Source organism: Furipterus horrens, unplaced genomic scaffold, assembly GCF_987537825.1.
Source record: "Furipterus horrens unplaced genomic scaffold, mFurHor1.1.pri manual_scaffold_13, whole genome shotgun sequence".
Classification (NCBI taxonomy): Eukaryota; Metazoa; Chordata; class Mammalia; order Chiroptera; family Furipteridae; genus Furipterus; species Furipterus horrens.
Window position 1 is genome coordinate 39,610,985 of NW_028327183.1, and position 139,931 is coordinate 39,750,915.

General features: G+C 48.9%; 7 protein-coding genes and 1 pseudogene across 12 annotated transcripts; 4 read left to right on the plus strand and 4 right to left on the minus strand.

Moving 5' to 3' along the window:
* The first annotated feature begins 8,391 nt into the window (after positions 1-8,391).
* On the plus strand, positions 8,392-22,635 carry ACP7 (acid phosphatase 7, tartrate resistant (putative)). The gene is made up of 12 exons (XM_090260065.1): positions 8,392-8,563; positions 14,402-14,602; positions 14,902-15,084; positions 15,989-16,112; positions 16,340-16,402; positions 16,500-16,614; positions 16,701-16,808; positions 16,897-16,954; positions 17,053-17,120; positions 17,224-17,295; positions 20,503-20,640; positions 21,734-22,635. Exons 1-12 carry the CDS (start codon positions 8,443-8,445, stop codon positions 21,797-21,799), a joined length of 1,317 nt encoding a protein of 438 aa, XP_090116191.1. The 5' UTR covers positions 8,392-8,442; the 3' UTR covers positions 21,800-22,635.
* Positions 22,636-26,367: 3,732 nt separating this feature from the next.
* On the plus strand, positions 26,368-26,464 carry LOC149994633 (U6 spliceosomal RNA; annotated as a pseudogene).
* A 6,474-nt stretch (positions 26,465-32,938) lies between these two features.
* On the plus strand, positions 32,939-77,651 carry PAK4 (p21 (RAC1) activated kinase 4). 6 transcript variants are annotated; one of them, XM_090261140.1, is made up of 12 exons: positions 32,939-33,104; positions 45,077-45,161; positions 62,142-62,283; positions 66,255-66,328; positions 67,620-67,876; positions 70,680-71,141; positions 71,353-71,790; positions 73,050-73,183; positions 73,377-73,503; positions 74,567-74,692; positions 76,011-76,145; positions 76,683-77,651. In XM_090261140.1, the coding sequence occupies exons 5-12, from the start codon at positions 67,673-67,675 to the stop codon at positions 76,836-76,838; spliced, it is 1,782 nt and encodes a 593-aa protein (XP_090117266.1). In that variant the 5' UTR covers positions 32,939-33,104; positions 45,077-45,161; positions 62,142-62,283; positions 66,255-66,328; positions 67,620-67,672; the 3' UTR covers positions 76,839-77,651. The 6 variants fall into 6 exon arrangements, with proteins under 6 accessions (XP_090117266.1, XP_090117267.1, XP_090117271.1 ...); XM_090261141.1 differs by lacking the exon at positions 62,142-62,283; XM_090261145.1 differs by lacking the exon at positions 45,077-45,161.
* Positions 77,652-94,359: 16,708 nt separating this feature from the next.
* NCCRP1 (NCCRP1, F-box associated domain containing) lies at positions 94,360-97,811 on the plus strand. Its single transcript, XM_090259983.1, has 6 exons — positions 94,360-94,733; positions 95,551-95,613; positions 95,699-95,750; positions 96,397-96,492; positions 97,024-97,162; positions 97,278-97,811. Exons 1-6 carry the CDS (start codon positions 94,409-94,411, stop codon positions 97,416-97,418), a joined length of 816 nt encoding a protein of 271 aa, XP_090116109.1. The 5' UTR covers positions 94,360-94,408; the 3' UTR covers positions 97,419-97,811.
* An 856-nt stretch (positions 97,812-98,667) lies between these two features.
* On the minus strand, positions 98,668-100,099 carry LOC149994636 (syncollin-like). Its single transcript, XM_090259984.1, has 2 exons — positions 99,686-100,099; positions 98,668-98,831 (listed from the first exon to the last, which is right to left on the minus strand). Exons 1-2 carry the CDS (start codon positions 100,078-100,080, stop codon positions 98,822-98,824), a joined length of 405 nt encoding a protein of 134 aa, XP_090116110.1. The 5' UTR covers positions 100,081-100,099; the 3' UTR covers positions 98,668-98,821.
* Positions 100,100-112,145: 12,046 nt separating this feature from the next.
* LOC149994637 (interferon lambda-3-like) lies at positions 112,146-115,409 on the minus strand. Its single transcript, XM_090259078.1, has 5 exons — positions 115,353-115,409; positions 112,930-113,007; positions 112,523-112,666; positions 112,338-112,421; positions 112,146-112,251 (listed from the first exon to the last, which is right to left on the minus strand). Exons 1-5 carry the CDS (start codon positions 115,407-115,409, stop codon positions 112,153-112,155), a joined length of 462 nt encoding a protein of 153 aa, XP_090115204.1. The 3' UTR covers positions 112,146-112,152.
* Positions 115,410-132,981: 17,572 nt separating this feature from the next.
* Positions 132,982-134,697, minus strand: LOC149994638 (interferon lambda-3-like). Its single transcript, XM_090260000.1, has 6 exons — positions 134,426-134,697; positions 134,142-134,323; positions 133,759-133,836; positions 133,352-133,495; positions 133,167-133,250; positions 132,982-133,080 (listed from the first exon to the last, which is right to left on the minus strand). Exons 1-6 carry the CDS (start codon positions 134,433-134,435, stop codon positions 132,982-132,984), a joined length of 597 nt encoding a protein of 198 aa, XP_090116126.1. The 5' UTR covers positions 134,436-134,697.
* Positions 134,698-136,766: 2,069 nt separating this feature from the next.
* On the minus strand, positions 136,767-138,807 carry LOC149994639 (interferon lambda-4-like). Its single transcript, XM_090260095.1, has 5 exons — positions 138,640-138,807; positions 138,139-138,210; positions 137,913-138,056; positions 137,639-137,713; positions 136,767-137,465 (listed from the first exon to the last, which is right to left on the minus strand). The coding sequence occupies exons 1-5, from the start codon at positions 138,805-138,807 to the stop codon at positions 137,367-137,369; spliced, it is 558 nt and encodes a 185-aa protein (XP_090116221.1). The 3' UTR covers positions 136,767-137,366.
* Between the last annotated feature and the right edge of the window lie 1,124 nt (positions 138,808-139,931).

The following is a 139,931-nucleotide window of genomic DNA, read 5'->3' on the forward strand; positions in this document are numbered from 1 at the left end:
CACACAATCACACTCATGGTTCTTGACACATAGTGAGCATCCAACTGGCTGTGGTGGTGATTACGAGGATGAGGCCTCAGGTAGGCGGGAGACTGAGTGTTCAGGGGGGCTGCCCTGGGTCTGTCATAGGAAGCTTCCATATGCAAGATGGTGAGTCACCTTTCCTTCCTGCTGTAATTTGAGGCAGGGTGGAATCTTCCAGGATATGAGCTGTGCCCTGAGCCTGCCCCTCACCTTTGGTGGCTCACAGTCCCCTGACATGTGACATCACAGTCAGGATGAAATCATGAAGCCCATATGTTGGGATGAGAGGAAATGGATCTCTGCTTGCCTCTTCCTCCTAATCTCAAATTCTTGGACCCAGCACTTAGCCGAGTTCCTTCTGAAGCAGCAGGGCCCCTGGGTGCAGGCACTGGCCATGTAACCCCCAGTCAGGAAGGTGGTATGGAAGTTGAGAGTGGGTTCATCTTCTCAATAGTCAGCAGGGTCCTGGCTGATGTGGCACGGTGAGCTGGAAGGTCGCTGGTTTGATTCCCCTGTCAGGGCATATTTCTGGGTTGAGGGCCAGGTCCCTGGTTGGGAATGTGCGAGAGGCAACCAATCTGATCTGTTTCTCTCACACATCAATGGTTCTCTCCCTCTCTTATTCCCTCCCTTCCCCTTTCTCTAAAAATAAATAAATAAAATCTTTAAAAAAATAGGACTCATTCACAGTGCAATCATTTAACAAATCTTTACTGTGCACCTACATGTACCAGATGAACAAGCTTCCTGCTTTCCTGAAATTGACAGTCTAGTGGGCAAGTAAGACAATAAACATAGCACAGAAGTAAATATTATGGTCTATTAGGAGGTGATGAATGCAATGTGAAAATACTGGGCAGGGGAAGCGCAGAGCAGCAGCTGGCAAACTGCAGCCTGCAGGTCAAGTTCAGGCTATCATTTGTTTCTGCACAGTTCCCAAGCTAAGAGGTTTTTTTACATTTTTTAATGTTTGGGAAGTCAAGAGAAAAATATTTTGTGATATGTAAAATTTACATGAAATTCACATTTCAGTGTCTATAAATAAAGTTTTATTGGAACACAGCCAGCCTTATTGGCTACATATTGTCTGTGGCTGCTTTTGTGTTATAACCAGAGTCCAATAACTGTGACAGAGACCTATATATAGCCTATAAAGCTTAAACTATTTAACATCTTGCCCTTCATAGAAAAAGTTTGCAGACCTCTCTCTGGCTTGGGGATTGGGAATGGTATGTGAAGGTGAATTGCAATTTTATTTATATTAGAAAGTCAAGAGCACCCTCACTGAGAAAGTGACGTTTGTAAAGCCTGAAGGAGGGAGCGAGGGAGGCTAGTTGGCATCAGGGGAAGAATATTCTAGATAGAGGGAACAGCCAGTTCAAAGACCCTGGGGTTGGTAAGTGTCTGCTCTGTTCAAGGAACAATGCAGGAGCCCCTCTGCCTGGAGCAGAGTGAGCAAGGCAGGCAATAGTGGGAGATGAGGGCAGAATGATGACAGAGACAGACCATGTGGGCTGGGCCACAGGGAGGACTTGGGCTTCGACCCTGAATGAGATGGAGCCCCTGAGGCCTCTGGGCAAGGGAGGGACATGATCTGGCTCAGGTGATAACAGGGCCTACTGGCTGCATGTGGGGAACAGATTGCGGGTGCAGGATGAGAATAGGCAGACCAGGGAGGGGCTGCTGAGATTGTCCAGAAGGAGGTGATGAGTAGAGGCTAGGGAGAGGAGGGAAGTGCACAGACTCTGGATAGATTTGAGGATGGAACTGACGGTCTTTCTCTATAGATAATATCCAAGCTGGAGAAAAGTCTCTCCTAAAAGTGTGCACATCACAGGCTTTCAAATCAGACACACCAGGGTTCTCATCCCAGCTTGGCTATGTACCAGCTGTGTGATCCTAGGTAAGTTGCTCAACCTCCGTTAGCTTCAGTTTCCCCATCTATAAAATGGGGTTAATAACTGGGGTGTATTATCAGTGAGATTATTCATGCAAAGCACTTAGTATGGGAGCTGGTGCACGGGGAGTGGTCCCTACAAGGCAGCTGTGATAATGAGGGTCATTCCCTCGGAAAGACTTCAAGACCTGTGTGCCACTCTCCTGGAAGGGAGCTGGTCCTCCCTTGCTCTCCTCCTTCGGCTCCCATACTCCTCCTCTGCCCCTTGTGGAGTCAGGGATCTGAATGCAGCACAATGAGGTGCTAAGTCCTGTTGAGGCTCAGTCTCCTCATCTGTAAAATGGGCTTTGTAAAATCTGCAGTACAGATCGTCAGGGTCATTAGATATTAGATGAGCCATTTTTTATCCAGGGCACCTGGCGCACACCAAGTTCTCAGGAATCAGTAGCCGCTCTGTTTTCACCACAACTATCAACAACAATGAGTAGATGAATCTCCTTAAATATTTCTCCCAACATTTTATTATGAAATTTTCAAACACACAGGAAAACTAAAAGAATTTTAAAAGGATCACACATATGTACCTACCACCTGGATCCTACCATTAAACATTTAACTAGTTTTGCTTTCTCCATACATCTGTTCATTACTCTATCCATCCATCAGTCCATTTTATGTTATGGTGAATTTCAAAATCTGGAAATATTTTTGTTAAGATTTTGAGGACTCAGTTTACAGTATGCGCCATTTTTAGCACTGTTATTAGTTCATTACATCCATTCACTCATGTAATTCTCGTAGGGATCCCCTAAGACATATCAAGTATGCAGTATAGTATATTATTCCCCTTTTACAGATAAGGAAATTGAGGCAAAGAGAAGCAAAGGACTTATACCAAAGGACTTTTGCCGCTAATGCCATCTCTCTTCTCAGAATGGGTGAAGTATGCCACACAATGGAACATCATGTAGCCAGAAGAATGATTAGAAGACTCCAGTAAAAATAGCACTGGGTTATGGTATGATCCTGATTCAACCCAGATCCTGTGTCTAAAAAAAGAAAAAACGCTCCAGGAAGGGGCACCTACTGTTACCAGAAGTAGCTTAGGGGCAAATGGACACTGAGTGATTGAATAAAATCCTTGGTTAATAATTGCAGCTACTACTAATTAAGCTCTTTCTTTGTGCCTCACCCTATATACAGGCTTCACATGCTGTGTCTTTCCAAGCACTGTGAGGTAGGCACTGCCATACTCATTTTAGAGATTAAGATACTAAGGCTATGGGAAGGGCAGGCCTCACCCAAGGTTCCCCAACCAAGAGGTGACAGAACCAGGATTCAAATCCAGGCTCGTCAGTTACCTGAAACATTAATCTCTTTGACTGTTTCTACCTTCTATTTTTTCAGTAATAAGATAATATTACTTTCATAATGGAAAAATACTTAAAAAAATAATTTTACTCAAGAAAGCAGACTCATTCATCTTTATCAGCCATATGTGTTCCTTTAACAAAACTGAAAATCCTACCTCACACCATACACAAAAACAAGTTCCAAATCAATTGCCAACTTAAATGTAATGCAAAATGATAATGTTTTTGGAAAATAACATGAGAGTATCAGCATATTTTGGAGGTATGGAAATATTTCTTAAATAAGATGTAAAAGTAATTATCCTTAAGGAAAAAATTGAGAATCTGGACTATGATAAAGTTAAGACCTTCTGTGCACTGAAAAGTGCAATTAAGAAAGTGAAAAGGCACACCATAGAGTAGAAGATGTTTGTAGTACATATATCTTACAAATGGCTAGTGTCCAGAATACATAAAGAACAAGTCCATTTTCAAAATGGACAACCCAATAGAAAATTCAGCAATGCCCTGGCCATTGTGGCTCAGTGGACTGAGTACTGGCTTGTGAACAGAAGGGCTGCTGGTTTGATTCCCAGTCAGGGCCCATGCTTGGGTTGTGGGCCAGGTCACCAGGCGGGGGCTTGTGAGAGGCAACCAATCTATGTTTCTTACGTACATTGATGTTTCTCTCCTTCTCTTTCTCCCTTCCTTTCTTTCTCTCTAAAAATAAATAAATAAAAATTTTAAAAAATTGGACAAGACACTTGAAAAAACACATAATGAAAAAGGATATCCAAAAGGTCAACATGCAAATGAAAAGGTGTTCAATTATATTACTCATCAGGAAAATGCAAATTAAAAATATAGTAAGCTACCACTACCCATCCAGCATGATGGTTAAAATTAAAACACCTGACATGGCCAAGGGTTGGCAAGGGCATGGAGCAATGGAAATGCCCTAACGTAACGGGAGGGAGGAGAAGAAATTATTACAACCACTTGGGAAAACTTTTTGGTAGCATCTAGTAAATGTAAACACACACACACTCCATGACCCAGCCACTCTACTCCTGCCTTCATATCCAAAAGATATGTGTATAGATGTTCACATTATGTTGTGAATGAACTAGGACAAATTATATACTAGAATGATAAGTGCAATATTATTTGCAAGAGACGAAAATGGAAATAATTCAAATTCTCCATTGGTATATACATAAATTGCGGTGTACTCTGCAATGTAATATAATACTACTTGGCAATGGGAAGGAATGGACTGCATTTCTACACCCATCTCAGGTGAATTTCACAATCATAATGTTGAGAGAAAGAAGCCAGGCACAGGAGTTCATACTATATAATTCTGTTTACATCATGTGGAATGTAGGCAAAATGAAACCCCTGTATACAGGGAGGCATACTTAAACCTAAATCAGGTAAAAGTCAGTGAAGTGGGGACCTTCACAAGGAGAAAGTAGTGCCTGGTAGGAGGCAGCAGGGGCCTGTGGGAAGCTGGTAAGATTTGTTTCTTCACCTGGGTGGTGGTGACACAAGTGTGTCCCCTTTATCATAATTTATAAAGTGGAACATTTATATTTTATGTACTTTTCTGTATGGGTCATATTTCACCATAAAAAAGACTCAAGTAATGTAAAAATGATTTCAAAAAGTAGGTTCACCATAGCCTTATCTTACAAACCGGACAGACTAGATGTCTCAGATACAACAAATAATTGGAAGGGATGTGTGTGGTATTTGCTCTGCTTAGGCACTGTTCTAAGAGGTTTATAGCTCCTACCTTATTTAATCCCCACAATAACTCTTTGAGGTTGTTACAAATGTTATCTGCATTTAACAGATGGGGACACTGAGGCACAGTGAGGTATGGTCATGCTAAATCTAAGCATAGGCCGTCTAGTCTCTGGTTCTGCTCAGTGCCACAAGAGTCTTCACTCTAAAGAGTGGAATAAAAAATAGAAAAGTGGAAGTCTATCTCTCAAAACACAAAGGTGTCTAAAAGGAGAAACTAGAAATAGTTCTATGGCCATTCTGAGCATAGGGGAGGGGCCATAAGTGACCTAAGAACCCTCATCCACCAGGATTCCAGTGGGCCCTTCGAAATTGAGTGGTGCTTGGAATTCAGGGGCTGTGTGAACTTAGATGGAAAAAGCAACGACCTCTTTGCTTTTACTTCCCTTTAACTTAGCAGTCCTCAAAATGTAGCTTGGGAACCCTTGCAAGTCCTCAAGACCTTTTTTGGGGGGTGGTTAATGAGGTCAAAACTATTTCATAACAATACTAGCATGTGTTTCTTTTGTTTACCCTCCAAAGCCTATCTGGCCTGTGATGACATCATCGTTCTGCTAATGGAAGGTATGCATGTGTATTAAAACTTCTCAGTTTTCTTTTTCTTTTTAAATTATAGTTGACATACAATAATAAATTAGTTTCAGGTGTATAACATAGTTCAGTTGGTCAATATTAATATTAGAACCCACATATACAAAAGCTCCTTGGGGTCCTCAGTGATTTTCAAGGAGGTAAAGTTTTCCTGCCCTGCCTGTGGATTAGCTATCTCTCTGTCTCACTTCTTCACAAATAAACTCTCTTTCACTGCAAACTCAAAAAAAAAAAAAAAAAAAAAAAAAAAAAAGAAGAGGGTAAAGTTTAAGAACTGCCGGTGTAATTGAAAGTCTTCCTGTCATGGGGCAGGGAAAGTGTAAGAGGGGGTTGTGGGGGATGGGAACAGTGCGGAACAGACCACGGGACTATTAGCAGTCTCTGGCTTTGTCATTAGAAGAAAACACAGATGTTTCCAAATCCCATTACACTCACTGAAGGACTCTCAAACATCCCACACTCATCAAAACCTAAATCACCACAATTTTGTGACCTGCCACTAGATCTTGAAGTTTCTTTGTATTTGTTTATTTATTTACTTAAATCCTCACTCGAGAACATGCTTATTGATTTTAGAGAGAGGGGAAGGGAGGGAAAGAGAGAAAGAGAAACATCGATGTGAGAGAGAAACATCAATCTCCTGGGGACCAAACCCGCAACCTAGGCATGTGCCCTGACTGGAATGGAACCGGAGATATGCTCCAACCAATTGAGCCACACCGGCCTGGGCTAGATCTTGAAGTTGAACGCATTAAGAAAGAAGCACATAGTATGCTGTACACGTGAAGCTAATACAAAATAATATTAGCTGTAAACTGTAATTGAAAGTAAAATTTAAAAAAGGAAGAGACCAGCAATTCAACTATAGTATATAGTAGTGTTTGAAAAGTTAAAAAAAGAATAAACTCAAATACAAGAGAAAAGCACATATATTACTGTATCACATATTTGTTTTAAAAATATTTGTATGTCTGTAGGTTAGACTTCTCCTGCTGCTCCAGGAACCACCAAGCATACTTTGTGCCAAGCCACTCACAACCTTCCAACAGGTCACAAAGGTTCACAAATTCTCACTTGCTTCTTCCCAGACCCCAGGGCAATTTCTGGAGTTCATGCATTAATACTAGAAATAACAGCTGATTCTTATCCATCTCTTACTCTGGGCCAGGCGCGTTCTCAGCATGAAATTTCATGTGTCAACTGGTTTAATCCTCAAAACAGCCCACAGAATACATACCATCATCACCTTCATTTTACAGGTAAAGAATCCGAGGCCCAGCGAGGTGGAGAAACCGGCCTAGGGCGATAGCTCAGAAGCAGCACTGTCATTCCTGGAGGAATCAATGGGTTTAGCTTGCTGAGGGAGCAAGGTGGAAGGAACCGAGAGGAAGATGAAGCCGGCACCATGGGAAGGGGATCCCCCGAGTCTCAGGCGCCGGTGGCAGCACACCTGGGTGGCGTGGGACCCCGCACGGCCAGGGGTGGGGGCCGATTTCCGTGCACTGGGGGCTCCGCAGCTGCGGGGTGGGGCAACCTTACCCGTCCGGGCGCTCACCTAGTGGCTGGCTTGGAGGTGGCGGCGGCGTCGTACCAAACTTTTCTGGGTCCTCCTTCTCACGCCCCGCCCTGGGGGAGGGGGACGGGTGGGTGTGAGGCGCCCAGGACCGGCCTGACCTGTGGGACCCGGGGACCCAGCTGTCTGCGGGGCCTGTCACCTGGAGAAGTCAGTCTCTTCCGGGGCTGGGACGGCTGTGGGCGGCGGGGTGCCTCGGCGGCCCCAAACTCATAAATACCGCAGCCGCGCTGGTGGCCGGAGACGTGCGAAAGGGCAGTTCGCGCCCTCGAGGGTGAGCTGGGGACGGGGAGGGCGCCCCTCGCCCCAGCTCTGGGCCTCCGGGCCGACGGCCTCGTCCGGACCTGGCAGGTCCTGGGGAGCTGGAGACCTAACTGGAGGCGGCAGGGAAGGGCTGAGGAGAAGGGAGGTGGGGATACAGGAGGAGATGGGGTGGAGGTGGGGATTGGGGTCACAAAGGCAGGATGGAATGCTGGAAGGGGATGGCGGAAGGGATGGGGCCGCTCCAGGTAGGATGGACTTCTGTGGGATCTGTGGATGGCACGGAGGATTGAGGTCACTAAGATCAAAACAGAAGGCTGGAGGCTGGAGGCCGGGGCGCAGTGCTGAGGTCCCCGAGGGCAGGGTGGAATGTTCGGGATGTAGGGAATCAGGTAGAAGACACCAGAGTTACTAAGAGCAGGATGGAATGCTGGGGGTGGGGTTGCCAAAGGTAAGTCCATGCATGAGCCCTCATCCCACCCCCAAACCTGAGAGTGAGCTGTGGTTAAGAGCCAGGGCTCTGGAGCCAGGTCTCATGGGTTCCAAATTTGGCTCCATCACATCCGAGCTGTGCAATTGAATCACTGGGTTGCTCATTTTCCTAATCTGTGACATGGGGCTGCTGAGCACAGCGGCCACCACACAAAGAATGCTGTGAGGCTCCCATAAATTGATCTATGCAATGTGCCCAGCACCCAGTGAGGCTCAGAGAGCCTTGGCTGCTAGGTAGTGATCATTATTTTTGTTTGCTCTCCAGCATCTGGATAATCAGTGCCCCTGAAGACCTCCCTACCATCCTGCCTCCCTCCCCGTCACATTGCCTGCTCCCCTCCATTCTCCATCCTCCTAGGCCCTCCTACTGTCGCTGACCAAATCTGATCTACTCCTGCCTGGCCCCCATCCCTTTCCCCTCTCTGCTCCCACCCCCCTCCACCATGTGCACTTTTCTTCCCTGCTGGTCCTATTGCTATCTGCTCCTGTTTTTCTCCCTGGGAGTCCAGGGGGTCCCAAAGGATCCTAGAGCTGCCCCCGAGCAAGTCCACCTGTCCTACCCAGGTAAGTGTCTGTGACCCCTCCTCACAGGGAGGCCCATTGGGTTAGGGGCTCAGGAATCCCACAGTGATTGATGTGGGGCCCAGGATGGTGCTGAGTCTTCATGAGCCTCAGTTGTATGCATCTGTTAAATGGGGATTACAAGCAGTAGTGTATCTGGCTGTGTGGGAGATGATTCTGGTGCCCAGCCTATGGTAAGCACTCTCTAAAGGGAGCTGCTGTTGCTCTTGCTCATTGTGTCACTGCTCAGTGTGTCCCCACAAGGCTGCCTCCTGATCTTTGATCACCAGGTGGTGGTACACTGGGTAGTAAGACCTTGGACACTGAATCATTTGCACCCAGACTCCTTGGGTTTGAATCTCAATTTTGCTGTGTAGCCTTGGGCGAATGACTTAACTTCTCTGGTCTCAGTCTGCTGATCTGGACAATGGGATTATAGTAGTGTGACCTCATAGTGAGGAATAAATGATATATTACCTATGAAGTGGCAAAAATGAAGCTTGATATGTAGCAGGAGATCTCACATGGGTTTGTCTCAGGATGTCTTAGCACAGCTAAAATTATTGAAAACCTTAAGGAGCTTTAGTTTATATGAGTTATATCCATAGTATTTGCCTATTAGAAACCACAACTGAGACACTTAGAAATATTTATTGTCATTTTAAATGAACAATAATAAACCCATTCTGTATTAAGGTAAATGATACTTTTCATGAAAAATAACTATGTTTTGCAAAGAAAAAAAAATCTAGTCAGAAGAGTGGCATTGAGCTACATCTTTTTAAGTCTCTATGCTTCAGTCCGTTTTGACATGCTACTTTGGATAATATATATGAAGCAAATTTTGTCTCATGCAGACACATGGTTGAAATAGAGAGGAGGATTTTAAAAGGAGTTACAAATCATTGTGGCTGTTTCTTTTTGCACTAAAACCCAACTCTTTCCCTCCCTTCTTTCCTTCCTTCCTTCCTTCCTTCCTTCTTGCTTTCCTCCCTCCCTCCTTCGCCCTTTCTCCCTCCCTTCGTAATTATTTTAACTTTTTATTTTGAAACAATTTCAAATGTACAGAAGAGTTCCAAAGGTAATACAGTTCCTGTACCCCCTTTACCCAGCTTCCCTTAATGTTAATCTCTTACGTGTCCATGGTACCATCGTCAAAACTAAGAAATGAACATTGGCATCACATTACTAACTAAAACATGGATTTTTTTTTTTTCCTGGATTTCACCAGTTTTTCCACTAATGTCTTAATTCTAATCCAGGATCTGCTACAGGGTTCCATATTGCATCTAGCTGCCATGTCTCTGGTCCCCTTCTATTTGTGACACTTCCTCAATGTTTCCTTGTTGTTGGTATCCTTGACATTTTTAAGGAAGATAAGTTTCTTAAAGAGTAGTTGTTGCAAGGTGGAATCTGAAACTGTGTGAATAAACTGGTTTTGGCATTTGCTAACCAAGTGATCTTGGACAAGGCACTTTGCCTGGAGGCCTCTGTACAAAGAACAACAACAAAATCTGTCTCACAGGGCTGCTGTGAAAATCCAATGAGATCACAGCTGTCCTTTGGCCCACAAAATAATAGTAGCAAATATGTTCTTTGACTAAGTGCTTCAGATAGATAAGTCAATGAACCTCATTTTGGACTTTAAGCTGTTACTCTCATTGTATAAAAGAGTAAACTGAGGTTCATAGAGATGAAGAATCTGACCCTAGGTCACACAGTCTGTAATTTGAACCAAAACAACTCAAGAACCATTGTATTTTTTTTTAAACTTTAAATTTTGTACTAATTTTAGATTTAACAGAAATTTTGCAAAAATATTAGTTTCTATATCCCTTTCACCCAGTCTCTCCTCATGTTAACATCTTACCTAACCAAGGTACTGTTATTAATACCATTTTATTGGTGCAAAGCTATTAATTAAACTATAGAACTCATTAGAACACCACCAATTTTTCCATTTAGTTATTTAGAAGTTAGTTGTTGCGTCTCCTCTAATCTGTCAATTTCTCACTCTTACCTTTCATGATGTTGACAGTTATTTTTTTAAAATAATTTATTTATTTGTTTGTTCGTTTATTTATTTATTTATTTTTAGAGAGAGAGGAAAGGAGAAAGAGAGGGAGAGAAACATCACTGTGTGGTTGCCTCTCACTCACGCCCCAAACTGGGGAGCTGATGTGCAACCTAGTTATGTGCCCTGACTGGGAATCGAACCATAGGCAGTTATTTTGTAGGATATCCCTCACTTTGGGTTTGTCTGATATTTTCTCACGATTGGAACTAAGCTATGTGTTTTTCTGGCAAGACCACAATAGATGTGCTGCTGTGGCCTTCCTAATTCATGGTGTAGTGGCTTATTGCTGTTACTGGTGATGTTAACCGTTGTTGCTTAGTTCCCAGGTTTCTCCACTGTAAAGTTTTATTCTTTCCTTTGTTGTTAATAAATATCTTGGGGAACATTCCTTGAGACTACAAAAATTAGGTTTCTTTTGAAACTTTTGCCCGCTAATTTTAGTACCATCAGTGAATTCTGTCTGCAACAATTACTAGTGTGGTGTTTGCCTAGTTGTGGTTTTGTAAACTTCTAATTCTCTCTTCCCATCTAATTGAAATTTTACTCTAAGGAAAAGCTGTTCTTCCCCCCTCCATTTTTTATTTTTTCAGTTATTTATTTACGTCAGTATGAACTCATGGATATTTATTTTATTCCATGGGTTAAAGTCCTATACTATCATTATTATTTTTGTGGCTCAAATTGTCCCTGATTTGGTCTTTTGCAATTCCTTTGGATTGGCTTCTGTATTATTTTAACAAAACCACATAATTTTTAGAGCACTTTTTCACTTTCTGTCTCCACAAATCATTCCAGGCTCATCCTGTATATTTCCTGCCCCATCTCTGGAATCAACAACTGCTCCAAAGAGCCCTGATTCCTTCCACTGGAGAATGGGTATTTAGAAACCAAGATCTGAGCACTGGGTGTGCTCATTGCTAGTGAGGCATCATTGTTTCTAAGCCCTCTCACAAATGGAGCTAGGCCATACATGTGTGTATGTTTATAAGTATATGCCACATCTATGTTTCTGTATCTATCTGCAAATATATTAAATACCATGGGATCATACTGATACCTCTGATTTCAGTCCAACGTCAAATATTTATTTATTTATTTACTTACTTATTTTTTCATCCTCACCCAAGGACATGCTTATTGATTTTTGAGGGGTGGGAGCAGAGAGATCGATCAGTTGCTTCCCATAGTTGCCCTGAGACCTGGGATCAAACTCACAACATAGGTATGTGCTTTGACTGAGAATCACTGGCTACTTTTTGGTATACAGGACAGTGCTCCAACCGAGCCACAGCAGCCAGGGCTCAAATGTTAAATTCTTTTTAAAAATATTTATTTTTCCTTCTTTCCTTGTTTGTAACTTTTTTCTTTAACATTGAGAACCTAGCTCCCATGATCTACAATAAACTTGCTGGCTTGTTCAATGCTAGCATAGGCATAAAGTGCTTTCGAAATTGTTTGCTGTGTCCCTGTGAGGGCACTTACTGGATGATGCCACTTGTGTTCAGTCCTCTTTTCCTGTGGTTCTACAGTGCCCCGTCAACCTACTTCCCACCCTGTCAGAGTGGTTACTTTATTCACTTTTTTAAAGATTTTATTTATTTATTTTTAGAGAGAGGGGAAAGGAGGGAGAGAAACATCAATTGACTGCCTCTCACACGCCCCCAGCCGGGGACCCAGCCTGCAACCCAAGCATGTGCTCTGACTGGGACCGAACCTGCAACCTCTCGGTCCACAAGCCAACGTTCAATCCACTGAGCCACACCAGCCAGGGCTATTCATTTTAAAATATAGTTTCAATCATTTGTTAGTGCTTATATTCCATACTAACGTCTCTCACATCCTGGGTAGTTCTGTTAGTTTATTTTTGGGGTGTATGAAGGAAATATGGAACATAACTATAGTTCTATGAATCAATTTTTATACAAAAAATATAGACTCAGAGAGGCATTCTCCTTCCTCATTCCTTCCAACCCAATTTCCCCTTTTTTTCTACCCCTTCCTTTCCCATTCACCCCATATAAGTAATCCATCTCTTTAGTTTTTGGTGTATCCTCCTTGTATTTCTTTTGTACAAATGAGCATATCCTTGTGGTTGTTTTTTTTTTTTTCTTATATTCTCTTCCATGAAGAGTAGCTGACTATATATACTCTCATGTACTTTGCTTTTTAAATTTTATGTCATTGACCTGGCCGGTGTGGCTGAGTGGACTGAGTGCCGGCTTGCAAACCAAAAGGTTGCTGGCTCGATTCCCAGTCAGGTCACATGCCTGGGTTGTAGGCCAGGTCCCCAGTTGGGGGCGTGTGAGAGGCAACCAATCAACACCTCTCACACTGATGTTTCTCTCCCTCTCTTTCTCCCTTCCTTGCCTTCTCTCTAAAAATAAATAAATAAGTTATTTTTTTAAGAAAAACAAAACTTCAGATGATTCATTCCTAGGTATAAATGCTAAGTAAAACTCAGCAATGTTCAAGATAACTAAGAATAAGGTTAGAGGGAACAAAGATCAGATTAAAAAAATAAAAATAAATTTTATATCTTGGATATCATTCCGTATCCTAGAGTTCCTAGAGCTTGTCCTCTTTCTTCTTGACAGGTGCACAGTGCTCCACTTGTATGCATGTTGTAGAGTTTATTCAGTCACTCTGCTACTTATGGGCATTTCAGTTGTTTCTGGTATTTTATGATTACCCACAGTGCTGCAATGTGTAACCTTGTGCATGTGCATTTTCGTTGCTGGAGGAAGAACCCATGCTCTTTTAAAAAAAAATTATTTATTTACTTTTCAGAGAGGGGGAAGGGAGAGAGAAAGAGAGGAAGAGAAACATCAATGTTCGAGAGACACGTTGATTGGTTGCCTCTCGCATGCCTCCAAATGGGGACTTGTCCTGCAACCCAGGCATGTACCCCAACTGGGAATTGAACCAGCGACACCTTTCGGCTTGCAGGCTGGTGCTCAGTCTACTGAGCCACACCAGCCAGGGCAGAACCATGCTGTTAATGTTACACTATCCCTCATTATATTTTTAATACCTTGATTTGGTTGCTAACTTTTAAGAATTTGGAGTAATCATTTAAAAGTCTGGATTTGTCTATCTATCTAGATATGCTCCTGGACATAAAAACCACAGTATAAAGATTGACTCTAGAAACTGAAAGATTTGGTGGCACTGGGCCTGCTTCCTGCATGGCAGGTATCACCGGAGCTGAGCAATGGCTGCCCCTTTTTGACTGGGCAGGGCCTGCAGTTTGCCACACCCCCCACAACTCCCTGCCGCCTTATTCCTTATAGCTGGTCCCCTTCCCCATTTATATTACCTAGTTGGCCTCTAGACATCTTAGTTTATAACCCCTAAATGATATCATTCATGCAAAATGCTTGGCACAGGGCCTGCACATAGTAAATGATTATATTTATAATAATAATATCCATTCACTCATAAAACCCTAACTCTGCTAACTACTGTTTCAAGTGCTTTACTTGCTAATTATTAATCTATGCCTCATAACAACCCTACAGAGTAGATACTATTATTATTTCATTTGACAGATAAGGAAACTGAGGCTTAAAGAGGCAGTGACTTGCCCAAGGAAACCTCAGCTTGGAAATGACAGAGCTGGGATTGAACTTGGGAAGTTCCACAACCTGTGTCCTTAACTACTGAGTCTTCAGGAGCTGTCAATCATTGCCCCTCGCTCTCTGCACATCCCTCTCTGCCATGCCCAGGCTTCACTGCCCAGCCCCATTCTGTTCTTTTCTGCCCAGATGAGCCAGGCTCCATGACTGTAACCTGGACCACATGGGTCCCAACCCCCTCTGAAGTGCAGTTCGGGCTACAGTTATCGGGGCCCCTGCCCCTCCGGGCCCAGGGCGCCGTCAGCCCCTTTGTGGATGGAGGCCTTCTCCGGAGGAAGCTCTACATGCACCATGTCACACTGCGGGGACTGCTGCCGGGGGTCCAGTATGGTGAGAGGGGTCCCGGGCCCAGGTTTTGAGGGGTGAGTGGAAGAGGAGTGGGATATGGGTTAGAAGCTACCACTGGCAGGTGGCTCAGGCTGGGTTCCTAACTTCTCTGCTTACGCAAGCCTATTGCCTGAGACCCTGGGATAAAAATGGAAGGTGACCCTGGAGTGAGGTGGACAGAAGGGGCATGGGTCAAACCTGTTCAACCCCCTACCTCTGTTCCCTGCCAGCTGAAGATGTGTGGGGGTGGAGGAGACATACTGGGGGCCCCCAGCTGACTGTGACCGCTCCCTTCCCTTCAGTTTACCGCTGTGGCAGCAGTCGGGGCTGGAGCCGGCGGTTCCGCTTCAGGGCCCTAAAGAATGGACCCCACTGGAGCCCACGTCTGGCTGTGTTTGGGGACCTGGGGGCTGACAACCCGAGGGCCCTACCCCGGCTGCGCAGGGACACCCAGCAGGGCATGTATGATGCTGTTCTCCATGTGGGTGAGGCATCGGCAAGGGTGCGCCTGGAGGTATGGGGGGGGGGGGGGCTTGGGTGGGAGGCAACTCCAGGACTGTGGAGGGGACTGGGGCGGGGGCTGGTGTGGTTCTGAAGGGACTGGGGGCTAGACTGGCCTTGGAGATGGTGTCTGTGGTGGCCGGACTGCCCAGTTTAAAATCCCAACTCGCCAGCTTAGAGCTACACGCGTTGGTTTTTTCCTCTGTGTTATTACTAGAGCTAAGATGAGTTTAGAATTCATAGGACTGTTGTGATGACTAAATAAGTTGACATTGTCTGGTATGTTGTAAGTGTTAGTTATTATCACTGCTGTTGTGATTTGAGGGGACAGGGAACCAATGAGAGGTGAAGATTGGGGCTGATATGGTTCAAAGCCACAGACTCTGGAACTGGATTCCTAGGGTTTGCTTCCTGGATCTTTACTAACCAGCTCTGTGAGCGTGGGTGAGCATCTAACCTTTTTGGGCCTCAGTTTTTCCACCTGAAATGGGGATAATAATAACAACACCCACCTCAGAGGGTGTTTTAAAGACTCAGATGATCAAGCATGTAAAGCATTTGGAACTGTGCCTGGTATAAAAGCAGTACCAGACTATACCAGTCTTAATATTGCTCTGGGAGGGCACGAGATGGCGGGCAGAGATGTGATCAGAGCACAGGAGACTAGCATGGTCCTGTGGGAGTCTCAGGGGCCAGAGGTTCTGGAAACACTTCCAAATGCACACACGGGTGGGTGCAAGGTAGGGATCAGAGAATTTGGACGGCTTGCAGACCTGAGGTTGCCCAGCCCACACCTGAGCAACCAGGACTCTCAATTCTGGCGAAAGCAGACCTAGGTCTCCGTCCTCACTCTCTACCCCTCACCCCCACCCAATGCCCAACCCCCAGGAGACTTTGCCTACAACATGGATCAGGACAACGCTCGCGTCGGTGATGAGTTCATGCGGCTCATCGAACCTGTGGCTGCCAGCCTGCCGTACATGACGTGCCCTGGGAATCACGAGGAACGCTAGTGAGGGCCAGGGGCCTCAGGGTGGGCACGGGCCTGGCCAGTGAGAACAGATGTGTCCTTTTTGGTGTCTCACCTTAGTCCCTCGTACCACAGCAGCTCATTTGTGGTAGTGAGAGGAGAGGAGGGGAGGGATGGGCTGGGAGCCAGACTTGACTTCACAGTCCTGGGAGATAGGGTGGGCGGAGCACCCAGACCCTCCCCCCAACCATTTACTTCCTTTTATTTAGCAACTTCTCTAACTACAAGGCTCGCTTCAGCATGCCCGGGAACAACGAGGGCCTGTGGTACAGGTACCTGGGGGGGGGCTAGGGGACTGGCCTCCCTCCCCTGAAGGATGGGAGATGCAGTACAGACTCCATCTCTGACCCCAGTCCTTTGACCCCTCAGCTGGGATGTGGGCCCTGCACACATCATCTCCTTCTCCACGGAGGTATATTTCTACCTCCATTATGGCCGCCACATGGTGGAGAGACAGTTTCATTGGCTGGAGAGAGACCTTCAGGTAACCTGGGTGGAGGTCCTCTGTCACCTCTTGGACCTGCCTCCCCTCCCTCCCCGCCACTGTCACCTCTCACTCTTTCTCTCTAGGAAGCCAATCAGAACCGGGCAGCTCGGCCGTGGATCATCACCATGGGTCACCGGCCCATGTACTGTTCCAATGCTGACATGGATGACTGTACATGGCATGAAAGCAAGGTGAGGACCCCCTCCCTGGGGACAGGGTGCTGAGAGCCAGGCGGGCGTCGGCCTGAGTCACCCCTCACTCCTTGCTCCTCCTGCCCAGGTTCGAAAAGGCCTCTTCGGCAAGTTATTTGGTTTAGAAGACCTTTTCTACAAATATGGTAAGTGGCTGGCGGGGGCGGGGAGGCTCCCCAGCCCCAGGTTCCACCTCCTGCCTCTTCTGGATTCAGGGGCCTGACCCCCACTTGCTCTGTCTCAGGGGTCGACCTACAGCTGTGGGCTCATGAGCACTCATACGAACGGCTGTGGCCAATTTACAACTACAAGGTGAGGCTCAAGGAGGGCTGAGGGCTGGTGTCCATGGACCCCTAGTCAGACTCTCTGGCATGGTCTGGTATGACTCACCCCTCTCCCTTGTCCCCTTCTTCAGGTATTTAATGGCAGTCAAGAGATGCCCTACACCAACCCTCGAGGTCCTGTCCACATCATCACAGGATCTGCTGTGAGCAGGGTGGGGAAGGGTGCAGAATTCTGGCTTCTCTTTTCTTGCCATTATTTGAGGGTTGAACTTGGACAAGCTGGAGTGCTGTGTGTTTCATGCAGTCACTGTCACTAACTCAGCCCTAGAGCTTAGGTGCAACTAGAAACATGCCCATCGTACAGGTGTGAAAACAGAGGCCCAGACAGTAAAATACTCATTCGAAGTCACAAGTTCAATAGGTGGCAGGGGTTGGGGGCTTGCCCAGGTGGACTGAATGAATCCACAGGCAGAGGGCTTATTATTTTTGTAACTGAAGTCCAGACTGTATTCACATTCCACCCCCTTTCTCACTAACGACCCTTTTCTGTTCCAGAATCCCACAGTGTATTTGGTTGTTGTCTTCTTAGCCCCTTCCAGTCGGTGACAGTTCCTCAGTCTTTCCTTGTCTTTCATCCTTCACATATTCGCAGACCCTCATGTTCTGCAGAATGCCCTCCATTTGGGTTTATTTGACACTTTCTCATGCTGAGATTTGCGTTATGCATTTTGGGCAAGATGATCACAGAAGTAATGCCGTGTCCTGTCAACGCCTCATACCAGGGAGTGGGTGATGTCCACGTGTCTCTATCCTGGAGGGGCTTCTCTGAATCATCAGCTTAAGGAGGTGTCTGCTGGGCTCCTCCACCTAAAGTTATTCTATCTCCCCTTTTAATTAATAAATATCTTAGGAGGGATTCTTTCAGACCATGCAAATGTTCTGTTTCTCTTCAAACTTCCACCCACTAATTTTCAGCTGTCGGTGGGTCTTGCCTACAACAATCAATACTGTGGTGTTCTATTGGAATCTCCTATTTCTCTCATTTCTCCTAGATTTATTAGAATCCTTTTGTGAGGAAGAGCTGTCCCTCAGCCTCATTTATTTGGTTAGTTATTAATTTATACCAGCGTGGTCTCATGGGTAATTATTTTATTTTATGGGCTATGATCCAATACCATTGCCTATATTGCTATTCAGGTGGCTCCAGCTCTGGACATTAGGAGGGAACTCTCCAGGTTGGTCCCTGTCCCTTTGATGTGAGCACTTACTTTTTGGCACTGCAAGGTGCTCTAGGATCATCTTGTGGTGTTTCCATGCCCCCACCTTGGAATCAATCACTTTGGCAGGGAGAGAAGGCTTGCTTATTTATTTAAAGCCTAACTTGAGGATATGCTGATTGATTTTAGAGAGGAAGAGAGAGAGGGAGAGGGAGAGAGGGAGAGAAATGATGATGCTCCAACCAACTAAGCCACACGGCCAGGGCAGAGAAGGCTTATTTTTCAAGCCAATTCTTACAAATTAGTAACAGCTTCTCATGATAAAAATTCAAATAGTAGTGAGGGCAGGAGGTGAACACCAGCCATCCACACCCCTCCTTACTCCCACTCTCAGTTGTTCCCTTTCTTGGTGGCATTTTAGAATGTTCTCTGCGTGTGCAAGTGAGTTATTGTCTACGTAGAAACATGTTACTGCATCACCCTCTTTCCCAAAACAACTTGGATCATGCTTCATACCCTGTAGTTCTCAGCCTTGGTGCCTGTTAGAATCACCTGGGGAGGTTTTAAAACACCGATGCCTGGGCACCACCCCAGACCAAACACCAGAACGTCTGAGGGTGGAGCCCTGTGTAGTCACGTCCTGGAGCAGGAACCAGAACGTTTTCAGCACCAGGGCTCCTCAGGCCCATAAGTGATTGCTATTCTGATCTATAATATCACAGATTAGATTTTCCTTCAATTTAAAATTTTGAAATGATTTCAGACTTACAGGAAAGTTGCAAAAATAATACAAAGACTTTCCATATCCCCTTTAACAAGATCTTTCAAAAGCGAACATTTAGCCATATTTGTTTTAATCTCTTTGTCTCTCTTTATATATATGCATATACATATGTGCATATATACATTTTTATTATTATTTTCAGATCCAATGAAGAATAAGTTGCAGAAATGATGTCCCTTTACCCTTCTGTCTATATTTCCTAAAAAAACAACAGGGACATTATGTTATCTCTTATCACTACAGTATAATAGTAAAATTCAAGTAGTTAACCTTGATAATATACCATTATTATCTAATGTACAGATTTCACTCAAATTTAGCCAATTGTCCCATTTGTGTCCTTTAAATCAAAGCAAATAATTTTTTTTTTCTGTCCCAGGACCTAGTCTAAGATCACATGTTCTATTATGGTGTCTTGTTTCTTTAACTTCCTTTACTCAGAAACATTTCCTCACTCCTTCTTCATTCTTCATGACCTTGAAAAATTTGAAGAGTACAGTAAAATCATTTTGTAGAATATCTGTTCAGTTTGGGTCTGTTTGCTCATGCTTAAGTGGAAGTTATGCCTTTTGGGTAAGAATACACAAAAGTGATATGTGTTTTGAGGCCATACTACTGGGAGACGCATGGTGTCTCTAACCCTCTCAGCTTCAGTTTCCCGTTGTGTAGATGTGGTAGGGCTGTTTCATTACTGATGATGCTGTTCACTCTGATCAGTTGGTTGAGGTGGTGTCTGCCGGCATCTCCACCATGGTTATTCTTTCCGCCTTTATAATTAACAAGTGTCTCCTGGAGAGATACTCTGAGACTACGCAAATGTCCTGTTATGCTCCAAACTTTCACCTCTAGGTTTACTATCTGTTGATGATCACTTGTTATAATGATGGCTGCAAAATGGTGATTCTTTTTTTTGAGGTCTCTCATTCATCTGGCATTCTACTGTAAGGATGAGCACTCCCTCTGCCCCAGGCATTGGTGATTTTTAAAAACTTTCTTGGAGGGTCTACTGTACAGCGAGGGTTGAGACTCTGATTTCTTCTATTCTGCAAGTGCCTTTCCCCTTTAATGATACATCCTGGCCAGGTTTCTGTATCACCCTGCTTTGTGACGGTTATACTGTAATTTACTTAACTGACCCCACTGATGGGCATTTGGATGGCTTCCAGCTCAGGGCTTTTACAGAAAATGCTGCAGTGCAGAGTCTTCTACAGCCATGAACTTTCTAAAAGACCTGGGCACTGGAAGCCTGGCTGGGTCAAAACACTCAATTGTGAGCTTTATTGAGGTCAAGTCTTAATTGACTTTGTCTTCCTCGGGGGCAGGAGGGCCCTGACCTGGCAGGTAGTTTCTGCTCCTCTGCATGTCCTCCACCTGCCCCAGATCTGGGTCTGAACTATTGTCTCCTGCAGGGCTGTGAGGAGCGGCTGACTAGCTTCACCCTCTTCCCGCGGCCTTGGAGCGCCATGCGGGTGAAGGAGTATGGGTACACGCGGCTACACATCCTCAATGGGACCCACGTCCACATCCAGCAGGTGTCCGATGACCAGGTCAGTGAGGGGCGCCCGATTCACCAACCCAAGCAACCAGGCTCAGTGTGCTCTGGAACCGAGGACTCTAGAGCCAGAAATCCTGGGCTCAAATCCTGCCTTTGCTACTTCCCAGCTAATAATCTGAAGCAACCTACTTAACTTTGAGCCACAGTTTTCCCGTCTGCAAAATGGAGACGTTTAAGAGTTCCTACCTCACAGGATTATGTGGGGGTTAAGTGACTTATATATAAAGTTCTCAGAACAGCTTCTAAAACATGGTAAATGCTACAGCTATTTATCAGCCTGAAGCAGGGGGAAGAGAAAGACGGTGGGTGAAGGAAGCTGTGTGTGTTCCGGGAGGTATAAGGTGAGATGAACCTAAACAATCATGGCTCACATTTCTTTATTGTTGCCATTGTAATTTTAAAATAATGATAATCACTATGATTTGTTGAGCACCTACTGTGTACCAGATGCTGGGGATAGACGCTTTATATTTAGTAGCACTGGAATCACAACAATCCCATGGGGTGGGCTGTCTTTTCATTTTAGAGATGAGAGAACTGAGGCTCAGAGAGAAGAAGTAATTTTCCCAGGGTCACACAGCCAGAGAGTGGCAAAGCTGGGATCTGACCCCAAAGAACATGCTCTTTCCATTACAAATAGCTACTGTTTATTGAGTGGCACATGCACCAGGGGCAGGCTTTTGTGTGTACTTTTTTTTTCAGTTCTCCCCAGTTTATAGAACATGAAAGTTAGGCTCAGAGTTGGGTCATGCGCTTAAGGCCACCCAGAGAGTGGCTGTGCTGGGATTAAAGCAGGGTTTCTGACTCTAAGGTTTGTGCTCTGACAGCAGTAACCTACACTTATGCAGTTCTTGTCAAGTGCCCTTTCCAAATGCCTCATTTTAACCCCCACAGCATCAATGAAGTGGGCACTATTACTATCATCCTCACCTTGCAGATAAGGAAAGTAGAGGCTCAGAGAGATCTAGCAGCTTGTCCAAGGTTATACAGCCTATCAGAGGCAAAGCTGGTATTTGAACCCAGGCCACCTGGTCCTGGAGTCTGGGCTTGCAGCCTTATACCGTCTCTGTTTTTGTTCCTTGCAGGACGGGAAGATTGTGGATGATGTATGGGTGGTGAGACCCCTGCTCCACCGGATGATGTACCTCTAGGGATGGGGCAGCTCTCATCAGGAACCACGGGCCTTGCTGCCTTGGCTGGCATAATGGGGCACTCCGCAGGCCCCGCTTGGGGGAGTCTGGGCGGGCCTCGACTCCTCTGCCTTCCTGAAGCCCACATGGGTGAATGCAGCGTGAGGGGTCCAGACAGCTCTCCCCTCCTGGAGAGGTGGGCGTCCTGGCACCTGTGTTGGAGGGCAGGTGTGGACACAAACACAGACAGACCCAGGTGGGCGGCACAGCCCTGCCCTGCTGCATGGCACTGACTGGGCAGGGTGCTCTCAGGGCCTCGGGAATAAAGAGGCTTCTGGCCGTGGCTCCATGGACTCTGCACTTCTGCCGCGGGAGCCTGCTGGGGCGCCCCTCTCCTGTGCGGGGGAACGAGAGGCCTCTCTAGCCCCAAGTCTCAAGGTGGGCACAGCCAGCATGATATCACTCTCCAGCAGGTGGCGACGGTGACTTCCTCCCCCTTAGCACCCCCTCAGTGCACCAGAAAGTGCCGGTGAGTGTCCGTTTGTGCTGCAGTTCCCCAGCCTGGCACTGACTTGCCCTGGAAGCTGAGAAGAGTTAACACTGCCTCCAAGCTGGGATGGCTGACGAGCCTCAGGTGTTCACAGACCTGCTGTTTTTCGCCCTTTTTCCTCCTTCCCCTGTTTCCCGTCTTCCTTTCATTTATTCAACCATTATTTATTGAGCACCTACCATGTGCAAGGCTCTGTTCTCAGTACTGGGAGACATCCATGAACAAGACAGAGACCTCTGCCCCTAGTGGAGCTCACATTGTATCCAGGTGACAGGCAGTGAACCCAATAAAAAAGTAAAACACATAATGCCATCGCTGTTTAGTGATAAGTGCTCAGAAAAAGCAGGAAAGGGGATGGAGAGCAGGGGAGGGAGTCTGAGGGAGGAGCCACATGAGGAACCATGTGGACTGTGATCCAGGCAGAGAAAGAGCCAGCACAAAGGCCCTGAGGCAGAAACGTGCCTGCCCTGTCAGGGGATCAGTGGAGAGGCCAATGTGTCTGGAGCAGCTAGAATGCAGGGCAGATCGTCTGTAGCCTCATGGGCCACAGGGAGGACTTTGTCCTTTATTCTGAATGAGATGGAGCCACGGGAGGGCTCTGAGCTGGTCGACAAACATGATCTGACTCTAGTAGTTCTAGGCAAAGGCTGAGGGCTCCGCCAAGGGAAGCCACGGAGTTCCAGCTCTGAAGGCTGACCTCCCATCTGTTCCTCCGTTGTGCTGTCAGCCTCCTCACGTCTTATTTCTACCACCCCGACTCGGCACAAGGCACCCCGGCTCCGGGCAGTTTCTTGGACACACCAAGCTCTTTTTCACTGTAGGCCTGTGTACTGGCTCTTGGTCCTCTGGGTGCTCTCTCCCCAGCTCATCCCTGGCTGGCACCTTCTCAGCCTCAGGTCTCAGCCTTCCCTGACAACCCCAGCTAAAATAACCACAGTCACTCTCTGTCCCAACCTGTTTACTTCATTTCTAGCTCCTAGCATTCTACAATTCTCTCATTGATTTGTTCGCTGTTCCTTGTCACTGTATCCGTGGGCTGGGTTTCTGAGACGGTGGAGGCCAAGGCCATTTTGTTCATTCCTGGGTCTATCTCCTCCAGCAGCCCCTCCAAAACCCTTCTCAGGCTGGTTTAAGGCCCTGGGCCCCGCCCATTTCAGCCCCGTCCTTTCTGGGCCCTCAATGTCTGGGGGTGGGTCTGTCTCCATCACTGGACTGTCAACCCAGGAGGGTGGTGTTTAGTGCACGATCCAGCCCAGCCCAGCACATGACAGATGCTTAATAAATATTTGCTGCCTTAATGAAGGCTGCCACATGCCAGGCTGCAGGCAACACCAGGGACAGCAATGAATCAGAGCTGGTCGGGCACTGTGGGAGCTCACAGGCAGGCAAGGAAACACAGTTACCCAACATGGGTAACAAGCAATAAGGGCATGCCATGGAGTGGTGCACCAAGCCCGTGAAGCTGGGGAGTCATCCTTGCATGCTGCAGCCAGACTAAGCAGGTGTCCGTGTGGGCTGGCACGCTCTGTGAGGCTGTGAGCATGCCGGGGCAAAGGGGTCCAAAGAGCAAAGGCCAGGCATGGGAGCCAGACAGAAACTGGGGTCAAATCTCAGCTCTGCCTCTTCCTGTGGGGTGTGGAGTCACCAGCCCTCTCTGAACCTGTTTCTCCATCTGTAATGAAAAAATGATCATACTTTGTGGGGCTGCCTTGGGAATAAATGAGCTTGAAAGCCTTGGTGCTGCCCTTGACCTCTTTTCTCATGCCCCATATTCAATTACCTAGTAAGTTCTGTTGGCTTTGTCTCCTTCTACCTTCAAGGCCCCCACTCTGGTCCTGTCCACCTTATTTCCCAACTCCTTCCTGGTCTCCCTGCTCCTGTTCCTGCCCCCACATGCTACAAAGGGACCTGTAGTCACCTGCGTCAGATTATGTCCCTCCCTTGCCTCTGTCTCCTTGTGGCCCCATCTCACTCAGGGTAAAAGCTGGAGTTCTTCCTGTGGTCCATCCCCCATGTCCTGTCCCCAACACCTCCCTGACCTCCCACTAGTCGCCTTTGCCCACTCTGCTTCAGCCGCAGTGTCCTCAAATCTATCAGGTTACCCTCTGGGGTTGCACTGGCTATTCACTGGGCCTGGGACTCTGCCCCCAGGTATTCACATGGCTCCCTCCCACTTCTTCAGGCCTCTGATCAAATCTCACCTTTTCAGTGAAGCCTTCCCTGACCACCTGTTTAAAACAGCCTTCCATCCTCCACCTCCCATCCATCCCCCATCCCCTTTCCCTGCTTTATTTTCCTTCAGACCATTTACTTACTCCATCAGAATGTGCGCCAGGGTGCAGGGGTTTCTGCAGTCCCAGTACCCAGTACATAGTAGTTGCTCATTGTTGTCGTTTGAATGAATAGTAGTTGGTTGAATGAATGAAGGAAGGAAAAATACAGGTAAAATGCTTAATGCAGCACCTGGTGCTGAGGGAGTAGGTAACAAATAGTAGGAATGATGATGATTTAGATGAATCAGATAAAGGCCCAACCCTTGGGGCTCCCACTGCTGGGTGTGCAGGAGACAAGCATGTAAGGCTGATTGCGACACCTGTGACATGTGACACACATGGGAAGTAATAGGTTGCAGGACTGGAGACCCTGAGGCTTCCGGGAGACAAAGCTGAGCAAGGCTTTTAGAGGCTACAGAGACCTGCTCAGTAGGACTGGGGCGAGTGCTCCCAGAAGCAGCAGCTGGGCCCAGGGGAGAGCTCAGGTGGCTGGGGGTTCTGTGCAGACACAAGGAGGGAGAAGCTGCAGATCTCTGCATTCATTCATTAACAAATTTTATTTACTAACGTCCTTTATTTCTCAGATCAGTCAGAAATGGTTCCTGTTGATTGTAACTCAGAACCAGGAGCTTTGGTGGGTGTGGCTCAGCTGGTTGGAGCATTATCCTATAGCAGAAATGTTGCAGATTCGATCCCTGGTCTGGGCGTGTGATCCCTGGTCTGGGCACAATCAATCAATGCTTTTCTCTCTCATCAATGTTTCTCTCTCTCTCTCTCTCTCTCTCTAAAGCAATGAAAAATGTTCTTGGGTGAGAAAAAAAAAAAAAAGAACCATGAAAGTGGTGGCCCAGATGACAATTTTCCCCTTGTAAAGCTTCAGTTGTACCCAGGAAGGTGAAGAAGAAACCTTGAAAACAAGCATGCTATCACATGATAATTCCGGTGTGGAATAGCCAGATTGCTTTAGATGTGGTATCCAGGGAACGCCTCCCTGAGGAGATGATGTTTGAACCAAAAGATAGGGAGCTGGTCAAAGCAAAGACCTAGAAGAGTGATCAAGCAGGTGTAAAGGCCTTAAGGCAGGACTGAGCCTGTGTGTTTGAGGAATAGCAATGAGACCAGGGTGGCTGGTGTGGAGAGAGTAGAATTGCCAGGTGAATTACTGGCAAATTTAACTGGATGCCCAATTTAGTGTGAATTTCAGATAAACAATAAATACATTTTTGCATTTACGAATATTGCATGGGATATACTTATCCCAAAAAATGACTTGGAGTTTGTCTGAAATTCAATTTTAATTGAACATCTTGTATTTGTACTGGCTAAATTTTTATTGCAACCCTAGGTGTGAGCAAGAGAGAAAGTGGAGGGAGCTGAGGACAGAGGCTATCAGGAAGGCAAAAAGTTCCCCTCTGGGTCCTACATGCATACATGAGGGGCAAGGGTGCTCTGAGTTCTGCAGGTGTCTCGGCTCCCTAGGCAGTTGGCCTCATTGCCCAACCCCCTCTTTCCTTCCAAGACCTCCTTCCAGGTCTTTGCTGCTACATTTCAGAAAATTTTTTAAAATGATAATATCTGTAGTTTTCTTCAGGAGAGAAAATAACACACTCATTGTTGAAACAAACAAATTCAAACCATGAAAAAAAGTCAATCAATAAAATAGAACCAGAAATTTCCCAGCTGTCCCATTACTTACAGCTTCTAACTTCAAACATTTTAATGTTTTTCCTTATAACCCTTGATTTTTTTAAAATGTAGGTATTCTCATGCTCGCATTGGCAGCACATGTACTAACATTGGAACATACACGGAAGGTTAGCATGGCCCCACACAAGGATGATATGTTCATGAAGTGTTCCTTGTGGCAATGTATACAAATATTGATTATGTTGTACACTTGAAACTAATATAATGTTATATGTCAATTATATCTCAATAAAAAAAAGAAAATACTATCATATGACATGGGTGAGTTTGTAACCTGTTTTTCTTTCCCACATAAATTAACATGGGCATAATATCTCAGTTCTGTGTTTTTCTTAATTTTTAAGCATAAACGTTATTTTTGAAACAGTTTTAGGTTTACAGGATTTCAAAGATAGTAGAGTTCCCATAAACCCATACCCAGTTTCCCCTATTATTAAAATCTTCACCTTAATAGAAGATATTTGATAGAATTATGGAACTGCTATTGATACATTATTATTAAGTGGAGTCAACAATTTGCTGCAGTTTAAAAATGTTTAAATATAACTTCATTAAGATGTAATTTAGTACAATTATCTTCACCCTTTGAAAGAGTACAGTTTGAGTTTTGACAGATATACATTCCTATGAAACCACCACCACATTCAAGATTCAGAATATTTTTGTCACCCCAATTTCCCTCCTGCCCCTTTGCCATTAATCCTTCCCTCCGTCCCCCCGCCTCAGGTGATGACCAACCTGTTCTGTCACTATAGGTTTATCTTTCCCAGAATGCTATCTGTGGAATTAGATACATAGTTTGAAGTTTTTTAAGATCGGTTGCTTTCACCCAGCCTAATACATTTGTAATCCATCCTTGTCCTGCTTATCGATACAGTATTCCCTCACTTACCGCAGGTATTACGTTCTTCTAGACCCTCCTGTGACAGGTGAAAATCCGCGAAATAGGAACCTTACATTTATTTTAGTATTTATATATATTTTAAGGCTTTATAAACCCTTCCCACGCACTTATAAATCATTCCCAGTTCCTTATTAACCTTTCCCACTCCCTTATTAACTTTTTCCACACTTTTATAAACACTACTTATGTTCTTAAACATATTCTACACTCTTAAACCTATGTAACTTTAACAACATACATATACAGTACCGCAAAATCCTGTGATATAACAAAAAATCCACAATAACTAATTAAATATAATATTTTTTAAAATCCCACGATACAGTGAGGCCGTGATAAGTGAACCACGATATAGATAGGGACTACTGTAGTTCCTTTTGATTGCTGAGTAGTGTCCCATGGAACAATCTACTGCAATGTGTTTATCTGTTAACCAGTTGAAACAACCTTCCGAGTTGTTTCCAGTTTGGGGCAATTATGGAAACAACTGCTATGAACATTCCTGTATAAGTCGTGTGTATACATACATATTTTCATTTCTCTTGAGGAAATACTTAGGAGTGGTATTGCTGGGTTCTGTGTCTTCCACATTCTGTGGCTGCATGGATGTGTTCCACAACATGTTTTGAGCTCCACCATCACCTTATTTTATGGTATATTATTTATTTGTTCATGTGTTTATTACCTATTTCTCAAGCATTTATTCTTTGAAAAAGAAGAGAAATATTCAATAGTCAGGAGTCTAGATCCTGAAGTCAGGCTGCCTGTGTGACTTTGGAGAAGTTCCTTAACCTCTCTGTGGTTCAGTTTGCACATTTGTCAAATGGAGTTATTAGTGCATTGGGTTGCTGCTTAGATTAAATGAAGTAGTAAAAGGCCTGCCATATAGAAAATGCTCAGGACATGTAGTTATCATTATTCAACATGCTTGACACACAAATGGCATTCAATGAACATGTTTATTTATTTTTTTATTTATTTTTATGTGGTGTATTATGTTTATTGATTTGCGAATATTAAACCATCCTTGCATCCTTGAGATGAATCCCACTTGATCGTGAATGAACATATTTATTGAATGAATTTGAGCAGTCTTTAAGAGCATCAGCTCTGAAGTCAGACTTTCTGGTTAAAATTCCACCAAAGTTGCTTAAAGGTGGTGGGACTTTGCTCCACTTCCTACCCTACTCCCATGCCTCAGTTTCCTCATCTGTTTACTGAGGCTAAGGATCCCATCTTATAGAGAATTGATGAGAATTAGATAAGACCATGTAGTGTTTAGAGAGGGTCTGGCATAGACAGCAGTGAAAAAAATTGGAAGCAACCTAAATGTGCAAGGATAGGGGAAATATTAAGTACAGAATTATACACCAAATTTAAAAAATGGTGATTTAAAAAATTTTTTAAAGATTGTATTTATTTACTTTTAGAGAGAGGGAAAGGGAGCGAGAGAAACACGCATGTGTGAGCAATCAGTTGCCTCTCACCTGCCTCCAGTTGGGGACCTGGCCTGAAAGCCAGGCATGTGCCCTGACTAGGAATCGAATCAGTGAACTTGCGGTGTGCAGGCAGGCACTCAATCCACTGAGCCACACCAGCCAGGGCAAAGAATGGTGATTTTAAAAATTCTTACAAAAAAACTGTAATGGTAAGGAGCTGCACATTTACACCTTTGTCTATATCTTTCTTTTCCTTTAAGAACAAGTCCTCGAAGTAGAATTGCTGTATCAAAGGGTGGACAGCATTGTTAAGTCTTTTGATTGATGTTGCCAAAGCCTGCCCTAGATCAGTGGTACAAGTGGAGTATGGGAGTGGCTGTTATCTAGTATTTCATTAGCACTGATTATAATATTTAAAAAAATATTTTTCTAAGAGATGAACAAAAGTGATCTGTTTAATAGCGTTAAAGAGCAAAATTTAACCAAATAAATTTGAAGACTTAATTGACTTTATTAAGCTATTCATGAATCAGGCAGCATTTTTATCTAGCAACTAGAAGGAAACTTCAAGGAGTTGTACAAAGTGGAAGGTTTTAATCGACAGAAAAAGGGTGGAACTAAAAAACAACAAAAGGAAAAAAAAAGGGTGGAACTAAGAAAAGAGTAGATTTTTTCAGGCAAGGTCACCTTCCCCTAGGGGAAGACATTGGGGTTCTTATCAGGCAGATTACCTCACTAGTGTTGATCAAGAAATTCCTGACTGATTGGCTTAAAACTCTACTCAAGGGAGTGGTTGGAACTATAATTAGGTTACTTATTAAGTTTTGTTTTGGTGATTGGTTTAGCAAAAGTGACTCCATTTTGGCTCTTTCTTTCTCTTTTTAAACAATAACTATTTTATTAATTTCTTGTTCTCCAACTCCATTTATTCTTTTCTATTGTTTGTATTTTTAATTTTTGTTCCTGTCTTTTGCCTATTTTTCTATTGTATGTTCACCTTTCATATTGATTTCTAAATGTTCTTTACATGTGGCATACAGAAAGCTTTGTTTGACATTCATATATTGCCACTTATCTTTTTCTTTGATGTATTGAAATGTGTCATTTTTATTAAGCCAGTCTGCTTCACCCTCCTTTTCTGTTTCCGTTCTTTGGGGGTCACATCCTCACCACCACCTCCAAGAAGCCTTCTCTATAGAAGGTTCCTTGTGCACGGGGGTAAAGAAGCCAGTGACTCTCAAACCAGTAGGAGATAATTAACAGATGAATCATGGAAATGGGGCGAGGAAATGACATTCCGTAGCTCCTCACACATATCTGTGGGATCAAAAGGAGGAAGATTGTCATCACCAAACACAGAGAAATGGGAAGATGTAGTTAGATAACTTTGCAAATAAGTTGGAGATAGACTTATAACTAGATTACCCTTAGTTAATCACACCCTGAGTTAAGTAGTTAATCGTGTTAGATTGTGAACCCGATTAACCAGTAATGGAGAAACCCGATGGAGAGGGGCGGGGGGAGCTAATCTCATTAGTATAAAAGCAGTTTACTTTGTCTACTTCGCGCTCGCATGTCCCTGCCTGGCTGTGCGTCGAACTCTGCAGACTCGTGAATAAATGCCTTGCTTTGCTGCTGAAGTCCTGGGTCCTGGTGTTTAATTGTGAGCATTTCTCACACTTCGGACTGATTTCTCTCTCCCAGGGACCTGAAGTAAGAGGGCGTACCCTCTTTACTCACCCATCTTTAGTAAGCCCTTGGAGCAAGTCTGTCCCCAGGCTTGTTCCAGGAGTCTGATCCCTGATTGAGATCCCCAACTAAGTTACAAGGGCGCTTTCTTAAACATGGGTTCTAGAGCCAAATGTGTTGCAATTTGCAGGCGAAGGCTGCACCTGGTCCTCCTCCCATCGCTGTGACCTGAATAAAGTGCCCTCATCTGAGTTACTAGCCTTGCTCTTTTTTTTTTTTTTTTACGGAAACTCTATAAGGCATAAAAGTTTCAAAAGTGCACAAAACTAAGAATGTTTAATGCTAGCGAGGATACCTTAAAGGGTAAATTACCTCTGAACAATAGTGGGATTGCGCATTTGATCCCTGTAATACAACGTGGCAGTGTGTGTCTCAGGCCGTGGGGAGGCAGCAGAGGGCAGTTAGTGAGCGCCTGGGAGCCAAAGCTGGGGATGAGCCCTGGCTCTGCCCCATTCGCTTGTGTGACTCTGAACAAACAAAATTTCTTCTGTAAGCATCAGTTTACTTCTCTGTGAAACAGGGGTAGTTATAGCCTCTGTTGTTAAAATTACACGGCTTAGCACCATGCATAGAAATATTACTATTATTAAATCTTAAAGATGCACATTACTTTTGACCCAGCAGTTCCATTTGTGGTAATCTACTCAAAGGAAATAATTATTGATGTGCAGAAATATTTGGCTACTTGGATTTTTCTGTGGGAAGAGATTTTTATAATAGCAAAGTATTATCACAGCTTAGATGTTCAACAAGAAAAAAGCGGTTAAATAAATTAGAGTTCATTGACAGAGTGGCATCTTATGCAGCCATTAAAACTAAAGGTCTTGAAAAATACTTAATGGCATGAGGAGATCCTGGTGATATTTATAATCTTGTTTTAAAAAGCTACAAAATTCTTTCCTTTTAAAATATATTTTAATTTTTCAATTATAGTTGACACTCATTACTATATTAGTTTCAGATGTACAGCATAGTGTTTAGACATTTATATAACTTACCAAGTGATCCCTTTGATGAGTTTAGCACCCACCTGGCACTATACATAGTTATTACAATATTATTGACTATATTTCCTATGCTGTACTTCACATCCCCATGACTATTTTCTAACTACCAATATGTGCTTTTTAATTCCTCCACATTTTTCACCCAGCCCCCAACCCCACTCCCATCAGGCAATTATCAGTTTGTTCTCTATAAAAACATACAAAATTCTTTTTTTTCCTTTTTCTTTTTTGTTTTATTGTATTTTTCCATTACCATTTATCTCCCTTATATCCTCTTCCACCTCCCCTGCCCCCTCCCCCCAAATTCTTTATGAATGTGTATCTCTAGTTCTGTTTTAAAATATAGGTAAAAGTACCAAAAAATGACTCATCATGCAATCATTTACTCATTGCTTCTGCAGACATTAATTAAATGCCTATTATGTGCTAGACACTGTTCTGGGGCAAGAGAGATGTACTAAACATTTAAGAGTATCTCTGAGAAGATGGAATTACTATTCATCCAACCATCTATGTTACGTATCAATAATGCCAGGGTGCTGGACACGTACAGTGAACAAAACCCAAAAATCCATGCTCCTGTGGATCTGACATTCCAGCAGGGGAGACAACCAAAAAAAGCTAACTACAAATAGCTAATTAAGTAGTATGTTAAGAGATTATTTGAGCAACAGAAAATAAGAAAAAGCAGACAACATAAGGGATTTACTAGCATCTGAGAGGTATGTTTGCTGCTGTAGTAAGGGTGGGGTGGAACTGTCCTGCTAATAAGATGACACTGAGGAGGGGAGGAGAGGAGCCATAGGGATACTTGGAGGAAGGGTGTATTCCAGACAAAGGAAACAGTCAATGTGAAGACATTGAAGTGGGAGAGCACCTGATATTTTTCTGGAAGAGCAAAGTGGCTGGAGACCAGTGAGTGAAATCATAGAAAAGGCTGTCCGAGTTTAGTTCCTGATTTCTGGTTTGAGAGTTTTTGTTTGTTTGTATTTTCATATATATATATATATATATATATATATATATATATATAACAAATTAATTAGTTTTTAAAAGTTATTTAAAAGGTTAAGAAAGTTTCCGGACTTAGATGTCTATAACTCAGTATTTAATACTTCCTGTGATCCTAAACCAGCTAATTAGCCCTCTGAGCCTCAATTTCTTTATTTGCAAAACGGTTATCGATAATACAATCGGTTTCTAGTGAGTATTCAGCGACACAATGCAAGTAAAGCACCTGGCAGGTAGTAAGTGCTGAAGAACTGTTTCTGGTCATTATTGACTATTACTGCCTTCCACCTCCTAACTCCTCTCAGAAGAATAGTCATTTCCCCTTTAAGAACTCGAGCGGGCTGGGAGCCACCCTTCCTACACCTTTTCCAAATTTCCCAATCCCGGCTTACCATTTTCCGCCCGAAGGTTTCCGATTGGACAACCTTCACCAATCAGAGGCTGGAGTGGGTGCTGCCAGGAGCCCAGCTCCGCCCCTGAGTGGGCCCTGCCCCCAACCCGGTCAGCCCCGTTGCTATGGGAACTGGTGGGCGGTGATGGGGAGAAAGCCCCGGATGTTCGTTGGGGATTCAACATGGCGGCGGTAGTGGCCGCGGTGGTGGCAGCGCAGGAGAGCTGAGGGAGACGCGAGAGCGCGGGGTTCCGGTCCGAGCGGCTAGGCCGCGAGTGACTGCGGCACCAAGCCGGTAGGATAAGCTAGGGGACTGGGGTGGGCTGGGTGATGACTGTAGAAGAGGGTTAACGCACTTAGGGGGCGGGGCCGCTGGAGTCAAAAGTTCAATCGTGACGGCAAGGGTCGCGTGGGGGGGGCGTCGAGGGTCGACTGTGAGAGAGAGGAAGGTGTGGAGGTCAAAGGGGGTGTGGCCAACGGGGGTGCAATGCTTGAAATTTGCAGTTGGGGGCGCGTTAGAGCGAGTTGGGTCAGGTGTCAAAAAGGGGGGTCAAAATTAATAATTTGAGGAGAAGGGTGCGCCTCAGGTGGTCAGAGATCACAACCATGGGGGCAGCGGGTCGGAAGGTTAAGGCAGCAGCCAGCGAAGCAGATGAATGAGATTTAGGTTGGGGGGCATCTTTTATGGGATCAAAGGTGAGGTGTGGCCGAAAGGGCAGACGTCAGAATCTGATGGCGGTACAGGTCATGTTCCCAAGGATCAAAAGTTAAAACCCAAGTGGGACATATTGCTGGGGAAGAGGGATAGAACATCCGAGAAAGGTCAAAGGTGATTCCTGGTGGGGATAGGGGAGTCCCCTTCCACAAATAGTGAAAATAATAGCACTCATAAAGCAGCATGCATCAGGCCTCATCCTAAACGCTTTACATATCGAATCCTGACTACAACCTTATGGGGTCGGTGCCATTACTAAGAGGCCAAGCGACTGGCCCGGGGTTACTTGACGAAGAAGCCGTGCACTGGGATTTGAACTCTGGAGTTCTGGGCTTGGGTTCTATGTAATCATAGTACATACTGGTTAATATTTAATGAGACCTAATACTGTGCTCAGTGCCATGAGTGCCTGGACTTATCATACATAACCCTATCTCGTGAAGTGGGTTCTGGGTATACACTTCACAAACAGAAAGTGAGGTTCAGGGAGCTTCTGCTAAGTGACAGACAGATTCCAGGCTGGGTCTGAATTCCAGAGCACCTACCCCTGGCGGAGGTCTGTTTCTGGAAGCAGGGGGCTGGGCCAGACCTGGCCACTCCCTGAGGAGAAAAGGTTTGTCTGTTTGGCCTCCTTGGACGGGTGTGATCTGGGAGGAGAGGTTCCCCTGGGCCTATGGGATGGGGTGTTTGTGGGTGGCCCTAGTCCAAGTGTCTTAATGGGCTTCTGGCCGGGGAGGATGTCCTTGGGTGGTACCCTGTAGAAAGTTGGGTGTTCTCTGTATTTAAAACCGCAAGCTCCCATCATGGTCCTCATCCCTCCCACCTCATTTCCTACTGCTCTTCCCTTGCCTTGGGCCAGCCACCCTGGCCTTGTGGCTGTTCTTCAGCTCTGTGGGTTTCCACCTCCCTCTAGGTCTTTGACCTTCCTGTCCTGTGTGGTTGGATTCCTTTCCCCACCCTGCCCCCTCTCACTCCTGTCTGTTGCTCACAGCCCTGCCAGGACCACCCAGCTCTCCCTCCCCTCAGGCACTCTTCTTTCACAGTTGTTTTCCTCCCAGCCTTCACTGTGTCCTTACCTTGTTGGTTGTCATCCTCTCCCACTAGAACGGGAGCCCCTCATTGGGCAGGAATTGCTCTGTGTTGCTCCTTCCCGGAATCCCCACCGGGCAGAGGCCGCTCGGTTGGTGGGGGTTGAATGTTGGGCACTGTGCTGGGTGCTGGGACTGCAGCAGTAGACAAGACACATGGAGCCCCTGGCCTCCAAGGGCTCTCAAGTGTCCCTTAGTGGGAGCAGACTGGACCCAGAGCTCCCAGCCAGTGATACATGGCTACATCTCTACCAACAGTGACATAATCTATGAGGATGTGTTTAGGGAGCCAGGAGAGGGCCCACATCCTGGGCCCCAACCTGGGCTGGGGACTGTGTCCTTGGGCAAATCTCCCAGATAAGTTCTGAAGGACGAGTAGGAGGGACAGGAATCAGCAAACCAGGCAGAAAGAAAAGTCCTATTTGTGAGGGGAGGTCAGGGTATAGGTATAGAGTTGGGGGCTTGTAGGTCCCATGTACCCTGTGTGAGGCCACTTGGATGCCTGGCCTTGGAGGGGGGTGGAGCAGGGGTGGATCAGTAGCTTCTTGTGTCTGTGGAGCTGTGAGGCTGCGCTAGGGAGTAGTTTTGCTCTGTCACTAACAGGTTGTGTGACCATGCGCAGGTTGCTTAACTTTTCTGGACCTCAGTTTCCTCTTCTGCAAAATGGGCATAATGATAATGGCTGCCTCACAAAATTACTGTGAGGATGCACAGTGTACAGTGCTTGGCCCAAGGCCTGGCACACAGTAGCTGCTGTATATGTGCCTCCACCTGCCTCCTGGCTTTCTCTGGCAGCTCTTCACCTCTGGTTCTGGCAGCATCACTGAATGGGTGACCCTCCAGGCAACCCTGTGAGGCCAGCCCAGTCTCAGGCCTTTGTGGTACAAGCTCACTCAGCATCTCGGGGCTCAGCATAGGGAAGGAGTGGTGGGACTTGGCATTGTTCTGGTCCCTGCTCTGCCACTTACCAGCTATGGGACCTTGGGTAAGAGATTTCTTTTTTTTTAATTTTTATTATTTTTTAATCCTTACCTGAGGGTATGGTTTTTACTGGTTTTTATTGATTTTAGAGGCAGAGGGAGGGAGAGAGAAAGAGAATCATCGATGTGAGAGAAACATTCATCAGTTGCCCCCCACCCTACTCCCCCAGCCTCATAGGTGCTCCGACCAGGGATTGAGCAACCTGGGTATGTGCCCTGACCTGGGATTGAACCCGCAACCTTTTGGTGTATAGGATGGCACTCCAACCAACTGAGGGCCAGGATGGGCAAGAAATTTCTTATGTGCCTGGTTTGTTCCTTATACATTTCAGACTATGGAAAAAAGCAGAGCTTTCAGTATACCAAAACACCTATGAGTCCAGTATCCGGCCTGGGACAGAACAGGGAGTACATACAATTTAAGGCTCCACTCTGCCCGCCCCTCCCGGCCCTCCCTGCCAGTGGCAGCTTCTGTGCTGGAATCTGGTGTACTGCGTTTCTCTGCAGGCCTTCGCACTTCTGCTGTTCTTGACTGTATTCACAAATGCTAGAGCTTCAACCCTGGCTGCACATTACTACATATTGCAGTCACCTTTCAATAATGCTGTTGCCCAGGCCCGCCGTAGAGATTCTGACACGGGTTCTTGGTCTGGGGTGGGGCCAGCAGCAGCACGAGGGTTTCATGGCCCGCCAGGGTTGACCACCACTGTTTTACAGTTTACAGAGCATGTAAATTGGATCACAATAAACACTCTGTTTCTTCTGCTCAACATTAGGGTTAGGGTATGTCTGTGTGTGGATGTGTAGGTCTAAGGCAGGTCATTTTTTGATTTTGCCACATAGGGGTTCCGTTCACTTTTTGGTGGCCATTTAGGTGGTTTCCCATTGGGACTGTAACAAAGGGCGCTGCAGTGAACCTTCTAGAAGATGGTTTCTTGTATACTTGGGGCGGATGTCTCACTGGACCTTCCAGATTGCTTTCCTAAGTTCTTGTACCAGTGTATTTCCCAACTGACCTTGAGGATTCCCTTCGCTTCATGTCCTGCTTTGGGCAAGTTTGTGGCCCTTGCTGAAATGATTTACTCAGCCATGAGATGGTAGGTTTTATGGACTCCCAGGCTGGTGGGGAACAGCTGGGGAGATGGTTCATGTGACAGACTTAGCTGGGGGCTGACATGCACCACTGAGCCCCAGAGGGCTTTCACCTTTGCCTTGTAGGGCATCCAGGACAGGGACTGCAACTTTGATGAGAATCTCCTTGGGGAGCTTCTCCTAGGGCTGACAGTTGGGGAAGGAAACTATATTGACTTGAACCGCCTCAGGAATGAGGCAGGGAGGGAGGAGGTGACGCTTGGAAAGGGAAGGGCGAAACCTTGTTACACTCTTGTGTGTCTGACCATTGGTCCCAGTGGTGACCAGCACTGTCACTGGCCCCATCCCTCCTTCCCTGACCCATTGTATGATAGTACAATGAAGGAGACAGACTTGTCCTCAGACAGTGGCAGCCCAGAGCAGTCAGGGCTGGGGTAGGGGAGGCACAGGGACTGTAGGAATCCAGAGGAGGTTCCTGACCCAGCCAGCCTGGGGAGTCACAGGACTTTCTAGAGGAGACATCTGATCAATGAGAGTGAGCCAGGTGTAGAAAAAAGATGGGAAGAATAGGACAGGTAGTGAGTACTGAAAGTGCAAAGGTCCTGAGATCCAAATTAGTTTGGGATGGTCAAGTACCATCAGCGTGGCAGAGTAAGCAGTGAGGTCAGGGAGGTGGGGAAGACGTGGCGGGTAGAACAGGGACTTTCAGGCTGAGGAAAGGAGTAGCTTTCTCTTTGTGTGTAATGGGGAGTCATTGGAGGTCTTTATGCAATGTCTGGTTTCCTATTACTGTATAAAGATTGCTGAGGCTGCCATGTGGGGAACAGATCATGGGGGGCAGCTGTGATCATGGGAACAGATCATGGGAGACCCGAGGGGAGGCCTCTGTGATAGTCCAACAGAAGACAGTGGATAGGACAAGGATGGCAGTGATGGAGGAGGGTCCTATGTGCTGACCAAGATTATGAGTACTTTGCCTACATTAACTCCTTTGATTTTTCACAACCTGCAAGGTAGGTACTGTTTCATCCCCATTTTAGAGATGAGGAAACAGCGACCCAGAGAGGTATGTGACTTGTTTAAGGTCACACATCAGGCAAGTGGCAGAGGCAGGACTTGAATTTCACACCGGCAGGCTCCAGAATTACTGCTTATTACAGTTACCTCCAGTGATTTGGAAGTGGTTTTGATAAGATAAGGTCACTTCCTGTTCAGGCTGCTCTTTAGATGGAAGCTCCTTGGGGGCCTGTTCAACCTGAGTAGATTCTGGACACTGGGTCCCTACTTCTCTCAGGGCCCCCCACAACTCCCTTCCCTTTTTTGTCTATTGCCTCACCCCTCTTTGTCCTGCTGGCCTACAGTGAGCCAGACTTCCTGGCCAGACGCCGCTCGGGGTGTCCCCAGCAGCTGTTTCTCCCATCAGCCGAGGTGGCCACAGATGCAGCCAGCAGGAAGCAGTCTCCTTCCAAGGCACAGTTGGGGAAATGGGTTACTTCCCGCTCCAGCCACCCATCCAGCCACCCATCCGGGGGCTGGGACTTATTGTCTACTAGCTGCCTTGGCCCACAGGAAGGGGGACGGGGCAAGGGGGGTCAGAAAGGGAGCTTTCCTAAGTCCCAGGGGAGCCAACTGTGGCAGATGCAACAGAAGCCACCACTCACTCACTGCAGCCTGTCTTATGGGGCCCTCTGGTCCTGCCCTGACCTTCCCTAGGGTGCAAGGTGCTCTGCTGCCTCAGGGGCAAAGGCAACTTCCCTGCAAGGGCTACACAGGCCACATACGTCCCTCAGCCTGACTCCCGCTTCTCCCAGCTGGGGACCTCTGGGGAAGAGATGTTCATGACCTGTTGGGAGGGTTGGAGGAGGGCAGGCTGTGAAGTGCTCAGCACATTGCCTGGGAGACAGTAAGCTGGTGAAAAGTGTCCTCTGGGCTGCAGCATCCTCCTCACCTGCTCCCAGCCTCTGGGGACGCTGCACTAGCCCAGCTTCCTGTTTACCAGGCTCTGGATGCGTGCTTTATGGCCGTCATCACCGTGGCACCACCTGCAGACCCTGAGGAGGAGGTGTTATTAACCTCATTTCTCTTTTCCTGCATTTTAATTTTAAGAAGGCACATTTTTGCTCCATGTACATGTACTGTCTATTCCAACTCATCAGTGAAACACTGAGCGCAGCACAGAAGGGTATACAGTGACAAGGACGCCTCTTTCGCACGTCGGCTGGTGGTTCCCTTCCCAGAGGCAGCCGTTCTCTTTCTTGTGATATTTGTTCCTGCACATGTTCTCTGCTCTTTGTTCTTACTGCAGTGGGGCTGACTTCCCATGTTTGTATTCTGTCCTGCCCCCTTGCCCTTTTCACTCTTAAGTTCCGTGTCAGGACAGAGTGCTTCCTCGCGCTTGCTGTGGCTGTGTCACGTTCTGTGGCATGCACCTGTCCCCACAGATGGCCATTCAGACCCTTCCAGGTGGGCTTTCCCTCCACTGACCTGGGCTGCATGTGCCTGTGAGCGCAGCTGAGGATTCACGTCTGGGGTTGGGCTGGGGGTCTGAGATGTGTGCTCCCAGAGCTCCCTGGTGGTGGTGTTCGGCCTGCCCGAGAGCGTGTGCCCGTCTCCATCCCCTGCCCCCAGGGGCTGGTAGCGGCATGGTTTTCTCACATGCTGACCATGTGGACAGGGTTTTATCTGCTGCTTCAGACTTTGCCTGTCACATAGGTACCAAGTGGCCCTGTGGCTCTGATTTTAATATGAGTAAAGTGGAGCATCTTTATGTTTGTTGAAAACCTTCTGGGTTTCCTTTTCTGGGAGCTGTCTATTCATGACATTTTTACTTTCCCTGAGAAGTGAAAACTGAGGCACAAACTAGAAACCCCACAGCAAGTAACTGGCAGATCCGGCACTCAAATCCAGGCTTACCTGGCTCCAGTTTGGAGCTCTTAACCTGTCTGGCACAGTGGAGAACATGGACTCTGGAGCCAGCTTTACCACTGTTGGCTGTGCGGTCCCAGATAAGTCACTTCACCTCCTGTGCCTCAGTGTCCTCATCTGTAAAGTGGGATGTTAATGGTACCTCTTTGTAGGGTTGTCTTGGCATTATAAATGTATAATCATCAGGAAGAATGCATAGCAAGTGCTCAAAGTGCTAGCATTAGTATCAGTATTACTCTATATCATTAGTGTTCACAGAAAGTACTGTTCTGAATGCTTTTGATGAACTAACTTATTGGATCTTGCCAGCACCCCCAAGTTGTAGGTGTTACTGTTTCCCTTTTATAGAGGAGGAAATTGAGAACCTGAGGAACTTGCCTGGGGTCACAGAGGCAGCGCTGGGATTTGGCCACAAGCAGCTGACTGCCCACTCTGGCTCCAACCACTATGGCATACCACCTCTGCCTCTCTTCACTAAGCCTGAGGGATTAAGAAGATCTCCCTCCCCACCCCCTCTTTTGTGTCTTCAGTCCAGGCAGGCTACCTCAGAGCTTTGAAGGAGAACACCTTGACAAGTGGGGTGACCTGATAGAATCCCCACATGCCTTTCTCTTCAGCCCTCCCTGCTTCCTCCCGCAGGTGCCCCAGCTTGGAAACTCCTGATAAAGCGGCATTGTGCTGTGGTTTCGGCTGGCTTCCCCAGTCTGGTTTCAGCCACTCCCACACCAGGGAAGTGGCCTGCTGTCCTGGGTTGCCTCCCCTCCCTCCCTCCCTCCCTCCCTCCCTCTGCCTTTCTCTCCTCAGTCAGTGCTGGGAATGGGGAGAAAGTAGGACATTTGCAGGAGGGCAGGGCTCTTCTGTATTTTGCCCCCAGGTGAGGACCTCCCCAGGGAGTTCTGCCCCTTCTCTCCCTAGGGACCTCTCCTCTGCTGCCCCCAGGGGCCTCCACAGCCCCATTCCCCCTGCCCCCACACTTCCACAGCACCCCAGCCTCAAGGTATTTAACTCTGAAATGCCATACATATACACACACAGGAAAGTGTCCAAGTGCACATGTCAGTTTGATAGATAATAAGGTGAACAAACACTTTCCCACACCAGGGTGAAGACAGACAGCTCAGCACCCTAGAAGCCCCCATCACCCTCTTGGTCATAGCCCCAGTAGTGCTCACTGACTGCCCTGATCTTGGGGGTCACCATGTCTGCTTTTCTGTGTATCTTTTAGCAGGTGTGCATCCCTGAATTCTAGAGTACCACTTTGCCTGCTTTTGAACTTCACATGAATGGGATCCTTTGCACGACCTTGTTTGTGTCTACGTTCTTTCACCCTCTGTCCACATGGCCGCATGTATTGGCAGTTCATTCAGCCTCATTACTGTGTACTATTCCATGGTGTGAATGAACCGCAACTTCGTTCTCTGTCTCCTGCTGTTGCAGGTGTGAATGTCCTCTTTGAGCATGCCCACTGGTGCGTGTGTGCGCGCATTTCTCCAGGGAACACGTGCAGGGTGCGTTGCTTGGGTGAGGGAGGGTTCTGTCGCCTTCAGTGAACACTGCCACGCATTTTCCTGGGTGCTTGTACCTGTGTGCGCGCCCAGCAGCTGCTCCACATCCTTGCCAGCACTTGGTTTGCAGATTTTTAAATTGACTTTGAAACATTTTATAGTCTGCTCTTCTGCAAAAGTAACATGTGTTTTTTATCATTGAGATGAGTCCTTGTGTTATTTTTCCCTGCCTGCTCTTAGCCATCCTACCAATAGGGGTCAAGTGCCTATTCCTTGGAAGCCCTGTGCTGGGGCCACAGGACCCAGAATTGAACACAACGGGCTCTCTTACTGAGCTCAGTCCTGGAAGGGGACCCAGAACCTTGACCAAAGAGCAACACAGAGACAAGTAATAAAGCACCCATGCTCCCTCAGTGACCCTGTGGGTAAGAGGCACCCCATCCATTCTCTTGATTGGGCCGAGAATCTCGTGTCATCCTGACTCCTCTTGTCCTCTTCCTCCGCATCCCCTAGATCAGGAAAGCCTGTCGCTCTGTCTTCAGACTAGAACCAGGTACCTTTCACTCTTTTTCATCGTCACCCCCAATTCAAGCCACCCTCATCTCCAGCCCGTCTCACTCCTCCCTTCTCCACGGCTCCCATAGTCTGTCCCCACAGAAGCCAGAGGGAGCCTGGGTCAGATCATGACCCTTTCCTGCTAGGGACCCTCCTGTGGCTTAATCTCTTTTGGGAAAAGCCTCCAAGGCCCCACAAGATCCTGGCGCAGCTTTTCTGTTTACCATTCCTCGGACATCCCAGGCTGGGTCCTATCTCAGGGCCTTTGTTCTTGCTGCTCTCTCTGCGACCTGTCCCTCTTTCCCTCACCCCCACCCTACCACCTTCCCCCACTTGACTTTCTTTGTAGCACTCCTCATTTCTACTTGTATTACGTTATGATTTGTGGTTCTGTTGGTTTGTTGTCCTCACTGCCCATAACTTAGCTTCATAATTTAGCCTACTGTGTCTCTTTACTGTGTCCTCAGAGCGTGATGTGTAGTAGTCACTCAGTAAACGCTGGTGGACTGAATATGAATGAATGAATGAGCTGTAATAAGCAGTGAGTGTCATTGCCAGAATGTGGGACCAGGGATCCACCCTAGCTGAGGAGCACAGGGCAGGCTTCCTGAGGAGGAAATGGCACTGGCAGTTAGCTTAGAGAGGAGGACGGTACGGGCACTCGAGGCTGAGGGAGCTGCCTGTGCGGGGGTCCCGGCGGGGCAGTGCACAGGAGGTTGAGGAATGAAGGAAGATTCACATCAGTGGCAGGTCTCCGGGTGTCCTGGATGTGAATCTTGACAGCCACTCGGGACTCTCCCCATCTCAGCTTCTTTCTTCCCAGAACCGAGGCCACTGTGGGTGTCCCGGGGCATCTCTGAAGTTATGCTCCTAACATACTTCCCCAGGGCCTGGGATGTTGGTGTGAAGAATGTGACGTTTCCTTTTTCTTCCCACAAATACTCTGTGCCCCTTAATGGTCTCCAGGGACACAGTGGTGGATAAACAGACCCAGTTTCTACCCATTTTGCAGCCTGTCTCTTGGACTCAAGCCTTCTGAGGAACCCCTGCCTGGAGGCAGAAGGCCTGAAGTAATCTTGGGTCCTGGGAAACCTTATTCCTTAGGGTGACTGATTAGTAGGGAAAACTAATTGAGGGTCTACAAGTGCCAGGCCCAGTGATCCACACAGGGCTCCCACACCTTTCTGGAATCCCAGGAGGTGACTGGCCATTCGACCTGTTTCACAGATGAGGAGGATGAGGGTGAACCCATCGGTGGGTGCGTTGGCCCATCCTGCAGGCCGGTGCTGAGCAGATGTGGTGGCATCTCCTCCTGGTGCTCATCTGCATTTCCCTGGTGGCTGGTCAGGGGGAGCAGCTCTCCACTTGTTCCTCGAACACCTGGCGGCCTCTCCTGTAAAGTGCTCCTTCCCCACGTGCACCTGTTTTTCCCTTGGGCAGTCTGCGTGTTTACTTTTTATCTCTGAATTAAATCCTAGATTCTAGAGGAGAGCCTTTTTTTCTAAGATGTTTACACTATCTTCCCCCATTCTGAGGCTTGCCTTTTCACCTTTTTAAAATCATCTTAATGAACAGAAGTGCTTAATTTTAATATAGTCAATAGTCAAATTTTTCACTCATTTCCTTTATAGTTTTTTGGTTCTGCTTTTCACATTTATTGTGTTTGTTCTGGAATTGGAGTGTGTGTGCATGTGTGAGGTTAGGCATCCAGTTTTATATTTTCCACCTGGACCCCGTTTTTTTAAAAATGGACCCACTTTTCTAAATACGTCTCTGTGTAAGTGGGCCTGTTTCTGGAAGCTCTCTTCCTTTCTCTTACTCTGTTTTTCTATTCCCACAGCAATACCACACTGTCCTAATTTCTATTGTTACGGTAAGCCTTGATCATTGGAGAACAAGCCCTCCCCCTCGTCTTGACCATGCTTGGCTTTTTGTAATTTTGTATAAATAAGGGACAGGCATCTGTCACATAAACATACATGGACATTGAATGTGGTCTCTCTCTCCCCATTTATTTAGGTCTTTTCTTAAAGTCTCTCAGAAAAGTGTCATAGTTTCCCATCATAGCCCTTGCCCACCTCTTGTTGGATTTATTCCCAGGGACTTTATGATGTGGCAGGGGGACTGTGCCCTCCTCTACCACGGGCACCTTGCTCCCTAGGTTGGGCCTTGCTGGGTGAGGACCTACCTCCCCCATCCTGTTTTCTCCCTGGCACCACCCTGGGCCCTGGCAGAGGGCAGGCTGGGCGCCCACAGGGGAGGTTGTAATTTTCCTGAATTATTTCAAGGGCTAATTAAAGGTTTTCTTTGACTAATCAGCTTACAGTTTAATTATCTGGGAACAGGCTCAAGGATGCAGGAAACAGCTTTGGTGGGATCTCCTCTCATTGTGGCCAGAAGGAGCCAGGCAGGACCAGGAATAGCCAGGCATCCTGCAGTGGGCCAGCTGGGCCTTTCCATGCCTCTGAGAGGAGAGGTGGAGGGCAGTAGGTGCCATGGAGCTTGGAGTGGGTCCCTTCCTGCTTAGAATCCTTCCATAGCTCCTGCTGCCAAGGAGGAGGCCAGGACCCCGTCCCTCCTCTGGTCCACAAGGCCCTGCCCCCTTCTGCTTCCTGGCTGCACTAATGCCTGGCTGGCCTTTGTTTAGGGCACTATTTGGGTCTTGGCCCAAAGGTCACTAGCTCTGGGAAGCCATCTCAGGTGGTATACCCCACCAGCCAGAGCAGGTCCAGAGCAGGCATAAGCTCTGCCCCCCACTTGCCTGTTGTCAGGTTGCTCATTCCACCACTGATAAGTGCTTCATGAAGGGAGTGCCACGGCTGGGCCGTGTGGTTTCAGTTGCAGGGGACCCGAGAGAGGAAGCAGTTCAGGACTGGTGTGCCCCAGTGAGGGCTGGGAGTGACTGTTCAGGCCAGAAGGGCTGTGCCATGGCTAAGGCCTTCTCTGGAGGCAGCCTGCTGGCTGGACTGGACTGAGGATGGGTTCCTGGGAGTTTGTTGAAGGGGGAGGGGACCCCGAGATGGCTGTGCCAGGCCTGGCTTCATTCCTTGCATTCCTTAGCAGGCCCCAGACTCCTGGTGGCCCAAGGTGGGGGAGGGTGAGCAGGCAGAGAGGAGCCTCCTGGGCACTGACCCTGTCCTTCCCTGCTCTCCCTTTCCCTCCCATCCCCACCCCACCCTGCCTGCCCCGTCAGTCTGTCTCACTCTACACCCACCCCCTCCAGGGGCCAGGGCTGGGACTGGGTATCCAGGCCCCCCCCCACACACCCCACCCCGAATCCCATGCTCATCCTTGGCTACACATGAGAGTCACCTGGCAGGGCCTCTGTATAGGGCCTCCAGCCCGACTGTTTGAATCCCTATCTTTGGCTGTGGTGCCTGAGCATTGTTTTTTTTTTTTTCTTAAAGCTCTGGCTGACTCTACTGTGACTCTGAGATGGGATGAGAGCTGCTGGGATGAGAACCACTGGCCTGCAGAAGTGACAGCAAACACGTATTCACTTTTGTGATGTTTGGGACTTTTCTAGGCTTCTGATGTGGCGTGATTGTCATGTCGCCCTCACAGCCACACTATAGGAAGATATGACTATTACTCCCATGTTACGGCTGAAGCAGCTGAGGCCCAGAGAAGACTCTTTTCTCCCTGGCAGTGCAGCCTCTGTCACTGTCCTGTCCCCCTGCCCTGCTTCCATCTGGGCTGCATCTCTTTCTGTCTCACTGCCCCCCTTCTCTCTTTCTCCCCATCTCTCTCCCTCTTTTCCACCCTCAATTTCCACTCCACCTGTCACAGAAGCTTTCCCAGGCTTCCCTGTTTAGAGCCAGGATCCTGCAGAAGCCACAGAAGGGAGATGGTTTTTGCAGGCCCAGCACAAGGATGGAAAGGATGCTGAGGTCATTTTGTGCTGGCCTCTCTTGCTGCACCTGGAGTGAGGGAGTTGGGGGAGGGCACCCATCACACTAAGGTTGGAGGTACTGGGGCTGGCTCTGCAATCTTTCCAGGAGGACTGTCCAGGCCAATGAACCCCGACAGACTCTGTGACCCTTACCCCTCTGTGGGCCCCAAATTTGGTATCACCTGTTGCCATTACCATTTCAGGCTTCTGTGGAGTGGCTGATGGGTTAATTTCAGCAAAAATTTATGCTAAGATGTGATTGTTGCATTGTAGAAGCCTTTATTATCTGATGGGAATGAGAGCCCAGTGCTCCCATGCTCAGGCCAGGGCTGGGGCGTCCCCAGCTTCCCTTACGGCCCCTCCCAGCTCCATTAGAGCTTCCTCTGTGACCTTGGGTCAGGCCATGAGCCCCAGATGTCTCTGCGTTGGTTCTCACATCTGGAGCATCATTCTTGCTGCCTCCCAGGGTATCTGGGCTGATTGGGTAAGTGTGCGTGTGACACCCGGCCTAGGGCTGCCACCATTATGTCGTTATGGTTACTGTTGCCTCGATTACTGTTACAGTTATTAGAGGCAGGGTACACTTTTGGATTTAATAGTTGGGATTCATGGGGTGAGTGATCCATAATTACTTGCTGTTATGACTAGGTCACATTTCCTTTTGTAAAATGTTTTAAACCTTTGTGTGTATGGAAATGTTCACAAAATCAGAAGGGTGGTGTAATATTTTCCCCACATCCCATCACCACCCTCAGCAGTTACCAGGCACCACCATCGTTTTTCAGCTGCTCCCCACCCCACCTCCCTGATAGTTTTGAAGCAATTTGCAAATATCATGTATTTCAGATTTCCTCCTATAAGAGAGAAGGAATCTTAAAAAAATAGCTACAATACTATTGTCACAGGAAAAAAACCCAAAATAATTCCTTTATATCCTCATATTTCCACAATTGTCTAGCGTCTTTTTTCCAGTTTGTCTTTTTGAGTTGGAGTAGACAAGGTCCATGCTTTTGACTTCGGTTGGTAGCCCCCTCTGTCTTCTGTACTCCATAAGATTTCCTCCTTCAGTTCTGTTGTGCGTTTGCTGTTTGGGTGGTTTACCCATCAAAGACCCTGTCCTTTTTTCTAGATATGGCTGATGCTTCTTTGTGGTGTCATCTGACATGTTTCTTTGTCCCATGTGTTTCCTGTAAATTGGGATTTAGGTCTAGAAGCTTGGTTCTATTCAGGTTGCATGTCTTTCCTAAGTGGTGCTGTATATGAACAGTAGTGCCTGAGTGATTTTAAAACTAAATTTAATTAAGTGAGTAAATTGAAAAAAATCTTCAATTACTCCTAGTAGGGGTGGTACCCAGATACAGCAGAGTTGGGGGCGGGGTGGCTGAAGGACTGAGGTTTGGTAACAGAGGGCTCGGTATTAGCCCCCGCTTCCAGTGAACTGCTGTCATAAATGCCCAGCTTTGGCCTCCTGCTATTCTACGACTGTAGGGTCCCAGTTGAAAATTGTCCCCAACCCCTACCACTTTCAGCTTGGCCTGTGGTTAAGCCTTAGGGACAGAGCTAGACTCCTGCCCTGGTTCTGCCCTCAGCCAGCTGGGGCACCCTGGAACCTTTCCCATCCCTTGCCTGCTTCCTCCTCTGTAACATGATGGGGACTGTACCTCCCTTGGAGGGCTGTGGTCAGGATTCAGTGAGCCTTCAGAAAAGGGCATGGTGCATGGCGTGTGCTCTGGAGCTGCTGTTCTGCATTTAGTGTAGATCTCTTGGACCTCAGCTGCACTGCTGTCCCCTCCCACCTTCTTTCCTGGCCATGCAGCCTCCTCACACAGGCTGGAACGAACCAGCCAGGCTCCAGTGCTCGGGCCTCTGCAGTGACAGTTCCCTCTACCTTCAGTGCTCCCCCCCAGCTCCCCACGTGGCTCCCTCGCTCCCTCTGGTCTTCCTCACATGCCAACCCCCAGACCTCCCTGACTGTACGCTGTGGCCCCTCTTCCACTTGTTATATACATTTTTGTTTACTTGTATATTGTTTATCTTCTCCACTAGAATATCAGTTCCAAGAAAGAGGGACTGTGTTACTCAACGGCTGTATCCCCAGTGCCTAAAACAGTGCCTGGCAACTGAGTGCACAATAAAGAATTGCTCAGTGCATGAATGAATGAGAATAAACATGGTTAAGTGAGTGGACTTCGGCCTGGGTCACAGCTGCCATGGAATCCTGACTCTGATGTACATCATATGACCTTGGGCTGGCACCTCTCCGCTCTGAGCCTCACCTTCCTCCTCTGCAACACGGGGGCATTCGCAGCACCCCACCCACCTCCGTGTTCTGCACTAGCGTACTGCCCACACATAATGCTTCGTAGCTGTCCTCATTGCTGTCCTGTGTCTCCAGCACAGAGCTCAGATGAGCCAGCCAGGCCTGGCCCTGCCATGGGGACACTTGATCAAATCTTAAATAACACCCTCTAGTCTATGTGACAAGCTGTGGTGCCCCACGTCCTGTGGCCAGAAAGGGCTCCCTGGGGAATATAACTCACGCAGGACATGAGGGTGCCAGGATGTGGAGAGACCTGTGTGCTGGGGCCAAGTCTGAGAGCTCTGGAGCTGGCTGCTTCCAGGCCTTTGTCTTCCTTGCAGGAAGTAGGCAAAGAGCTGCAAGGGGCCAAGGAGGACTGCTGCTCTGATTATGATAGGTAGCAGTTACAGCCCTGGGTGTGTGTGCGTGTATATGTGTGTGGGTGTGGGTGTGTGTGTGCAAGAGAGAGAGACAGACAGAGACAGACTGGGAAAGAGAGAGAGCCAGTGCACGTGTGTGTAGATGAAGCTTCCAGCTGTCAGAATTGCTATCACTGTGGGGGAGTAAAATATGACATGTACATAAAAGTGCGTAAAACCTCCCTGTCCAGTTTAATGAATAATTATAAAGCAAACACCCATCTACTGACAGTCAAATCAAGACAAGCATCGCCAGTGCCCTAAGCCCCCTCCTTCGTGTATTCTTTCTAGAATTATCAAATAAATTCACCCATCTTTCTTCTTTTAATTATTACCTCTTATAAATTATGAAAGATTTCAGATGCCCCAAGAGAATAGAGAATCACCTAATGAACCCCCTTGGGCCCAATGCACAGGCAAGAGAGAAAACACTTGTCATAGTTAAAGCCCCCTCAGAAGCCCTCCCGCAGGTACTCAGAGCTTCACTGTGGTCCCTCTTGGGCTTCTCTAAATAGTACACTGGATAGTTCTGCAGGATTTTACACTGTGTAAATGGTCCCAGGCTGCCAGCACTTGACTGTAGCTTGCTCTCAATATTTTGCTCTTGAGATTTCTCTGGGTGGATAAATGGAGTCCTGTGTCAATAGAGATGCTCCTGGAGGCATGGGTCAGAGTCCCCCCACGCTAGCTAGACAAAAGCAGCCCACCCTGCTGGAGCTTCAGGAGGGTGCTCTGGGGCTCTCTGCGCCAGGCCCACAACCCCTGCCCTAGCCTGGTCTGAAACCCTTGCCTCCAGGTTCTTGATGTGTAAGGGTCTTTCCCTGAGCACCTGTAAGGTAGGAATGAGACTGGTAGCACCCCAGGTCAGTCTGGAGAAAGATGAGATCTCCCCCTCCTCCATTTGGGAATGGACTGGGGGCTAGTGGTCAAGGGTCTTCTCTTCCCTTGTCCCCTGTGCCCCTCTGCTTCCCCTGAGGGTCCTGTTCAGTGATCTTATCTAGCCTTTCATGGGGAGGCCCTCTGGGTTGGAGATTATTATCAAAGGCTCTGGATCTGGAAGCCTGGGTTTGCCACCTGGCTCTGCCACCTACTAGCTGGGTGACCTTGGGCATGTGGCACCCTCAACCCTTCGGCCTGTTTTCCCATTTATAAATGGGGTTGTGTAAAGCTTATTTCATCAATGTAAAGTACTCAAAAGAGAACTGACACATAGAAACCTCTTAAAGATCCCCAGCTGTGAATATTATTGTCATTATTGCCATTCATTCATTCATTCATTTTGTAGATATTCACTGTGTACCTCCTCTTGAGTCTAGCCCTGTGCTATCTGATGCCTGGGACAGGCTGGTAACCTGATAGCCTGAGGTCCTACCCTCTTGGAGAATGAGGCAGTGACAGCCCAGAGTTATCTTGGGGAGAGCACAGTCCAGAGTGTCCTGGCTGTGGTGGTGGAAGTCCAGAGGACTGTGGGAGGCTTGGCTTCAGCCTCGGAAATCAGGGAAAGCTTACCGGAAGAGGAGATATCTGAGCTACTGGCTAGAAAATAGAAGTTAAGGAGTTCAAACAGCGTGTTCAAAAGCTAAAAGGTGGGAAAGGGTCTGGCATTTTAAATAATTATTTTAATTAAAAAATTTGAAATAATTGTAGATTCACATGCAGTTGTAAGAAGTAATTCAGAGAGAGCCCCCGTACCCTTTACCCAGTCTCCTCAGTGATAATATCTTGCAATCTATAGTTAGTACAAGTCCACGTGTTGGCATGGATATGGTCAAGACGCAGAACATTTTTTCACAAGGATCTTCCTGGTGCCCTTTGTTTAAAAAAAAGATTTTGTTTGTTTGTTTGTTTGTTTGTTTATTTATTTATTTATTTATTTATTAGAGAGAGGGGATGGGAGGGAGAAAGAGAGGGAGAGAAACATCAGTGTGTGGTTGCCTCTCAAGCGCCTCCAACTGGGTACCTGGCCTGCAACCCAGGCATGCGCCCTGACTGGGAAACAAACCAGCGACCCTTTGGTTTGCAGGCCGGCACTCAGTCTATGGAGCCACACCAGCCAAAGCCCTGATGCCTTTTTATAGCCACATCCCCTCCCTGGCTCATCCCTAACTCCTGGCAACCACTTATTTCTTCCCCAGTTTTGTAATTTCATTGTTTCAAGAATGTCATGTAAATGGAATCATACCGTATGTAACCTTTTGAGTTGACTTCTTGTCACTCAGCATATTCCCTGGAGAGTCATCCGGGTTGTTGCCTGTATCAATACACATTCCTTTTTGTCGCTGAGTTATATTCCATGGCATAGATGTGTCACAGTTAGTTTAACCATTCACCCATTGAAGGACATCTGGGTGATTTCCAGTTTGAGGCTATTATAAGTAAAGCTGCCATAAACAGTTACATAAAGAGTTTTGTGTAAATGTAAATTTTCATTCCTCTGGGACAGATACCCAGAAGTGCAGTTGCTGGGCAGTATGGCAGCTGCAGGTTTAAAGAAACTGCCACACTGTTTTCCAGAGGGGCTGCACCATCTTATAAAACCACCAGCAGCGCATGGGTGATCCAGTTTCTCTGCATCCTCACCAGCGTTTGTTGCTGTCACTACTTTAGCTGGCCTAATAGGTGTGTAATAACTAATTGTGGCTTTAATTTGCATTCTTCTAGTAGCTAATGATGTTGAACACCCTTTCAGGTGCTTATCTGCCATCTGTGCATCCTCTTTGGTGAAACGTCTCTTTGTGTTTTCTGTCCATTTACTAATGGGGTTGTTTGGGTTTTTTGGATTTTTTTTTAACTAAGTTTTGAGAGTCCTTTATCTCTTGTATTACTACTCCTTTGCCAGATATGGAGTTTGTAAATATAATATTTTATCCTAGTCTGTAGCTTTTTTATCCTCTTTACATGGGCTTTTGCAGAACAAACATTTTTAATTTTGATGAGGTGTACTTTATTAAGTTTTCCTTTTATGGATCATGCTTTGGGTGGCACAGAGTTTAAGAACTCTATGCCAAGCTTTAGATCCTGAAAATTTGCTTGGTTGTTGTCTAAAAGTTTTATAGTTTTAATGTTTACATTTAGGTCCAATGAGTTAATGTTTGTGCAAAGTGTGAGGTTTGGATCAAGGTTTTTTGTTTTTGTTTTTGTTTTTGCCATATGGATGTCCGGTTGTCCTAGCGCCATTTGTTGAAAACACTGTCTTTCCTTCATTGAATTGCTATGCTTCTTTGTCAGAAATAAGTTACTACAATAAGGTGCCACTTCACATCTACCAGGATGGCTATTATTTTTTTTTAAAAAGGAAACTAACAAGTATTGGTGAGGATGTAGGGAAACTGGAACCCTCATGCATTGCTGATGGGAATGTAAAATGGTGCAGCCACTGTGGAAAACAGTTCAGTAGTTTCTCAAAAGGTTAGTATAGAACTACCATATGACCCAGCAATTCTACTGCTAGGTATACATATTTCCAAAAGAATTGAAGGCAGAGACTTGGGCAGATATTTATACACCAACGTTCATAGTGGCATTATTCACAGTAGCTAAAAGGTAGAAACAACTCAGTTATCTGTTAACACACAAATTGATAAACAAAATGTGGTATATATACACAATGGAATGTTATTAAGTCATAGAAAAGGAAGGAAATTTTGACACATGCTACCATATGGTTGGACCTTGAAAACTATACTAAATGAAATTAGCCAAACGTGGGAGAAATATTGAAAGATTCCACTTACATGAGGTCCCTAGAATAGGCAAATTCATAGAGACAGCAAATAGAAGTTACCAGGGGCTGGGGGGAAGGAGAGAATGGGGAACTGTTGTTTAATGTGTACAGGATTTGTGTCAGGGATGCTGAAAAAGTTTTGGGTATAGACAGTGATGATGGTTATACAGCATTGTGAAGATATTTAATGCCACTGACTTATACGCTTTCAAATGACTAAAATGATTTATGTTCTACCACAATGAAAAAAAAATTGGTGTTTTAAAAATGTTAGGTATATTTGTGTGGCTCTGTTTCTGGGTTCTCTCTCTCGTCACTGGTCTATGTCTTTATCCTGATTACTGTAGCTAGCTATTGGGCTTTTATACTGGGGACAGTGGGTATTACCACTTTATTCTTTATTTTTCCCCCCCAAAATTGAGCTCTTCTAGGGCCTGGGGCCTGGCATTTTTGGAGCTCCTCTCGGTCTCCCTTTTGTGGAAAATAGCACTGCGGTTTACCCAGCTTCAAAGTGACCCTTGGCACCTGCCTCGTCCTCAGCCCCCTCATCAGTAAGCATCTCTATTTCTTGGTGGACATGACTCCAGTCTGTCCCCCTCTCTACATGTCCTGGCTACCTTCATCAATTACCTGGAGCAGTGATGCATTCTTGTCACTTGTCCCCATACCTACTCAGGCCCCCTTGGTCCTGTCCTCCGCAGAGAAGGCAGCCAGAGTTACATCTTCCAGATCCAGGCCCCTTGGCTCACCTGTGGCCTGGCTCCACCACACCCTTGTCCCTAGGCCAGTGAGCCTTGGCTGAATCTCACATTTTATTTGTGTGATCCTTGACTCAAAGCCCCACAGGGCCAGGACCATGCTGCACTGCTACCCCAGCCTGAGCAGCGCATGGTGGACACTCATTGGACTTCTTTTGGTGGAGTCCATAGATGTGGGAAGGGAGTTGCATGCTGCTGGAGCCCATGTCTGGAGGAGGAGAGTGTGGGGACGTGAGACCGAGAGGTGGCAAGAGCCTGGGGAACCCGGGAAAGAGGCAGCTTTAGCTGTGCTGGCCCCAGTTGGCTTTCAGCAGCTGAGAGACATTGGGTTTACAAAAGTCTCCCTGACCTCACAGAAAAATAGACAATGACTTTGAGGAGACACTTAGCAGAAACAAATTCTGATTGCTTTTATAACTAAAAGGATGTGCATCCTGCTCAGCGGAAAAATGCAAATGATAGCTAGGCTGAAAGGGGCCAGACTTCACCTATCTGACTGGCAAGGATCAGAGTTTGACAATACCCTGGCTCTGAGACCCTCACATGGAACAAATTTGCCCCACAGTTCCACTTCTAGGCATTTGGCCCACAGACATGTTGGCACACCTGTGAGATGACATGTGCATGCTGTTATCATTGCTGCACTGTTTTTAAGAGCCCAAGGCACCTCAGTCTTTCCACGCGCTTTGTAGAGATCAAGGCATGGAAAAATCACTGAGCCATACGAGGTCTATCCAGAAGATATCCAGCCATGTACTATGAAAAATAGAGACATTTATTGAAGAAGATACAAGATACAAGAAACATTGTACACAGGACAATGACGCCTCAGTCCCCTTCAAAGTAGGCACCTTGGGACCTCACACACTTCTCCCAATCTCCATCAGCTGCCCCATTGTGTTTTCCTTAATTTCATCGAGGGTCTGAAATCTCTTTCAAAGGTGATTTTAATTTTGGGAAAAGCCAGAAGTCCCAGGACACCAAATCTAGGCTATAGGGGGGCTGAGTCACCTGGGTGGTTGATGTTTCACCAAACACTCTGCACGAGACATGATGCATGAGCAGGCACCTTGTCGTGATGAAGCTGCCAATCACCAGTTGCCCATAGCTGCGGCCTTCTCAGCCATCTTAATAGTTTCTGCAGGGGAATGTTCAGGCTTAACACAAAATTTGATACAGATTTGTTGCTCTACTTGCTCAGTCATTTTGCATGTGATGGTCACACCACACATAGCATCTACCACCTCCACTAACAAATACAGTGAAGTCGTCATTGTTCACGCATGTGCATTCCAGTCCATTTTTCTTGGCTGCCAGGTTACATCGATGTCACGCAAACTGTTCTCGTTATATTAACAACGGCTGGACTTTTTCCAGACAGGCTTCATATATTGTATATTTTTTTCTTTAAAATTATAGTAAGGTTCCATTAGTAAGTAAACAAAGTAGAAATAAAACAATAAACCGTAAACAGATAGATAATATATAAATATAAAAGCATTTTAAAATAATACAAGTGCATAAAACACAAATGTATAGCATAACCAATTATTATAAAGGGAAGACCCACATGGCCCCCCTCCAAATGAAGAAACAGATGGTATCAGCCCCCAGAAGCCCCTTCCAGGCCTTCCTCACCCCTGCTGCAGCCCCTCCCCTGACTTTGCAGGCAGTCATTGCCTTGCTTTCTCTTTGGTTTCACCACCTCTGCATGCTTTCCTAAACAGTGTATTTCATTTTGTCTGGTTTTGAACTTTTTCTGAACAAAATCCTAGGATGTGTTTTATGTTCCACTTCTTTTGTTTAACACCATTTTGCTATTCATGCACAGGTAGCTGTCGCCATTCATTGTCACTGTTGTGTACTATTCCATGGAGTCAGTAGATCACAATTACCTGTTTCCCATGGACGAGCATTTGCATTGTTTTTGGTGTCTGGCAGATTCAGACTGTGCTTCATGAACCTTCCCATATGTGTCCCTGGGGCCTTGGTAGGTACCCAGAAGATTGCTTATCCGGTCCCAAGTGTGCGCCTTCACCTTTGCTGGGTGATGCCAAGCTCCCCCCGGTGCCAGCAGCATAGGAGAGCCAAGGAATGTTCTTGAGAAAAGCAAGGTGCAGATTAGTCTGTGTGATGTACTGCCATTTATGGTTTTTTAAAAAGTGTGTGTAAGCATGTGTGTGCACCTGCACACACACATGCATTTGTAGGCTCTCAGAACGGAAGAAAGACTAGTAGAGGTTGCTTCCAGGGCCAAATGGGGACAGGGCAGGAGGGGCCATCCTATCACTATTTACCCTCTGGTGCCATTGGCTTTTGAACCATGTGCCTGTATCAAAAAGGGTCAGACACTGAGACAGAGAGAAGGAAAGAAAGCAAAGGGGTGCGATGAAACCCCAACAAGGCAGAATGGTAACAGCTGGAAATCTGAGTAGTGGGTTTTATGGGGGTTCACTGGTTTAGTCTCTGTTTTGGAGTGTGTTTAAAAAGTTTTATTATAAAGATCTGTTTTGGTGTGAGAGGATCTTAGACAACATCTCCTGGCCTCTTGAGGCCTATCACCAGGAGAACCCCTTGTTTTCAATGAGACTGGGGGCTGGTGCTCCCTCCTCCCCCCCTTCCCCTTCTCTCCCCTGTCCCTCCCCTTGGGACCTGATTCCCCTTGGCTGGCCAGAACTGCCCCAACCCTGACTGCCTCCTCCGCCAGAGCCCAAACCAGCCTGTCCAGTTTGGGGAGGTTAGGGAGCCGCCCCACTTGGCTCCTGTCTAGGTGACTGCCTGACAGGTGCTCTACCCTGGTGGGGGAGGGGGGTGGCATGGGATCTGGGACTTCTGGGGTCCCCTCCCTGCCCTGCCATGGCCCCATGCCCAGCGCAGGCTCTGTTGGAAGCTCCTGGCCTTCTGAGCAAGTGATGGACTGGAGCGGCATTGAGGGATTTCCAGGCTCTTCTGGTCTGAGGGATGAAGTCCTGCGGGAGTTGGCCACTGTGGGGGAATGGGAAGGACACAGGTGTCTGTCCCCCTGCCTGCCTGGGCCACTCTTTGATCTCACTGGGCGCCTGTCCTGGGCTTAGCCACCTACTTGAACCTGGTCCCTGTCTCTCACAGGACCCCTCAGTGAGAAAGTGGTCATTGCTGAGTTCTCAGGGCCTCCAACAGGCCTGCCTGGCATGTGCTAGGAGCTCAGATGTGTGAACCAAGGGGGGTGACAGACAGTGTTGTCAGAGACAGCAACAACCTGGAGAAGCAGCTCTGGGATAGAGCCCAGAGGAGGCACGTGACCCAGCCTGGGGTGTCAGGGAGGGCCTCCTGTGGTAGCAGCCTGACCTCTGCCCCCACAGGCCTGCATTGTGGGTGAGACAGACAGAAGGAAACAGACTTCACACTAGGAACTCTGGCCTGGGCAAGTGAAGCCTCTGCAGAGGAAATGAGATCTGAAGGGTGAGAGGTGTGAGGAAGGGCCACATACCCCGTCCCAATTCCCCCTCTTTCAGTGCCCTTTTCGGTTCTGGAATGGGAGTGTTGAACAAGCTAGCCTGCTGCTCAGAAAAGCTGGTTCAGGGCACAGGCACTGGGACAGGTGGCACGCGCCTAACTTCCCTGCCATGTCCCTTGGGCATGTCACTCAGCCTTTCCAGGCCTCAGTTTCCTCCATTGTAAATGGGCCAGATAAAGTGCGCGTCCATTGAGGGCAGCGGTGAGGTGAGGTGACTTACTGCCTGTCAATGATAAGAGTAGGGCCTGGCCCGAAGTAAGGTCTCCATAAAGGTGGGCCACTTATTTGCAGCAGGGTCAGCACCAGCATGGCACAGCCCTCCCACCTTTGTCTCTCTCCGTTCCCGCCATCCATCTCTCCCAGCCCCACTCTCACACCTCGGGATAGTGATGTTGGGGCTTCCGCATGAACTTGATCTTCCCCTCCTGGTTAGGCTGCAAGTCTCAGGTTCGTCCTCACATGTGAGTGGGGCAGAGCTGGAGAAGCACCTTCGTCTTACCTTCTCGGAGCTCTTGCTGGACTCACAGCGTGGAAGTGGGGAGGAGTAGGGAGTACAGCGAGCCCCAGATCTCTATAGACATCCCTCCATATCAGACTCCACTCATCTGCCACCCGTCTGACCTGCCCCCCAGCCCAGGCCATTGTTTCAAACCTAACTGCCCTGCCAGCTGCTCACAGGCGCTGTGCAGCCACCGCCTCCCTGGCCCCAGCATCTAGCCTGCCATGGGGAGTGGAGTGGGGAGCGGGTGTGCTCCCCTCCTCATATGTCCCTGCCGAGCCCCTCCCTCTGCTGGGACACTTGTGGGTGATGTGGCCCAGGCTCTCCAGGCTTGTCCCGCCTCCCTCTGTCCCTCCCTCCCACTCTCCCTCCTCCCCTCTCCCATGGGCTGGAGCCACAGTGAGCTCAACTGCCAGGGCAGGGCCAGGGCCGCGTCACCACCCGCTGCCAGAGAGGCTGGGGTGCAGAACCCCGCCAGTTCTCCCTGGTGGGTGTCCCTTAATGCCTGCTGCCTGCTCTCCCAACTTGAAGCCTCTGTCTGCTGGCTCACCCCCGACTGAGGGGGCCCAGCACCAAGGGGAGAGGATGATGAAGGTGAGCTGCCCTGGCCTCAGGCAGGAGGGGAGGAGTGGGGAGGGCTGCCAAGGGTGTGAGGAGGGCAGTCCTGCTGCCTGGTCACCTGAGCCAGTGTGAGCATGTGATCAAGGGGCCACACCTCTACTGGGGCCAAGGGCAGGGTGGCAGTGTTTCCGTGTGTGGGTGGTGGCAGGTGTCTGCTGGGGTTTATCACAAGGTCTCAGCACGGTCCCTGAGCACCTCAGTGGAAGTGTTCCTGAGGTCTGGTTTGCATGGGGGTGCCTGCCTGGGTCACTCTGGGTGACTGACCCTGGAGTTGGTCATGGGTGTGCCTGGGTCTGCTGTGGGGGCTTATTACCTACTGTGTGTGGATCTAGGCTTGTGTGGGTCTTGTGGTCTAGCTGTGCCTTGGGAGTGTTCCTTGGTGCATGTATGGGTCTGTCTTTCTAGGGGAGTCCAGCGGTTATTGTGTGTGTGCATGCATGTGCCTGTGTTACTGGGTGGTGGCCCAGGACAGTATCATACATGTCATTGGTATGTGTCTGTGGGTCTCTTTCAGGGTGCCTGCATCTCTGGGATGTGTGTGGGTCTTTGTACAGTGTTTTTGGAAGGGGTCCTGGGTCCGTGGGGGCTTCAGGGACCCAGCTGTGGCTGCCCTAGTGTCCCAGCCCCTGCATGCTGAGATCTTCCCCTGAGCCAGGCCCCTCTTTAAGGCCCCTGCCCCCACATTCTCCCTCTGATGCCTCACATTTCCCTTGGGCTTGCTCTGCAAGAGCCGAGGCTCCGGGTGCGATGTCCCTTCCCATGCCCAGGCTCCTGTACTGCCGCTGCCCGTGTGAAGTTGGGGTAGCTGCTGCTGTCCCTGGCTACTCAGGGAATTTTCTGTGCGACCACTGTGTGTGTTTCCCTGCACCTGTGGTTGTGTGGCTGGACATTTATGCTGCGTCTGTGTCATGGGCTCTGGGAATGGCCTGTGTACTGTGGAGCATCTTCATGTGCTTCTGTGTGTGTGGGTGCGCACGCGTGAAGCAGGGAGTTGCAGTGCAGGGGAGGGCTTGGGTTCCGGGGGCCTGGGAGGGCTCCAGAGCCTCTTTTCTGCCTGTACCCTCTCCCTCCTTCCTGGCCTGCCTTTGGGAGGAATGAATGAAGTCTAATCTGATTTCCCCAGTCTCTGTGGGCTCACTCACACGCAGGTGTGTTGTGACATTCATCCCCACCCTGGGTGCCTCTGGAGGGTGAGGGATACCAATAGGGCCCTTTGTGTCTATGCCCTGTTGTGCCTGGCCAGGAGGGAAGAGGGTATTTGAGCCTGGGGCTGTTAGTGGAGCCAGCTGGCCTCCCTCGGGGCTCTGAGCACTGGCCTGGGCCCAGCTGAGTAAAGGAAACAGCCTCTTTTCATTCAGCCACACTTTGAGCTGTGGCCCCTCTTTGCTGGGCAGGGCTGGGGACTCACGGTGGCTGAGACTGAGATGGCTCCGGGCCCTGTCCTCTTGCAGGCTCCCAGTCCAGCTGGAGAAGCAGACGTGTCCTCGGGCAGTGGCAGCCTGTTGCACTCCCCCATCCCAGCCCTGGAGAAAGTAAGACTTAACAGAGATAGTAAGACTGGCACATTTGCTCTGGCCAGGAGAGGACCTTGCCCAGCTTCCTCTTTTATTTATTTGTTCATTCAGCAGCAGCAACAATAACAGCGGCAGTAATAATGTAGCAGCTAACATGTAGTGAGGACCCACTGGGCACCATGCACTTTCATAAATGCTTTGCACATGTCTTATTTGATCATCCAGACATTCCTAGGAGATGGGGACTGTCATTCCCCTCAGTTTGCAGATGAGGACACTGAGGCCCAGAGAGGCTGGGACCCTTGCTCAGAGACACATAGCTTGGCAGTGATGGAGCTGGTACCTGGGCCTGGGCATTCTGCTCTTAGCCACTAACTGCCTGCTGAGTCCTTTTACAGCACAGGTGTGCAAAGACCTGGTGAGGGGCACGGCACTGCATCTGACCAGAATTTAGAGAGCAGGGCTGTTCCTCACTCCGCGGACTGCTGATTCCAGGCCAGGGTGAACCCAGATCTGTGTGTTTTTATGGGAGTTCACTCATTGGGAGGACTCATAGATTTATGGCAGCATCCCCCACTATATGACTTGCCTCTTGGCTGTAGCCCAAATATGCTGCCCTTTCCTCAGGTTTCCAGCCTAGGCCACGTGGCTGGAGTGGGCACCTCTGCCGTGGGGAGGGCCTGGGATGGACTCGCAGTGGGGGACCTCTTGTGTTTGGAACACACACCTGGTTATTTACTAAATACCCATGTTCACTCTCTAAAGAATTCGGCCCCAGTTCCTTCTCAGGCATTAAGGTCAGACCTCCAGGCAGTGTGGATGGGCCTTAGGACACCTGTCTGCCCTCTGCCCCCAACATCCTTCCTTGCTTCTCCTCAGGGTTGCAACTCATCACACTGGCAGGGGCATCACTCCTTTGTTCCACTGATATTTACTGAGTGCCTCCTGTATGCCCAGGCTCTGCTCTGGATGCCAGCGATACAGCAAGAACAAGACAAAGGCCCCTGCTCTCCAGAGGGGAGGGGTGGGAGACGGGACAGCAGTCAACAGGTATATGATGCCAGGCAGTAGTAAACGCCATGGAGAAATATAAAAGCAAGGGTGCAAATTGTGTCGGGGTCAGGAAGGCCTCTCTGAGACCGTTTTGTTTGCACTAAGATCTGAATATCAAGAAAGGGTGAGCCGTGCAGCTCTGGGCAGAGGAAATAGTAGGTGCACCTGAAGGCCCTGAAGCTGGAACAAGACTCCTGTGTCTCAAATTAAAGAGACCACCAGTGTGGTTGGAGTGAAGTGAGGGGAGGAGACAAGGTCCTGAGGTTAGCATGGCCCACTGAGCAGTACCTGTTAAGTCACAGTTTGAGCCAAGGAGGAAGACCTTGGAGAATTTTTTTGTTTGACATTTTTTTTCAGATTCCCTACTAACCAAAGCAGCTTTTCCGATCCTTATTCTGGTCATCGCTAGTGGGGTTGTCTCTGTCCTGGTTCTTGTCCCAAATATCTCTGGAGTCTATTGTTTGGAGTGGAGGCCTTGGCTGGGTCCAGGGCCTCTGGGAAGCAGGAGGCTGAAGGGGTGTCAACAGCCCTCTCTGGGTCAGAGTGGGTGCTTCTGTGACTTGGTACTGGGCAGCGCTGGGCAGTGACTTCCCCTCTAGGCCTGTTTCCTGGTTTGGGAATCAGGAAGGAAGAGGACTCCATACCCACCCACCCACTCATCAAGAGCTGTTTGGAGGGTTCAGCATGGCCCAGACTGTGTGCCTGGCACAGACCCAGGCCAGAGTCAGCACCGAAGCATGTGTGCATCCCCTCCATCCACTCAGCTGCCTCGAAGAGGTGACCTGTTCTAGGTGTTGTGATCCAGCCATACCAATTGAAATGTGGTTCCTGCCTGCGCTGAGCCACCAGCCTAGTTAGGAGATATCAGTAGACACACTCGTAACCATATAACATGTTAGATGATGCTAAGGGCCAGGAGAGAGTGGACCAAGTGCCAGAATGTGCCAGGCACTGGGATGTGGTGGTGGGCAAGACCAGCCTGTGCCCCTGCCCCTGGGGAGCTCATACTCCAGCTATTACTAAAGTGGTATCAGTGCTTAGCGAGTCCTACCAGCTTGACCTTTACAGCGATCTTTCTTCCCTGCCCCTTCTGCCACCCTCGTGTGGTCTGCCTTTGTATCCTGCTGGTCCCCCTGCTTCGGTCCCAACCCCAGAGTCCGTGCTCTACTTGCAGCCAGAGGGGACCTGTAAACATCTGCATCAGGCCCTGGCCCTCCCCTACTCAGAACCTTCCTTGACTGCATCTCACTCAGGTAAAAGCCAGTCCTCCTCTGGCCCACAAGGCCCTACTCGATCTGCTCTCAGTGCCTGCCCTCCTCTCTCACCATGTGCCCCCTCGCTCCCCGGGCTCCAGCCACTCAGCCTCCCTCTGCTCTTCGGCCACACCAGGCATGTTCCTGCCTCAGGACATTTGCCCTGGCTCTTCTTGCTGCCCAGTGCTCTTCCTCCAGGTACCCACATGACTTCCTTTCCCATCCTCCTCAGGTCCCTGCCCATGTCGCCTTCTCAGCGAGGTCCTCCCAGACCTCCTGTACCCTCCTGAAGCCTGCTTCATTGTTCCTCTCATCACTTAGCATCTGACTTAGCTGTTTTTCTGATTAATCTCATCTATTGACAGTCTCCTTACCCCTAGAACATGAGCTCTGTAAAGGCAGGGATGTTTCTGGCTGTTCAGGACACTGCTGTCAGCCCTGCCCGAGCCTGGCAGATACTAGCCCTTGGTAGGCAGTGGTGTTTGGATAGTGGGTGATATGGGAACGCCATGGGGTCATTTTGGGTAGAATAGGTGGTTGCTGGGGGGTGGGGGGGCGTGTGTCAGTCGCAAGGCTTGAGGGAGGGTCTGGGGACCAGGTGTGTGAGGATTCCTGGGCTCATGGTGGGAAGCCTGAAGAGAGATTTGGATAGGGGGAGCTGCAGGTGCGTAGCAAGAGCTGAGGAAGGGTGGGGAGGGGGGAATGGCAAGGAATGTCAGTGGGAGGGGGCAGTAAGGAGCCTGCTGTCCGCCAGAAAGTGGGTTGAGTTCCCCATTCATTGTCAGAGCACAGCCCAGAGAAGTAAGAGGGAAACTGAGGCAGGGAGAGGGTTTCCCAGAGCTGGTAGGTACAGATCATGGCAGAAGGGTGAACAGGGGCCAGTGGTGAAACCCCGAGTGCAGGCTGGGGACAATGTGTGTTTCATGGTCCCACTCTTGGTTTAGGGTTTCAGTTTGGTGAAGATGAAAGGATGGCTGTGACCCCAGTTACATCCCCCGCTCTGCCCCTGGGGCCCTGGGCTCCATTTGGGTCAGCTCCTTCCACTGCCAGGGAGCAGCTGTATACAGAGCCCAGGAGAGGTAGGAGGTAAGAGTATCACTCGCGTGCACCCAGACAGCTTTGTCACACGGTGGCTCTTGCTCTTACGCCTGGGCTGACTTACTTGGTGGGGAGTGTTGGGTTGAAGGGGGACCATTTTCTTCTCATGAAAGGTCAGAGGGTAGAACAAGCCCGTGCAAGGTGACTAGAAAATCTGAAGCTTTGGCTAGGACAGGTTGGAAACTGCCTGTTCCACATGAGAAATAATTGTTCTTTAAGATTTTATTTATTTTTAGAGAGAGGGGAAGGGAGGGAGAGAAACATTAAGTGTGGTTGCCTCTCCCATGCCCCCAACTGGGGGCCTGGCCCACAACTCAGGCATGTGCCCTGACTGGCAATCAAACTGGCAACCCTTTGGTTCACAGGCCAGTGCTCAATCCACTGAGCCGCACCAGCCAGGGCATGAGAAATAATTTGAAATATTTTTTAAAAATGCAACATTTTAGAGTAGGATGCAAAATGTGCCTGCACCCTTGGGATCAAACCTGGACTTCAGATGGGTCTGTCCCAGCTGTTGGCTGCAGGCTTCACACTGTTCTTGTCCATTCACGCTCCGCCTCTGGGTCTCGAGGCTTTCTCTGCCAGTTTTACAAGTCTGCCTGGGCAGAGGCTGAGGCATGAGAGCAGAGCTGGGTACAGATGAGTCAGTGCCAACTGTGGTCCCAGCCATGTTGCAGGTGTGGTGGGGTACAGTGGGGAGCAATCTGGATGACAGGCCCTGCTCTTGTGGAGCTGACACCAAGGAATTACATACACACACAATGCATGGTAAGTGCAGTAAGGAAAGATTAAGTAGAGAAAGGGGGTATAGAGAGTGCTAGGAGAGGAACAGGGATATTTGAACACAGATGTGGGTGGACAGAGGAAGGCAGAGAGCCATGTGCAAATCAGTGAGAAGAAAGTTCCAGGAGGTAATAACCACCAGTGCAAAGGCCCTGAAGTTGGACGTTTCAAGGATTTGAAGAATAGTGAGGAAGCCCGTGAAGCTGGGGCAGAGTGAGTGTGGGGGAGTGAGGAAGGACAGGAGAGGAGAGGTAATGGGCCCTGTGGGCCACTGGGCAGAGTCTTCAGGGCCAGCACAGGGTATAAGGATGTCAGCTCTGGAGTGGATCAGACTGTCTTCCAGGCCCAGCTCTGCTTGGTGACCTTAGTGCAGGATTTCACTTGGTGTGCCTCAGTATCCACTTCTGGAAAGTGAGGATGAAAATAACCACTTCACTGAGGTTGTAGGGAGTCAGTGACCTCAGCATCAGCATCTTTGCAGGGTCATGGGGTCCGCTCATGGTGATAGCAGTGTAAGTACTGGAGCTGAGCCTCAGTGAGACACACTTGGTGGCAGGGACTGGCTTTCAGACATTTTTTCCACCCAAGACTGTCATGTCAAAGGCTTGTGGAAAAGATGGTTAAGGAACCATGGGGGAGGGGGTCAAGAACGCTACTTTTTGCTGCCTCTTGCTACCCCTGGGGGCCTGGGATAGGTAAGATGGGAAGTAGGGACCCTCCCTCACAGTATGGTTCAGGGCAGGAGCAGAAGAGCAGGGTCTGGGCATGAGGGAGGGGGCATGAAGCCAGGACCAGCCTTGGGGATGATAATGATGGTGATGGCAGTAGAGTAGCTGCAGCCCTTAGGGGCAGGACAGGCAGATAAGAGCCTGGGCTTTGATATCCAACTCCCCAGGTTCAAATTCCAGGTGCCTTGGGCAAGGGGCTCCTCTGCTAGGGCCCTTCCCATGAGTTGGGATGATGAGAATACCTAGCTCACAGGTCATTGTGAGGATGGAATGGGATTCCGTAGGGAGAGTACCAAGCAGGATCTGGTGCACGTAATCTCCCAAGAGGCAGCTGCTGCTAATTCCGAGAACTTTGGGGTTCCAGGCTCTGGGCTGGACAGGCCTGGAGTCTTGTGTCCACACTGCTACCAAGCTGTGTAACTGGGCAAGCGGTGTGTCTTCTGTGCCTCGTGTTTTTTGTTTTTCTGTCTTTTTTTTTTTTTTCTTTCTTTATTTCTTTTTTTTGACCTATAGCAAGGGGCTTGTAACGGCCCCTTCCTCCTGGATCAGGTGTGCAGTGTAAGTGAGGGACTGCGTTGAGTGCTTAGAAGAGGGGTCAAAGCCCACTAGGTGCTCTGTAAGTGTTGGCTGCTGCTCTGACAGCAACACACTGCCTTCCTGTGTGCAGTTGCTAGGGGCCTGGCCCTTAGTGCCTGCACTCTCTGTGACTCCTTATAAAAGCTCTGGGAAGCTCATACTGTCATAGCCCTCTTTTAACAGAGAAGGAAACTGAGGCAAAGTGGCTGAGCTGTGGACCCAGGACTGCACAGTGAGCTCCAGGGTGGGTTGGTTCATTCCACTTCATGGGCACGGAAAATGATGTGGCACAGTCTGTAGCAGTAGAGCCCAGGTTTGGACCCTGGGCTGACTCCTAAGTTCTGAGCTTGCCTGGGAACCTCAGCACCCACTCTTTGCCCAGCCTCCAACCCCATTCCTGGTATAGGCTCCTACCTTTAAGTAGCAGCTCTCCCTTTTCTTCCGAAGCCCCCATAAGGTCAGGAGCTTGGGGACTCAGTGGGAAGGGGGGGGTGCTGGTGAAGGAGTTGGCTGTGCTTGGAGCTGCCCCAGGGTGGGGCTCCCGCCTGATCATTATAAACATGGTCAGTTCCTCTGTTTGTCCTGCCTTCCATGTGGTGCCCAGAGGGAAGGGGTGGCCCCCAGCCAATATCCGGAGGTGTGCCTTTTCACCCCCCTTTCCCTGTGGTGTCACACTTGGCTCGGGATGGGACTGGCTGCGTGGCTTGGGTGTTTATGGGTAAGGGTTCTGGGTCGTCTGCCCTGTCTTCCAGGCTACCTCCTGCCTACCCCATCTGGATCCTGAGCTTTTCCCTCTCCTGGGCTTAATAAGTAGTCCTGCGGAGGCCTCAGGCTGGGGGGTGGAGGATGGGCAGGGCAAAGAGTGAGAAAGGCCAGGGGGAAGGGGAAGGCTGGGTCTGGGGCCCAAGGGGTTATATCTGGGAAGCCAGGAGGTGATAGGAATGGGGTGAAGATCTGGGGTGACAAAGCAGGGAAATAGGAGAGGTTCAGGTGTAGGGACAAAGCAAAGAACTGAAACTAGAATGACAGAGCTGAGGACACGACAGAGAAGCTGAGAGAGAGAGAACCAGAGAACAGGGTGGGTGGGTTAGGGCCACCAGTGGAAGTCTGGGAGGGAGGGCTGGACGGTGTTCAGAGGGTTGGAACAGGCTTGGGGGTGGGGACACTGAAAGGGTTCCTGGCTTGGTGAGGGTTTAGAAAGGTTTGAGGTAGAGGAGCCACTTCCTGACCAGGGCTGTCCCACCCACAGCCAGGCAGCTGGGGTCCCTGGAGCGTGCAAGAAACTGGGCCGACTGGGGGAGCCCTGGACAGACCTGGTTCTGGCCGCCTGCTGGCCAAGAGGCCTGGACCAGTTGAGACAGGTTGACTGCTAGGTCCCCACCCACATCCCTCCCACTGCCAAACCGGTTCTCTTGGAGGTTGGATGGTCCTTCCTCTGAGCAAGGGGTGGCAACCTATTTGGCCTCACCTCACAGAGCTGCTCCCACAGGAAAGGAGCAGCTCTGCCACAGGAGGAGAGCTTGCGGCTGACCCCATGCTGGGCACTGTGCCAGGTGCTGGGAAGCCACCATGAACCAGACAAAATCCCCACCCAGGGTGTTTCCCCCCATGCTTTCGATCTATGCTCACGTGGCATCTCTTCTGGGAAGCCTCCCCTTATTTCCACCATGTCATCCCTCCAGGCTGGGTCTGGTGATTCCTGACCCCGGTCCCAGCCTCCCTGGGCTGCCAGAAGCTGCCTCCATCACCACTGTGTCCCTAACACCAACCAGCACAGGCTGGGCACAGTGAATTGAGTTATTACTGAATGCGTGAGTGAATAAATGAATGAATGAATGGATAGGTGAGTGACGTTTTCTTCCCATTTTACAGATGAATAACCCAAAGCCCCAAGAGGAGACGTCACCTGCCCAAGGGCACTTCTAGCACAGCCAGTGACAAACCAGGTCTGTGGACTCCAGGGCCCTGTGTGGGATAGGGGAGCTGGACCTGAGCTGCCTCCTCCCTCAGACACTGCAAGGGGTAATCCTCACCGTCAGAATAGCAAATGAGGACAGGGCCACCCTCTGTGCCCAGCTCTGCTTGTTGCATTCTTGCAGCAGCTCTGTGGAGGTAGATCCAAAGCACAGAGCAGTTAAGTCACGTGTCCAAGGTCACACAGAGTAAGTGGCAGAGAGAGATTTACTCTCCAGTCATCTCGCTCCTCTTCCCATTGTGTCTCGGTCTCCCCGTAGGATACCACCATCAGTGTGTCTCCCCTTCGGCCCTTTTGGTTTTTAAACCAGCTTTCATTAAGCATTTACGCTGTACCTGGTAGTATTCTGAGCACCTGACTGGACACCCTAGACCCTAAAAACAGACTGTTTTGTCTGTTGGTATCCGTTAGGAGGTGGGTCTTCCCCACTGTGTGATCTTGGTGAGGAACTTCCCTCTGAGCCTGAGGCTCCTCCTGTGAAGCACACATGTCGCAGTGGGGCTATCTAGGCATCGTGCATAGAACAGAGTCTCAGTAACCATTTGTTGAACAAGTAACCAAAGGGGTGTGGTGTTCCTGGCCTGGAGTCTAGGATGGGAAAGCAGGATGGTGGTGGCCAGGCTGTTCGGAACCAGTCACCGAGCACACTGTGTGCTAGATACTGCTAGGCATGGGGTGGGACATGAGGAACTGGGCAGATGAGACCTGGCCTTGGCATTGATATTCTAGTGCTGGAGCTGTAGGAACTAAACTAGTAAACACAAGAATGAACAGCAGAATTTCTAGAAGTTAAACATGCTATGAAGTGATGTGGGGGAAGGATAGTGGGGCATGGGGCTCTTTTATTTGGGGTAGTCAGGAAAGGATTCACCAAGGACTCTGAGACCTGAAGGGAGGGAGCCATGTGTAGATACTGGGGAAGAGTATTTCATGAAGGGAACAGCCAGTGCAAAGGCCCTGAGGTTTGAAAACCAGTGTGAGCAAGAGAGAGATGCACATAGAGAGGGGATGGGGACAGGGCACGAGGGGTGGGCCACAGGGAGGACTTGGCTTTTCCCCTTGATTGAGATGGAGCCACAGGATGGAGCTCAGCAGAGGAGAGATGTGACTTGACTCAGGTGCTCATTGGGTTCCTCGGGCTATAAATGAAGATGGAGGGGGCAGTGGAAGACTAGGAAGGGGATCAGAATGGACAGGACCAGGGCAGGGCCAGAGGAGCAGGGAGAAATGGGCAGGTTCTAGTGAGTGGCGTCCTCCTGCAGGCCTGCTGCAGAGCCCAAGTCTGCTCCCTCCTGGTACTAAGAGCCTTGGCGCCATGTTTGGGAAGAAGAAGAAGCGGGTAGAGATTTCTGCACCATCCAACTTCGAGCACCGCGTGCATACGGGCTTCGACCAGCATGAGCAGAAGTTCACAGGGCTGCCCCGCCAGTGGCAGAGCCTGATCGAGGAGTCAGCTCGCAGGCCCAAGCCCCTCATCGACCCTGCCTGCATCACCTCCATTCAGCACGAGGCCCCCAAGGTATGCTGGTACCCACCACTGCCTCTCCTGGCCCACACCAACCCCCACAGAGGGACCCCAGCCCTTAACCCCACACTTGACCCTGTGGCCAACATCTTGCTGACCCCCATCCATTGTGACGTCCAAACACATACCCCAACCCTCCACCCTCATCCTCATCCCCGATAGTGGCCTTTCACCTAGCTCTCTGCTCCCTGGCCCCTTACCTTGCCTCTCAACACTGACCCCAACCCTGACAACTCCACACTTGCCTTTTCCCTCTGACAGTCCCTCCACCAGCTTCTAAGTTGTATTCTTCTGGAGCCTTACATCTAGAGCTCTGTGTTCCTGACCCCAGTGCCACAAACTTGTCCTTGGGCCCTTACAGAGTGCCCATGGTGGTGGTGGGGGACAGACCTATTCCCAGATGGTGACCATCCCAAGTGCTCAGGGCTGGGCTAGGGAGACCCAGAGGAGGCGCCTGGGGTTCAGACCCACTTCTTGGTGGAGCAGACACCTGAACTGAGCCCTGATGCAGAAGGTGGGACAATAGGGCTTTTGAGTAGAGGAAGAGGCCCACGTGAGCACTGGGGGCTTTTGGCTTGGGATTTTTTTTTCCCCTACTATCTTGAGCAAGAGGGCAGAGCTGGGATGTGAACCAAGGTCTGTTTACAAGGCTCATGCTCTTAACCCCTTTCCTGTCCTCATGGTTTAGGTGCCCAGGCATGGCCTGCGGTGAGGCCAGCCTGGCAGGGATAAGGCCAGGTCTGACCTAGGAGCATGGACTTTATCCCTTGGGCAGTGGGAACAGGAAGGGCCTCAGCCCAGGGAACAAAGCCGGGGTTGTTCCAGGGGCGGAGGAGGGTGAGGTGGCTCAGCGCCTGGGGCCAGGCCTGCAGCTGACTCATCTTCTCCAGTTGAGTTAGGGTTAGGGTTGCCCAGCCCTGCCTGGTGGCGGTGGGAAGGTCCCAGCATCAGTGCGGTGGCTGTAGACACAAGTGCAGACACTCTTCCACCACGCTTTCAATCTGGTGGCCCACTGAGGTGTTCCTGTGTCCCATGCAGGGTGCTTCTGAATATTTTGAAGTATTTGTTATTGCTTAAAAAGGCGAGAGATTTCGTGTGCAGACTTCTATTTCTGGCTTCTGACGGATCAGCTGGAGCTAAGAGGCAGCTGCCTCCACAGACAGGGCAAGGGCTCTTCTGAGCCACAGGCCCCACCTGGGCCACCTCAGTTCCATCCCCTGCCCAGCCCTGTGGTTGCTTGGGTGCTGCTTATGCCCTCACTGAGGCGCCTCCTAAAACCTAGGCCCTCCTGCACCTGTCAGCCATAGGCCCTGCTTGGGTCTGTGTCCACCAGGAGGAAGGGGCACCTTCTTAATTCACATGAAGGTGTCACACAGGCTGGCACAGTCCCGGGGCCCCTGAGGCCCTTGTGTTTGTTGTCCAGGCTTCTTGGGCCCTCCCCCAACCCCCAGGCACTTTTAACACTACAGCCTGGCCAGCTGTCTGCTTTGCTTCACAGGATCCCTGGGCAAAGCAAGGCTTCCAGGCTGGCGGTCAAGGCCCAGGAGAGGCAGGGGCAGGCCCCATAGGGGCACTGTAGCCAGTAGGTGGGTTTTGTGAGCTCAGTGTCTTCTGTAGAGCAGAGGCAGTTCTGACTTCAGGGTGTCTGACAGCCCTGGGCCCATGTTCCTTTGTGTCAGTGATTGACAGCACAGGGGTGGGGGCCAGTCTGCTTCTCTCAGCCTCCACCCACCTCCCCTCAACTCACTGGTTGAGCAAATGTTTATTTAGCACCTTCTGCATACCAGACACTGTTCTAGGTGCTCAGATTTAGCAAGAACAGAAACAGGAGGACCCAGTCGCTGGCCTCACACACATTGCACAGCGGGAGCTGTAGGTGTGCTGATGTCCATGTGTTTTAAGTGCTCTAAAGAAAAGACAGGGAGGGGAATGAGAAGTGTTAGGGGCTGGCGTTTTAGACAGCTGGTCAGCAAAAGCCTCCCTCTGAGAAGCTGAATTTCCAGCAGAGACCTGAAGGAGGGGAGGGAGGGAGCCATGGTATGCTTGGGGGAAGATGTTCCAGGCAGAGTAGACAGGCAGTGCAGAGGCCCTGAGGTAGGAGCTGCCTGTGTGTTTGAGGAGCAATGAGGTCCATGTGCCTGGAGCTAAGTCAGGGATAGGGAACCTGGGAGGCTGTGACTCAGAGAGGTGGCTATGACCTGGATCAGGGTGATGGGCATCGAGGACGAGCACTGGGTGGGTTGGGGACACACTTTACATTCTGCCCAGCCCCCATGGGCATTCCCATTGCCACCCCTGCTCCTGGGGCACTGCTGCCCTCTACATTGCCCCCAGTCCTTTCTGACTCTCCCTGTACCCCACCCTTGGCATCCAGGGTTAACAAGACTGGCAGACTGCAGGGGAGGAAGCGCCAGGCTGTGCCCTGGCCTCGGCATCCTGTAATTTGCAGCTCTCCAGGGCTGATTATGGAGTGGCATGGCCTCTGCCCTCCTTCCCCTCCCCCCAGCCATGAGAGAGACAGAGGGTGCCTCTCCTGAGTATCCAGTATCCAGGTTCAGAGTGGGGAGGTGATAGCCTGACTGAGGGGACTTCTTTGTGCTGGGGGAGGGGTTGCGGGGCCCCTCTGGTGCTGCCCCCCCTGCCCAGCCCCATCATTACCCCATGGCATTTCTTCATTTGTCTGTCTTGTCTCTGTGTGTGTTGTGTTGTCCTGTCCTTGTGTGTCGGTTACATGTCCTTTGTCCCCCTCCTCCTTGCCTGGCCCCTATCCCGCCATTGCCCGGACCCTGGACCCCAGACCATCGTGCGGGGCAGCAAAGGTGCCAAGGATGGGGCCCTCACGCTGCTACTGGATGAGTTTGAGAACATGTCGGTGACACGCTCCAATTCCCTGAGGAGAGACAGCCCACCGCCGCCATCCACCCGTGCCCGCCAGGAAAATGGGATGCCCTCAGAGCAGGCCACCAAGGCCAGAGGGGGCCCAGAGAAGGCAGGCGGCCAAAGCCGGGTTGCTGGTCGCAGCGAGGGGGGTGGCAGCAGTGGTGACCGGCGGCGGGTGGGGCCGGAGAAGAAGCCCAAGTCTTCCAGGGAAGGCTCAGGGGGGCCCCAGGAGTCCTCCCGGGACAAGCGGCCCCTCTCTGGGCCTGACGTCAGCACCCCCCAGCCTGCTGGTGTGGCCAGTGGGGCGAAAGTGGCAGCTGGCCGGCCCTTTAACACGTACCCGCGGGCTGATACGGATCACCCATCCCGGGGCACCCAGGTAACTGATCCCCCTTCCCCAGGACTCCCGTTGTCCCCTTGCCCCAAGCTTTTCCAGCCGCACCCACCACCTCCAACCTGTGCCTGGCCCACTGTCCATATCCATCGTGACCACCATGTGTTCGTGCCACTTCCAGGCCCCTGTCCTGCTCAGAAGAACAGAGCTAGCCCCTGACCCTTCCACTGACAGCCTCCTCTCTTTTCTGTTTCAGGGGGAGCCTCACAACATGGCCCCCAATGGGCCATCAGTGGGGGGCCTGGCTGTCCCCCAGTCCTCCTCCTCCAGACCTCCTGCCCGAGCCCGAGGCCCCCCGAGCCCTGGAGTGCTGGGCCCCCATGCCTCCGAGCCCCAGCTGGCCCCTCCAGCCCGAACCCTCGCTGCCCCTGCCGGCCCCCCCGCCCCTGGGCCTCCTGGCCCGCGCTCTCCACAGCGGGAACCCCAGCGTGTGTCCCACGAGCAGTTCCGGGCTGCTCTGCAGCTGGTGGTGGACCCTGGTGACCCCCGCTCCTACCTGGACAACTTCATCAAGATCGGTGAGGGCTCCACAGGGGTCGTGTGCATCGCCACCGTGCGTAGCTCAGGGCGTCTGGTGGCCGTCAAGAAGATGGACCTGCGCAAGCAGCAGAGGCGTGAGCTGCTCTTCAATGAGGTGGGCCTCCTGGTCTCTATGTGGGGCCCTGGTGTTTCTGCTGATGCCCCTGCCCATGGGGTCAGGAGAAGGCGCTTAAAGACTAGGCTTCCCAGGGCTGGGTTCCCCTCCTCACTCCTCATACCTACTCCTCTCTCCCCATGATACCCACAACCATGTCTCTGTCTCTTTTCCCATCCCTCCCTGAGCCTGGGGCCCTTGGGCCCACTGAACTCAGCGCTCTTAAGTGTCTTCCAGGCCCCTCACACCTAAGTATCTCCCCAAACCTCTGTCTATCCTCTGGTTGCCTGTCTCAGAGAAGCCCCACCAACCCTGTCCCCAGGCCAGAGCCCTGGGCCTCCCTGGCTTCTGTCCCCGTCTCCCACTGGGCCCTGCCCTGGCCTCCTTGGCGTTCCCCACACAGCAGCCAAAGGGCCTTTTATGACGGCAGGCCTAGCATGCCACCCCACCCCTACTCCCTGCCTTACTAACCCTTGCAGGGACCCCAGTGCCCTCAGGTTAAAGGCATGGCCCTTTGTCTCGTATTTGAAACCTACCCCCATCTAGGTCCTTGGCTCTGTCCAGCCTTGGACTTTGGTCTCTTGGTGGCCTCTCTGCCAGGAAGCTTGTTACAAAGGCAGACATCTGGCTCCTTCCAGAGAGAGCTCTGTGGGAGCAGCCTCTACACTCTGATGCAGGATCACTCAGCACTCAGCTGTGCCCCATGACACCCCTCAGCCACCCAGTATCACAGTGTTCCGACTGCACTGTGGACTTCTGTTGAATGAGGCCCTGTGCGCACGTGTTCTCCCCCTCCCCCAGGTTTTGCCTGGCTAGCTAGGCCTTCTTGCTGCAAAATTCTCCCCATCCCGACCCAATGCCTCTTCTAACCTGGGCTAATACCTACTTGTCCTGATGTCAGCCCTATGCTTAGACGCTTTCTTCCCACCTTCCTCTCCCAACACCAACCTGGTCTCCAGAGCCCCTCAGAGACCAGCTCAGGGCTGGTCGCAGATGGGGGTCAGAAATGTGTGTGCATGGGTTTGAAAACACCCTCAGAATGGAGCCCTTAAGGTGCCTTTGTGGTCTGTTGATTATGGCAGTGGATAGAGCAGTCCAGGGTGATCTCGATGAGCAAGAATGACGGTTGGAACCAGGCATGCAATGTGGCAGGGCCCAAGCCTGGCCTGAGAGTGAGGCAGGAGGGCAGCTGATGGCTAGATCTGAAGGTAGGGGCTATCAGCCCTCCCCTACCACGCTGACCCTGCCTCCCGCGCCAGGTGGTGATCATGCGGGACTACCAGCACGAGAACGTGGTGGAGATGTACAACAGCTACCTGGTGGGGGATGAGCTCTGGGTGGTGATGGAGTTCCTGGAGGGAGGCGCCCTCACTGACATCGTCACCCATACCAGGTACTACCAGGCAACTGGACCCTGGCTGGCACCCACCCTGCTGTCTTCCTGGGTCCCCCAAGGTGGAGCCGAGTCCCCTCAGACCTCTCCCATGACAGGACTGTCCCCTTCAGACCCCTTGGGGTGGCAGGGCCAGCAGGGCTGGGTCCCCCACAGGCACCGTTTGCCCCAGTGCTCACCCCTCCCCACGCAGGATGAACGAGGAGCAGATTGCCTCAGTGTGCCTGGCCGTGCTGCAGGCCCTGTCTGTGCTCCACGCCCAGGGTGTCATCCACCGGGACATCAAGAGTGACTCCATCCTGCTGACCCACGATGGCAGGGTGAGGATTTGGGTGGCTTAGGCTCCCGCCACCCTCCCCAGCTCTCCTTCTGCCATCACAGTAGGCTCTGACCGACAACTCAGTGGAATGAGGATCAGGTAGTTTGTTCCAGTCGGGTCAGTGAGGGGCTCTGTTCATGAAGTCACTGGGAGCTTAGGCTGGTGGGGGCTCTGTCATCAGCACAGGATGCTGGCAACTGTGACCTTGCCCTAGGATCAGAGAGGGGAGAATACGTTTGGGTGGCCGCCACGGTTCAGCCACATGCTTCTCTCACCACTGAGACCAAGCACCTGGAGTGGGTAGTGGACCCAGGTCCTCCCTCCCGTCTTCTGGCCTGAAGTTCTGAATCTCAGGTCTGTGGATGAGCCTCAAAGTACCCAGAACCTGCATTTATATTCCACAAGTGGACTTTCAGTGGGAGGGTCCCTGGACTTTCACCCACTTCTTGGTGATTCACCTGCCCTCCTCCAGGAAAGTTAATCCAGACAACAGAGGTAGCAGCGTGGAGCTCGTTTTCATGGGGAGTCTCACTCTAGGGTCTGAATACCTAAAGGTGTCTACGGATGTGTTTTAGGGACATTTGGGAGCCACATGAACTTGTACACACTCTGTGGGCATGCTTTCTGGGAGTGAGAAGATCCATAGATATCTTCAAGAGTCTGAAAGGGGCCTACAGTTCCACAGAAGGTGTAGATCCTTATTTCTGTGGACTGGACTGTTGCAGACCTTGTCCTCCAGGGAAGCAGAGGTGCAGGGCGGGAGCTTCGGCAGCCAGCCCTGGTCTCAGCCCCTGCACCAGGCTTAGTTCCTGTAGGACTCAGGCCACTTCCCCCAAGAGCCCCAGGGCACACCCTGTCTGGAAGGCAGATGGTGTGATCTTGGGGCAGTGACACACCTGAGGGCTCCCTGCCAGAGGTGTCAGAGCTACCCATGGTCTGGCTCTAACCTCCAGGCTACACAGTAGAGACCCAGCATGTCAGAGACCAAGGAATTAAATAGGTGGAACCTCTGCTCCCCCTCCCGCTACCAACACTTCTGACCCGCTGCCTGCACCCTGCCCCAGGTAAAGCTGTCAGACTTCGGATTCTGTGCCCAGGTGAGCAAGGAGGTGCCACGGAGGAAGTCATTGGTCGGCACGCCTTATTGGATGGCCCCAGAGCTCATCTCCCGCCTTCCCTATGGGCCAGAGGTGAGCCAGAGGTGGCTGGTGGTTCTGCTGTCAGCACCAGTTCATGCTGTGGCAGTTCAGAATAACCAGTGTGGGGGTGAAGTGGGTCTCAGTCTAGGGAGTGGGTCTCTGGGGACAACTCTGTGGGAGAAGAGGTAGGTGTGCATGCATGGATGCATTCATTCATTCCTGATCAGGTGCTAGTTCTGAGCCAGGCCCAGTGCCTGGCAATGAGAACAGAATGCTGAGCAAAAGGCTGAGCAGCAGTGGTCACAGTGCAAAGGCCACAAAGTGGCTGGTTCCTGGCTGGTTCGCCTGAAGATCCTTTTGTGAGCATTTTAAAAAGAGAAGTCTCTGATAAATACCCAAATTTCCATTCTCTGTGGGAAAACCAGGATGTTTGGCCACACGGTGGCCAAATCCTACATGGCGACCATGGGCAGCACGGCTGGGCCGCTGCGCTGCAGAAAGAGCACCTTTGTCCTGGCGGGAGTCCCCACCCTGTTGCCTGCACTGACCTGCTCCCTCACTGCATTGCCTGCCTGGCCCAGAGGCCTCTGAGCTGCTGCCTGTGGCCCTGAGGATTCCTCCCCAGTCAGTCAGCAGGACCTGTCCCAGTGCCTGGCTGTGAGACAGGCACCCTGGGAAGCACATCATGGGAGGAGCTTCAGGCTGGAGTGGGATCACAATGGGAGGGGAGTCTGGTGTGAGTTCTGAGGGGACATCCCAGTCAGGACAGCCTATGAATGACAGCCAAGCTCAAATGGATTTAGCAAAACCTGAAAGCTGTGGGTCCCCAAAACTGCGATATTAGGGAGTAGCAGGCTTCAGGCTTGGCTGTCCACCTATTCTCTCCCTTCGGGCCTTGACTACAGAATTCACTCAGGCAGGCACTCCCCTTGTGGGAGCAATGACTCCGGCAACTGGGACATGTCTTCCTGCCTGTGGCACCATAGGATATTTAGGTTACAGTCTTAGGGTTGGCTCTGATTGGTTCAGCTTGCATCACGTGCCCCATTCCTGACCCAATTACTGTGTCCCAACCAACCTGGTCATGTCCCCTGTCTGCCACTTGCCCTTGGCTGAGAGTGAAAGGGGGGCATCCACCAGAGGAAACCATGGGTGCTTAGCAAAAGGAAGGGGGACAAAGACTGGGTGGACAGAACCCTTCAGAGGGCTACCTGGGTGAGCTATGCTGGGCATCAGAGTGGGTGTCCAGGTCCAGGGGCTCAGCTTGCAGAGAGGCAAAAGCAGAACTGGGGGGCATCCCTCCCTAGTCTTCTTCCAAGCCCTGGCTTGCCCAGCACAGCTCCGCCTGCCGTCTATGCCTCCACTGCAGGTGGACATCTGGTCGCTGGGAGTGATGGTGATCGAGATGGTGGATGGAGAGCCCCCCTACTTCAATGAGCCACCCCTCAAAGCCATGAAGATGATTCGAGACAACCTGCCACCCCGACTGAAGAATCTGCATAAGGTGGGCCCTGCCAGCAGGCGGGTGGTGTGAGGAAGGGGACACACAAGCCTGTAGGGTGGCTGGGCACCTCCTGGCCTCACACCCAAACCGAGCCTTCCTTGGGCGTGGACAGGAATGGGCGTTGATATCTCCTGGGATGGCATTTACTGGGTGCTGGGCTCCCCCTCCTCCCTCCCACCCCGATCTCAAGTGTCTGCTTAAACATAGATCCCCTTTGCTCTCTTCATCCCACGGAGGCTCAGGCTGGCCTGGCTGAAGGCACACAACATAGCCAGGGCCAGGAAGGGGACCTTCTCAGTAGGGAATTATCCGGTGAGAAGAGGGCTCCTCCAGGTCCCAGCTGCTGCCAGCTTCTCAGCAGACCTTGAAAATAGGAAATGAGTCCCTGGGGCCCAGCTCTAGACACCTGGCACCTCTTTCGTCCTGCCTTGGGCAGTAGATGGCAACCCCTGTGGCAGGAGACAGGCCCCACGGCGAGTGAGCAGTAGGGCTGGCACTCAGACCCCAGCAGGGATCCTCTCACTTGCCTCCCCACAGGTGTCGCCGTCCCTGAAGGGCTTCCTGGACCGCCTGTTGGTGCGTGACCCAGCACAGCGGGCCACAGCGGCTGAGCTGCTGAAGCACCCGTTCCTGGCCAAAGCAGGCCCACCCTCCAGCATCGTGCCTCTCATGCGGCAGAACCGCACCAGATGAGGCTTGGTGCCCTGTCCCTGAACCAAAGAGCCCCTTGGGTCAGCACTGCCCTGCCGGAGGCCTGTAGGGGGCCAGCCCCTGCTCCTCCTGGCCTGGGAGACACTCCATGTGCCACCACCTTTCTCACTGGGGGTGGTGTATGGGACCCCACTACTGAACTCCAGTTTTGATTTTGTGACTAAAAACACAGGGACTTGTGGGAGCAAGTGAGGCTCCCAGGACCTTCCACCCCCACCCTCTGGGACAGGCCCTCCCTGCGTTCTCCTGTCTCCAAGAAGGACAGGTGGCCCCCCCATCACTGGAAATCTGCAGTGGGGGCTGCTGGGGGTGGAGAGAACACTACGAAAGAGGTGTGTGTGCGTGTGTGTGTGTACACAGTGTGTGCGTGCAGTGGAAGGTCCAGCTCCTCTGTCCTCCAGCCTGCGAGTGGGTGTCTCTGAGACCTTACCTGACATAAGCCCCCTTTCCCACTGAGCCATGGCGGGGGTCGATCATGAATGTCTGAAGAGTGGCCTTTTCCCTTAGCTCTGTCCCCTCTTTCCATGGTTGGATGGGGAGACAGGTCAGGGCTTCCTGCTCCCAGCCTCTGCAGAAAATGACTACTGCACCTGGACAGTCTCTTTTCTAGAAGTCTATTTATATTGTCATTTTATAACACTCTAGCCCTGCTCCCAGCTGGGGACAGATGGTCCCTGTCCTGCAGGGTGGCACTGGGGACAGAACCACTACTTGAAGAATCAGGTTCCTGCTCCCTTGGCGCAGCCCTGTCCTCCCTCTCCTCAAGTTAGTTTTACAATTAAAACATTTTCTTGATTTGTGTGTGTGGGCTGTGTGGAGGCCCCTCCCTGCCCAGGCCATCCAGGGGAGGGGGAGGGGCTCTAGGGTCAGGAGAGGGCAGCCTGGCTAACCCCAGGATTACAGCTCAGCTTAGGGCAAGGGCCATGTCTGTGGGTGGGTGGGCAGTTCCAGGTTGAAGAGCAGCTGGTAAAGTGCCTGCTCAGGGGGGCAGGATTGATACCCACACATCCCCCCACTCCCCAGGCCTGGCAAAAGTCAGTTTACTAGTCCATCTGCCATGATGACCAATTTACTAAATCTGATTTCTGACAAGGTTTAAAGGTTTTAAAGGTTTTCTTGAGCATATTCAGTGGGTAGGAACTGGTCTGTGGTGAGTTGATGTTAGTAAATTGGTCAATGGACAGATGCACTTTGGGGCTTGGCTAAGGTGGGTGGACATGGGCCTGCCTGCTTCAGAGAGACTCCCAGGGGCTAAGCCTGGGTCCCAGCATGGGCAGGAGTCCAGCTGGCATCAAGGTGATAGTGCAGCTTCCGCTCTGTAGGCACCGAGCACTCCAGGCCAGTGCAGGGCTGTGTGTGTCCTCCCCAGCATGCTGAGAGGTTTCAGGGGCAGGAGCTGCATCCTGGGGACAGCTGGGAACACAGGAGGGAGCCCCTCTCTAGAGCCCTCCAGGCATTACTGGCACCAGCCACCTCCACCTAGTTTGTGGGTGGAAGCCGGGGGGAGGGGGGTCAGAGAGATTCCGGCTTGGTCCACACCTCCCACTCTCCTCTGCTGTCACATGACTGTCCCCACAGCACCCCTCTCCACTGGCCCTGAGCTCCCCGAAGAGTTGGGATGCTGTTTCTATGACAGCCTGGCTGAGTCCATGCATGGTTTAGATAGATAATCACAGATTTAACATACCAACGTGAATAATGACTGCTCTATGTGAATGTGTCTGGAAAAATATGCCAAAAATTGGCATAAGGAGAAACAGAAAACAAAAAACAAAAATAACCCCCCACCCCCCCGCACACACACATATTTAAAAAAAATACTTTGAGCTTGAATGCTTTCACAGATGAGTTCTAGCACACTGAAGGGTCAGGTAGTTCCTACCTTGTACACTTTGTTCCAGAAAACAGAAAGAGGACCACTGCCTGCAGGAGGCTGGAATGCCCCAAATCCCAACCAGAGAAGGACGGCGAAGAACAGAACGTTGCAGCCACTGCACGCACAGCCCGGGCACACCGATCTCACTAGGTGCCCGGGGGTGCCGCTGTCTGTGGAGAGGCTGCTTAGAGACGCAGCAACGGCGTTTGCCACCTCGGGTTGTGGAGGCAGAGCCCCACGCAATTCAGCTGTTACTGGGTGTCCAGTCACTTCACTGCAGTTTTTTTTTTTTTTTAAAGATTTTACTTTTAGAGGGGAAGGGAGGAAGACACAGGAGAGGAAGAGAAACATCAGTGTGTGGTTGCCTCTCACCTGCCCCCAACTGGACCTGGCCTGCAACCCAGGCATGCGCCCTGACTGGGAATTGAACCGGTGACCGTTTGGTTCAGAGCCTGGCACTCAGTCCACTGAGCCACACCACCCAGGGCACATCACTACAGTTTTAAAGAATGGCTTTGAGGAGCTCTTCCTTCGGGCCCTCTGCCTCCTCCTGCTGCTGATGCTCATGCTGACAGGGTTCCCGGACAGTATTAGTCAGAAAACGATCCAGTTTCAAACAGGATTTAATACAGTGGGTTGATGACCAAGACACTGGGGCGGCTGCAGGAGCCACAAAGGGTCAGTAGCACAGCTGGTAGTCATTAAAGACAGGAGCCTCCACTGTGTGGTTGGAGGAACAGAAGGGGTCAGTGCACGACCAGAGTCCACTGGTGTCCCTGCTGTGCTGAGCAGAATGGCTGTTCAGCTTCCCGCCCTCTACTCCCACTGGGAGCTTCCTCTTGGCAGGACCTTACCGATTCCAGGTGGCAAGGGAGTTGCACAAGGAGGCTTTTCAGGCTTCCAGCCTCAGTGAACAAGGAAGCTCTCAGAAGGGCAGGTGTGGCAGAGCAACAGACATCATCTGCCTCAGCCAGGATGTGGCACAGGGGTCTCACTTTGTCCAGATGTTATTGTCCAGACTTGGCGCTCCACAGGAGTGAGTGTCAACTCAGCCACAGCAAAGGCCAAGGAGAGGGAGTTAGGAATGTGTGAAGCTCAGATTTAAACAAGTCAGACGAGTGGTTCTCAAAGTGTGGTTCCTGGACCAAGAGCATCCCTGAAAACCTGATGGGAATGCAAATTCCTGGACCACACTCATCCCAGGCTAAATCACACTCTGGGTGGGGCCTGGCAATCTATTGTAACAAGCCCACCGACCGGGGAGTCTAAGGTCCAATCAAGCTTGAGGGCCACTGACACGTACAATTGACCAAGAAGTGTGGGATTCAGCCCTGCTCAGCAGGGTCCCAGCCTCTTCCATCTCACACATTCACCCTGGGACTGTGGCTTCTCCCACATGGTCCAATGGCACTAGCCACCACTAGAAGGGAGGACTGGTAGAGGACACTCCAGGTTAAGGACAGGACCTGGTTGCGCCATGGCCTCATTGGTCAGAGTTTAGTTATGTGACCACACAGAGCATTGGAGGTTGGGAAATGTGGTCAGTCTTGTGTCTAGCTAAAAATTCTATTGCCATAGAATTGTGCTCCTTTCCTCCTGCTGGTAAACTATAAAGTTGATAGGAGAAAACATTTGTCGTTTTTGATCCCTGGTTGAGAGTCTGAGGATGTAGAGGGCTGACTGTATGCATTAATATAAGTAATTTTATATAGGGAATTGAGCGTCTGGATTTTGGTATTTGTGGGAGTCCTGGAACCAACTCCCTGTGGATATCAAGGGACAAGTTAAGTTTTGGAGAAGTCATGGGTTTTCAACTGTAGAAATGAGGGGGTTGACATCCCTAACCCCCACATTGTTCAAGGGTCAACTATATTGCACATTAGTAATTTCCAGGAATTCAGCTCCTAGATGACTTAGTAAAAAGAAATCTCCCTCAGGACCATGTGGGAGGGTGCCTGAGAGTGTTCCCTGCAGCGCAATTTATGGGATGGGAGCTGGAGGCAGCCTGGGTGTCCACCCAGGAGAGTGGGTGATGCATCAAGAGGGTGCACACCATGGAAGGGCTCCTGTGCAGCCAGCAGGAGCCAGGGACCAAGTGTACCCATGGGGAGTGGGAGCCAGGCCAGCAATGGAAAAGTAAAATTAAGAGCTGTAATACCAGACCAAGTGCATAAATTACAAATTGTGGACATAAAGCGGTCATTTTGCAAGACCAGAAAGACCCATTTACGTATTAGAATAGCTGCCAGTGGGAAGAGAGGGAGACGGCTAAAGGGAGAGAATGAATAAACAAAAAATAGGTCTTGGGAGGAGTAAAGGCCTCGAAGGAGGTGCTGAAGGTCTGCTCTTTAAGCAAAGGGCAACCTCCTTTGGTGTGGATTTGGGCCTAGTCACAGGTATTTAAAATGAAAATTATCCAGATTCTAACAAGCAGCCAAAATTGAGAATAAGAGAATGGCAGGTTGTTATTGTCGACCTCAAAACCCATGCCTGCCTCCTGCCAACACCCCACAACTTCTCAAGAAGGGCCCAGGGAGTCTTCTCACACCTGCCTCCATTTCACAGAGGTGGAGACAGATCCATGGAAGGGAAGGGCCTGCCCTGGGTGACAGGGTCTAGGAGGGCCAGGCCTGAAGTCTTCCTGTGCCAGGCCTTGAGCTGGGTGGTGGGGTTGCAACAGTGAGTAGGATAGATGTGGTTCAGGAGGCTCAAACTCTGATGCTCCCAGGGCCAGGCAGGGGACAGGAGCAGGGAAGTGGCTGCACACATGCTCTTTTGAAGGGCAGTCATTTCTCAGGCCACTGTGGCCTTGAGGGAACTTGGCCCCACAGTGCTAACTGTTCTGATTTTTCTCCAGAAACTCATTTTCATGGGAAAGCTCTTGAGTCTTTAAGACAGGGAACTCACTCAAAACATTTAACAATATCATGTGGGTCAAGCAAAATCAAGGTCATAGTTAACATTCATCAAAACCTTACTGTGTCCCTGACCAGGTAGCTCAGTTTGGTTAGAGCGTCATCCCAATATGCCAAGGTTGCAGGTCTGAGCCTGGGTCAGAGCAAATACAAGCATCAACCAATGAATGCCTAAGTAAGTGGAACAAAAAAATTGGTGCTCCTCTTTTTCTCTCCCTTCCTCTCCCTCTAAAAATTTAGAAAAAGAAAAGATCTTACTGTGTTCAGGGCTTTTCTGAGCTCCTAGTTTGACTTCACTTAAGCTGTAGTGGGTTGAATGGTGACCCTGCAAAACCTATAAATGTGACTGTCAGGCTGCCTTTGCTCACAGAACTCGCCCAGAGAACAATATAGGATTTTACACCAGGTTTATCAAGAAAAAAGAGAAAAAGAAGTTAAAGAGATAAATGGGAAATTCCCAATCCAACTCGAGGACTCCTAGGAATTAGGGAAGGAGGAAAGAAAAAAAGGAGAAAGGAAGAGTGGAAATTCCCAGTTACTCAGAAGGGTTTGTAGGAATGCTGCCCACGTGCATGTTTGCAGGCCCCAGCTCCACACTTTTCCAGACCTATTTTGGTTAGCGTGAGTTCACCCATCAACACATTCAACAGGTTATTTACATTTCCTTGCTTTCCCCTAGTCTACATGTCACGCTAGGTCCATCAACATTTCTTTTGGGAACAAGCAAAGTCCATTTTCATTTCTTATGGGGGAAGTAGGGACCTAGGTTAATTTGCATATGGCTTATTTGCATGTGTCAAAAGTCTGAGCAGGTGGTCTAGCCGCAGCCATGTTTTGACAATGAACAAACGGGAAGCGTAGCCCGGAGAGACATGCGGGAGTAACTGGGCTGGAGGGAGAAGCCTCTTGGGATGAGATGAGCCACCGTGTGCGGAGTTCGCACAGTCGCGGTAGAAGCCGCGGCGCCGGTCGCACCGACTGGACCGCGGTGTTCTGACAGTGACCTTATTTGGAAAAAGGGCCTTTACAGGTGTAAGTTAAGGATCTCGAGATGAGATAATTCTGGGTTATCTGGGTGGGACCTAAATCCAGTGACAAAGTATCCTTATAAGAAAAAAGCAGAGGGAGATTTGAAGCGTACTGAAGAGGAGACAGCCTGTAAAGATGAGGCAGAGATGGAAGTGTTGAGCCATGAACCACACACAGTGGCGCCATCAGCAGCTGGAGAGGCAAAGAAGATTCTCCCCCAGGCTTCAGGGTGAGCCCGGCCCTGCCGACACTTTGACCTCAGACTTCGGCTTCCAGACCTGTGAGAAAATACATTTCTGCTGTTTTAAGCATCCAAGTTTGTGGTAATTTCTTACGCAGCCACAGGAAATGAGTGCAACCCTCCCAGCAGCTCTCTGAGAAGGCGCCTCCCTCATCCCATTTTACAGCTGGAACACTGAGGAACAGTCACTAAATCCCAACCAGGCCACACAACAAGAAAAGGGTAGAGGCTAAGTTTGAACCCAGGCACTTGGCCTGGGAGTCTTTGCACACAACCACCATGCCATAGCCTCCTGAAGGATGGTAGGGCCCCCTTCACTTCTTCGCCTGAAGGACCACACCTCTGAACAGAAAAGCATCAACCTTTGTCTTCCTGGGTTGTCCGTCCACTCGACTAGGGCCATGCCCCACAAAGGGGGTTCTGGAAGAGAGATGACTGCTCAAGGAGAAGACTTGGGGCTGAGAGATATCAGGGCTGGGGATGAGAGGGGGCAGTAAATAGGGTCCTGGCATCTGGTTTGGGAATGTGGAGAGAGCTCAGAGCGTTTTCCTAGAAAACCAGACGCATCAGAAGGTTGGGGCTCCTGGGTTAAACAAAGTTAAACTCTCTCCCTTTCTTCCTTTCTTCCCTATTCCTTTATCTCTGACTTTATCTATCTCTTATTTAATCATAGTATTTGAACAGGTAACCCAAGCACATGGCACTTTTGTACAAGATTCTGAGGGGGGAATTGCAAAGTTCACCTCCCTCCCTCCCTATTCTGGCCTCTCCACCCCTCCCCCAGAAGCAGCCACCAGGACAAGCTTCTGTATCTCCTCCCAGAAACGCATGCGTGTACCAGGTAACACCCACAGGCATATACAGATACATGGCCTACTTTGCACAACTCTTAGCATAGTACACCTCCTCTGCCTTGCTTTTATCTACCTAACATTGTATCTTGGTAGTTGGTCCCAGCTGTTACATAAAAAGCAACCTGTTAATGGCTGGGTAGTATTCCATGGAGCATATGAAACATGATTTACTGAATATCCCAGTTGATGGTCATTCAGGAAGCTGGCCATGGTCTGATGTTCCAATCAGTGCCATACAGAAACCTGCACGAACTTTATATCTGGCACATGGGCACATTTCTCCGGTATGCATACACTTCGCCTCCTTCCCTGCCTGCTCCAAGCCTCTCACCTGCCCTCTACCCCAGGTAATGCTTTCTGGGTATCTCTGACCCTCTGGATCCTTTCCTGGCTCTGGTCAACCCCATCCCAATGCCTGTAAGTCTCTCTTTCTGTCTCTATGCTTCAGCCACTTTAGATCTCTACCTCTCCTTTATCTTCGGCTGTCTGTCTCTTTGACCCCCTCCCTTCCATCCTCCTCCTCCTCTCCCTCTGCCCCTTCTCATTTCTTTCCTTCTACCCCAACTCATTCCTGCCTCTCTGTTGCCCACTGCAGGGTGAAGCTGGCTCACTGCACCCCCACCCTCCACCCCTGTGGTTTATACTGTGGGAGACAACATTTAGCTCAGCCCACCTTTCTCCCACACTTAGCCCCCTCCTGGCCCAGCAGGGCTTTTTCATCTCCTCCAATCCTGGCTTCTCTCAGTCCCCGTGCCTGCCCTCCAGGACCCCCCTCCCCAACTTTTTCTTTATCAGCAGGATTAGGCCTTGGGACGCACTGACCCTGAGAGTCAGTGATACTGGCTTTGCAACGAGAACCATGAGATCTAGACTCAGGTGCATGGGACATGGTTTCCTGCCTAGGGCCAGGCCTTCCTGCCCTCCCTGTCAGCAAAGAGAGCAATCAGTCTGTGCCAGCCCTGAGCTGGGAACAAATAATAAACAAACCTACCCAAGGCCCTGCCCTGGTGAGGCTGACATTCTCACGGGGTGACATGGTACATGACCAAGTGAACATAATCACATAGATATTTACAAATCATACTAAGTTCAAGAAAGGAAGTACAGGGTGTGGCAACAGGGAATAGCAAGGGAAGGCCCAGATCACTGTTGATGTACCAATAGGGAACAATCACCAAGATATATTGTTAGGTAGAAAAAAAAGCCAGAAGGGTGTGTGTGTTATAAAGAGGTGACATTTGAATTGAGATGAAAGCAGCCATGGAAGCATGTTGGCAGATGGGCAACATGTACAAAGGCACTGAGGTGGAAGGAATTTATAGATCAAGGATCAGAAAAACTATGGGACACCATGAGTGAGAGAGAGAGAGTGGAAAGGAAGTCCTTTGCCCAAGGACATACAAGTTTAAGGTGGAAAATATTGCTCAGGCAGCCTTGTGCTCTTACCCATGAGGAGAGCGGGGTTTTTTTGGTGTTTGTTTTGTTTTTTAAAGATTTTATTTATTTATTTTTTAGAGATAGGGTAAAGGGAATAAGAAAGAGAGGGAGAAACATCGATATACAAGAGAAATAATTGGTTACCTCTCACATGCTCCTAACTGGGGACCTGGCCTATAAACCAGGCATGTGCCCTGACCAGGAATCGAACCAGTGAGCTTTCCGCTTGCAGGCTGGCACTCAATCCATTGAGCTACTCCAGCCAGAACAGGGCAGTTGTTCTTAGTGAGGGACCCCAGACCAGCAGCATCAGCATCACCTCCCAGGCTCCCCCACAGACCTACTGAATCAGAAACTGGGGGTGGGAGTGGGGGCATGGAGCTCAGCAGTCTGCATTTAACAAGGCTTTCAGAAGATTCTGACTTGCAGTCAAATTACAGAACCACTGAATCAGGCTCTCTGGCCTCCCCAAGCTTTACTCCTGCCTTCTGAGGGATCCCTGTCCACTGTGGGTTGAATGGTTCTCCCCAAAGAGTCATGTCTGCATCCTAATCCCCAGAACCTGTGAATGGTACCTCATATAGAAAAAGGGTCTCTGTAGATATAATTAGTTGGGGACCTTGAGTTGAAGAGGTCATCCTGGATTACCTGGGTAGGCCCTAAATTCAATGACAAGTGTCCTTACAAGAGTGAGGAAGAGGGAAATTTGAGAGCAAAGAGGAGGCAGAGATTGGAGTGATGTGGCCACAAGTCAAGGAGTGCTGGCAGCCACCAGAAGCTTGGGATGGAGAGGAAGGATTCTCCCCTGTAGCCTTTGGAGGGAGTGTGGCCCTGTCAACACTTTGATTTCAGATTTTTGGCCTCCAGTACTGTGAGAGAATAAACTTATTTTATGTCACCAAGTTTGTGCTAATTTGTTGTGGCAGCCACAGGAAATGAATACACTGTCTGTTGGGGTAGACAGAGTGACAGACCCCAGCATGACTTCACACCTAACGGGAGATGGAGACTACCAGCTTCTCTGTCACAGAGCCTGGCAGGAGCTCGGAATCTTCTCATGACTGGAATTTGGAGTTGCTGGGATGTAAAGAAAGGGGCAGGGAAGTGTTGAGGTGGATTGGGACCAACTCAATGACTTAGAAAGTTGGCTGCAAACTAGAGTCTGATCTGAGGCCACTGAGGGGCCAGGAGGGGCTTAAGGAAAGGAGCCATGGCCAGATGGCTGGTGGGAAGCATTATCCTGAAAGTAAGATTCTAGCATAAGGAGCCTGGACCCTAACCTTGGCCACTCTCCCTATTGATGCAGACTCTGGGGCCAAACTGTCAGGGTTCAGACCCCAGCTCTATGACTTCCTGGCTGTGTGACCTTGAGCAAGTCACTTTACTTCTCTGTGCCTCAGTTTCCTCAATTGTAAGGTGAATTTAATAATCATATCTCCCTTAGAAGATATATTTGGTTCATATACACAGAGCATATAGAACAGTGCCTGGCACACACTAAGCATTTTGTAATCGCTATTACAGGCATACCATGTTTTATTGCACTTCTCTCTTTAGCACTTTACAAATGTTGTGTTTTTTATAAATTGAAGGCAAGACCCTCCACTGGCAAAAATATCGAGACTCACTGAATTGTGATACTCTCTTTATTGAGGTGGTTTGAAATGGGACCTTCAGATTCTCTGAGGTATGCCTGTATTGTTGTTTTTATTACCTCCTCCAGCTCCTCAGCTGTCCATGTAGGGATGCCTCCAGGTTTACGTCTCAGTCCTGACCTCAGCCTCAAACATCTACCTGCCCCCTGGCGTTGACCCTTTGCATATCCAGGACTTAACACATCTGTGATGGAATGGTTGATTTCCTGCTCCTCCCCATTTGTCCTGGTCTCTGCCTTCCTCTGGGCCAATGGTGCCACCTTTAGCCTATTGCTCAAACCCTCAAGGTCAATCAAGCCTTTCCTCTCTGTCTTCAGAAGAGATCCTGAGTCTGTCTTCTACCAGCCACTCCATGGTCCCACTCTGGCCCTGTCCACCCCTCATCTCCCTCCTTGCTGTCTCCCTGCCCCTTCCTGCCCTCATCCAGCCAGAGATCAGTAGTATCTACTCATTTCCCAGCTGAAACTTTCCCCATCATTTACATAAAAATTATTACCCTTAGAAAAATCCTGCAGAGTTGCTCCAATCCTCTCTTCTGACATCAGCTCCCCTTCCTACTCTCCTCTCCAGATACACTAGCCCCTCTGCTGTTCCTCCAACCCACCAACCTTGGTCCCACCTCAGGGCCTTTGCACTTGCTGTTCCCTCTGCCCGGACATGCTCCTCCCATAGCCCTTTGTGCAGCTAACTCCTTTTGGCCTTCTTCAGGTCTCTGTTCAAATGTCATCTCCTCCAAGATGCCCTCCATGACCACCACAGTTAAAAGAGGCTTCCCACCAGTCTCTCTTCTCTGTCTTCACAGCCTGTTCTTCACCTCATAAGGACTTAGTCCTGTTTGTAAATTAAGTAGTTATTTGTTGACTTGCTGAGGCTCATCTCTCCCCCTGTGAATGCTTAAGAAGTATTGGTTGGAAGAATAAGAGATAGGAGAGGTAATAAGAAGCTCAGGATCCTTGTTCCCTTTATAAAATCTATTTAGATTTTTAGAAGAGATAATACACATGAGTGGTACAAAATTCAAAAGATACAAAACATAGAGACCAAAAGTCTCTTTCCCCCTTGTGTGTCCAAGCCACCACCCTATCTCTGCCTCTGAGGCTTTACTGGGTTTCATTCCAGAGGAGCCTGACAAACTTATTTCTTTTTCATTACACACATGGTAGCACCTAAGGCCCAATATTCTATATATAGCTCTTGTTCACTTAGTAGACTTACAGATATTTCCTTTTTCATATGTAGAGAGTAGCTATAGTCTTTGTTTCGTTTCTTATCGAGGTATAATTTACATACAATAAAATACACCCATATTAAATGGACAGTCTGATGAGTTTTGACAAGTGTCTATACACATATAACAACTACCACAATGAAGACAGAACTACCAACTTTTGCTTCCGGTCAAGATGGCAGCGTAGGCAGACATGGCTCGTCTACTTGCACAACCACATCAAACTTACAACTAAAATATAAAACAACCATCACTCAGAACCGTCAGAAATTGAGTTGAATGGAAGTCTGACAACTACAGAATTAAAAAAACCACATCCATCCAGACTGGTAGGAGGGGCACATATGCAGAACGGGCTGGTTCCTCACCCACGTGTGGTGGATAAAAATTCGGGAGGGGTATCTCAGGAGTGAGAAGTCCCAGCCCCACACCAGACGCCCCCAGCCCAGGGTTTCAGTGCCAGGAAGAGAAGTCCCCACAAGTTCTGGCTGCAAAAACCAGGAGGGATTGAGTCAGTGGAAAAACTGCTGGAGCCCCAATCAGTTCCTCTTAAAGAACCCATATACAAACTCACCTACTCAGACTCTCCCTTTGAGCTCCAGCACTGGGGTAGCAGCTTGAAAGGCATCAGTGGCATACAGGGAGAAACTGACTTGTCTGGCATCAAGGCCAGCAGAGGCCATTGTCCCTTTTCTAAACCATCCCCCCATAGAGCTGGCAAGCTGGTGCCATATCTGAGACTCCATCGACCTGGCTAGCACTGTTAGACCCACCTTGGAGATCCCCAGAGACTTCACCCAAAGCAACTTACAGACCCACCCAAGCTGCTTTACCATATGAATGGCTGGTTTGGCACATGCTGCACAACTTCCTAAATCCTCTCAAACAAGCAACAGCTGGGCTCAGTGAGCCCCAAGCTCAGCACTAGCAGCAAGGCAGCCTAGGTTCACAGCTTGGCTTCACCTGGGAAACTCCAAGCCCAGCACAAGTAGCAGCCATCTCAGATTGCTTTATAGCTCGGCGGGGTGGCCCCGGGAAAAACACAGGTGGGGGCTGGCCTTGGAAACACCACTGGGAAACCCCAGGGCCTGTGCATTCAGTAGACAGCTATAGACCACATTAGAGAACCACTACCCTGTGCCTACACAGCTGATCCTCCACAGAGGACAGAGGTTGGTGGTCTGTGGTCACAGCCAATCATTGCAGCTGACTGGCCTGGGTAAATCCCTCCCATTGATCTACCAGCAGCAACCAAGTCTGAACTACAAGAGGAGGATGTACTCAGCCCACACAAAGGGCACACCTCGAGTACCCAGCTTGGGTGATAGGGGAGGCTGTGCCACTGGACCCTACAGGACACCTACTATATTAGGCCACAGTACCAAGACATGGAGTCAAAGCAGCTCTACCTAATATGTAGAAACAAACACAGGGAGGCTGCCAAACAAGGAGACAAAGAAACATGGTCCAAATGAAAGAATAGATCAAAACTCCAGAAAAAGAGCTAAATGAAATTGATATAAGCAATTTATCAGATGAAGAGTTCAAAACACTGGTTATAATGGTGCTCAAGGAACTTAGTGAGGACCTCAGCAGCATAAAAAAGATAAAGTCAGAAATGAAGGATACACTAATTGAAATAAAGAACAATTTACAGGGAAACAACAAGTAGAGTGGATGAAGCCAAGAATCAAGTCAATGATTTGGAATATAAGGAAGCAAAAAAACAACCTACCAGAACAATAAGAAGAAAAGAGAATTAAAAAAAAATGAGGATAGTATAAGCAGCCTCTGGGACAACTTCAAGAGGTCCAACATTTGCACCCTAGGGGTGCCAGAAGGAGAAGAGGAAGAGCAAGAAATTGGAGATCTATTTGAAAAAAGAATGAAGGAAACAGACATACAAGTTCAAGAAGCATAGTAAGTCCCAAACAAGATGGAAGCAAAGAGGCCCACTCCTAGACACATCATAATGAAGAAGTCAAAGGTTAAAGATAAAGAGAGAATCTTAAAAGCAGCAAGAGAAAAGAAGTCAGTTACCTACAGGTGAGTTCCCATAAGACCATCAGTTGATTTCTCAAAAGAAACTTTGCAGGCTAGAAGGAATTGGCAAGAAATATTCAAAATCACAGAAAGCAAGGACCTACAACCCAGATTGTTCTACCCAGCAAAGCTATCATTTAGAATTGAAGGGCAGATAAAGAACTTCCCAGACAAGAAAAAACTAAAGGAGTTTGTCATCACCAAACTATTATTATATGAAATGTTAAAGGGACTTATTTAAGAAAAAGAAGAGGATTGAAACTATGAACAATAATGGCAAAAAAAATACACATTTATCAAAAATTGAATCTAAAAAACAAACTAAGCAAACAAGAAGAACAGAAACAGAATCATGGATACAGAGAGTGTTTTGATGGTTGCCAGATGGGAGGGGAGTGTGGAGGAATAGCTGAATAGGTGAGGGGATTAAGTACAAATAGGTAATTACAGAATAGCCATGGGGATGTAAAGTACAGTATAGGAAATGGAGAAGCCAAAGAACTTATATGCATGACCCATGGCTATAAATAATGGTGGGGGTATTGCCTGAGGGAGTGGGGGTGCTGGATGGCAGGGGGCAAAGGGGAAAAAATCATGAGAACTGTAATAGCATAATCAATAAAATATAATTTAAAAAAAAAAGAAACTTTCATCACTCCATGAAGTCCACTCTCACGTGTGTTTGTAGTTTGTCCCTCAGCCCAGGATACCCTTGACATGCTCTCTTTGATTCTAGGTTAATCTGTTGCCCTTTAGAGATTTTGATATAAATGGACTCACACAGTCCATGCTCTTTCTTTGCCTGGCCTTCATCACCCCGCATGACAATTTTTGTTTTGCCCATGTGACTGCATGTTTCAAGGACTCAGGCTTTCTTCTCACTCAGAGTACTCCATGGTATGGATGGAGGTTGGCCACCTTATCCATTCACCTGTTGATGGACACGCATTTTGTTCTGATTTGGAGCTACAGTTGACCCTTGAACAATGTAGGGGTGAGGAGCGCTCCCTCCCCTGCACAGTCAAAAACCTTAGACTCCTCCAAAACTGAACTGTTCATAGCCTACTATTGATCAGAAGCTTTACTAATGACAAAACATTAGATTAACACATATTTTGTATGTTATATGTATTATACTTGTATACTGTTGTCTCACAATAAAGTAAGCTAAAGAATAGACAATGTTATTAAGAAAATCATAAGGAAGAGAAAATACATTTCCAGTATTGATCAGAAAAAAAATCAAACCCGCCTATTAGTGGACCCACGCAGTTCAAACCTGTGTTGTTCAAGGGTCAACTGTATTTTGAAAAAGCGTTGTGTGTGGGTCTTTGTGGGGACGTATCCTTCCATTTCTTGAGGCTAAATTCTAGGAGTAGGATTGCCTGACTGTAGAGTGGATAGTTCATTTTATAAGAAGTTGTCAGCTCTGGCTAGTGTGGCTCAGTGGATGAGTGCCTGTTTGCGAACCAAAGGTTTGCTGGTTTGATTTCTAGCCAGGGCACGTGCCTGGGTTGCCTGTCAGGTCCCCAGTTGGGGGCGTGCGAGACGCAACCAATCTGTATCTCTCCCTGTCTTTCTCCCTTCCTTTCCCTCTCTCTAAAATTAAATAAATTAAATTTTAAAAAAAGAGAGAAATTGTCAAATTGTTTTCCAAAGTGGTCACAGCATTAGTCATGTTTTTTAACGTTTCACACATGAAGGGTGGCTTTTGGGGAAGGATGCCATGTTGGTCAGCCAGACCTTGGCCTGTTTGGAAAAAGGATGTTTGAGATCTAATGTCGAGAGCAACTGGGCTTTGCAGGGCCCCGGTTGTGCTCCTGGCACCCCCACATTTAGGTAAAAATGTTCCTCATAGCAGAAATGTAGGCATGTAGTACTTCTTAAATTTTAGATTCTGGGGGTAAGATGCCTGGGAAGAGGGCCTGAAAATGCATTTTAAATAAGCCCCCTGAGTGAACATGATGTGCCTTAATAATTGGGAACCTCTGAGCATGAGGATGTGGAAGAGAGGGCAGGGCTTTCCAGGTGGAAAGAACTTCATGAGAGAGAATAGGTCACAGACGCAGGGACCAGGAATCCAGGGCCTCAAATGCTGGCCAAAGATCTGGGACTTGCTGAGGACACTGGGGAGCCATGGTGGGTTTAAGTGGGGGAAGGAGTGGTTGGATTTAGGTTTTTGTAGGACCCCCTGGCAGCCACCGTATATGTGTGTGTGTGTGTGTGACCACTCTCAGGGAGGGGATGGTGCAGAAACTATGGCAGGCAGAGGGCAGGCAGAGGAGGGGTGTTGATTTCCACTCTGCAGACTCTCCCCTGCCCCTATTTTTAGGTGTCTGGCTCCTGGCTACGCCCTGCCCTGGATTCTGACTCCACTCACCACACTCTTGTTCTGGCTCTGCCCCTTCCTCCTTCTCTTCCTCCTCCAATGAAGACAGGTGGGCAGGCTGCCAGATATGGATGTGGGTTTGTGTGCTTCTGGTGGCCAGGAGGGTCTCTGGTTGTTCCAGCTGTCGTGGTCTCTTTGAGTGTTTGTCTGGGGACTCCCGTGGGAACTTCCAGGTGCAGTGGAGTTAGGCTCTGGTATGCATTAGTTGGTTTGCTCCTTCCCATGGGGCCTCCCCACCCTCCCTGGATAATTCCCAACTTTCCCAGGACAAGTCACTTCACCTCTCTGCCTTGGATCTGCCTCCTGGGGTCTGTTGAGAGCTTTAGTGAGTTGAAGACAGACAGTAAATATGGCCACTGTCTCCTGTCTGCTTCTATGTGAGCCAGTGTTTCTCCCTGGGTGTGACTTGAATCTGTGTCCCTGTGTATCTCATCTGAGGCTTTGTGTATCCAACTGAGCACATACCAGCTGTACAACTTGAGTGAATTACTAGCTCTCACGACTGTGCCTGTTTCCTCATCTGCAAAATGGGTTTAACAATAGACTATTTCCCAGGGAGGATGTGGAGATTGAATTCATTGCCCCACCTAAAGAGCTTAGAACGATGCCTGACACGCAGCCCACCCTCAGCTGCATGAACATCATCATTGGGGTGCGAGCTAAGCTCCCAATCTCTGCAGCATGTGTCTTTCCTCAAATCAGGGGCACAAAGCACCCAGGGAAGCATGCAGTTACCTGGGGCAATAGGGGACCAGGCCTGTGGGGGCGACTCTGTTTCCCCAGCTGTGAAATGAGGGTAACAACAACACCCCACATAGGGTTGGTGCATAGGTGAGGTGGGGGCTGAAACGCATCCGTGGCATACAGTTACACACATGTGCGCGCGCACACACACATGTGTGTGTTTGCTGTTGCCTTTCCTTTATAATAGTAGCACCTACCTCCTATGGTCTTAGAGGATGAAATGGATTTGTAAGCACTTAGACCAGCGCCGAGCAAGCAGCAAGCACTTGTTGTCTGCAGCTACTGGTAATCTGTGTGGAACTCCATGCCTGTGCTTACCTGGTGTGGGATGTGGCCTGGGAGGGATGTGGCCGTGGGCATCTGGCCCTACAGGTTTCTCTGCCACCCCACTTCCTCTGCACCCCAACCTCCTGCCCCCACCATTGCCCCATCCCTCACCCCAAACTTCCTGTGACCTCTGGGTGAGGAGGCTTTGGCAACTTGTGTTGCCTGCCCCAACCCCAGGAAGGGGTGCAGGCACCCTAAAAACCCAGGTTGGGTTGTTGCTTTCCTCGCTGCTACCTCAGTGTCTCCACAGGGTCCCCCATTTTGGTGACTCCCCATCTCTGGGTCCAGGTCTCTTACTGCCCTCCACCCCCGACCTTGATTTCCAGAAAGGGAAATGTCAGGGTCCCAAGGGTGTGTCCCAGTGACGACAGAAGAGGGAGTAGCAGAAGCAAGATTTCTGCCCACTCTAAACCTCTTTTCTGAGAGGGGAGGCAGAAAGAGGGGGTCTTTATTAATTAACCTCCTGCCATGAGGGATCTTAATGAAGCAGACAGACCTCATTTAGAGAGCAAGGAGCTCTGGTATTAGCTCACTTGTCACACCCCAATCCCAGGGCCAGGGCCTGGGTCTCCAGCTGGACCTGGAGAAATCGGAGCAGGAGGCCCGGATAACTGAGGGGGGCTGGGCTCCAGCCTACTGTCTTCTCAGACGAGGAGGGGCCGGGGGCCTGGACTCCCGGGTCTGAGGGAGGTGGGCCGGGAGCCCAGATCCTTTCCCCAACACACCCCGCTCTTAAATGTCAGCTACAGAGCCCCACCCCCTCCTGCCCCAGTTAACCCCAGCCCTGCGGAGGGGAGCCGCCCAGACCCGACGAATGGAGAAGGTGCAGGACGGACGCGAGCTCGGCGGCGGGATGGAGGCCGAGGGGCCCGCGAGCCCCCAGGAGCCGCCGTCGCCACCGTCGCCACCGTCGCCGCCACCACCTCTGACGCCGCCGTCACTCGCGGCCCCCGAGAGCCCCGAGAGCCCCGGGCTGTCACCACCCGAGCAGCCGTCCGAGGCCCGCGCGCGGCAGCTGCTGCTTGAGGAGTGGCAGCCGCCGGGCGGGAGCCTGGAGCTGCCGCCGGGCCTCACCTGGAAGCTGCTCTTTCTGCGGAGGCCGCTCTACCGCAACCTGCTGCGCTCGCCCAACCCCGAAGGTGCGCACGCGGTGGCCAGGGCGGAGCTGGGAGAGCCCGGCTGCCGCCGGAGCTGCTTATCCAGACCGTCTGTCTCGCCTACTTTCCGCCGGTTTCCTTGTCTCTCTACCTCTGTCTCTGTCTCTTTGCCTCTTTCTGTCACTTGTTCTCTCTGTCCCTTTGAGGTTCTCCGTCCCACCTTGCATCCCTGTCTCTCTGTCTTGCTATGTCCAGTGTCTCTTTCTCGCCATAAGTCTCTTTGTCACCCTGTCACTCCTTCCCTCCTGCTCCCTCCCTCACTTCCTCCATCTGCCTGTTCTTTTCTTCCTTCCTTCCTTCCTTCCTCTTTCTTTCTCTTTCTTTCTCTCTCTCTCTCTCTCTCTTAAAAAAGATTTGATTATTTATTTTTAAAGAGAAGGGAAGGGAGGGAGAAGGAGAGGGAGAGAACATCCGGGTTGTCTCTCACGCACCCCCAACTGGGGATCTGACCCACAGCTCAGGCTTGTGCCCTGACTGGGAATTGAACCAGTGACCTTTGGGTTTGCAGACTGTCACTCAATCCACTGAACCACACCAGCCAGGGCCTAAGTCTCTTTCATGGTGCCTCTCTGTCCCTCTGTCTGTCTCATCAGAATGCACATTGCCCCTCTCCCCCAGGACATTCTCAGGGCTCTCTCTGGGCCCTGACTCACTGATCCCTGCCAGGCTGGCCTGGTCTGGTGGGTGGGGCACAGCTTCATGCCCTCCCAGAGCAGCCCTGGGGGCAGGGGGCCTGTGGGGAGAATGTGGGGAGGAACAGCCTCAGCAGGCCTGAAGCTCTACCATCTGCCCATTTCAGGCATCAACATTTATGAGCCAGCACCCCCTACTGGTCCAACAAAGCAGGCCCTGGAGACCCTGGGTGAGTGCTTGGTGGATGGACCCCAGGGGAGGGGGCGGTCCTGAAGACCAAGCACGTTCTAACCCTTTGCTCCTCCACCTGGCAGGCAACTTCCGAGGGTGGAACATTAGGACTGAGAAGCTCCAGCACAACCGCAGGTGAGTGCCCAGGACCCAGTGGCCTGCGTTTGATCCCCTCTTCTAGCCTTCCTCACTGTGTTGCCTGGAGAAAATGACTTTACCTCTCTGGGCCTCAGTTTCTTGCTCTGTAAACACAGAGATAGTCACCAGAGATAATGCTCGTAGAACACACAACACAGGCTCTAGCCAAATCTGGCTTACAACATAGTAGATGTTCAATAAATAGCAGCTATTATTGTTCCTCTGCTGAGCCTCCTTTCCTGGGAGGGGAGAGTCCCCTAGGCCTCCACCTCTACGTGAAACTGAGCCCTGCTTCTGGCCGCTGGGTGAGAAGGTGAAACTAAGGGACTCGAGTCACAGATGCCCAGGGTTGGGATCCTGTTTCTGCCACTTCTTTGCTGCTTGACCTTGGGCAAGTCATGTCCCTTCTTGACCCATCCACAGCACAGGGTTCAAAGCGCATCACCCTCTGAGGAGCTGATGGAAACTGAGACTGTAAGATGCTGAGTGAGCACTCAGCACCCATGCATGAGCACCCTCAATATGAGGGTGCGATGACCAGGGTTTCCTGCTCCCTAGGGTCAGGCCCACCTGGGAGATGCCCAAGAATGCCAGCAGGTCCAGAGCCCGCCCCCCACACCCACCCCTGTGCCCTCTCTCACAGCTGGACGGTGAAGCAGCAGTGTGTGGATCTGCTGGCTGAGGGCTTGTGGGAGGAGCTGCTTGATGACGAGCAGCCAGACATCACGGTCATGGACTGGTACGTGCCTCTGCCCCACCAGTTTGCACACAGGGGCTCCCCAAAGTGCAAGCCTCGCCTCCTCCTCCCCTTTGGCCTGAGCTCCCCAACAGGACCCTCCTGCCTTTGGAGAACCCAGCCCTGCCCATGGCCCCTTCTCGCTGACACTTTCAGGTTTTGAAATGTGCCAGGCCTGAGGTTTTCCTTCCTCCACAGATGCTTGTCTTTCTCAAGACGAATTCCGCCTTATCCTTTAGGAGTCAGTTTAACATGGCTCCACCAGGAAAACTTTCCCTGGCTAGGCCCCATCCCAGCACTGACCATTCATGCTTGTCACTACCTGGTAACAGATCTGCCGCCCCCACTGGACTATGAATCTTGTGAGGGCAGGGCGTGGGAATGTCTTGGTCACTGCTGTGCTGCCAGCACCACCCAGCCCAGGTGCACAGCATGGGTGCCAGTGAGTGTGTGTTAAATGGTGATTGGGGCCAGAGATTTGGGTCAGGATGTTGGGGTGGCGGTGGAGGCTGAAAACCTGGACCCCACCCCCAGGTATGAGGACAGCCGGCTGGACATGTGTGTCTATGAGCTGCACGTCTGGCTGCTGGCAGCTGACCGCCACACCACCATAGCCCAGCACCATGTGGCCCCCCGGACCTCTGGGAGGGGCCGTCCCAGCTGCTGGGTCCAGGTGAGACTCCCTACCCCAGCTGCCATCCAGACATGTCCCAAGACCTCGCAGAGGGAGGAGGCAGGATAGCAGGGTCCCTAATAAAGACTTCTCTCTGACCCCGGTGCTGCCATAGGTGTCCCACGTGTTCCGCCACTATGGCCCTGGTGTGCGCTTTGTCCACTTCCTGCACAAGACAAAGAACCTGCTGGAGCCTGGTGGGCTGCGGCGGACAAGGGTGACTGACTCCTCTGTTTCTGTGCAGTTCAGGGAGTGACTGGCTGACTCCAGGCCATTCTGACCCCTAGTCTCAACTATCTGCCCCTTGACATGTCTCTGACCCTTAGCTCCTCCCTAATAACCCTTAGCTCCTCCCTGACCCTTGATACCTCCCTGACCCTTAGCACCAGTGTATTCTCTTAGCACCTCCCTGAGGTTCAGCACCATCCTGATCCCTTAATACCGCAGTGCACTGCAGTTTCTCCCTGATCCCTTACCACCTCCTAGGCCCCTTGATCCTGCTGGGTCCTCGATAGCTTCACACATCCTTGAATGTCTGACTCTTTAGCATTTCCCCTGCACTCTCTGGACTCCATGAGGACAGGGGGCACTTCTTCTGGAGTCAGTGCTTGACAGATAGTAGGTGCTCAATAAATTCTGTTGACACGTGCCCAAGGGTGCTGAGTATGTCCCCAATTTGCTTCTTAGAACTTCACGGAGTTCCTTTCCCAATCCTCTAATCCGTGACCCCCAGCTCCTCCCAACTCCTCTCCCTCTGTGCCTCCCTGGCTCTCTGATCTTGTCACATGTCCCCAATTTATGGTCTCTTAGCATCTCCACCTACCTCTTTCCCTGTATTTCTTAACCCTCAGAATCTCTCCAAATTCCCCTTCTCTCTTCAAACCCAAATTGTCACCCCTCAGAGATGCCCCCATACCCTCCTTGCCCCAAGTCCTCATTTCTCTTCTTTAGCTTCTCCTCAGAGCCCCCAGACCCAGATATTCATTGAGGGCCCTTATCCCTGGGGGTGGGGGTGAGAATAAGCGGCAAATCCAAAATTTCAGAAATACAGAAATGTGAACTAAAGTGTCTCCCATGTATTGGGAAGAGGAGGGTTGAAAAAATTTAACAACCCATAAGTCCTAGGCTCAGGCCACATCTAGCAGCAGATCCTGGCTCTAGCCTGGGGCAGGTACTAGAAGGCCACCTGCTGTCTCACGCAAGAATCCTGAATCTGAAGGTCCCTGGCAGGCCAGACAGCTGGGGGACACTCAGGGAAGGGTTATCTACCAAATAGTGTGGGAAGCATATCAGTGTTTAACTATCAGCCTGCAGTACCATTGCATGCCACACACATGTTCTGTGTCTTTGTGCACACCTAAATCCATGTCAGAATCCATGGGTGTGCCCCCATCCATAGCATTGTCACAGGTATGGGCTGATCCTGGCATAACCACCTGCTGTCTCCCATCCAATCCCTGTCCTGTGTGAACTTGGGTTCCAAGCACAAGCAGATGGCAGGCAGGGGGAGTCATAAGGGCTGTATTGCAGGGAAGGCAGGGTCGGGGAGCAGGCAGAAAGCTCTCTCCATTTGGGACTTGGGACCTTCAGCAGGCCCCAGGAACAGGCCAGGTGAAGGGCTCAGCACTTTGTAGCTGGAGATGAGGAGCTTCTAAGGCATCAGTAACACCTGCAACAGAATAAAAAAATATCACCAGGAAGTGTCAGGGGCTCTGACACCCAGGCCGTGGGGGGTTCTAAACCTGAGATGAGGTGGACATCTGGGGCTGGACTCCAACTCCAAGAGCTCCGTGTCCTGGCCTGGGAATTAGGGGCTGAGGACTCTTGGAGCTCTTGGGGATAATGGGGGCAGGTGGGGCGGTTTTGGAGGGCGCTATGGCTAGGCCCCAGAGTCTGTGGGTTTGGATACACGAGTGCAGGGTGGGCTCGGGGGTCTCCCCATTGAGTCTGGCTCTGGCTCTGGTTTCTAGGGTTGAAGCTGTCCTAGAGGGTGTTGGTAGGTGGGGAGCATAAGTACTAGATAGGGTGTTCCTAGCATTGGGTCAGGGGTGTTGAGGTCTAGATCAGACTTAAGAGTCTGGGAGACCCCAGGAAGCTCTGGGACCTGATGATTTGGGTAGGGGGGGAGGACTGGCTTTGTTTCTGGGGTCTCAAGGTGAGGGGGTTGATGGTTCCCTATTCTCAAGCTAGGCTTGGCCACTCCGGAGTGGGTGGCCTTCCCTACAGAGTGCAGCTGTGGTGGGTAGGCAGGTGGGCGGCTTGCTCCCAGAATGGAGCGGGTGGTGGGTCAGCTTCTGAGTCTGGGAATTCCAGAACAGAGTCTGAGAGACCCAAGAGGCATGGGCTTGTGGGGGGAGGCGCGGGTGCGAGGGAGAAGGGGGACCTCCAGGACTGGGCCTAGGGACTCCGAATATGGGCCAGGGGCTCAGAGGTCTGGACAAGCCCGCGGGCCCGGTGGTGCGGCTGGGCGCTGGGCTCGGAGCTGAGCGCGCCGTGCGCGCACGGACGCGGGCGGGACCGCACCTGCAGTAGATGGAGGAGATGGCGTTGGACCAGTGGCCGAGGACGCCCCGGCGGTACTCTTCAAGGCGCGGGTAGGAGCCGGTCTTGAACTTGCGAGACTTGCCGCCTTTGCCCCGGCGGGACCACACGGTGAGCTCGCAGCGCGGGGCCACCACGAGTGAGGATATGACGTTGGTCCAGTTGGAAGGCAGGAAGGGCAGATCGGTGTCCGGCTCTATGGCCAGCTCGGCGCCCGCGCAGCAATTCTCGTAGTAAGGGTCGCTCTTGTCGTAGAGCTTGGCGCACGTCCGCGTCCCATCGGGGTTCTTGAGGTCGGCAGCCGCGGGGCAGGCGCCTCGGACGCCAGGGACGGCCACGAGGGCCAGGGCCAGCAGCAGTGGGCACAGCGGGGACATGGTGACTCTGTGGGGCACGTCCCCTGCGGGCTTTTATGCTCCTGACCCGTGGGAAGTGAGAAGCTGAGAGATTAGGACTCCGGGAGGGAGGGCGAGGGGAGGAGAGGGGAGGGGAGGGCGCCCCCTTCCCCAGGAACTGGGAGACCTTCCTAACCCAGGTCGCAAACCCACAACCCAGAAATCCAAGATGGGCATATTTGTATGAAAGTAGCGGCTTAAGATTTTCTGTGCAAACAGCATTAAAAAGGAAGTCAATAAACAGGCCTTGAGGACAGCGTTTTGCAACAGAGAGGGTAACAGGGTTAATCGATAAAGGTAGGAGGAACTCTTAAAAATTGACAAGGAATGGAACGCCCCTCTCCCCTTCCACAGAAGGAGAGGCTGAGGGAGGGGAAAGTGGAGGGGGGGTTGGGCCTGAAGGCTGAATAAGTCCCAAGACCTTGGGAAAGTAGAAGCTGGAGATAAGGAGAGAGGGGCCCTGGAGGGGAAAGGGGGCGGGGAGGGGGGCGGTGCAGCTCCTCCTCTCTGGAGTGAGGCCAAGATCAGAAACCAGAATCTGTGAAATATGAGGTAGACCTATTGGTGAATCACTTAAAAAACATTGCAAGGTAATGCGCAAAGGCTTGGGGAGGGGGGGGCGAAGCTATAAAAATAAAGAGAGCTTACAAACTGACAAGAAGATATCAAACACCCCCCACCCAGGAGGGGGAGAGGGAGGGAAGAAGAGGCTGCTACCCCTACTACCACTCCCTAGGAGCTGAAAGATTTTCCACGAGATTGGAAATCTTGATCTATAAAATAAATAGGATCAGTTGAAATGTACAAAACTTTAAAACTTTTGTACAGCAAAAATCCAAACCAATAAAAACCCAAACGAAAACCTAATAATCTACGGGAGATCAGACAATTCTTGTAACATACAATGAGTGCTCACCAATCAGCAAGCAGAAATGACATAAATCAAAGGAAACATTAGGGAGCAGGAAGGGGAGGAGCCTGAAACCTCAGGGTGGGACAGGGTGGGCATCTGGGAGCCTGGCCCAGGCCCTGCAGAGCTGCTTTGGCATTTCTGGTTTCCTGCCAGACATGAACAGGGTCAGGAGTGGATGAGCTGCTCAGACAGAAAATAATAGTTCAAGTCTGTGGTTCTGTGGGTGAGTCCAAGTCTGGGCCTCAGTTTCCCCATCTGTAAAATGGCTGCTATTTCTTCCTACTCTGTAAGATTGTTGTGAAGATTCTAAGGGGTAATAGAAAGTTCAAGGGTACGAGGGACAGCCTGGCACTGAATCCCAGGTCCTTCCTGAGCTTTCACACATACTTCCACCTCTGGGCCTCACAGATACGGGGGTGGTGCCCACCTCAGAGTGCTGAGGTGAGGAGTAGAAGGACAATCCATGTGAAAGCACTTATAGCAGGGTCTGTCACTAAGAGTCACAGAAGCATGTGCCATCATTATTATTATGAAAGCCTGTAGCGTTGTGCTTGGCACACAGCAGGGCTCAATAAATGTAAACCAGCGCAGCTATTACTCATGGTCACTCAGCTCACCTAATCCCCTTCTGGTCCTCTCAGATGCTCTCTGCCACGGCCAGGGTAATGCAGTAATTAAGAGCCAAAGGCTGGAAACAGAGAAGTGGGTTCAAATTTTGACTTTGTCACCTTGCCAAGTGACCTTGTTTGCTGTGTGACCTCTCTGAGTTTCAGTTTCCCTCATCTTCAATGGGATAATGGAATATGATAATAAAAATAAAAGATGATAATATAAAATCACTTTATATTATATAGTGATTTATAACTAATATAATAAAATGTTCATAAACATGAATAGTCCACATAATTGTTATTTATAAATGTAACATAAATACTTAGTATGTAATATTGAATAAGACAACAGCATAAATATAAACATATAAAGCACGAAGTATAGTGCCTGACACATGGTAGGTGCTCAATAAATAGGAGCTACTACGACTATCCCTATAACGATCCTGAGATCCCGGACCTTGGCTTGGTGCTGTCCCAGACCAGACCTGGATCCTTCTCCCTTCTTTCTTTCCATGACCACATGAAATCTAATCTCCAGCCGCTGACTTCCAGGGGGGCCTCCTTGACCTCAAGGACACAAAACCTCTGCCCCCCCCCCCCACGCCGTTTAAGGGCCCAGACTCAGGGATGGAGACATGGTAAATGTAGCAGGCATGGACGCAGTCACCTAGAGCTCCACTTGCAGAGTTGGGCCATGAGCTTCACATACAGATGGCAACATGGGAGAGCAAGGAGACCCGGATAGGGTGGCAGACCCAGGGACAGGAACACAGGACCTGTTGGGCCGCAGACACAGCCAGCATCAAAGAGAACCCACAGAGATCACAGCATCCCTAATCCAGGGACACACACATGAGCAGGGGGAGGGACATTCCATTCTTTCACAGTCTGCCACTGATGGTCACTGAATTTCATTGGTGTCTACACACTGAGCGTAGACACATGCTTGATACCCAGTCCCAGAGAAACAGTCACAGACAATGTCCCCACAACACAAACACACACCCACCGTCACTGACAAGCCCTCAGCCCCAACTACTCCCACCCTACACCCCACAAAGTCTCACACTGGAGAACATGCTGACATGCCCGTGTGAGGACATACACAGCCTCTTCATCCAGAACCCATTTCCTCACTGTTTATTAACACAGGGTAGACAAAGAGTAGAAAAATACACAACTCCTTATCACACATTTTTTTCTTCACATGAAAGAATGCCTGCCCTTGAGGAACCCATGAGCCCTTGAGAAAGTCAGGTGGTAGATCAATAATTCCAACACAATATAAGAAGAGTTATAACAGAGGTATTGCAAAGGACTCTGGGAATGTAGTGGGAAGACAGCAGATTTGTTCATATCTACCATAAAAAAGGAGATTGGTATATATGTGAAATTACCTCTAAAAGAAAAATGAAAGTATTAGTCTCAATCAGGGTAGTACCTGAACATAACATTATAGGTGGCTCACGATTTAAGTGAAAATGCTGTCTGTTGCATAAATACAGGGAAATAGACAAGTACTGAAGTTCACACTGGTTCATCAGCCCTCATTAATTACACTTCTGTAATGATATCATCGAATGGGATTATTTGTTAAGAGCTCCCATGACCCTCCAACGTAGCCGTAGCTGTGTGGTTTGGAACAGTGGTCCTCAAAACGGGATCCCTGAACCAGCAGCATCAACAAACATCCTCTGGGAACTCCTTAGAAAAGCAGATTCTCAGCCCCACCTCTGTCCTACTGAATCAGAAATTCTAGGGGTGAAAACCCAACAATCTGAGTTTTCACATGCCTTCCTAGTGATTCTGATGCACATTGGAGTTTGAGAACCACTGGGTTAGGGCTTTGGTCTTTGGTACCTCAATTTGCTCATCTACTATAAAATTTATTTCATATCATTTTCTTGATTTAAAAAAAATCCATGAGCAAGAGAAAGAGAAACATTTCTAGGGGTCCCAGGTAGGGGAGCCTCAGAAGACAGTGCCTGGAACCAAATCCCCAGAGTGAGCTCGAACTTCTCTGACACAGATAAGGTCCCTCCTCATCTAACCTCAGGACAGGGCTGAAGACAGTTTTCTCAGATACACCTGCTCCAGGTGAGGAGCCTTGTTTCCAAGTCTCCCTGGGTCCCACAGTGCCCCTTTGTGGTCTAGGCCAGAGCTACTCAACTTCCATTGCGCCGCAGATCACTTGGGGGTTGGGATGAGGACCTGTTAAAATACAAGTCCGGCTGCGGCAGATCTGGATAGTACAGTATTCAGATTCTACACTTCCTGCAAGTTCTCAGGTGACGCCCGGCCAATGGGGGCTGTTGAGTAAGCCGCTCTCCACAGACTGGCATCCCATCCCAGACAGACAGAAAATCCGAACCCGCTACCAGGAGGGGTGGCAAGAATTCAGAGGTGAGCAGTGCCGAGGGGGACGCAGGGGAGTGGTTGAGACTGAAAGGAAAATGCAAATGAAATTTCAGAAGGTAGCCCGTGGAGGAAGCCTAGTCTGAAACTCTTAAGGGCTGGAACATGTTTGGCTCAAGTGTCCCAGCGGATGAGCGGTGGGAACCCTAAGCTAAGCCCAGGAAGGAGACGGGGTTTCACGGGTAGCAGGACGAGTTAGAGGAGGCTGGAAGTGTTCGCGAGGTGGCGCCATAGCACAGCGATTCAGCAAGCAGGCTCGGGAGTGCTGGTTCCATAGTTCAAGTCCCGATTCTGCTGCTTATGTTACGCGACATGTGTGAACGTCAGCTCCTTCCTGTGTGGAGATAATAAACGCGAAAGCGAGTTATATTCCCTGTTCCTGAGGCTTGAAAGGGACAATTGTTTCCTTTTTGATTGCTTATATTGGTCATTGGTATGTTCTTTACATACATGTTTTAAAATATAATTGCAACAGTTTTATTAGTCTTTTCCAATTACCGATGATAACTGATATTTAGCTTTGTAGATCCTCTCTACTGTATATTTGTTTTTTCTTTAATTTAATCTTATTTCATTATTAATAATAATTAGCATTAGTTTCTATTGTGCATTTGGTTTTTATTCTTTCTTCCATTCTACTTTCTTTGAGTTTTGTGCTCTCTTGTCATAACATTTGAGATGGTGTGTAGCTTGTTATTTTTCAGCCTTTTTTTTTTCTTTTCCCATATTTGTCTTTAAGGCTTTCTACTTCCTTTGTAGGTGTGTTGTGTGGCTTACATAAGATAGTAAGTGTAACATGCTAAGATTGTGTCAGGCACATGGAAAGTGCTCAGTATGTTCATTGTTAATGTTGGTGTTTGTTTTGATTATTACTATTAATCAGGGGCCTTGAAGACAGAAAGATTCAGGGAAGATTATGCATTGGTTTTTGATTGCTGCTATAATAAACAAACTTAGTGGTTTTAAACAACCCAGGCTTATTATCTGACATGTCTGGAGGTCAGAAATCCAAAATGGGTCTCATGGGCTACAACCAAGGTGTCAGCAGGGCCAGGGCTGCATTCCTTCTGAGGCTCCAGGGGAGAATCCATTTCCTGGAAGTTTCTACTTTCTAAAGGTTTTTTTGCATTCTATGGTTGGTGGGTCCTTCCTTCTTCAAAGCCAGCAATGTGGCATCTTCAAATCTCTCTCTGCCTCTAACCTTCTCTTCTGCTCCCTCTTCCACTTTAAAGGATCTTTGTGATTACATTGGAGTCATCCAGGTAACCCAGGATAGTTTCCTTATTTAAGTCCAGCTGATGAGCAACTTTTTAAAAAGACCATCTGCAGCCTTAACTCCCTTTGCCATGTAACACAACATAGTCATGGGGACTAGGGATTGGGACATGGACATTATCCTGCCTACCACAAATCAGTGTTGAGGTTTACCGTAAATGAGGAGCACTCGTATCTCTTATATGAAGAAGGCGGCTGCCCAAGCTGTCTGTGCCTCCAGCATCAGGGCCCAAGTTCCTTCTATACTGTTGCTCCATCATCAATATGTGGCTTTCTCTTCATGGTCCAGGATGACGGCTTGAGCTCCATTCTTCACATTCATGTCCCAGACAACAGGTGAAGTATGGGAGGGAGGGGTGAAGAAGAGAATGCCTTGCACTCTAAGAGTCGATCCCAGAAGTGCCACATGATATTACTGTCTATATTGTGCTGTCAGAAATTAGCTGCAGGTGGGCACATGATGCCACAAGAAGCTGAGTCTTGACTCAGGTTAGCCATGTGCCTGGCAAAAAATCAAGTTTTTTGTAACTGAATGTAGAACAGATACTGGGGTATTTCCATAAAGCTTGAATGAGAGGAACGACAGATTGAGGAATGACAGAGAATCAGATAGGACACAGATATCCAGCGGAAAAAAGGAAATCCAGCCTTTCCACAACCTGGGAACAGTAGAGAGAAGGTTGACTGTGGTGAGATGATGATGGCCTTCAAACACATCCAGGTCCTAGTTCTGGAACCTGAGAGTGTGGCCTTACATGGCAAAGGGGACTTTACGGATGTGATGGAGTTAAGGGTCTTGAGATGGGGAGATTATTCTGGCTTATCTGAATTAACCCTAAGTGGAAATGCATGTCCTCATAAGAGAAAGGTGGAGGGACATTTGACTTCAGAAGAGAAGGAGATGTGATGATGGAAGCAGAGACTGGAGTGATGCTCTTTGAAGACAGAGGAAGGGGCCACAAACCCAGGAGTATAGGAGGCCATTAGAAGCTAAAAAAGTGCAAGGACACTGAATCTTCCCTACATCCTCCCCAAGGAATCACACTGCCTACAGCTTGGTTTTAGCCCTTGACGACTCCTTTGGGCCTTCTAACCTCCAGAATTGGGAGAGAGTATCTTTGTGTTAGTGTAAGCCAGTGTGGCTGTGCTCGTTACAGCAGCCACCAGAAGTGAATACTGTGACTTTGCCCTAAAACCTTCCATGTTCCCTAAGAGATGTAACTGGAGCAGGAGATCTCCCTGAAAAACTGGGCATTGGCTGAAGTTTTCCAAGGAATCAAGATGATTATGGAAATTCCACTTCTGGGTATTTACCCAAAGAAAAGGAAAACAATAATTCAAAAAGGTATCTGCACTTGCATGTTTATTGCAGTGTTATTTACAATAACCAATATATGGAAACAACCTAAATGTTTACCAATGGGTGAATGGATAAAGAAGATGTGGTACATATATTCAATAAAGTACTAGTCATTTATTTAAAAAAAGAATAAAATCTTGTCATTTGAGACCTTATTAGTGGACTTTCAGGGCCTTATACTAAGTGACATAAGTGAAGCAGAGAAAGGCAAATACTATATGATTTCATTTATATGTGGAATTTCAAAAACAAAGACAAACAAACAAAAAACAATTCAAGGTTATAGATATAGAGAAAAGATCGGTAGCTGCCAGAGGCAGAGATGTAGGGGGTGGGCACAATGAGTGAAGGGGGTCAAAAGGTACAAACTTCCAGTTATAAAATAAACGAGTCATGGGGATGTAATATACAGTGTGGTGACTATAATTAATAATACTGTATTGCATATTTGAAAATTGCTAAGAGAATAGATCCTAAAAGTCCTCATCACAAGAAAAAAATTGTAACTATGTGGTGACAGATATGAACTAGACTTATTTGGTGATCATTTTGCAATATATTCAAATATTGACTCATTATGTTATATACCTGAAACTAATATAATGTTATATGTCAGTTATATATCAATAAAAAAGTGATTGTGGGGAGCTGGGGAGGGGGCTTCCAGGAAGTAACAATGGATTAGATTGACTGGTGTCAATACACTTCAATGTAGTAGTGGTAAAAGTAACCACAAGACTGTTTTGTAGGAACTTTAAACTGTCCCCATAGTTCAGGGAGTACATGTCAAGCCTTGTCCCTCACAGTGTGGCGCGTGCAATAGCAGTACTGCATCACCTGCCGCTTGTTACAAAATACAGATCTCAGGTGTCATCCAGATTAATTGAATTCAATTCAGAAGTTTAACAAGACCCCCATATAATTCACATTATGTTAAAATACGAAAAGCACTGCTCCACAGCACAACTTATCTCTTGAAATAAAACAGGGAGGGGGACCATAGACAAAGTACACTGGAGTTGATTTAGGCTTAATAGTGCATATTCAGTCTTTTTTTTTCTGGTGCTACTTATAGGTTAGATCACCCAGAAAATGTTGTCATATTTGAATGCATGCCTTGCTAAGTGGTGATTAAAAGAGTAAGATGTTAAAAAAAAAGTTTGTAATTAAAAAAAACAAACCCAAAACTATATCAACTAAACAACTCCCCATTCTTCGCTCCCCCAGCCCCTGAGTGTGGTGGAGCCAGGAGAGGTCTCTGAACAGGAGAGGGACCCAACCTGACTCAGGTGTTCACAGGATCTGTCTGGCTGCATGTGCAGAAGAGATTGGGGGGCTGGGGAGCCCAGGGAGGAGGCTGCTGCCATGGTCCAGGTGGGAGAGGGTAGACAGGACCAGGGTGGGGGCAGTGGATTCAGCGTATACTTAAAGATCTGAAGAGAAGAAAAAGGCTGAATAAGAGGGAACTCCACCTGCCTAACAGCTTTGAGCTGGGCCATTAGTCTTTATGGCCTGTGCACTTGAACTGAAACATTAGCTTCTTGGATCTTGAGCCTCCTGGCTTTGGACTAGAACTTACACCACAGGCTCCCCTGGTTTTCATGCCTTGAACTTGAACTGGAACTACACATTGGCTCCTCTGGTCTCCAGCTTGCCGACTAAAGTATTGGGATTTAGCCTCCATAATTGCATGAGTCAATTTCCTCCCCCTCTCCCCACCCCCACCCTACCCCTCTCCCTCTCTCTCGTTAGGATAGATTACAGATAGGTAAGTAGATATAGATAGACAGCTGTATCTCCTGTTAATTCTGTTTCGCTGGAGAACCCTGAATAATACAGGGAGGCAGAGAAATGGGGCAGTAGCTGGGGGGGGATGTGGGGATGAGATAACATTTCTTTAATAGAAACTATAAGAGTACACAGAGGAAAACTGGTGATATAGGATAAGGGGGGCAAATTGTGTAGGGTGCTGTTGAGTGATAAAGGGTGGGATCCAGGGTCCAAGTAGAGGACAGCAACTCTGGCCCAGATGCTGGTGGGTAAGCAGATGTGGTAATGGGGGCACATGAGATTCTCTTCTATTGCTTCTACATTTTCAGAGGAAGAAGCAAACCTATCCATGAGGGTGAGGATGGGGAAGGGGAAGTTGAAGGTTTAAGGAGACAGTAGACAATATGAAATAGGTATTGGAGGACTATAATAGATTATGGAGGCCTGAAAGAACCTCAGTTTTGATTTTTTTTTTTTTTTAATATCCTCTTTGCTCTGACCTGAGCCTTCAGGCGAAGTGGGCCATCACCTCCATGAAGGGAACCATCTTTGGTCTGAGCCAATCATAGCTGTCTCATGTCCCTTGTCAGTGAATTGTTTAGGCTAAGGCATGTGACACATGCTGGCCAACGTGAGGGTCATCTATTATGCCAATAAATATTGACTGACCACCTGCTATGTGCCAGGCACTGTTTTGGGTTCTGGAAACACAGAGGTGAACAAAACAGAAAAGAATCCCTACTTTGGTGAAGGGGTAACAATCAACAACATAATAAATAAGCAAATTTATGGTATGTTAGAAGGGAATACATGCTATGGGAGAAAAGTAGAACAGAGTAAGAGATATGAGGAGCACTAGAGGGGGTTGCAATTTTGTTTTTAATTTTTTTATCCTTACCCGAGGACATTCTTTCATTGCTTTGAGAGAGACAGACCGAGAGAGATCAATGTGAGAGAAACATTGATTAGTTGCCTTTTTATACACACCCCAACTGGGGATCAAACCCACAATCTGGGTATGCGCCCTGACTGGGAATCGAACCCACGACCTTTTGGTCTATAGGATGGACGCTCCAACGGAGTCACACCGCCAGCCAGGGTGGGTTGCAAGTTTTGTTTTTTTTTAATTAATTTGTTTGTTTATTTATTTTTAGAGAGAGGGGAAAGGAAAAAGAGAGGGAAAGAAACATCACTGTGTTGTTGCCTCTCACTCGCACCCCCAACTGGGGACCTGACGTGCAACCTAGTCATGTGCCCTGACTGGGAATCGAACCAGCGACACTTGGTTTGCAGGCTGACGTTCAATCCACTGAGCCACAGCAGCCAGGACTTGTGTTGTAAGTTTTAATGGGATGTTAGTGTGGGCTTGAAGGGAAGTCTGTTAGGGGTATCCTGGGAAATATTTTCCTCACTGGAAAAAAAAAAAAAAGATATATGGTAAGATGCTATCTCTTTTCTTTCTTGCCAAGAGGATACAGTGTTTGGAACTGTGGTAGCCACCTTGTAACGGAGATTGAAACTGAAAAGAGACTGAAATGCTGACGATGGCCAGGCTGAAAGATGGGAAGAATCTGAATTATTGACAGCGTTAGTGTGATTCCTGATCTATCTCACCCTCAGGCTTCTTGTTGAGAGTATAAATTTTTGGTTGTTTAAGCAAGTTGAGTTGAGGTTTTTCATTACTCAAGCAAAAAACAAAACAAAACTCTGATAAACATATTTGCACTTCATACACAGTAAGATAGTTCTATTTGGTTTACAGCCATATGTGATGTGTCAACATTTCATTTTTTTAAAAACCACCACCAACAACAACAATCTACAAGTGCTAAAGCTAACAGGCATCCACCAAAATCCTAGGGGTGGAAGAAGCCACCCTGCTCTAGCAGACATGGAGAGTGTGGGCGCTGCCTCCTCAGCACTGTAGACTAATTCCCTTCATGGGGGCTTCCACTAGTCAGTTCGTTTATATAGATCATTATTCAGAGGATGGCAAAGAAACATTTAGGATCAGAGTCTTTGTTGCTATTGGCTTATTATGTGGTCCAGTTTGGATCTGTACTTGAGCTGGTTTCTATGCACAATAATAAAGATAATTTGTCCTTGTCCTTAAAATCGGAGTTGAAGATATGAATTTAGGATGTGTTAGACTACCTTATTATTCTAGACATCTTTTTCCTCTTGAAGTGAGGAATACAAATCCTTGCTCTATTGACCTCAGACTTGGTTATATTACTTCTTTGAGCCAATGAAATAGGAGTCAGGGTCAAGTGATACATATCATTTTTTAGCAGAGGCTCTAAGAGCCAGTGCATAGCCACTGTGCACTCTTCTCTCTACTCTAAGACCATAAATATCCTGGGGCTGCACCTTCATCTTGAATCTCAGTCTACCCAGGATGGTCATGGCATGACTGAGCAATAAACCTTTATTGTTATAAGCCACTGAAATTTAAGGGTCATTTGTTACTATAGCATAATCCAGCCTAGGTGGACTGATACAAGGGTAATCAGTGAGAAGGTGGCTTGTCGCCAGCTCCAGGTTATCCACAGGGATATCTGACATGACACCAGAGAGAGTGTAAAGAGGGAAGAGAGGCAAGAGTCCAGGACAGGACTCTGACAAGCTCCAGTACTTAAGAGGTGGGAAGAAGAAAGAATCCCGAAAATGTGACTGAGAAGAAGCAGCCAGAAGTTGGAGAAGACAAGAGTGTGATTTCACAAAAATCAAAGTGAGAGAAAGAAGAAAGAGTTGATAAGGAATGGGTTAGATGCTTCTGAGAGCTCTTCTTGGGTGAGGATGTGATGGAGAAGTGGATATGAGGAAGCAGAAAAGATATGAAAGACATGTAGGGAAACTATCAAAAAAAAGAGGTTTGAAGAAACAGTGATGTCACAGAGATGGGGTTAGGCAGAAGTGCCTGGTTCCCTGAAATGCAGTCCTAGATTACCCATCTTCCCATCTCCTCTATGGATACTGAATATGTGGACACCTTGAAGCTTCATACCAATGACAACCCCAGGGAAAAGTGGAGGCAGAACAACCCTATGCAGCCAGAATTCTTCCACTTCATGGGAAACTTGCCTTTCATTTCCATGTGTCTAATTAAAAATGCTTTTGGCTGCAAGTAACTGAAAGCCCTAACTCTACTGGCTTAAACTTGAGGTAAATTTATTGTCTCACACAAAAATAAGTAATGGATACAGACACAGAGATCATTAATGAAATAGTAACACATAGAATTCAGCAACAGATCAAAACATTGTACACCATGACCAAACTGAGCTCATTCCAAGAATGCAAGGCTGATTTAATATTTAAAAACTAATCAATAGAATCTACTAAAATGAGCTAAAGAAGAAAAATCACATGATTATAACAATCAATCTCGAAAAACATTTACCCATTCATGACTAGGAAAAAAAAAACTCTTAGAAAAATAGGAATGGATCCCACACTCATACACACACATGCAGAGGACCACAGTCACATATGTAATCATGCAGTCATTTGCACAGTCACATATAGACAAGGTCAATGGCATAGACAAGGGATTTATTTTCATACATTATGTGGAAAGTGCAAGAATAAACCTCTTTGGGTAGCTTCATAAATAAATAGGGATCTGGAAGCAATATTCTAGGGGAGGTAGTTGGTGCATAAATAATATTTAATATACTGGGACAGGTTGTAGGTGGGTCTCAGGGTCAGACACACAGGTCTCCACTGGTGACACATTTCAGGTCACGGGTGAGGAGACGGAAGAGGTTGAATGTGACAGAGGCTTCAAGGCAGCCAGGAGACTCCTGTAGGGAAGACGGGACAGGTCAGTGGCTTCTGCCATCTGGGCTCCCAGTGGCCCCCACATGCCGGTCACTCCCTGGTCTCTCACCTTCTCTGGAGCCTCCTGGAGGCGGTGCAGCCAGTGGTAGAGGTGACCCCGGGGCCTGGGGCCTGCTGTGGCCTGAGCTGGGACCTGTGGACAAGGGGTGTGAAGCGTGAGGCAGGGCCTGGGACAGAGGGGGACATACGGGGGTCAGAGCCCACAGACATGGCCTGGGAGCCCAGAGCACTCACACAGGCCTGAAGCTTGGTGTGGATGTGGCGCAGCGTGTGAACGGGCTGGTCCAGGGTGTCCCCCAGGGTCGAGTTAGCCACGGTGTCCAGGACCTTCAGTGTCAGGGCCAGCTCAGCCTCCAAGGCCACGGGGCGCTCCCACACCTGAGGAGGGAGACGGAGGCAGGTGAGAGCTGCGCGTGAGAGAGGACAGGTGAGGGGCACTGAGGGAGGAACAGGCGAGAGCAAAACATCAGGGGACAGGTGAGAGGACACAGCCAGTGTGGGCATGTGAGGAGAGGTCAGGGGGCCTGGCCAGGAGGGCACGGAGAAGGGGACAAGTGAGAAGGAGAGGCGAAGGGGCCACCTAAGGAGCCAGAGGAGGGGGCCGGGTGAGGCCAGGGCCGGACCTGACTCTCCCAGCTCACCTGCAGCTGCCTCAGGTCCCGGGTCCTGGGGAAGGGGCGGGAGCTGCAGCTCCAGTTCTTCAGCAAGAGCGACTCTTCCTGGAGGCAAGGGCAGAGGGACAGTGGGGAGGCTCACGAAGTGTCCTTCATGTTCCTAAGGCCCCTCACCTAGTTTCATTCCTGACTCTTTTCACTATCCTCCACGGGGATTGGTCAGGTATAGATCTGGACTCAGTATCCCTGATGCTCTGTTTCTGAGTACATCTGGGATATAATTTTTGTCTCAGTTCCACATTGTAACATTTAGCCTAGACAGATAGGTGGTCTAGGGCAGGCCCAGACTTGGAAGCAGACAACAGGGCAGGACCAGGGGAGCCTGGGAAGGGGACACTGAGGAAGGAAGGTGACTTCCTGAGCAGGACAGTCTCAGGGGTGGGCAGATCCAGGCTCACAAAACGAGGTCATAGGTGCCCCGATGAGGTGGGGGTGGTGCGAGGGAGGGCTCCTCTCTCTGTAGGTTGCCCAAATGGGATGGGGTGGTGAGGGGATACCCAGGAAGTATTTCCACGAAGAAGCAGCTTAGGGGAGGGAAGACAACCCGGGGAGAGGGCCACTGTGGGCTGGGAAGAGAAAGTAAGGCTGAGACAGCAGAGTATAAAGAAAATGACGGGTCTCCTCACCCCTCCCCACTTGCCACCAATATGAGGTCCAAACAAAAGGGCCTGCTCAGGATTTCAGGTACAGCTGAGGTCTTCAACCAATTGATTGTGACCAACTCATCCATTTATTAATTTGTTCAGTCAATCATTGATTCAAGAATGTATTTAGTGAGTAACTACTATAGGTCAGCACCCTTCTAGGCACTGAGGATCCAACAGTGAACAAAACCCAAAAACCTCCCTGCCATTTATGGAGTTGACATTCCAGTCAGAGAATAACAACATAATAAACTAAATATATATGATGTCAACTATTAAAAAGTGCTTTGAAGTAAAATTAAACCAGAGGTGGAACTAGGTGTGTAGAGAAGGGTTGTCTGTAAGACAGCCAGAGAAGGTGACATCTGATTGAAGACCTAAAGGAGGGAGGGAACCATGAGGACATCTAGAGGAACAGCATCCCAGTCAGTGGGAACAGCGAGTGCAAAGTGAGTACAATGAAGAGGTTCTCTCTTTCCACACAGGAGAGCAGTGAATTGTTATAACACCTCTGAGGTAGGTACAACACTTTCTCCCACCTTGAAAATGAGAAAGCTGGTGCTCAGAGAGATCAAGAGACTTGCCAAGTTTGCACAGCAGATGTGAGCCCTAAAGCAGGCAGCTCTGCCTGGCACGCAAGCCTAACCCTGGAACCTCCTGCCTCAGAGATATTGAGTTTATTGGAGGAAACTGGGCTGTGCTCTGTCTCCTGACTCCTCCCACCTGGAGAGTCTTTTGAGGGAGTTGACTTTGCCTTGTCCACCAAATTCCTCTCATCCTTCCTTCCTCAGAACTAGAGATGGAGGCTGACATGGGCCACCAAATGCAAGATGACATTTTCTGCATCCTCTACACTGCGTGTGGCCATGTGACTGCATCCTCACAAGGATCTGGGCCTTCAAACCCGGGGCAGGTGGTTCTGCTCTCTCCCTTTCCCATGACCTGGAACCTGGGCATGTCTGAGAGTCAGACTCTGCAGTGCAGATGAGGACAGTGCCTAGGGCAAGGGTTCTAACCTGGCATAAGAATGCAGGATGGGCCTGTGAACTTGGAAATTGACATTTCCTTCCTGTATTAGACTCTTATGGCTGCTGTAACAAATTACTACAAACTTAGTGAGTTTCAAAACAACAAATTTTTCATCATCCAGTGACTGGTTAAACAAAATGTAGTATATCCATACAATGGAATATCATTCACCCTTGAAAATGGAAGGAAATTCTGACACATGCTACATACAACATAAATAAAACTTTGAAATGAAATAAATAAATAAATAAATAAATAAATAAATAAATAAAACTTTGGACATTATGCTAAGTGAAACAAGTATGTCACAAAAGGACAAAAACTGTGTGATTCCATTTACCTGAGGTACTTAGAGCAGACAAATTCAGAGAGACAGAAAGTAGAGTGGTGGTTGTGAGGGGCTGGGGGAAGGGAACAGGGAATTATTTTATGGGTAACAAGTTTCCCTGATACAAGATGAAAATGTTCTGGGGGTGGGGTGCACTACAATGAAATATACTTAACATTGCTAAACTGTACAGTTAGAAATTACTAAGGTGGTACATTTTACGGGTATATTTTTACAATTAAAAATTAAAAACTATCGAACAAAAAGAACAAAACAAAAACACCCCACAAATTTATACTCCTACAGTTTTGGCGATTAGAAGTCTAAAATCACTGTGTCGGCAGGACTGGTTTCTTCTGGAACTTTCAAGTGACAATTCATTTCCTTGCCTCTTTCAGCTCCCAGAAGTCACCTGCATTCCTGAACTTGCGTTTCCTGCCTCTCATTGCCCCAATCTCCAACCTCCTGCTTCTGGTGTCATCTCCCGCCACTGGCTCCGACCATCTTGCCTCCCTCTTCTAAGGACCCCACGTGATCACGCTGGGTCTACCTGGACAACCCAGGACAACCTTCCCATCTCAAGACCCTTAGTCACATTCACAAAGTCTCTTTTATCATGTTCTAGGGATTAGAAACACCTTTGGGTGTGTGTGTGATTATTCAGTCTACCACATGTCTGCTACAAATATAGGCAACAAACCACAATAGTGTTAGCAAAACTTGTGACTTTGTCACTGAAAGGAATCGCAGACATTTTCATATTGGGCTATATTCTAGCAGGCATCTTTTTTTTTTCTTTCAAAAATTTTATTGCATTTTTAAATACGCTTTATTGATTATGCTGTTACAGTTGTCCTAATTTCTTTTCCCTTTGTTCCCCTCCACCCAGTAATCCCCCTCCCTCCAATTGTCCTCCCGCCTTAGTCCATGCCCATTGGTTGTGCATATAGTTCTTCTCAACACCTTCCTGTCTACTCCACTCCCTCCTACTATGCTTCTTAATTCCTGTACCATCTCCCTCCCTTTCCCCCCTTGCCCCTCCCTGCTGACTTCCCCCATAATATTCCTCATACCTCTAATCCTTTTCCCACTCTCGTTGCCTACTTAGTTTGCCTTTGTTTTGGTTCCCTAGCTTCTGTTGTTGGTTGTTGTGTTACAGTTTTCATTTTAATGCTCATAGTTTTGATCCTCTTTCTCCTAAACAAGTCCCTTTAACATTTCATATAACAGTGGTTTGGATCTGATGAACTCCTTCAGTTTTACTTTGTCCCAGAAGCACTTTCTCTGCCCTTCTATTCTAAATGACAGCTTCGCTGGATAGAGTAATTGTGGTTGTAGGTTTTTGCTTTTCATTACTTTGAATATTTCTTGCCAGTTTCTTCTTGCCTGCAGAGTTTCTTTTGAGAAATCGGCTGAGAGTCTTATTGGGACCCCTTTGTACATACTTCTCTTCTTCTCTCTTGCTACTTTTAAGATTCTCTCTTTATCCTTAATTTTTGTCATTTTGATTATGATGTGTCTTGGTGTGATTCTCCCTGGGTCCAGTTTTTTTGGAACTCTCTGGGCTTCCTGAACCTGTAAGTCTATTTCCTTCCCCAAGTTAGGGCTTAAGTTCTGCTTCATTGTTTTTTCAAATAATTTTTCAATTTCTAGTTCTTCTTCTTCACCTCTGGCAACCCTATGATTCGGATGTCGGCCCACTTATAGCTGTCCCATAGGTTTCTGAGCCTCTCTCATTTTCCTCGCTTTCTGTTTCCTCTTTCTGCACTGGTTGAGTGTTTGTTCCTTCCCTATGTTCTGATTTGATCCCTGGTTTTCTTTCCCTCACCACTAGTTTCATATGTGTTTTTGTTCATTTCAGCAAGACTAGTCTTCATTCCTTCCCTGTCTTGTTTCAGATCTGCTGTTAGGTCTGTAAGCATTTTTATAACCAAAGCTCTGAATTGTGCCTCAGAAAGAGTTTCTATCTGCTGCTTCGTTAGATTAGATATTTGCTGTCTGGTCAGCTCTGTCACCGGGATCTCTATCATGATCTGTGCCATCCTGACAGTTTTGTGTTTACCTTTGCTTCCTGGGCAGGGCTGTCACACCTCCTACGCTATAGGGTGTGGAGCCCCATGCACTCATCACAACCTGGTGACCCTTCTCACCTCGGTGTGGTGTTTTCTGTGGGGGTGGGGGTCCAAGATGGATTCCTGCCATTCACTCCTCTGAGAGACTGGGAGCCTCCTCCTCCATCCCCACCCCCTCTGGGCCTCACAGTCCAAGACAATAGGGGTCTGCCTTCTCCAGCACTGGAATTGCAAGCTGATGGGTCTGGTCTGCAGCCGGGGTTCTCCCTCGGCGCTTCTTGCCTCCTCTTAAGTACAAGTGTCTGTGCTTACTGCCATCCCGCCGCCATCACTGCTGCTGCAGCTGCCAGCACAGCTTGACCTCTCCGCCCTGGCTTCACCCCTCCTACCCATCTGGATGAGCACCACTTCTTTATAACTTCATACATTGGACTTCCATTTATTTTCTGGAACTTCTGATTGTTTCTCATTTTTGTGGTAGTTGTGTTCCTTCTTAGTTGTGGAGGAAGACAGAAGGTGTCAGTCTAGGCCTCCATCTTGTCTGGAAGTCTCCTATGTGTCTCTAGCAGGCATCTTAAAATATCACTTGTGCTCATCTCTAACTTAGCTCTTAAAGCTGCCACAAATTAGTTTTTACTTAACACATTAATGAAGAAGCACATAAATTATTATAGAACAGCTTTTTAAAATATTTTGATAACTGCCTTACAGTAACAATCTGAATCCTTTGTCACGTGTAATTTATTTTATTCTGAGAAGCTTTGCCAAGTTGTCATGGATTCAATGCATGAAAATGGTTAAGAATGCCTGTCTCAGGGAATCGTGGCGCAAAAACTGGGGCCCTGGCTGACTGAGTAGAGTCATCCTGCTAACTGGATCACTCCCCTTAGGACTGAGAGTTGGCAGAGAATTACACTTCTGTTTTTTAAATCCACTGTTTGAGGATCTCTTTGTTACAATAGCTCAGCCTTGATGAAAACTCGACTCAGCATTGACTGACTGGCTTAAGTTGTTTGCTTTCAGGGGAAGATCCAGAATTAGTGGGGCTTGAAGCTTAAACAATTTAGGGGTTCATTTAAGCAATAGAATGAAAAAAATATTTTGTTTTGCTTATTTTACAAAAAGATATGACCATGTGAAGACATTGATAGGGCCCAGTCTCAGACCTCCCAAAGGTGAGACCCTGAAGCTTAAGCTGGGCAGCAGACACAGTGCTGCCCCACCCAGATTACCTGTTCAGGACCCTCACACTCATATGCCAGCTACTGGGAATGCTGGCTGCTCACAGCTTCCAGATCCACCCCTCATGGAGGAAGTTCTGTCAGCCGCAGGGAACTGCCTTGCCTCAAAATTAGTCCTGCTCCCAGGGCACTGCCCTTGGCCAGTAGGGATACCAAAACATGGGTACCTCTGAAGGGCCATCCCAGCTGTCAAGCTCATCATAGATGGGCTAATATCTCTGTTGCAACCACATTGTCCCAAGGATCCTGACTTTCTTGTGTTCTTACAGGGATATCTCCTGAGACCCCACCCCAGTAAGCCTTCTGTATCAGGGTTTACAGCAAATTTAATCTAAGGCCATTTGTATCACAAGTGGTCCTAGCAAGCCAACTCTGAAATGGGTTTTTGGCATGGCATCACTTTCTAGTTGGCTGGCAATGGGGACCCCAACCCTGCTGGCAAGTGAAGCAGCACAATACTTAGCTGTGCAGTAGTTAAAATATGTACCTGTGGTGAATGAGATGAGATACTGGTGAAACAGGATGCCTGGGATAATGCAGTATCCATGGAACTGAAGCAATATGAGGGAAATGAAAGGAAAGGACCATGGAATTAAATGCCTGGTGCTGAGACCATTGACTGATTGAAGAGAGACCACAGGCTCAGATGATTAATCACTAATTCAAAGCAGAACTTGAGGGCCAGAGTCCACCTTGGTGACAGATAAAGCAGAACAAACTCAGGAGATCTTCCTAAAAGAGAGGGGTTTCAGGGAAGGTTGGATACCCAACCCCACAAGTCCCCTGTGCCAATGTAGGACCAGAAGACTTACAATGGAGATATCTGAGCAAATGCACAGAGAAGCAAAGACTTCAAATGAAACAAGTGCTTATAAGACAACTGAATCATTTTCCTGTAGCTCCTTTAGCAAATTACTACTAACTTCATGGCTTAAACAACAGAAATCAAGGTGTCAGTAAGGCCTTGCTTCTTCTGGATGACCCATCCCTTAGCTCTTCCAGCCTCTGGTGGCTTCAGGCATTCTGTGGCTTGTGGCTGCATCACTCTATCTCCAAAAGTCTCCCTGCTCATCTTTATATCACCTGTCCTTTCTGTGAGTGATCCAGAGCCTGAGGGCAGATGCTGTAAGGAAAAATCATGGTTCTTTGCCTGCTTCTGGACCTGAATCCATTTTTAGATCCCAAAATACAGGGGGAGGCAGGGCCCCTATGAAGAACAGCCCTGCAATGCCACAAATGTGTTCATTAGTGATTTCCCTGGTCCTTTCCCAGAGGGACCCGTGACCCATGGTGTGCTGCAGCTGGCTTACACCAATACACTAGAGCCAATTGCTCAACTGTCGAGAATTTTGTAAGTCAATTGTTAAAGCCATTAAAATTTTAATTATGGAAACACAATTGAAAATTATATTAAAACCGAAGTAATAAATACTCATAAGTCACTTCCTGGTTATTTTACTACATTTTTCTATTTTCTATGGTCTTGAGGTTATTTATGTGTTATGAGTTCATTGTGTTCCCCCCAGAAGATACATTGAAGTCCTGCCCTGGCTAGGTAGCTCAGTTGGTTAGAGCATCTTCCCAATATGTCAAGGTTGTGAGTTCAATTCCTGGACAGAACACATACAAGAAGCAACCAATAAATACATCAATGAGTGGAACAACAAATCAATATTGCTCTCTCTCTTTATTTATCTTCTCCTCTCTCTCTCCACCTTCCTCTCTCTCTCTCTCAAATCAATTTTTTTAAAAAAGATACATTGAAGTCCTAACCCCAGTACTCAGAACATGACCTTATTTGGAAATAGGGTCATGGCATATGTAACCCATTAAGATGAAGTTGTTAGGGTGGGCCCTAATCCAAACAACAGGTGTGCTTATAAAAGAGGAAGAAGACACACAAAGGGACAGACACACAAGGAAAGCTGGCCATGTGACACCTGAGGCAGAGGCTACACTGATGCATCCAAGGAAGCTGAGGGTTGCAGACCAACACTGGGAGCTAAAAAAGGCAAGTGAGGATTCTCCTTCAGGTATCAGGAAAACCTCCCCAGCCCTGCTGATACCTTGAGCTTGGACTGCTGGCCTCCAGAACTGTGAGACAGTAAACCTGTGGTGTTTTAAAGCACCTAGTTTGTGGTACTTGGTAATGACAGTCCTAAGAAGGGAAACATTTTGTCTATTATATGTGTACAGAAATACTATACAACAATGTCCTTCTGCCCCACTGTGCTGGCAATTCCCTTGGGTAATAGAAAGCACACTGGTGAATCGTGAAAATGTAGACCTATGGCTTATGGGTAACTGTTGAACACAGCTTCTGGATTAATATTGATGCTGGGGACCCAGAGGGCCATCCCAGCCCTTCTATGTGGGGGAGGGGGATGTGAAAGCAGGTGATAAATGGAGTCACGAGCCAGGTCTGGCTCCCAGAGCTGTTATAATGAGGAAAGGCCAAATAGAAACCTCTGAAACTGGTCCCTTCCCATCCTGGTCATTATGATTTTTTAAAATTATTACCTCCCAGCCCTGACCAGTGTGGCTCAGTTGGTTGCACATCATCCCGCAAAGCAAAAGGTCACTGGTTCTATTCCTAGTCAGGGCACATATCTCGGTGGCAGGGCTCATACTGGAGGCAACTGATAAGTGATCGATTTCCCTCTCACATTGATACATATTTCTCTTTCTCTCTTTCTTCCTCCCCTCTTTCTAAAAATAAATAAAAACAATATTTTTAAAAATCATCACCTCCCATAACTGACAGCGATTAGTGCCACCCTTAAAGATGCGAAGGATGCAGAGGTGGTGGTCCCTGTTACATCCCCGTTTAGTTCACCTGTCTGGTCCCTTCAAACACCATGGATCATGGTGGATGACAGTGGATGTGCAAACTTAACCAAGTAGTAGCCCAAATTGCAGCTGCTGAGATGGACGTGGTAAGCTTGCCAGAGAAGATTCACACAGCCTCACTATGTGGTATATGGCTGTTGATCTAGAGAATGCAATCTTTCCATCCCCACCAGAAAGGAGCATCAGAAGCAGTTCACATATGCTCAGGATGCTGAGAAGCACATTTAGAGTCTGGCCCCTGAGATATGCTAGCAGTGTTGACCTCTGTCATAATATTATATTAAGCACAAGGACCTGGACCATCTGGACCTTCTGCAGATCTTTGTATTGGTCCACTTCTCAATGTCAACCTGCCAATCATATGGCATGAAGAAGTGACAAGTACCTTGAAACACATACTCCAGAGGGAGGGAGAGAAATATTTCAAACTCTTAGGCACCTGTCTCTTTAAGTGAAGTTTTTAGGGGTCCAGTGGTCTAAATCACGTCAGGACACACCCTCCAAAACCCTTATTGCAACTCACAGCTCACGCCATGAAGAAAAAAATGCAAGGTTCGTTAGGCATCTTTGGGGTCAGCAGACAGCATATTCCACACTTGGGAATAAGGGTCCAAACCAAAACATGGAAAGGTGTCAGCTTTGAATGGGGCACAGAACCAAAAGGCACACTGCAGCAGGTCCAGGCAGAGGTGTGAGTCACTTGTCTCTTGAAGCATATGATCCTTGTAGACCTTATGGAACTAGAGGTACATGCATTAAGAAAATACCCCCTGTGGAGTTCACACAAACCTCAATAGGAAAGTCACGGTTCAGCCCACTAGGATTCAAGGATGGGGCAGCTACAGCAAAGCGTGCACCATTCATAGAGCAGTGCCTGGAATGCTTCTGTGTTATGGTAGAGAGGAAGGACAGAGCCACGAGACATCAAGTGACCAGTCGTGAGCTGTCTGACCCACCAAATCATAAGCAGCTACTCAGTGGTGCATATAGGATCTTGCACAGGCAGGACCAGTGGTCAAATCAGCTACATAAACAGGTGGCCCAAGCTTCCATGGCATTCATCACTGTTGCATCAGTGCCTGTCCCTATGGTCCCATGGCAGGGGCTCCTTTATGACTGGCTGATGATGAAAGAAAGAGGAAGAAAGAGGCTAAGCATGGTTCATGAATGGATTGGTTCATTACATGGGTGTAAGAAGAAAATAGACTTTTTTCACTACAGACCAATTCAAGGGTGACTGAAAATTGGTGGTGAGAGGAAATCATCCCGATGGCCAGAGCTCCAGGTGGTAAAACTGATCACTCATTGTGTGAAAGAAGAAGTAGACTGAGGTGACTATACAGGAATTTATGAGCAATGGCAAATGGCCCTGATGCTTGGTCAACAGCCTGAAATTAGCCTGAAAAATATGAGATGATTACAGAGGAGGACATTTGGGACAAAGGTACATGGTGGACCTATGTGAGTGGACACACAGTAGGAAGGTTTTTGCATTTGTTTTTGTTTTGTTTCTTGCATGTCAATTGTCACCAGAAAGCATCAACTACTAAAGTGGTACTAATCAATGAAGGAGAAATAATGATTTGGCCAATTACCCTCAGCCAGCCTCTATCATCACCCTCCCTAGCTCAGGCACCATGGGCACATGGAGCAGCCATGGTGGGTGGATGAAGGCCACCCATGGGGCCCAACAGCATAAGTTCCCACTCACCAAGGTTGATTTGGCTACTGCCATGGCCAAGTGTCAGGCCTGCCAGCCAGAAGCATTATCCGCTGAGAAAACCATCCTGCTGACTGGTGTCAAGTTGACTACACTGGACTCCTTCCACCCTGGATGGGGCAGTGATTCATTATGATTGGAATAATCCAGCCATGGCTTTGCCTCTTCTGGCCTCAAGATCTTGGCCAGAACTGCCAAGGGATTTCAGAACGCTGACCCACAAACAAAGAATTCTGCATAACATCATGGATCAAGGGACTTCACAGCCAAAGAAGTGCAGCAGTGGGCATACAAACATGGGATCCACTGGTTCCATTACAAACCCCCAACCCGGAAGCTTCTGGCCTAATAAAGCAGTGAAATGGCCTCTTAAAGATGCAGCTTAGGCCACAGCTTGGAATCAAAACTCTTCAAGGAGAGAGTATGTTACTGGGCATGATGTATACACCTTAGATCAACCACCACTATATGGTGTTGAGTCCCCCAGAGGCAGAAAAATGAGTCTGAGAACCAAGAGGTGAATGCTAAATGGTATTGCTTAGCATCGGTCCCTCTGACACCCTCCCCTTAGAAATCAGTGCTTCCTACCAGAAAAAAGTTTAGGCTCTGCAGATTTGGATGCCCCAGTTCCCAAGAAGGGTCCTTTGCACCTGGAACACAGAAAGAACCCTATTAAGATCTGATTGGTATCCAGTCACTGTGCTCTTCTTCCAAGAGAGAGGGCAATGTCATGGCAGGGGCAAGTGATCTGGTTGTCAGGAAGAGGGAGACCTGTTGCTGCACAGTGAGGCAGGGAAGCATGTGTTTAGTGCTCAGCTGATCCACTGGGGCATTTTCAGTTACTCTGTTTACTAGTTTTAATGAAAAAATGACTAGGTAGACAGCAGCCATAGCGTGAGTAGATCATGCTAACGTGAGCCTCACAGCACTCAGGGATAGGGTTTGGTCACCCCATTAGGTAAGCCACCTAAGCCAGTAGAAGTACTAGTTGAGACTGAGGGGAACCTAGAATGTGTGGTAGAGAAGGGAATAATGTGACCAGCTGCAGAAGTGATGATGTAGATCATTCTAATAATCCTTCTGTTAAAAATCCCTCCAGAAGATCAGAGCTACCAGGATCCTGGAAAAGCTGTTCCCAGATGGGACAAACTGAGCACATGGAGCAAATGGATCAGAGTGGTACAAGGAGTGGACTGTAATGTATACTGTGACAATCAGAACCAAGCTTCTGAGAGCACACAACCATGTCCCTTCATGGGAATTTCCCTCATCCACAGGGAACTGCCTTGCCCATGTTTATGCCCCAATCTCAAAGGAAAGCCCACCACCAGTAACTGACTGATGTGGCAATACAGAGGCCCAAAACTCCCTGCGTCAATTTGGAACAACCCCGAAGGACCTTCCCAGCTTCAGAGCTCTGTGTGGGATAAGTTAAGACCTTGTCTTCAATTGTATTGTGGCTTAGCTTCCCCAGCTACCCAATCTTGCCTTGTCCTTATATGTCTAGATCCCAAGAATCCTCTGCAGTAAAACTGCTTGGAAGTGCTCATCTCATAATCTGTTTCCAGGAAACCAAATCTAAGATAAGTTTTGTGGCAAATCTGGTTCAGCTCACTGGGGTCTCTTCCCTATTTCTTTTCTCCAGGACTCTCCCTTCTTTCTCTCTCCCACATTATCACCAGCCTGAAGCGGCTGATGTGAGATGTTGAAATATCAGGGACTTGATGAGGTGAGCACCCTCCCCATTAAACCACGAAGACCATAAAGCAAAAAAAAAAAAAAAAAAGTCTCTAGGATATATGCTAAAACTATCTTTAGTACATAAGCAATTAAATTAAATATAAAACTCATGGCTTTATTTCTTTTGCCAATTTTCCATCAAGAAAGCAGGAAAAAAACAAAGAAAAATGATGAGCACTTTATTACTTTTAGAAATATTATTTAAAACTAAAGTCTGTCATTTTGTTTCAATACGGCCTTTCTTCTACTCCTTTTACCCCACCCTCCTTCCCTCTACCCTCATTCATAATTTCACAGAGATCCTGGACAGGAGCTGGCAATGTTCTAGGGTGTGGAGAAACCTTTGGACTCTGGTGTACAAGAGCTGAAGAACCAGAAAGAGGTATGAGTTCCAGTACCCACTAGAAACATTTGTCTATTGCAGTGTCTGTTTCTTTTGGAAAAGGTAAAATTTCACAGTTATCAAAACCTCACCTTTCACATTCATTTTTGTTTTCTGCTTTCTTATAGAGTTCACATGTCATAGTGATTAAGTATATGGCCTCTGATGCAAAGAATGGTTTGTTCTAAATCTAACTTATTAGCTGTGTGACATTGGATGGGAGATTTACCTCTCTGTTTTTCATTTCTCCTGGCCATAAAATGTGTGTTTATAACAGTACCTACATGATAGGGTTATTGCATGAATTCAAAGAGGTATGCATCCTCCCTTACACACACTGGGCAGCACAAAGAATTCTGCATAACAGAATATGATAAATCCACTGAGATCTTTCACTAATTTTTAAGCTATTGTTGTAAAAGAAGATGGATCTTCATGCTTGGTTATCACATTTCAGGTATCATGTAACCATAACTTTTTCACTTTTTTAAAATTATAATTTATTTATTATACTATTACAGTTGTCATGACTTTTCTCCCTTTGCCTCCCTCCACCCAGCACCCCTACTCCCTCAGGCAATCCCCCCACTATTGTTCATGTCCATGGGTCATGCATGTAAGTTTTTTGGCTTCTCCATTTCCTATACTGTACTGTACATCCCCATGGCTACTCTGTAACTACCTATTTGTATTTAATCCCCTCACCTCTTCAGCTATTCCTCCACAATTCCTCCCATCTTGCAACATCAAAACGCTCTCCGTATCCATGATTCTGTATCTGTTTTTCTTGTTTGTTTAGTTTGCTTCTTAGATTTAATTGTTAATAGATATGTATTTTTGCCATTTTATTATTCATTGTCTTGACCTTCTTAATCTTAAATAAGTCCCTTTAACATTTTGTATAATAATGGTCTAGTGATTATGAATTCCTTTAGTTTTTTCTTGTCTGTAAAGCTCTTTATCTGCCCTTTGATTCTAAATGATAGCTTTGCTGAGTAGAAAATCTTGGCTGTAGGTCCCTGCTTTTCATGACTTTGAATATTTCTTGCCAATTCCTTTTAGCCTGCAAAGTTTCTTTTGAGAAATCAGCTAATAGTCTTATGGGAACTCCCCTGAAGGGTAACTAACTTCTTTTCTCTTGCTGCTTTTAAGATTCTCTGTCTTCAACTTTTGGCATTTTAATTAGGATGTGTCATGGTGTGGGTCTCTTTGCAACCATCTTGCTTGGGACTTTCTGTGCTTCCTGGACTTTTATGTCTATTTCCTTTACCAAATCAGAAAAGTTTTCTTTCATTATTTTTTTCAAATGAATTTCCAATTTCTTGCTCTTTCTCTTCTCCTTCTGGCACCCCTATCATGTGAATGTTGGACCTCTTGAAGTTGTCTCAGAGGCTGCTTATACTATTCTCATTTTTTTGAATTCTTTTTTCTTCTTATTGTTCTCATTGGTTGTTTTCTGCTTCCTTATGCTCCAAATCATTGATCTGATTCTCAGCTTCACCCACTCTACTGTTGTTTCCCTGTAAATTGTTTCTTATTTCAATTAGTGTATCCTTTGCTTCTGATTGGATCTTTTTTATGCTGCCGAGGTCCTCACTAAGTTCCTTGAGCACCTTTATAACCAGTGTTTTGAACTCTGCCTCTGAAAGATTGCTTATCTCCATTTCATTTAGCTCCTTTTCTGGAATTTTGATCTGTTCTTTCATTTGGGCCATGTTTCTTTGTCTCCTCATTTTAGCAACCTCTCTGTGTTTGTTTCTACATATTAGGTAGAGCTTCTTTGACTCCGTGCCTTGGTAATGTGGCCCAATGTAGTATGTGTCCTGTAGAGTCAAGTGGCACAGCTTCATGTATCAGCCAAGGGACTTGAGGTGCGCCCTCCATGTGGGCTGAGTACACCCTTCTCTTTCAGTTGAGCCTTGATTGCTGTTGGCAGACCAATGGGAGGGATTTACTGAGGCCAATAAACTGCAAGGACTGACTATGACCATTGACCACCAACATCCACCTTCTGTGGAGGATCAGCTGTGCAGGGGCAGGGTGGTGGTGCTCTGCTGTGGTCTGTAGCTGCTCATGTGTGTTCAGGGTTTGGGGTTTCCACAGTGGTGCAGGCCAAGGGCAGCCCCATCTGTGTTTTGCCTGGAGCAGCCCTGCCTGAAGTATAAAGCAATCTGAAATGCCTGCTACTTGTGTTGGGCTTGGAGATTGCTAGGTGAAGCCAAGCTGTGAATCTAAGCTGGCTGCTGCTAGTGCTGGGCCTGGGGCTAGCAGAGGCTAGCTGTTGCTTGTTTGAGAGGATTTAGGAAGTTGTGAAGTATCAGCCAAGAAGAACAGCCATTCATTTAAAAAAGCAACTTTGGTAGACCTATAAATTGGGGGGGCGGGGCAGAGTCTCTGGGGAACTCCAAGGTAGGTCAAACAAACTTAGCCAGGTTGATGGAATGTCAGATATGTCACTGGCTTGCCAGCTCTGTGGCCCTGTGCAGGAAGGATTCAGAAAAGGGAAAATTGCCTCTACTGGCCTTGATGCCAGATACTTTAGATTCTCCCTGTATGCCACTGGTGCCTTTCAAGTTGCTACCCCAGTACCAGAGCTCAGAGGGAGTGAGTCTGAGTAGGTGAGTCCATGTGTGGGTTCTTTAAGATGAACTGCTTGGAGTTCCAGAAGTTTATTCCACTGACTCAATCCCCGCTGGTTTTTGCAGCCAGAAGTTATGGGTACTTATCTTCCTAGCACTGAAACCCTGGACTGGGAGCCTGATGTGGGGCTTGGACTCCTCATTGCAAAGATATCTCTCCCAAATTTTTATCCACCACACATGGGTGAGGGACCAGCCTGTTCCATGTCTGTGCCCCTCCAGTCGGGATAAATGTGATTTGTTTAATACTGTAATCGTCAGACTTCCATTCAACTCAATTTCTGGTGGTTCTGAGTGTTGGTTGTTCTATATTTTAGTTGTAATTTTGATGTGGTTGCACGAGAAGGTGAGTCATGTCTGCCTACACTGCCATCTTCACTGGAAGTCTCATGTCATATTTCATGTGTATTTTTGTCAATGTGTGTGTTCTGTGTGTACACGTGCTTGTGCATGCATGTTGACGACTATTCTCCTGCATGGATTTGTCAGGGAGGAATCATGTTAAAGCAGAAGATTCAGGACCATGGAGAGTGACACCCATTGACCCCCCCCCCCCCCCGCCCTCTGCCCCATCACTGAAATTAGGCAAAGCCTCTACAGGTGTCGGGATTTGGGAGTCCTCTGGGCAACAGGCAACCTTGGACCCCGGCAGATGCACTCACTCACACAGCATCATGCACACTTAGAGTACTGAGTATTACGGGGAGAGAAACAGCTGCGTCTGTTGTGGCCAAATCGTATTTCCCAGTGATGATCACAGGCATACTTTCATCTCACATACGCTGCTGCAATGGGATGCTGCTACTCCACCATCAAGGGTAAGTTTTATTTTCCCCGCCCCCTCAAATCTGGGCAGGGTCAAGACTGCTTGAATCAATAGAATACAGTGTCATTTCTGGGCGGAGCCCTTAACAAGCCTTCAGCTTTCATTCCCTTTCCCTTAAACACTGCTCTGAGAGCAACAAGCCACCATGTAGAAATTCCAGCCTGAGTCAAATGGAGATGCCACTTGTAGGTGCTCAGGTCCCCACCCATGGTAGGGCTCCCAGCCAACAGCCAGCCATGTGAGTGAGTCATCACTGACATCCAGGTCAAGCCTTCATATCAACCAAGTCCCAGCTGACATCTGACTGCACTCCCAAGTGAGATCTTCTCACCTGAGAGTGAACAAACAGGAAGATTCTAAGACAGGGAGAGGTGAGGGGCAGCTGGCTAACTGCCCCCATAGATAACAATTACCAATGCTGGGAAAACTATTTTGGAAAAACTCAACTACTTGAAGGCACTGGAGAGCAACCAGTAGCAGGCAGAAACTGGAAAGGATTCAACCTTGTAAAGAACAGAACACATGGTGTGAGACTAAGTTGATGTGGCTTTTCCTCTGGGGACAGACCTCTGTTCATGTGACAAAGGATAACTTGAATTCGAACAGATAACCAGTCTTTGATTTAGGTCTCAGAACACCAGAATTTGGATTTGCGAAAGCAGCTGGAAATTGAGAAGAGACAGTCCAACACGGAAGCCGCAGAGGCAGAGGATGTAAGTCTGTATATAAATTACTCTTGGATATTCAATGTATTGAGAGAAAAATGAAAGATGTCAACACAAGATTCTATATCCACTGAAAATATCCTAGAAAATTAAAGGCAAGGTAAGCTAACTGCTGTCATTTTTGTGATTCAGCAAGAAAGAACAAAGTTGACAAGGAGGGTCTTGCAATGTCCTTTAGAGGAACAATTCATAAGGGGCTGAGATCACTTTCACTCATATGCATTGCCAGAATGTAATGCCATACAGGTGCAGGGATGATTGGAAAATGTTGTTTTTAGTAGAGTACTCTTCAATCCATTTATAATTCAGGGCTTCTCCAAGTAAAGGAAGAAGAAGAGAATAACTATAGAGACAGCTAGCTGAAATCTCTGCCACTCCTGCTTTCTGGACAATTATATGAGTGTGTGATGGCTGGAGCTATGGCAGCCACACTATGATCATGAGGGGAGACAGTACTAATACACTGAGGATGGAGGATAAGCCAGATATAAAGAGCCTGGATCGACTATGACATCATGCCCCCTAAGCCAGCACTGTTCAAATCTAAATATTATGTGAGCCACATATGTAACTGTAAATTTGCTAGTAGCCACACTTAACAAATAAAAGGAAATATGTAAAATTATTTTACATATACTTTATTTGATCCAATATATCCAAAATATTATCTCAACATACAACCAACATAAAATTATTAATGAGATTTTACTTTTTTACAGTATAAGTAAAAATTATGTACATACGTCCATCTATTTCCTAGCTTTGTCCATTCAGAGGAAATAGAAGCAACAACAATGTCCCTGTAGCAATGAGCCCACATAGACCCAGATCTTGGTTTCTTAATACTGTTCTCCACTTGAAGGAACCAGAGCTACTTAGAGAAATGGTTGGTTAAGAGATGAGGCAGAAAAAGTACAAGATGAGCCTGGAACAACTTAGTCCAGAAAGTAAGAAGAGGCTCAAAGATGATGGGGACACATTAAAAGGGCACAGGAGCCATGTTGAAAGGGTTCCCATTGGCCTACTCTAGGACAATTTGAGCATCAACAGAAATTATAGCAAAGAAGTATAATCCACTGAAGTCAGCATTCCATGCTGTTATGCATCAAGTGGTAAAAACATAAATGAGGGAGGAAAGCAAAGCTCTTCCTAAGGGTACGATGCCATGGATGATGCCGCCTGTATGTGTGCTTAGCTCCTTGCTCAGGTGGTGGCAGTCTGAGTGGCCAGGTCCCCAAGAACACCAGGCCGCAGATGGTGGTCACTGTGATTGTGTGTTTGCTTGATGTCATACTGCAGCGACTTGGTCTTTCCTGTCACCAGCCAGTCCAGACATCAGCCTCCTCCAGCGCCTCTTCTCTTCCCTGCCAAAATCTTCAAATGAGATTAACAGAAATACTGAAAACAGAACCAAATTATGTATGTTACATTCACGTTTAGAATGACGAACAGAGGGGATGGCACATGGAGGACTGCCCAGTGTCTTGAATACATGCCTGCTGCCCTCCTCTGGCTACTGCCGGCCTGAATGCCAGCAACTCTGCGGATGTACCATCCTGATGTGAGCCATGACCTGGGCTCTGCTCTGGACTAGAAGGAGACAGTTGGCACCAGAGGACCAAAGCTGTGACCAACTGTGTAAAGCCCCAATGCAAGACTAAGACAGCATCTCCTGGGGACATTTTGGCCTTGGCACATAACTATGAACAAAGACAACTCTGGCCTGAGGGAAGGACCTGCTGATGCTGCCAATCCCAGTGGCCACAGGGCTGAAACCAGGTTTGGTTCTCACTATCTCTGCAGCTGCTGCCGATGGGAATTTGCAGCCCACAATGAACTGGATTCAGTCAGCAACCGCTAAAGCGGGCTTGGAGGCACATTCGCCTTCAACTGAGCCTCAAGATTTTTCCAGCCCTGGTTAGCGCCTCGACTGCAGCCTGTGAGACACAGTCAGAGGGTGTGGGTAAACCATGCTCAGGTTCCCAGCCCGCAGAAAATGCAACACGATGTTGTTTATTTATCACTAAGAATATAACACGTTATCATTAAGCAATTGCTAACTAATACAAAAAATATAAGAATGGGAGAAAAAAAGGAATAGCATGCCAACGAATAAGTGTCAAAAGATGATGAAATTATTTGATAACTGACAAACACCATCAATGGATCTAAAATGATTCGGTCAAGGTTTGAGAAGAAACAGGTATCTGCATAGTTGCAAAGATTCTCCAGATACTTGTTATGAAGAGAGATATAATAATTATTTTACAGTGGAGAAGCTTTACAGGTATCATCTGAAATAAAATTGTTTAATAACTTTTTTCAATTCTAGGGTATATTTTATACTTAGTAGCACAGATCAACTTGTACTTGGCTACATTTCAAGGGCTCAGCTATATGTGGCATGTGGGCCATATTAAGCAACACAGTTTTAAATGCACCATGCTGTCTAGACTTCCCATCATGCATAATGATAAGTGTTATTATTAAAGCATGTTTATTTCATGTCATTTACTTACAGCAGAATGCATCTAAGTAATCCATTCACATACCCTTGAAGGGAGCACACGGACACACTCACACACGTACTGGGGCAGGATAAATAATAGTCCCAAATGTCCAACTCAGTCCCTGGAACCTGTGACTATCTTAGGTGACATGGCAAAGGGATTGTGTAGATGGAACTAATATTTATAGGTGTTAAACTAGAGAGATTGTCCTGGATTATCCCAGTGGGTCTAATCTAAATGCACAAGTCCTGAAAAGCAGAGGACTTTCTCCAGCGGGAGGCAGAAGGAGAAGTCAGAGGGATTCCCGGCACAAGAAGGCGTTGACACAAGCTGCCCGCTCTGAGATGTAGCACCCACGTGTAAGGACCAGAGAGGCTGGCAGAGCTGAGAATGGAGCCCCATGTCCAACAGGAAATGGGGACCTCAGGTTACAACTGCAAGGAACAGAATTCTACAACAGCTTGCCTGAGCTGGAGGTGCACTCTCCCCAGGCCTCGCTATAAGAATCCCATTGGCCACACTTGGATTTCAGCGCTGTGAGGCTCATAGCAGAGAAAGAGGCTGAGCCCACCCGGAGCTCTGACCCAGGGAACAGTTAGAAAATAAACTTGGGTTGTTTTAAGGGGCTAAGTTTGGGGCATCTTGTTATGACAGCAAGAGAAAATGAGTCCTCACACACAGATGCACAGATTCAAAGCACAGAACACATGTTTTACTTCTTATTTATTTGAACAATTCTTAAAAAAGTAGAAAAATAAATATTTTATCAGGGCTGAGTTTGAAAATTCACACACACAAATACATAATAATAGCAGGTAGGTGGCAATAAATTAAGAAGGACTATGTGTAAATAAACAATTCTTTTTCTTTTCACCAAACTCTGGTATTCAGAGTTATAATTCTGGCAGCGGGCAATCGGGCCCCTAACTAAACAGCCCGTGGGTTCTGCTTCAATCGGAGCAGCCCAAGGGTTCTGTTACAAAAGGAGGGAATTGGAATAAGGAAGATGGGTCAATGGTCCACGGGGTCAGCACCAAAGTGGACTCAGGAATCAGACCTCTTCAAAGCCAAACATAGAAGAGCAAATCCACATAAAACACACACATCCCAAAGCACATATAGCATCCTTTCCTCATTGTTTATTTGCACAATTTTTACAAAAAGTAAAAAAATAAACATTTTATTGAGTGTGAGTTTGAAAATTAACACAGATAAATACATAAATAGCGGGTAGGTGGCAATAAATTAAGAAAAGTGGCATGTGCATAAATAAAATCTAAGATGATGGGGCAGGTGGCACGTGGGTCTCAGGGTCAGACACACAGGTCTCCACTGGCGACACATTTCAGGTCACGGGTGAGAAGGCGGAAGAGGTTGAATGTGACAGAGGCTTCAAGGCAGCCAGGAGACTCCTGTAGGGAAGACAGGACAGGTCAGTGGCTTCTGCCATCTGGGCTCCCAGTGGCCCCCACATGCCAGTCACTCCCTGGTCTCTCACCTTCTCTGGAGCCTCCTGGAGGCGGTGCAGCCAGTGGTGGAGGTGACCCCGGGGCCTGGGGCCTGCTGTGGCCTGAGCTGGGACCTGTGGGCAAGGGGTGTGAAGTGTGAAGCAGGGCCTGGGACAGAGGGGGACATACGGGGGTCAGAGCCCACAGACATGGCCTGGGAGCCCAGAGCACTCACACAGGCCTGAAGCTTGGTGTGGATGTGGCGCAGCGTGTGAACGGGCTGGTCCAGGGTGTCCCCCAGGGTCGAGTTAGCCACGGTGTCCAGGACCTTCAGTGTCAGGGCCAGCTCAGCCTCCAAGGCCACGGGGCGCTCCCACACCTGAGGAGGGAGACGGAGGCAGGTGAGAGCTGCGCGTGAGAGAGGACAGGTGAGGGGCACTGAGGGAGGAACAGGCGAGAGCAAAACATCAGGGGACAGGTGAGAGGACACAGCCAGTGTGGGCAGGTGAGGAGAGGTCAGGGGGCCTGGCCAGGAGGGCACGGAGAAGGGGACAAGTGAGAAGGAGAGGCGAAGGGGCCACCTAAGGAGCCAGAGGAGGGGGCCGGGTGAGGCCAGGGCCGGACCTGACTCTCCCAGCTCACCTGCAGCTGCCTCAGGTCCCGGGTCCTGGGGAAGGGGCGGGAGCTGCAGCTCCAGTTCTTCAGCAAGAGCGACTCTTCCTGGAGGCAAGGGCAGAGGTCAGCCCACAGCTGGAGGGCTGAGGTTAGACCCCTGCAGTGGGACTGGAGGGAGACTAATAACACGAGGAGGGGGGTTAACTTCCAAAAGGATGGGAGAGGCATCTCCACTGCGTGGCAACATGGGTCAGCCCAAAGCAGCGAGAGCAAGCGGCAGCCCACTGTGCAAAAGGTGGAGGTTTCCCAGTGAAGGGGGGCACAGGTCCACCCTGAGCCACGTGGAGCAGGTGATCAAAAGGGAGGGGTGGAGGGTCGCCCACAGCAGGTGGGGCAGTGGGGAGACTCACCAAGGCGTCCTTGGCCCTCCTGAAGGCCTTCATGTCTTGTGGGGACAGAGACTTGAACTGCGCCATGGGGCAGCCCCTGGCACCCGGGAGGGCACTGAGGGACGTGGGGACAGGAACTGCTCCCGTCCTGGTCAGCACCGTGGTCATCAGCATCAGCACCAGTGTGCAACCCACAGCCAAGTCTGTGTTACAGAAGGAGAGACCGATGAGGGATCGGAGAGGGTCAGGGGCTGAGGGTGGGGGCTGTGGGGCGGTGAGGGTCATGGTCATTGTGGGGGGCTCACCCAGCTTCATCCTCGTCTCTGGCCTCCACCAGCAGAGGGGGATCCAAGTGTCCACTGAGAGGCTGTCGCCTGGGTGTCTCACTCAGCCTCGTTCACTGTCACAGCTCTCAGTCTCTTCTTCTGGGTCTCAGCCCACTGCTCTGTCTGTGTCTGAACTTCCAGCTCTGCTGCCTGAGCTCCATGGTACAGCTTTTAGCCTGGACAGACGGGCAGTTCCAGCTGATGTAGGAAAAGTGAAAACAACCGCCACTAGGGGAGGCCCCAGGCTGGGGAAGCCCGGGCAGGGCGGGGCCATGAGCCAGGTGAGCAGCTGGAGGGAAAGAGAAACTGACGCAGGTTCAGGTTCACCTACAGGAGGTGAATTCCTAAGATGAGTGTCAGGAGAGGGGCAGCCTCAGCCCCCCAAAGAGGGGTCACAGTGTCTGGATGGGGAAGGGACAGAGGGACTTGCCTTTCTGCATGACGCCCCAGTGCAGGGAGAGGAGGAGAAAGGCACCTCCCGGCTTGTTGCCACGAAGAATCTGGAACTTACTTCCTAGAGAGCTTGTTTAACGTATAGGAAGTTCAGGGGTGAGAAGAGAGAGAGAGAAGGCTGCTAGGCGGGCGGACAGCATCAGAAAGGGAAATCAGCCCTGAGTTCAGAGTCAGAGAGGTCAGCTCTTCCCTCCCCTCCACACCCGGTACTGAGAGAGAAAGAACGGGGAGGAGGGGAGCCTCACTAACACCTTGAATTGTCCAGGCACAGAGGGACCCAGGAAGAGGAGGCTCTGCTAGGGAACTGGGGGTGGCCAGGGACTTCAGGGGACCAGCTTAGTTTGCGACAAACACCTTCATTCATTCACCAAGTGTTAGTCAGCTCCACTTTGTGTCGGGCATGGCTCAAGGTGCCTGACATAGAGCGTTGAAAAAAAGAACCGACAAAGCACTCCTTCCAGGAACCTGTTACTAGAGAGGACTCAAGGAGAGTTGCGTGAGGCAGTTATGCACGTGGTGTGCCTTACACCAGGGAACAGAAAACGAAAGAACTAAACGGGGTGAGAGCAGAGGGTAGGAGGGAGTTGCACAAAACGAGGTGGCCTGAAAAATCACATTTGAACACAGATTTAAAGAAGTGAGGGAGGGAGCTATGTGATGATCTGAGGGGGAAGCAGTCAGTGCAGAAGGAAAAGAAGGACATCCCCATTTTGTCAAGTGCTTTATATTTCACCCCATCACAAAGGCTTTGCCACCTGCAGTATTAAACCCATGGTAACATCAAGGGCATACTGGGCTTTTCCTACATTTTATGTGGAGTAGCATTGGCAGAAGGGACAGAAGCTTAGTGCTGTGACCTGCTCTAAATATAAAGTATCTTGAAATAATTTTAAAATAATAAATAAATAAATAAGTACTTAGTAAAATGCAGGGACTCAGAGATGTTAAGAGAACTACCAAAGGTCATAAAAGAAATAAGTGATGAGGGCAGGATTTTAAACAAGTTTTTTTTTCACACCCTAACAGTAACCACTACACTCTCCACCTACTGTGTGTGTAGCTACATCTCCTACACACGAAGAAAATGAATTTCTAGCACAGAGGTGCCAAGTGCTTTTGGACAATTAACTTCCATCCCATACGCTTTTTCCATTATTGAAAATTCCAGGGAGAGAGTGGACAGACCCTTAGATGAAAAGATTGAGCTCTGATACACAAAAAAGTTTCAAAGCCAAGAGCATGGATGTGTCCAAGTCACCTTCCAGTGCTTTGGTCAGTTTCTGTCCATTGCAGCGGCCTTAACCCAGGGGAGGAGGCATGGCATCAACTGTCACTTCTGAAAAAAGACAAAGGATGTCAAAATCCCTAAACTTCACACTCGTTATTCTTAGAACAAAGTTCAGTGAGGTGAATTAAGAGCATGGGCTATGGAGCTAAAGGATCTGGGATTCAAACCTGGCTCAGACCCTCACAGCTGTGTGACCTTGGCAAGGTGGCCTGCAGTTAGCAGCAAAGGTCACCAGCCCATAGACTTAAGACACATAAAAGTGCAATTGCTTGTGTAGTTATGTGTGTGTGGTTATTTAATAGAGACCATTAATTAAGACCACCCTATGGCCTCAGCTGGAAGCTTCACAAACACTATTTATTTCTTTGTACATTACTCATTTGCAAGGGAAGGATAATAGATGGGGAAACTGAGGCTCAGAGAAGGTAATTTGCCCAGGAACACCGTAACTAAGTGGCAGGGTCAGAACTGAAACCCAAGTCACCTGATTTCCCTGGCTCAGAAGTTTTCACTGAAAAGTGCCCCTCTAATGATCAGAGGCGAACAACCAATGTAAATGCAAGAATATTTAATAAGGGCAATAAATTACCACCGGAAGACAGAAGAGCAAATTACATAGGGTTTTCACTAATACAAAAGCAAGGGGGTAACAGAAACAAAATAGTACAGTCACCCAAGCACTTGGGCCCTTTCACTGACAGATCCCTTAGGGCATGAGGCCTCCCCAGTGGGGGCACCCAAGAGTCACGGATTCATAGAATCTCAAAGCGAACGCTGGCGGTCCAAATCAGGGCGTGGGACCTGTCCTGGGAGACGGGGTTCCGGGCTTCTGGGTAGCCAGAGAAGTAGAAACTAGTCCGTATACGGGGGGTCAGCGATCCACGTTGACCCAGGACTCAAGCCTCTTGGTGCCAGAGGAGGCCGTGGAAGGTCTTAAGGGAATGCGCCCCATTGAAAAGTCCCTGCTTCCGGGGTGACGTTCTGGTCCTTGGAAAAGCAGCTGCCTCTCCTCACGCATCCAGCCCAGATGATGGAGGTCTGGCAGGTGGCGGCAGAGTCCCCTGAGCTTCAGCGCCTCCTGGCTGAGACCGGGCTCCAGGAAAGGGCAACAGAGCCGCGCTCGCAGCCTCCCGCCTGCAGAGCCGTGCGTCCCCACGGAGCCGTCGGTCGGTCGCGGGCTCAGAGACAAGGCCCCGAGTGCGCCACCAGCTTCAGGTCCCACGTGAGCAGGCGCAGGAGGTTGAAGATGACGCGGGCTTCGTGGCATAGAGGCGAGTCCTGGAACCCGGGAAGGGGGCGGAGCGGGGCTGACGCAGGAATTTCCTCCCGAGAAAACCCCCGCCACCCGCCATCTATGGATCCTGTGCTCCCGACCGATCTCCATCCACCTCACTGGCCTCTCCATCCCACCTCCCCTGACGACCACCGGCTTCGACGCCGGCTCCACTCACAGCTCTCCGCGTTTTGGGACGTCCCCTGCGTGGCCGGAGGGACTTCCTCGAGGAGCCTGGCCGCACCAGCTCGAGCTGAAAAGGGGCAGCAGGTAAACGGAGGAGGCAAAGGACCGAGTATCCAGCGACTCCGCCTGCGAGCCTCCCATTGTTGACCAGAGCGCAGATCTGGGGACGCCGAGAGGACGTGAATCTGGACGGGTGTGGGGCTCAGCGGGACAGATAGCGGAGCCAGCGGTGGTGGGTGGAGGGGCCGGGCGCGGGGGACACTCACGCAGGCCACCACGTCCCTCCGCGCGGCCGCCAGCAGCTCCAGGGTCGGGACGACGCCGGGAAACAACTCGGGGCTGGGAAGGCTGCTCAGCACAGTCTGGGCGTCCGAGAGGTCACGGGCCACGAGGCGCAGCCGCGCACAGGACTGAAGACACCACAGAGTTAGCGGCGGCCGCGCCCCCGCTCCCCTCTACGTCCCCTTCCTGGGTCCAAAGCGCAGGCCTCACCAAGGGCGGCGGGGGATCCCTCCTTGGGCGGAAGGAGCAGTTGCGTGGCCTCCAGCTCAGTGTCTCTTCCTCCTGGGGTGGGGGCAAGGGAGGGCGTGAGGATGCGCTTCCTCGCAGGGTCCCTGAAGAACTGGGACGTCGGAGGTCCCTGGACGTGGACCCGGACTCGCCGGTACAGTCGTGTGTATCGTGCGCTGAACCACGGAGCGCTCCGAGGGCGTGAACTCGGACTGAAATGCACACCTGGTGGAGCGCTGCCCCCCACCCCGGACGTGAGCCGAGTCCTCCTAGAGGGGCGCTTTTTTGCGACAGGCATGAAGGTACTTTCTGTGCTTAAGATGCAGGCAGCCGACAAAGTCTCCTGGTCAGATTTCTGGACCTTGAGATCCGAGATGCAGCTGCTGGACGCTAGGATGCTAGGGTCTCTCAGGGCAGGGACCGGCATCCCCGACCCCGACTTGCCCAGCGTCCCCTGAGATTGGGGGTCTGGGCGTCACTCACGTAGTGGTCCCTCAGAGCCTTGACCGCCACCAGCGCCCTGGGCTCCAGCCATCGGTAGTGCGAGAGGACGCAGCGCTGGGGTTCAGCCACGGCGGGATCTGCCACCACGCTCACCGTCACCAAGACCCACAGCCCCACGGACACCTCGGCTGCACCACTTGGCCTCATCTGTGCTCCTGCAAGAAAGCGAGGGACGTCAGGGAGGCCGAGGGGTAGGCCCCGAGTCCAGCCCTTGCCCCTGGTTAGACTGGCAGAGGGACCGACCTCAGGTCTCTGGGGGAGAGACGCGGTGGGCCCTGAGACCCCTGCTACCCCGAGCCTCTGTCCCCTTGCTCCTCACCTGCAATGTGCTCTCCGTGCCTTGTGCTGGAGCGGGGCCTGCCTTGAACGGTGCCTTGCGAGGTGTCCCGAGCGGTGTCCACCCTCACCAGCGGTGCCTGCACCCTCCGTGGCTGCTTTTATGTGCCTGGCTGAGAAACGGTGAGCGGCTGGGCTTCCCCGTTCAGGTTAAGTTTTCCGAACATCAGCGCTGGCCGCTGGCCCATTAGGATGCTGGCCTAGGAGTCAGGACTTTACTTGCCTGTCCCCACCGTGCCAGCCATGGCTCTGCCCCAACTCTCTGTCACCAGTTCTGGTTTCTGACCCTCTCTGTATCCTGTCTTTTCATAACACTCCTTTTTATTTTTTCTTGGTTCTATGATAATAACAAGCCCTTGTTAGTGCTTACTGCGTAGTGGGCACTGTTCTAAGATACATACATCTCAGTTAATTGTCAAAGAAGGACACCACAAGGAATACTTCCACTTTATAGGTCAGAAAACTGAGGAACTGTAAAATGAAGGAAATTTTCCAAGATTCACAATTAGTGTCAGAGGGAGGATTTTAACCTGTATACTGTTCAGCTTCAAAGCTTGTTCTTTATGCTAAATTTGCCCCTAAATATCTGATTCAATCTTCTGTCTTTGTCCTTCATTTCATTCCACTTCTGTTTCTTCCCTCTGTATGTGCCACCCTTTTGTCTGGTCGCTCGTTTGACTTTCTGTCTCTGCCTTTGTCTAACTCCTACCTGTCTCTCATTCCTTTTCCCAGCAAACATCCAGGCCATGGTCTCCCTGTCTCTCTCTGTTAGTCTCACTCAATCTCTTGTTTTAGTTTTCAAATGAAATCTATTGTTTCTTTTCATGATAAAGTTAGCAATGCAGGTTCAAGACTAAAGCTTGAAAAACACAGAAATGCATAAAGGAGACAAAAACCTGCCTATAACTTTACCCACCTCTATCCCTTCACCTCAC

What these genes read in the sequence shown, in the direction of transcription:
- ACP7 (XM_090260065.1), top strand. Translation starts at nt 8,443, where the DNA reads ATGTGCACTTTTCTTCCCTGCTGGTCCTATTGCTATCTGCTCCTGTTT. An exon ending in TGATGCTGTTCTCCATGTGG is followed by an intron (nt 15,085 to 15,988) that starts GTGAGGCATCGG and finishes CCCAACCCCCAG; the next exon opens with GAGACTTTGCCTACAACATG. An exon ending in AGACCTTTTCTACAAATATG is followed by an intron (nt 16,955 to 17,052) that starts GTAAGTGGCTGG and finishes GCTCTGTCTCAG; the next exon opens with GGGTCGACCTACAGCTGTGG.
- PAK4 (XM_090261140.1), top strand. Translation starts at nt 67,673, where the DNA reads ATGTTTGGGAAGAAGAAGAAGCGGGTAGAGATTTCTGCACCATCCAAC. An exon ending in ACCCATCCCGGGGCACCCAG is followed by an intron (nt 71,142 to 71,352) that starts GTAACTGATCCC and finishes TTTCTGTTTCAG; the next exon opens with GGGGAGCCTCACAACATGGC. An exon ending in GACATCGTCACCCATACCAG is followed by an intron (nt 73,184 to 73,376) that starts GTACTACCAGGC and finishes CTCCCCACGCAG; the next exon opens with GATGAACGAGGAGCAGATTG.
- NCCRP1 (XM_090259983.1), top strand. Translation starts at nt 94,409, where the DNA reads ATGGAGAAGGTGCAGGACGGACGCGAGCTCGGCGGCGGGATGGAGGCC. An exon ending in GCGCTCGCCCAACCCCGAAG is followed by an intron (nt 94,734 to 95,550) that starts GTGCGCACGCGG and finishes TGCCCATTTCAG; the next exon opens with GCATCAACATTTATGAGCCA. An exon ending in GTCCCAGCTGCTGGGTCCAG is followed by an intron (nt 97,163 to 97,277) that starts GTGAGACTCCCT and finishes GTGCTGCCATAG; the next exon opens with GTGTCCCACGTGTTCCGCCA.
- LOC149994636 (XM_090259984.1), bottom strand. Translation starts at nt 100,080, where the DNA reads ATGTCCCCGCTGTGCCCACTGCTGCTGGCCCTGGCCCTCGTGGCCGTC.
- LOC149994637 (XM_090259078.1), bottom strand. Translation starts at nt 115,409, where the DNA reads ATGAGAGGCAGGAAACGCAAGTTCAGGAATGCAGGTGACTTCTGGGAG. An exon ending in ACACCAAGCTTCAGGCCTGT is followed by an intron (nt 112,422 to 112,522) that starts GTGAGTGCTCTG and finishes CCTTGTCCACAG; the next exon opens with GTCCCAGCTCAGGCCACAGC. An exon ending in TCCAGGAGGCTCCAGAGAAG is followed by an intron (nt 112,252 to 112,337) that starts GTGAGAGACCAG and finishes TCTTCCCTACAG; the next exon opens with GAGTCTCCTGGCTGCCTTGA.
- LOC149994638 (XM_090260000.1), bottom strand. An exon ending in GGGACCTGAGGCAGCTGCAG is followed by an intron (nt 133,496 to 133,758) that starts GTGAGCTGGGAG and finishes CTCCCTCCTCAG; the next exon opens with GTGTGGGAGCGCCCCGTGGC. An exon ending in ACACCAAGCTTCAGGCCTGT is followed by an intron (nt 133,251 to 133,351) that starts GTGAGTGCTCTG and finishes CCTTGCCCACAG; the next exon opens with GTCCCAGCTCAGGCCACAGC.
- LOC149994639 (XM_090260095.1), bottom strand. Translation starts at nt 138,807, where the DNA reads ATGAGGCCAAGTGGTGCAGCCGAGGTGTCCGTGGGGCTGTGGGTCTTG. An exon ending in GGGATCCCCCGCCGCCCTTG is followed by an intron (nt 138,057 to 138,138) that starts GTGAGGCCTGCG and finishes TGGTGTCTTCAG; the next exon opens with TCCTGTGCGCGGCTGCGCCT. An exon ending in GGAGGGACGTGGTGGCCTGC is followed by an intron (nt 137,714 to 137,912) that starts GTGAGTGTCCCC and finishes GCCCCTTTTCAG; the next exon opens with CTCGAGCTGGTGCGGCCAGG.